Source organism: Globicephala melas, chromosome 8 (assembly GCF_963455315.2).
Source record: "Globicephala melas chromosome 8, mGloMel1.2, whole genome shotgun sequence".
Lineage (NCBI taxonomy): Eukaryota > Metazoa > Chordata > Mammalia > Artiodactyla > Delphinidae > Globicephala > Globicephala melas.
Genome location: NC_083321.1, coordinates 29927761 through 30071939, shown reverse-complemented (window position 1 = coordinate 30071939; position 144179 = coordinate 29927761). Strand labels below are relative to the sequence as shown.

The following is a 144179-nucleotide window of genomic DNA, read 5'->3' as shown; positions in this document are numbered from 1 at the left end:
CTTTTCCTTTTCTCTTCACGCATGTCACTTACTGTTTGCCCACACAACATGCTGCTTATATTTTACAAATATGTAGATTGTCTTGATTCCCTCCACTTCCATCTTATTTCCTGCAATTAAATTCTGAACTCTGATGGCCAGCATGATGTTTTCTTGCTTTCCAACTTCTTCTCTTCTCCAACACACATCCCCAACCCAAACACCTGGCCCAGGAATAGAAACATAGTGGAACTTTATATAAATACTCTCTACTAACTATGCACTTCCTCATTATACCTTTCCAATGCACTTAGAAACTCAAAGTCATCAATACACTGCCAGGATGAGGTTGGTTGCGGCTCTGTGCTCAAAAGCGCCCTATGCCTACCTCCCCATCACTTATCATACTGCATGACAATGGTCTGGTTATATACCCGTGTCCCCATCACACTGACACGGTGACAGAAACAGAGATTATGGATGTTCATCTCTGTTGCCCCAGGAACAAGTACTGGGCTTGGCACATAACAGTGCTCAATCTATCAACGATGAATTTAAGAAATAGTGGGTCACCCAATTTGACAAATTCACTTTTGCACAAAAAAGTATTTTAACTGAATTTTGGACTGATTTAGTCAACAAATTAAGATGTTTGAATCAGTTACATATGTAGGCCCAATCCTCATGAAAATATGAAACTTCTTCTCAGGAAGCAGATAAAATTAGACCTAAAATTGAATTGGAAAAAAAACTGAAGGAAGGCATCGACTACTAATGGCTTCATTGTTCTACTCGGGAACATTATGGAGCTTTCAAGATTTTAAACCTAAAGAAAAACTCGAGCAGTAGAATTTCAGACAGAGAGAGAGCTATTTTGAACAGTGAGATCTCCTGGTACTGCTTAATTAACACTGAAGAGAAAGTTCTCCCTTCTGGAAGCTCCAGTTGTTGCTCCTACCTCCCCACTCAGCAGCCAAAACAAGACAGCATCAGATCCTAATAAGGTCAGAGGAAGAGACCCCTCTGCTTGTGTGATGGGTTTCTTCCACTATTTGGGATAGAGATCATCATCCAGGCTGAGGCATGTCCAGGCCATGTGTCACACACCTTCCTTTGAATCTGGAGCCCAGGTACATAAATCAGACACCCCCACGTTGGCATTCAAGAGAAGCGTTCAGTGTTTTAAACACTGACATATTCTGAATTAGTGGCCCAGCCAAACGTACGGTAAAAAGTTTGTTATCCAATTATCGTCAACCTCTGAGCCAAAAAAATGTCCTTTCTTGTGTTTTATTCCACCTGACCATTGTCTGGTTTGACAAAAAACCAAAAAACAAAAAACCAGCTCTTCAAGAGCTGGGCAAATTGGCATTGATTAATTTAACCTAATTTAGTTAAAAGTTAATTCTTCCCTGCTGCGAGCCACAGCTGATTTGTTTAGAGAATTATTACCCATTGTTCATTGAGTTTTATCTTTCTGAATTTCCATTGATGTGGCGTGATGTGTTACTAAGAGAAATATTATGATTTTAATTGCATTTTGGCATCTTAAAAGAATATTTCATACTGCTGAACATCTGCGGTCAACAGATGTTAAAACACAACTCCCTCGATGACTAAAATTTGGCAAAATGTGTAATAGTTGGAACAGCTTAAAATTCTAAATATACTTCTAGGAACATGATACAGGCAGATGAAGTACTACAGGAATGTGTTTTGTATTAAATATTAAAGTATTATATGCTATGTACTGTCCCTCTGGGAAATGACAGGTCTTAGGGAAAGAACAAGAAGAGCCAGGAGACATCTCAATGCTGCCACACCAGAGACATTCTATAATGGGGCTGCATCTCTCCCCAGAGTCAGCTGCAGTGGGGATGGGTTTAAAGTGCTGCTATGAACTGTGGTTTACTCTGGAGGCTAGCAGAAGCAGACAAGTTTGTCCCCTTGCTTTTGGTACCCTTCTTCTCTGATTCAGAGCAGGTCGGGGAGGGAGGATGGCCCAATTAATGTTTGACCTACTGTTGCCCAATTCCCCAGCTGGCCCTGTGTGCTCTCCATCATGGTTAGCATGGCTTCAAGAAATCCAGAGATAATCATGAATTTTATTGAAATCACAACTTTCAACAATCTACTCCCATTGACCCCTTGTGTCCGTTGCTAACTCAAGGGCTTAGCTGAGATTGCTTCCACTTTTCTTGTTGAAATAAGCTTCAGTGAAAACCCCATTTCCACAGCAAGTATCCAGAAGGCTGCAGCAGAAAGAATAAGAAGCCCACATTTTCTCTCTCTGAATGGTTAAGTTCACAGTCACAGGAAATGTATTTGAGATTCTGGTTACTATATGAGGGCTTTCAAGAGACTCATCTCTGCCTGATTCATAACGTCATTCTGTTCCCTGCCTTCCAATAGCTTAAAGCCCTACTGAAGAGAGATGACTCAAACATGGAAAATAATAGAATCGTAGAAGTATTGTAATGTTAATTTCACGTGTCACCTTGGCTAGGCTATAGTGTCCAGTTGTTTGATCAAACATCAGTCCAGTCTGTATGTTGCTGTAAAGGTAATTTTTTTAGATGTGGATTTTTGACTCAAGACTGAAACTGAAGTTTCGTCTGAATTTGCAACCTATCCTACAGATTTTGGACTTGCCAGTCCCCACAATTGTGTGAGCCAACTCCTTATAATAAGTCTCTCTCACTCTCCCCCCAGAAAAACAGATATAGATTACATTATATGTTATCATATATTATATACATAATATGTTACATAATATTATATATATATTACATACATACAGATACAGACCACAGACCATGTAGTACTGTAATATTTACTACTGAAAAGTATCCACTGTGGACCCATGCAGTTGAAACCTAAGTTGTCCAAAGGTCAACTATATATACATATATATATATATATATCTCTCAATAATACACACACACACACACACACACACACACATAAAATCTCCTATTGGTTCTGTTTCTCTGGAGACTCCTGACTCATCAAGGTATGTATAGGTAATATCTGTGTTCAGAGAAGTTGACTATAGCCGGGAGGAGGTAGAATAAGCTTCAATGAGAAATAAATTAGATTATAAGTGTGATGGAAATGGTTCATTAAGAAGGGAAATCGGTGGTGATGCCGTTTGCGGCAACATGGTGGGCCTGGAGATTATCGTGCTGGGTGGGGTAGGTCAGACAGAGAAAAACAAATATCATATGATATCGCTCACATGTGGAATCGAATTTTTAAAAATGATAAAAAGGAACTTATTACAGATATCGAAACTGTACAGATATCGAGACTAACAGACTTACAGATATCGAAAACAACCTTATGGTAACCAAAGGGGAAACGAGGCAGGAGGGAGGGAAAATCAGGAGTATGGGTGAACATATATATACACTACTATATATAAGATAGATAACCAACAAGGACCTAGTGTATAGCACAGAGAACTCTATTCAATATTCTGTGATAACCTATATGAGAAAAAAATCTAAAAAAGGATGAACAGATGTATATGTTTAACTGAATCACTCTGCTGTACACCAGCAACTAATACAACATTGTAAATCAATTATACTCCAATAAAATTTTAAAAAGGGTGTGGGGGGAAACCAGCCTGTACAAAGACCTAGAGATTGGACCTGTGCCCTTGAGAGGATCAATGGAGAGCTGTAGCCTGACAGTTGAGAGGCTGTGCCCTGGAGAGCAGTGGGTACTAAGACTGGATGGGTTGGTGGGCCCCAAGGGCTGATGTGTGAAAGGTGCCTCTTCCTCTTCTTCCATGCTGGGGCTTAGATGGAATGACTGCATTTTTCAAAATGGGGTGGTCTTTTCTGTAGCACCCTGACAGCAGTGTCCACTTCAGACTGTCTACAGCCGATCCCAGCCATCAGCACATCCTCTTTCCTTCCTATTCACCCCTAGAGGCATTTTCTCTTCCTAAGTGCAAAGCCCTCTAGAGAAACCGTAAAAGAATCTCATCGAGGAAATCTGGAGAATGAGTGTGAAGGTAAATTCACAACTAGAAGAACACTGAGGGGAATACTTGAGTCAGGAGATGGAGGAAGAGGTAGTAGAGAGAGGGTTCCTTTCTGAGAGAGCAGAGGAATTTAGAGTCCTGGAGAACCAGAAATTCAGGATCCAGGAGAGTGAGCATTCCTGTTGGTGCAAATGTCACAGACCATTTGAGCAAATGGCTCTTTCCAGTGATGTTTAAACGAATAAACAGGATCCGTGTCTCAGGGTCAGAAATGAAGCTTATACAATTGACTCTGTCCCCCTGGAGAGGTTGCCACCAGCCTGAGAGGGTGGGATGACTTAATGAACACTAACAATGGGTTTATTAGAAAAATACTGGGCATTGTGGGGAGCAAAAGGGAAAAATCAAAACGATCCATAATCCTATTACTTGGAAATGACATGATGTAAGAAGTGAGGTTCTCTCTGAATCTCCAGCCCCGTTTCTTGTAGTGAACATGAATCTTATTTTACAAACTCAGATGCGCAAGAAAAAGCACTTTATTTCTTTTACATAAATTAAATCCAGTTCTGAGCCTACCGTCACTCTCCTCATCCTATCAGGTTATTAGGAATTTGATGTCAGCCATTACTGTCACCCTCATGGGGTGGGCAAGGGTCCCAGGGTTTTGCATAGCACCAAGTCCTGGGGAAGTCTCTTTAGCCGTTGGGTTTTGTCTATGATATTTACAGCTGAGGCATCCATGGTCTCAGACCACATGATCTCTTCCAGTGCTGGCTCCTCTGCTGCCTCTTTCAAAGCCAGGAAAATCTTTGGTGAGGCTTTAGAATTCCCAGCCCTCTAGGCCAGGCCATCTGAGGTCTTCCTCCTTCAGGGAGTACCTCAGGACTCACAGAGTTCCATCCCATTTCCATTTCAAAGGCCTTCCCTTCTTTCTGCCGCTCCTCCAGGATGCCAAAGGTAATATCCTCAATGGGTTTATATTTTATAAAATTCCAGACCAAGATCAGAAGTGTCTTGCAGACAATTTTGTCTTCTGGCCCTGGGACAAAAATCTCCCTCGTGGCAAGAGGCCACAAAAAGGCCTGACCATCTGCTTACAGTGAAGGAAAGGAAGAAACACAGGGTGGGACAAACACAAGTGAATATTCCAAAAACTAAACCACCACACACTGTTGACAGTTTGGTATCTTTCCAGAATTTTCTTGTGCTTATGAAGCAAAATATCTATCTACACATAAGGTTTTGTGTTTTTTTTTAAACAAAAAGGGGATCAGACTGTACATATGCAGCCACAACTTCCTTTTTCCATTTAGCATAGCATGGATATCTTCAATGACGCTGGGTATTGCCCCACTGATGGATATTCAGGTTGCTTCCATTATTCCGTTCTTATAAATAATGTTGTATTATGCACATATATGCATGTCTTTGTTTTATTATTTTTCTGCCATTGCTTCCTAGGAATGAACAGACTGGACTGACCAAATGGTCAATCTATGGTCAAACCATGGGCTCTAGTTTGCCCTGGTGAGTTATTGGCCACAAGCTGGTTTTAGAGAAGGAGCCCCAGAAATGAATTTCTCAAGTTCCTCATTTTTTTAAGTTTGATAAAGGTGGTGCAGTTGGTGCAAAAATTATTCCAAATAGCTCCTTAGTTTGCCTCCGTGACTAGGATCTCAACATTTGTGTTTGGGCAACAAGAGCCTGGGCTTTACCACAAATCTGCTAAGTGACACAGGCAAGTCACTTCCCACTCTAGGTCTTAGGTCTATTGTTTGCAAAATGGGAATGAGACAAACAGATGATCTCGTAGGGACTTCCTGCAGTGATATCATTTGTATCGTATGTTCTCTGAGTCTATAAACACACGGTCCTAGGGCAGTAACGGACCATCTGTGGGTATACGGCTGTATGGACCCTACTATGCCTCTTCAGTCCCTTACTTGATATTTTAGCAATATTAAATTTATATTAGCTTATGTTTCCCCAGAAGTAGATCCTGGCACAAGGATTCAAGTTTAAGGAGTTTATACTTGGGAAGTTCAGGAAATACCTCTAAAGGGGTACGGAAATTATGCAGTGAAGGAAAGTGGCCGATATAGGGTGTACTAATAGACCAGCTGTCACTGTGGGTGTCTGGAGCTTAATCCCGAAAGAAAGTGCTGGGAAATGGTGTCAAACACATGCCTTAGAGAGCTCTTACCTAAAGGGTAAGGGAGCTGGGGTGTTTATACACCGACTCACACCAACACACCCTAACATGCTAATTCATTAGCAGCACACCTAGCCCACCATGCACAGCAGCGCTGCCTCCCTTGGGTGAGAGAAAAGCCACAAGAGTGCAAGAAGAGTTCTCTGGAACACTACCTCGGGATATGGCCCCAGCACCCACAGCGTCTGCTGCATAACTCTTCTGTGCCTTTGCTCGTGTTCTCCTTTCTTTTTCTGATTCACTTACAACCCTGAGGCTTCCTAGGTTTGCGTCCTGCCTCTGCTACTTACTACCTGTGTGACTTTGGGCAAGTTACTTAAGTTCTCTGTGCTTTACTTTCCTCATTTGTGTGACAGGCAGAGTGATAATCCTTATCTCATAAAATGGTTTTTAGGATTAAATGGTAATGGATGGAAAACACTTAGAGCAGTGCCTACCACATAATGTTTCTTCAGTAAGTGCCAGTTATCATTTTTATTACCCTTCAAAATCCTCTTCAAGTGGAAGTTCCTTGAAGAAGTTAGCTCTGAGACCCCAGATGGGGTTAAGGGCTCAGGCCCCTTCTTATGGTGGCATTTTCCATATACGAGTGTGTCTTCTCCTATGGACAGAGAGCTCTAGGAGGACACCACGGTAGCTTCCCCAGGCCTGCATCCCCTGCAGCTAGAGCAGGGCTTAGCCTGCCTTTCTGTAAACAGATAATAAACAGAGATTCTGATTTTACTTATTCACAGATAAACTCTTTGCTTTAAGAATCACTCTGGGTAAAATGAAAATTTCACTAGTAGTATGCTTCCTTTATCCTAACACACACCCTCCCACCAGTGTCCCCTTGAAAACACACACACACACACACACACACACACACACAAACAGACACTGACATGCAAAATACTTTTTAATGTTTCTGAAATCAGGTTGAGTAAGTCTTAACACTGAAATGTTTTATCACGCCATCTACCTTTCTTTCAGAAAATCAGCTGTTACTGAATAAATGGTGGGCTCTCCCATTAAAATTGACGATACTTGTTTTAGGCTTCAAAGCGAAAGTTAACTTTGAAACTTCAGTTCTTCTTCCAGAAGAAAGCAGTTTCTGGAGTGCCTCGCCCAGGCTGTGGCTCTCACACCCCCATCCTTCCCCCAGCACAGCCCCAGGAGCTGATCCGCTGAGCTCACTGAGTTTCAGTCTCACCCTGGACGAGGATGGGCAGGGCAGACTGGGAGGGGGAGGTCCTAAGAGTGGAACCAGCCTTGTTGGAGCCCTGTCGAACAGCAGGATGAGGGTCAAGATGGAGAAGCCAAATCAGATGTCAGGACGAAGGAGCAAGCAACACGGCAGACGGGGGACAAAGTTCAGGAATGGAGAGTAGTAAGGAAGGGGAGAATAAGAACCCAGTGTCGACGGGCAGACCCATCCAGGAAGTCATCCTGTGTGAGGTAACAGCTGCATGGTGTGGGAGTGACTTAGCCTGGGATGGACACCCCAGGACCAAGACCCAGGGTACACGGGGCACTGGCAGTAGAGGGCCTGGCCCCAGGCACCCAGTGGGTGAAACTGTTTGGGGTGGGGGTGAGGAAGGCATCAATGAACCAAGGGCCTTGGGAAGGTTTAGTCAGGCGCTGAATGTTGCCTCATTCCATTTTGGTTGAAGAGAAAAAGGGCTAGAAAAATTCAGCAAATTGGCTTCTAATATCACCAAACCAGAAAAAGAACTTTGTCGAAAAAAACATCAAAAGAAAACCCAAGTGGAGTGAGAGATAAATTAGGAATTTGGGATTAACAGATACACACTACCGTATATAAAATAGATAACCAACAAGGTCCTACTGTATAGCACAGGGAACTATGGTCAATATCTTATAATAACCCATAAGGGAAAATAATCTAAAAAAGAATATATATATATATGTGTGTGTGTGTATAACTGGATCATTTTAGCTGTATACCTGAAACACCGTAAATCAACTATACTTCAAAAAAAGTTTAAAAAGCAAACTCAAATTTCAATCCTGGCTAAAAGAATCTGGGCAAGCAATTCGGACAAGTAATTTCTGTGCACTTAAGTTTTCATCTTGAAATGCAAACAATATCCCTGGGCTGTTGTGAGGAATCACTGAAGTAATAAGATAATGATAGAGATGATTTATTGAATTCTTAATACGTACCAGACCCAGTACAAGGGGTTTTCATATACTTTGCCTTATTTCCTATCATAATCCTACAAGATAGATACACTATCATTCTTCTTTTACAGATGCAAATTGAGTCTCAGTATTGCTAAGTAACTTGTGTCATGTCCCATTAGCTAGACATTATATATAACCACCATGCATGGAGTACAGTAGGTGTTTAACACATGTGAGGTCTCACCTTTCATTCTGCCTGCAATGCTAGCTATAGATGATTTTAAAATCATCTGATTATTAAAGATAAAATCCTTGGAAGAGAGTTCCACCTCTGCTGGGCTAGGATTTGTTTAACGATCACCATGTCCTTTGTGAATTTGATAACTTCTTAATCTACAGAGGTCACGACCTTACTGTAATGTGTTGAATTCCTCTGCCACCAGTGTCTCTCAAGGGACCTCCATCTGCATTTGTCTGTGGCTGACTCTCAGTGACATTTCCTCCTCCACCTGATTGCCAAGATGATTTGTTTCTTATCTGAGTTTGAGCAGCCTGAGAGAGAATGTCAAAATCCATCAATCCCCTGACAAGCTTGTACATCCAATCCCTCAGGTTTGTGTAAAGGATAATTTCAACTACCCAATTCTTGTGGGAGTGGTGAGGCCACCCAGAAGAGAGCCTGGAGGTTGGAACACTTCCTGGAGAGTGCAATCTTGTGCATGGGGGAACATGAGCTCCATGGCATCTGAGTCCTCGTGCTGGAAGATGGGAGCTGAGGAGGTGTCATTCCCCTGGGACTTCTGAAAGCTGCATGTGGGACACAGGAGCCCTTGATCCAATGTGCGTAACCAAGAGCCCCTCTAGGGAGCCCCAGGAACGATCCCTGTGTCAAGTCTTCCTCCCTCCCTCAGTTTGGCCTTCTGTTTGGGGGAAGCCAATGATGCCTGGGGGCTTTGAACTGGTTTCTGAGGTGAGACTCAGTCTGGGATATCAGATTCCTTCTCCTCCCAAGACAAGCCAGCAGCCACGGGCTGAGTGCAGCCTGTCGTGGATTTGCCTTATAATGTATTTGTTGAAAAAAATTGAATTAGTTGCGACATTTAAAATGAGAGACTGCATATGAAACTCCACATTTCTGGCATATCTTGAAAAATCACATCTGATGATCCCAGGCTGGCATTTCCACAGTGAGAGTAGGCTGGATCTAAGCAAGCTTCTTCAGATGGGACAGGCGCTCTCCTACATGCCCTGGTCAGGTCCCCACGTGGCCCTACACACCCTTAGGTTATTTGCCTGGTCCCCTGGGCATTTGGGTTTTGAAAGAGGAAAGGAAAGTAACGATGGGGTTACAAGAGAGTCAGTTTATAACAGGAAAAGTAAAAGGCGCTTTTTAACTATTGCCTTCATACATTGTTATCCCAGTTTTGCAGAAACAGAAACTGGAGATCGGAGAAGTTATTTAACATGGTCAACGTTATGTGGTTGGTAAGTGGTAGAACTGTAATTTGAGGTTGTGTGACCACAAAATCCCACTCTGTCTTTCTACTGCAATGCACTCATTGGGAATCTTCTTCCTACTATGAATAAGATACCTGCACATTCCTGAATCCCCAGGGCACCTGTCAGGCTTCTCAGAGTTAATATTATACCAATGACCATCCTTGATACCAGGAAAATCCAAGTGGGGTCTTGCTTGCCTCCTGACCCGGCTGGCATCCTCTCTGCCCTCTGAATCCCTAATGAGGATGTGTGTAGTGATATTCAAATAGGAGAGAAGCTGCTTTGTAAATCACTGAGGTTACCATTTGCATTAAGGTTAAAAGGTTAAGGTTTAGAAGCTGGATGACTCTCAATCCCACGACTCAGCAGCCGTCTGCACTTCACATCACTGGCCTGAATTTTCAGCCTCATTAAATTCTTTCAGGTCATCTGGTCCCAAACTTTGTGGTTGCCTGACTGCATATTTATGTCCCAGGAGTGACTGTCATTTCAAACCTAGGCTTTACTGAAGCCCACCTCCCTACCAGCCTTAATTGCTCTTGCAGTACTTCTGGTATTATTTTTAAAAGTCTTCCCTCTCTTAATTATTTCCAAGAGCCCACAGGGGCTGCTGTGTGTGTATCAGACATTTGTCCTTTGGGTTTCTACATGGCATCCGCCTTGTTCTGTCAAAGCTCCTGGGGAGCTACTTTTGCTGGACACCACGGTCTTCCACCTGACACCACGGCCAAGAGGTGTCAAGGTCATATAGGGTTCTGTGCAGTGGTGGTAGGAAAAAATGCCTCTTCTCAAGTTTGGTGTTTTGGTGAGGCTACCAAACTGCCAGTAGCCTCAATTCTTAAAGAGTCTGAGCTTGGTTGGCTTTTATCACAGCGTCCCTCTGTCTCCCTATATACCCTTATGTTGTCTATACGATCCAGAGGAGATACCCTGGGGAACTAGGCTGGGAGGCATGACACTGAGCTGGGGTCTGCCCCTCTCCTTTGCTGACTAAGACTGTATTGCCAAGACACCAAGACTGTCCGCCTAATGCTGTCTTCCCTTAGACTGAGGTTTATTTTCTTATGCAAACCCTTACTATTATCTTGCCCACACTAGGCATGCCTGGATGTCAGTGATGAATGTGGCTCAGAGTTCATTTGGAACCCCTGAAATCTTAGGTGGCAGTATTTTATATTATCTCATGTCCTTAGAGCCCAAATCATCTGAAATAGGCTTATCACACAGCCTCAATCCAGACAGAGGTTGGCTTAAGTGTTCCTCTGGGTGCTTGGGTATGCAGTTTCACTGTCCTCTTTCCTAAAGAAGAAATCCTCATGACTCAAAGGAGATTTGGGGTTTGGACTCCTGCACCATGTGAGCTGAGTAACAGGGCTACAGGGCTCCTGTTGCTGCTGTAGTAGGTGGGACTCCTTGATCGAGCTGAGGTGACACGGAGGACGTGGACATGGAACCCAAGGACAGGGTCAGAGCTGGGCCTTAGGAGGGGACTGGGGCAGGAGACCCTCTCACTACTGCCTTCCTCTGCAGACTGGTTTCACCCTCTCTCTATCCACAGACAGCCATCATCCTCAGCTCACAGGAAGGCGTACGGCCATCCCAGAGCTCTCCCGTTTACATGTAATAGCTCTAGAAATAAGCAAAACTTGTCATGTCTTTCCCAATCCCACTTTTAAATTTCCAGAGAGGAGAAGCTGACTCTTTCCACTTAGATCCGTGTTCACCTCTGATCTAGCCAGCTCTGTCCAATCCACGTGTTTGTGTCTATGTGTCAAAGGCAGTCCACCGAGAAGGTCAGTGTGAGCTGGACAGCTACAAACACGTCCATTCTACTTGATCATATTTTTTCCATCTCTTACATTCACTTGTATCTTCCTGGAATGGCACGATGGAGGGGAGGGATGGTACTTAAGAGAAGCAGTGAGGTCTAGCAAATAATCTTCGTAGCTAGTAGTTACAGAACATTTCCTATACACCAGATACCATATTGAGTGTGTCACAGGAATCATCTCACCTAAAACATAAAACAAGATCTTATTGGTAGTTACTATCAGCCTCATTGTGTAACGAAGATACCAGGCTTAGGGAGTGAGCTGGACCAAGATCTCTGTGGAGAGCTGGGCTCATACCAAAACTTATGCTTCTAGTCATTTTATTTACTGCCAGGCACGCCTGGGTTCAAATCTTGACGTTGCCACTAGCTATGTGATTTTGGACTAATTTCTCTGAGTCTTAGTTTCCTCATCTGTAAATGGACATAAAAATACCTTTCCAATTTAAAATATTTAAGCAACTAAAGACCGTCATTCTTTTCCTCCATGTACCTGGGCTTCCCTGCCTCATCCAAGCACACCTGTTCTCTCTTATTCAACCTGATGGTAACCAAAACCTCCAGAGCTTTCCAGCCACCTCCCCGTTCTCCAGGAGACCTCAGATAAAAAACAGTGACAAGACTATTTACAATAGCCAAGACATGGAAACAATGTAAATGTCCATTGATAGATGAATGGATAAAGAAGACGTGGTATATATACATATATTTTATATATATATTATATATGTATATATATACAATGGAATATTACTCAGCCATCAAAAAGAATGAGATAATGTCATTTTCAAGCAACATGGATGGACCTAGAGATTATCATACTAAGCGAAGTAAGTCAGAAAGAGAAAGACAAATACCATATGATATCACTTATATGTGGAACCCAAAATATGACACAAATCAACATATCTACAAAACAAAAACAGACTCACAGATATAGGGAACAGACTTGTGGTTGCCAAGGAGGAGGGGAGGTAGGGGAGGTAAGGACTGCGAGTATGGGATTAGCAGAGGCAAACTATTATACATAGGATGGACAAACAATAAAGTCCTACTGTATAGCACAGGGAACTATATTCAATATCCTGTGACAAACCATAATGGAAAAAAATATGAAAAAAATATATATATAAAACTGAGTCACTTTGCTGTACAGAAGAAATGAACACAACACTATAAATCAACTATACTTCAATAAAAGTAAAAAAAGAAAGTGACAAGAAAGCAGTATTTGGAGTCAGAAGGTATGGATTTGAATCTTGTGTCAGCATTATACTAATTTCTTGACTTAAGGCAGGTCTTTTTACAGTGCTGAATCACAGTTTCCCCATCTGTTAAACTAGGAGAATAGAATTCTACACAGATATGGAAGTGGTGGCAGTGATGGCGTATGTGTCTGTTCTAAGAATTAAATGAAGAAATGCATGTGAAATGTTCTGGAAACTCTAAGCACCACACGCTTGGAAGAGATGATTATTAAGGCAGAAAAATCCTAGAATGACCTTTTGGCCTGTTGCCTGGTTGCTGGGATGTTTTAGGCAGGCCATTGTTTGCCCAATACTTTCATGCTCTTAATTTGTAGCTGGATGTGTTTGCACGTCTTACCTCTTAGGTAGCACAAGGCTTGAGTTTAGGGTGTGTCTTTCAAGTTTCTTTACAGAACTTAGAAATGACGGATGCCTAATAAGTGCTAGCTGTACAGATGGAATTCAGGCTTTCTATGCTTCTGTCTTTCAAGTTTTTGTTGCAGTGTTTTTCAATAGTCTGGAGACTTAACAATGAGGGTGAAAGCCTTTGAAAAATCTCAAAAAGCCCTGTTCAAACGCAAAGGTATTAAATTTGCAGGAGGTGCTGTTATTACTAATACCATGCAAATTTATGGATAGTAATGGAAATAATAACTCTACAAGCAAAAAATGCTTTTATTTCTGTTTTGTTCTTTGCATTTGGCAAAAACATCCTATATAGGTCAAATTTATACATTTCTATATCCCCTTAAAGCACATATTGAGATATCAAAAGAAGACAGAAATGTATAACAACACAGAATAGAGCTTAAAATCATTATGTTCAGCCCCAACAATTTACAGATGAGAAGACTACATCTAAGAGACATGAAATGACTTACCTAAGGTCACACAGTGAAAGGTAACCTTGGTATGTCATTATTCTTCCTTGGATGTCCTTGGAAGACATCCTTTGGATGTCTTCAGTATATTGACATTTCCTTGGAAAGAAAACAATTTTTAAAGTGAAATCTTTTCTTCCAAGGGCCAATGCCATGTATCTTGGATTCACCAACGGAGATGGTAGAAATGAGGCAGTGGAGGGAACCTAGAAAAGCCTGTAGGCTCACCACTTGTTTCTCAGTTCACCACAAATACACCATTCAAATAGCCAATCACCTTCTAGCCAACAGGCATCTAACCAGGTAACTTTCTTCAAATTAAATATTGAGTCACTTCATTCAAATAATGATTTCTTGAGTATCTACTTCATGCCAACAGTGTGCTAGGCTCTTTAAGGAAATAAATTTTACTCACAGACAAAAATTGGGAACATTTCTAGAACAGAGGCAATACAGCACAATGGCTGAGAGCATGGGCCATGGAGCTGAATGAGCTACTTACTAGCTATGTGTCCTGGAGCAGGATCCTTAAGCTCTTTGCGTCTCAGGTTCCTCATGTGTAAAGTGGGGCTTAGCTGCTATGAGGTTCCTGAGTTTAATACATAGTAAGTGCTTACAGTGCCTGACATACAGTTAGTGCTATATTAAGTGTTATTTCACATATACTATCTCATTGAGTCTCCTGGCAATTCTATGAAGTAGGTACCATCCACCTTTTACAGAGTAGTAAACTGCAGCTTAGAGGTCAAGTAACCCTCCAAGGTCAAGTAACCCAGAAACTGGGGGCAGAGCCAGGATTCCAACCCAAGTCTGTCTAACAGCTGGGCCTAATCTCATACCCACTGTGCTGTGTGCTGCCCTGAGAAGCAAAACTTGCTCTCAAGAAAGCTGTGTTCAGCTCATACAACTCAACAACAACAACAAAAAACAAACAACCCAATTGAAAAATGGGCAAAAAAAAAGAAAAATGGGCAGAGGGTCTAAATAGATATTTCTCCAAAGAAGACATACAGATGGCCAACAGGCACATGAGAAGATGTTCAACATTGCTAATTATTAGAGAAATGCAAATCAAAACTACAATGAGGTACTACCATCATCAAAAAGTCTACAAATAACAGATGCTGAAGAGAGGGTGTGGAGAAAAGGGAACCCTCCTACACTGTTGGTGGAAATGTAAATTGGTGCAGCCACTATGGAAAACAGTATGGAGGTTCCTCAGAAAACTAAAAATAGAGCTACCATATGATCCAGCAATCCCTCTCCTGGGCATATATCCAGACAAAACTCTAATTCAAAAAGATACATGCACCCCTATGTTCATAGCAGCACCATTTGCAATAGCAAAGACGTGGAAGCAACCCAAATGTTCCTCAACAGATGAATGGATAAAGAAGATGGGGTACACATATATATTTTATATATATATATGGAATATTACTCAGCCATAAAAGAGAATGAAATAATGCCGTTTGTAGCAACATGGATGCAACTGGAGATTATCATACTAAGTGAAGTAAGTCAGACAGAGAAGGACAAATACCATATGATATCACTTATATGTGGAATTTAAAATATGACACAAATGAACTTATCTACAAAACAGAAACAGACTCACAATCATAGTGAACAGACCTGTGGTTTCCAAGGGGGAGGAGAGGTGGGGACGGGATGGAGTGGGAGTTTGGGATTAGCAGATGCAAACTATTATATATAGAATGGATAAACAACAAGGTCTTACTGTATAGCCCAGGGAACTTTATTCAATATCCTGTAATAAACCATAATGGAAAAGAATATGGAAAAGGATGTATATATATGTATGACTGTATCACTTTGCTGTACAGTAGGAATTAACATAACATTATAAATCAATTATATTTCAATAAAATAAATTTTTTAAAGAAGAAAGAAAGCTGTGTTCTAGGAGTATAATGGCATGACTGAAAACGCTAAGGGTCCATTGAGGGCTGGAATTAAAGTGGGATGGAGATTTCAGGACAGGGCCTATGGGAGATGGTTTCTAGCTTGGGAAATCAGGAGCAGCGTCAAGGAGGACGTGGCATTGGAGTTGAGTCTTGAAGGATTTATTTATCCAGAGACAGGAGTGAGAAGGGACAAGCAAAGGGCCAGGGGTGGGAAGGGCAATGTATTGATGGGAACCAGGCAGCGGGTGTTTCAGGAAAAGTGGATCCTGAGGGCTGTGCAGGAGAGCAGGGAGGCATGGGACCTGAAACCCCAGGTGAGGCCAGATCACCAGGGGCCTCAAGTGTGAAGCTAAAAAGTGTGCTTCTAAAATTGGAGGTCCTTAAAATGGCTCTTGAAAGGACCAAATGAAAAAAAGAACAAAAACAAAAAAATAAGACTCAAGACTTTGAGACACAGTTATTATTTATCAGTAAGAATTGGCAAAATATGGGCTTATTTATCTAGTTAGCTCTCTTCTGAAAAAATCACATCAGTTTACAGAAAAAAAAAAAAAGCTTTTTTTAACCACAAAGGGAGCTGATTTTGCAAACAAATACTTGTTCATGTGAAGAGGTTTCTGTCTGAAACGTGGTACAATTTCCATATTTAAATGAAGATGCTATCGTGGGTATTTTCCCTTGACTGGATAAAATATACCTAGAACTTAAATTTTATTTGTGAATTCTTTCCCTTCCTCCTTTCCTCCTTTTCTCCCTCCCTTCCTTCTGCTTGCACTGGAGCTTGGCTCACTCCTTTGTCCTGGACAACTGGTATCTTCTCCATCTTTAATTTTGATCTCTCCTTCATGTTTTGAATGTTGTCTTATGTTTAAATTTCACATTCTTTGTGACATGAACTCTCAGCCACTAGCATACCCAACATCCCTGGCATGACCAAGCTGAAACGGACAGTCAAGAGGATGTAGTCTAACATCAGATTACAGCTGAGAAGACTAAGGCCCAGAGACAGAGCATGTCTTTCTCAAGAACATGGTGCCAGTTCAAGGCAGAGCTGGGCCCTGAGCTTGTCCTCCGTTTCCCATCCAGCGCTCATTTCAGTGCATCATGTGAGCACGTGTGTAAGCAGGGCTCAGGGGGAGAATTTAGTTTCCTAGAAGTGGTTATTTCAGAGTTTCAACAGACTTCTCATGTACCTTTTCAAGACTTAGAAGCCATGGAGTATTTAGAGCTGGAGGGAACTTTAAGATCATCAAATCCAGCATCCTCCTTTTGCAGAGGAGATGACCAAGGCTGAGAGAAGTGAAGGGGGGACTTGCCCAGATCAGGCAGCTGGAGAGGGGCAGAGCAAGGTCAGGGATTCCAATCTGCTGACTCTCAGGCCCATGTTTTCTCTCTGTACATGCTCATCCTTATTTTTCAGAGTCTCCACTTCAAGAACCCATCTCTTGACACTCACATACACTGGAAGGAATTCTGCGGCACAAGGCCTGGAAGAGCTTCAAGTGGAATGTATCCAAACCAGGAGGAAGTCGTTCCTTTGGTTTTCCTCTGATGGTCAGTTCAGGCTGGTGTGTGGTGGGGATGGAGGTGTGGAAAGCTGGCCAGTTCTCCTTTAGCAAGTTCTTCATCCTTTCCTACCCGAAAATGTATCACAGTTATGGACGTCTTTGTGAAACCAGAACCCAAACAAGAGAAAGTGGAATTGGGAACTGGTGAATTAATGCCCAACCCAGTCAAAGCCAAGATTTCATATTTGCATAGCACATCTGCAGCCACCTGGTCCTCACACTCAGGAAGGGAACACGCGGCGAAGGCTCGATGGCTAGACTGAGTTGTGGGTATGGTATGCGCATATGTGTCCACACGTGTGTGAAAGCACTGTGTAAACTATAAAACACATTGTATGAAAAAATGAAAAGAAATCCATAACTCTCCCTCATACCCTATTCTCGCTCCTTTGTTATGGGTTAGACCCAAAGAAGAATGTCAGTCCAAATCTCTAGCAACCACCCATCGTTTTCAACCTTGCCTGCCCAGTAAAAATCACCTGGGAGCTTTAAAAACAATATAGATGCCTGAGCTCCACCCCCAAAGATTCCGATTCACTTGATCTGGGATGGTGTCTAGACTTCATGGGGTTTTTTTATTTGTTTTTTTTTAAAGATGTTGGGGGTAGGAGTTTATTAATGAATTAATTTATTTTTGCTGTGTTGGGTCTTCATTTCTGTGCGAGGGCTTTCTCTAGTTGTGGCAAGCGGGGGCCACTCTTCATCGCGGTGCGCGGGCCTCTCACTATCGCAGCCTCTCTTGTTGTGGAGCACAGGCTCCAGACGCGCAGGCTCAGTAGTTGTGGCTCACAGGCCTAGTTGCTCCGCGGCATGTGGGATCTTCCCAGACCAGGGCTCGAACCCGTGTCCCCTGCATTAGCAGGCAGATTCTCAACCACTGTGCCACCAGGGAAGCCCAAGACTTCATGGTTTTTTACAAAACTCCCCAGATGTCTTACCTGCAACTAGGATGGAGAATCACTCAGTTGAACTATCCAATAGCTTTCCCTGACTGCTGGGACCCACTCCTTTTTTTGCTGCTAATCTCTTTGTAGTCACGGGCTAAATGCACTTAAAATGTGGTGTTATACTGTGTCATTCAGTTTCATAGACACTTGCTGAGTGCTTGATGGCTATATGGACTGCAGTGGGTGTATAGATGAATGAAAATGCCCATGGCCCTAGAAAAGCATAGGGTAAAACAAGGGGCTCAGTCACCTAGACACATAACTACTGCCTGGGGAGGTAGCAATTACTTTTTTCTGGGAAAATCCTGAAGCCCTCATAAAATTGAACCTTGAAGATTCTATAACATGTGGGAACAATTTTTATTTTCTTAGTAGATGATTCCTTTGTAGGAAGAGGCCTGATTAATGGAAAGGTTGCTTTGATAAGTCCACCATCATGTTCAAAAGTGCCTTGGGCCAGTGCCTGGGTTTGGAAGATGGAAGCTTCCCTGTGTAACAGAGAGTGGGAGCCGGGGAGCAGGGCTGAATGCCGTGTAGGGAAGAGGTCAAAGGAACACTTGGCAACTTTTTCACCAAAAACGGAGGCTCAGGGGGCCATTTTTAATAAGATTCTTTTAAGATGAAATGATAGGTATTATGGAACGTAAACCCCACCTTTCATATTTACTAAGAAACATTCAGTAAAATACACATTGTTCACCAATGATTTGGTAAGAATGAATTCTGTATGGAAAACACAAAGAAGTGCTGAATCCGATTTTGAGATGGGCTGAGTAAAATCAGAGGATGCATATGGGTAGAGCAACATCTTATGGGCAGGGCTGCTGGATGTAGCAAACGAAATTCCAAGACACACCGAGTTCAATTAGAATTTAAATAAACACAAATAATATTTTAAGTGTGTCCCACGCAGTATTTCTACATACTTATATTAAACATTATTCACTGTTTATTTGAAATTCAAATTTAACTGGGAATCCTGTATTTTATCTGGCAGTGGGTTATGCTTGGGTGGGGTTTTTACAATCAGGGAATCAGGAAGTGAACAAAGGAATGGTGTAGAGAGAGTGCAGAGTGTACTTGGAGAATAGGGAGGGGTAGGTCGGGAGTGGTCTGAGAAATACAGTAGGAAAATAATCTACAACCACATCCTAGAAGGCTATGAACGTCAGTCTGATTGATTTATGTTCTGTCAACAATGGAAATCCCTTCAATACGTCAAAGGAAGGAAAATCATATTGTCTGTTCATCCATCCATCCATCCATCCATCCTTCTACATCAATGTATCTGCATTAATAGCACGTTGGAAAGCACATGTCCTCTGAATTTATATAAGGTTCTGCTATGTGCTCACTGAGAGACATTTGGCAAATCACCCAGCCTCTCTCAGCCTCCGTTCCTTGAGAAATGGGCATAATTAGGTCTTTATCCTGTACTTCTCATCAGTATTATTACACTGTCATACAATTGCTGAGCAGACAAGGCCATCTTGAATGACTTCTTGAGAACTTTTTTAAAGGTTCCAATACTGTGTGTACCAACTGATACCCTTGTTACCCTAAAACATTCCACTCAGCTGTCTGTTTCATCCTTTTGCAAAAGCACTGGACTTTATCCCTGTGTCCTTACCAGTGAGTGAGGACAGCATCCCTGCCTCCTGCCAAGTCAGTTGATGGGCGTTGCCATTTGTGTACTGTGTTACAAAGCACTTTCACATGATTTCCATCGAATCTTCAGGGAGATCCTTCTGCTATCACGAGAGGACAGATTGTGGTGAGGGTAACAGATTGGAGGTAGAGAACCCACCAAAAGACTATCATGAGAGTCCAGGCAAGAAGTAACGAAGACCTGAACTAGAGTAGTGGAAAGGGTGAGGTGAAAATGGAAGGAACGGATGAGAAAAAATGGCACACAAGTAAAAACAAAGGGATGTTCCGACACAGGTATTTGGTCTCTCTAACACTGCTTCCATTTCCTCTAGGGACGTGTCCCGGATAAGGGTGAAATCGGATATTCTTTGGCAGTTTCGGATGACACCACCCCTAACTTTCCACTGGATGAGAGAAGGCTCAAAATAGCTTCTGGTCCCACAGGCTAGTGATTCCAGGGACTCAGATTCCTGTTCTGAAAAACACGGGGAAGAAGCCAGGCGCTTGCCCACTTTTACCCTCCTACCAGCTGACCCTGCTGCCTGCTGACACAGAGCATTCGCCGGTCCCAATGAGCCCCGTGGCCTGGCTAAGCTGGGCATCTCCTGCACTGCTGCTCAGAGAAGCCCTCCAGGAAGGGGCCGAGAGACATAGAGATGTTTTTTCCGACTAAGTGTCAATCAAACTGACTGCTTGGCAGTTTGAGGTAGGGGTGGGGGGAGACAGAAAAATTAGAAGGGGCAAAAGACAAAGCCAAATGCTAACCTAATGGTCACTCTGAAAACAGAGAAGACATTCCAAACAATCAAATCTTCTTTTTGCTTGAATTTTATAAAGTCCTTTGGAGTCCAGCAGAATAAGACAAGTTTCAGTGAAGTGACGTGTGCAGGCTTGTCTCTGGCTCAGAGCAGCCTGCTCAGAGGTGGGACAGGCGATGACCTGCCTGCCTCCTGGCGAGTGGAGCTTTTTTCTCTGCACTGCTGCCACTTGACCCTCACCTGCAGGCTCAGCCCTCCTGTAGAGTTCGTGCCTCTCCTGTTCTTGATCACAGTGAATCTGAAGGAGTTTGAGGACCCTAGTTCGGGATTCAGTGTTTAACTGAGCTATCTGGTCATCCCATCCTGACTCTGAATGTCGATTTTCATATCTAGAATTGTTCTTTGTTCCATGGCAAGTCTTCTACTCTATTTGATTTCCCCTAGGTCTAGGGTCTAGTTGGTTAATCCCCAGACATTAAACTACAATGCCCAAGTCCTAGCCACTGGGTTAGGACCAGAATTCTCTGATATTTCTGACTCATGCTTACCCAGAGGAAGAGGAGTCTAGGGTAGTGGTTCTACCCTGGCTGGTCAACAGAACCACTGGGGAATTTTAATACAGATGCCTGGGTCCCACTCCCAGAGATTCTGCTTTAACTCATCTGGGGTGGGGCCTGGGCATATGTATTTTTAAAACATTCCCTAAGTGATTCAGATGTATAGATCATGATCAAGAGCCACTGGTCTGGTGATTAAGATCGGGGTCCTTGGCATTTGCAACAGTGTGGATGGACCATGTGGGTATTATGCTAAGTGAAATAAGTCAGACAGAGAAAGACAAATACTGTATGATCTCATTTATATGTAGAATCTAAAAAAGCTGAACCTTAAGTCATACCAATGTTTTCTTATGTCAGTCTCCCAAGGTAATAGAAACAAAAACAAAAATAAACACATGGGACCTAATCAAACTTACAAGCTTTTGCACAGCAAAAGAAACCATAAACAAAACAAAAAGACAACCTATAGAATGGGAGAAAATATTTGCAAATGATGCAACCAACAAGGGCTTAATTTCCAAAATATACAAACAGCTCGTACAACTCAACAACAAAAAAACAAACAACCCAACTGAAAAATGGGCAGAAGACCTAAATAGATATTTCTCCAAAGAAGACATACAGATGGCCAACAGGCACATGAAAAGTTGCTCAACAGCTCTAATTATTAGAGAAATGAAAATCAAAACTACAATGAGGTACCACCTCACACCAGCCAGAATGTCCTTCATTAAACAGCCTACAAATAACAAATGCTGGAGAGGGTGAGGAGAAAAGAGAACCCTCCTATGCTGTTGGTGGGAATGTAAGTTGATGCAGCCACTATGGAAACAGTATGGAGGTTCCTCAGAAAACTAAAAATAGAATTACCATATGATCCAGCAATCCCACTCCTGGGCATATATCCAGACGAAATTATAATTCAAAAAGATACATGCACCCCTATGTTCACAGCAGCACCATTTACAATAGCCAAGACATGGAAGCAACCTAAATGTCCATTGACAGATGAATGGGTAAAGAAGGTGTGGTACATATATACAATGGAATATTACTTAGCCATAAAAAGAATGAAATAATGCCATTTGCAGCAACATGGATGCAAGTAGAGATTATCATACTAAGTGATGTAAGTCAGAAAGAGAAATACAAATACCATATGATATCTCTTATATGTGGAATCCAAAATATGACACAAATGAACCTATCTAGGAAACAGAAACAGACTCTGTTTCGGACATAGAGAACAGACTTGTGGTTGCCAAGGGGGAGGGGGTTGGGGGGAGGGATGGAGTGGGAGGTTGGGATTAGCAGATGTAAGCCTTTATATATAGAATGGATAAACAACAAGGTCCTACTGTATAGCACAGGGAACTATATTCAATATCCTATGATAAACCATAATAGAAAAGAATATTAAAAAGTATATATATCTCTCTATATATCTCTTTCTATATATATAACTGAAAGACTTTGCTGTACAGCAGAAATTAGCACAACATTTTAAACCAACTATATTTCAATAAAACAATAAAAATTTAAAAAGTGAACTTATAGAAATAGAGACTAGAATGATGGCTATCAGGGGCTGGGGGTGGGGCAAATGGGGAGATTTTGGTCAAAGGATACAAACTTCAGCTATAAGACGAATACGTTCTGGGGACTCTAATGTACAGCGTGGTGCTTATAGTTAACAATACTGTATTGTACACTTGAAAGTTACTAAGAGAATAGCTCTTTAATGGTCTCACCACAAAAAAGAACAGTAATTATGTGATGTGATGCAGGTGTTAGTTAACATTATGGTGGTAATCATTTTGCAATATATAAGTGTATCAAAGCAACACATTGTACTTAAACTTACACAACGTTATATGTCAATTATATCTTAATAAAGCTGCGGTGGGGGGGGGAGAAAAATGCCAGGGTTATAGTGAGCATGCCAAGAGATTATTAACAGAGGCAACAGCAAACTTATGAAGAATTGTAGGTAACATACGAACAATGAAAGGAAATGAAACAATGCTGATTTGAAAACAATTGGGGGTCTTGAGATTCTATAGATGTGGCTTCAAATCTGACTTTATCATTTATTAACTGTGTGACCTTGGGGCAAGTTATTTAGGCTGTCTGTTGTCAGTTTCCTTGTCTCTAAAGTTGTATGTATCACAGAGTTGACGTGTATTTTAAATAGCATGCAAAGGATCTAGCACGGCATGTGGTACATGGCACCTGGTACAAAATAGGTACAATAGCATGGCATCTGGTACTAATATTATTGCCTATGTCAAACTCTTCCCCATGTTCAATCAGTTCCTAGGGTAATCATTCCTTACTGGGCTTCTCACAGTGGATCATCTGTCTGAAGCCATGGAATTCACTCTCACGTTCACATGTCTGTAGAACATGCTTTGCCCTTTCACACCCAAATTCTGCTCCAACCTGATGGGCATATCCAGTCCTCAGCACCTTGACTTTGCTGCCAGATCGATCCCATCACCTATAGGATCTGATCTTGAGAAACTGGGGGAATCAGGACAGCAAACCGTGTTCGTCTCCTGGGTCAGAGCACAGCCTTAAAGACGGTTCTGAGACTGCAGCTAAGCTCAGCTAGGACTTGTTAGCAATGTCTGCCCTACATGGAAGAGTAGGGGAGAGATGGCTCATGTGCTGCTCTGCTCCTGATGCCAACCCAGCAGGGCCAGGATCACTGCACTTTCTCTCCTCCACCAAGCCCAAACACAAAACAACTTTGTACGTTTTTGACCTAGGGAGGATTGGGCATTCCTGAGTTTAGCAAGTGGTTCCAGAACACTCTACCTGTCTACCCAATCCTGGCTGCTCACAGGAAGCCCTTCCGAGCTGCTATGAGGTAGACTGGGTGACAGCTGCCTCCTTTCCAGGTATTGGAGACAACTGACACAAAGCTCTGGAAACCCTGCCCTCAGATTGCCCAGCACAGAGTTGCGTCCACTTTTGGAAGGGCCCGCACACAATTTGACCCCCTTGGCACGTTAACCCTTAAAAGAGCAAGCCAGTGTTCTCTCGAAAGCTAAAAACTATAAGCACCACTAGTGCTCCACCTGCTTGATGGAGGTCCAACTCTTCTTAGATACGTAGCTCCCTCCATTTTTTTTGTTTCTATATTTTCCCAATGCTCTTACACTGTTTCTATTTTGCAGGGGTTAACAGAGTGGCCCCAGATCCAGGCTGCCTGGACTCCAGGTCCTGCTCTGCTACTCACTAGTGATCTTTGGCAACTTAATTGAACTCTCTGTGTCCTAGTGTCCTCATCTCTAAAATGGGAGTCCTAATCCTACCACCTAGTCTATGGACTCTTGTGAGAATTAAGTGAGCACGTCTGCACGATGTGCCTCGGACACTGCCTGCTCACAGTGAGCACTGGTCATTCTTATTGTGTGAAGGGCTGGATGGCTCAGTGGTGAGGTGGGATCTTCCTGATGGGCCACAGCTATTTTGAGAAGTACGGCTGTGGCGCCTTGTTTTTCTTTCTGACTCTGTGAGTTCATCCATTTCACCCTGGCGTCAGTCTTTTCCATTCAGCTGGGATGGACACTTAAAGGATAATGGGCTTCATTTGGATTGTACAATCTAGAAAGATGCCTTTGATGGTAGTGTATCTCCTTCTCCATTTGCCTAAGTGTGTGTATTGGCCACAGTTTAACTGCCAAGGAGTATATTGCTACGGGATACACAAGAGTTGACTCCCTGAGTCTTCCAGAAAAGACAAGCGGCCTTGGATGCTTGATGAAACACATAAAATAGGATCCTCTCTAGGAGTCAGAGAATATTCGAGAACAGTCTCTGATATCTGCTCTAGGTGAGCCCAGCTCATCCGCAGTCAACAGAGTAAGAGTTTGACACGTCCATGGGACCATCCTTTTTCTAAGTGCTTTATGTGCATGGACCCATTTGCTTTTCACAAAATCCTATGAGGGAACTGGTAGTATTTTTACCTGTCCTTTATAAGTGAGGAAATTGGAGCACAGAGAAGTTAAGTAACTTGCCCACAGACACACAGCTCTAGTGTCAGAGCTGAAATTCAGACCCCCAACCCTCAGGCTCCAAAATCTATGGTCCTGTACTCTGAGGGGTGAGCAGTTGGATCCCAGAATAAATAGAGTCCTGAGGTTGCCAGGAAGGGAAGATCAGCATGAACGAGGAGCAGACATAGATGGCACTAGAAAGAAAATATAGGTTTTCAGAGATTCAGGCCCAAAGGATTCTGGCCCAGGAATAAGCCAAAGTTGGGTAGCTGGAACGAGGAATTCCAGATTCTGCCTAACCAGCGAGGTTTGTCTCCTAAGCTAGCCAAAGTTCTACTCAGAATGACCTTCCCTGAAGGTTTGCTGTGAAGAAGTCTATTGGGTGTGGTGTTGCCATGATTCATCATGTGACACCATTGTCTTCAAGGCTATTGTCTCCAGAAAGAGGCTATACCTAGAGTGCCGGGGGTAGCAGAGGAGCAGGTTGAGAGCTGCATGACCCTGGTGAAGCTATAAACCCAAAGGAACTGAGAGGCAAGTCCCTTCTGCTTTGGAGGGTTCTATAAACAGTGACTTTACAGGATGCAAATCCTGCAGTTTGATCCAGGGTTTCCTAACCTCACCTCAGCAAAACATACCAGATCTCTGTTTGTCGGGCACCATTTCTGTCATGGAGTGACATAAAACACAGGCAAATATTGTCTGGCTTTGAAAGCAAGTATAGAGCCAGGCAGAAAATGTTTGCACCTTGCAGAATATTTGGGCTCCTCTTCCAAGGCATTTTCTGCCTGATTGTCAAACAGTTGGTAACATTTTCATTTTATATATGAAGTGAAAAGCTTCCTTGGGGCATTTCCCCCCTTCCTCAACTCCCATTTTGACACAAGTACCTCCTGATTTCAATCTTGTGTTAAGTGCCAAGCAGTAAGCGTGGAGGGATCCAGGAGATGGGCCGTGAACTTTCATAATGTTCCCCAACCTTTAAGAGCTTCAGAAACCTCTTTTAACCTCTTTTACCACAAATGATGAAGTAGGAAGAATGGAATGATAGACTCTTAGGGCTGGAATTTACCTCCAAGACCATCCAGTTCAGTCTTTTCCTACAATAGATGAGGGCTTGGAGGTCCAGAGACCAGAAATGGCTTTGGTCATCCTAGTTAAAGACTGAACTACCAGGACTCCTGGTTCCTAAGGTAGGCTTGTCAGAATTCAGGTTTCCATGTTGTCCAACAGATGGGTAACGTATCTGGACACCCTCCACCCCAGCTCCCAAACAGAGAATCTTCAAATGCAGTTTGCAGTGTCTAACGTGTGCAGGAATATGCACACACAGATACACACGCACTCACACAGAAGGGGTGGAGGTGCAAATAGATTATTCTCCCGTCCTCCTTTCCAGAAATAGTTCCTACAATCAGGAAAAGGTTTGCCACCGAGGCTGGAGAAGCCCTTTGCATTTGCAATCTGGCCTTTCTGGAGGGGTGAACCTAGGACTCCTCAGCTGGACGTTAATAGCTGATTAATTCAGGAAGCTTCTTTAATGTGTGACTAATATAGCTCTGTTTCACAAAGAGGGGGCCATGTTGGCAGATGCAGAGACCAGCTCCCCAGATGGAATAATCTTTTTCTTATTAATTTGCTGCACGTTGCTTCTCATTTCTTGCGGTCATTCCAAATGTGTTACAAACAACTACATGCTCTGGGTCCTGTATCCACTACTGCTATAGCTTTGAGAAAAAAAAAGAAAAAAAATATTGACTATCAACTGCAGTGAGCTTTCCCAGCACACATCTTCATGCTTGCTTTTTTTTAAATCATTGCAGTCTCCCATCACTGAGCACTGCTCCACCTGGGAGCACCCATTGCTCTTGTGTTTTTTAGGAAATGAAAATCTGGATGGTTTGAATGATGTGTTCAGGGTCCTGGAAAGAGGTAGTGGCATGGCTGGGATTAGAACTCACAGATCCAATTTCTTGGGCTGTGCTGTCTTCCTACTGTCTAGAAGAATATGTGGCAGTCTGTCTACTCCCCCTAGTCCAGGGATTCGTGAGTATCACCTGGAGGGCTTGTTAAAAACACTGATTGCGGGCCCCTCCCCCAGAGCATCTGATTCAGTAGGTCTAGGGTGGGGCCTGAGAATGTACATTTCTAACAAGTTCCTGGAGATGCTGTTGCTGCTGACTGGAGAGCATCCCTTGAGGACCACTGCTTAGTCCAATCAGATGCATGGGCAGGTAGTACAATCTCCAACTGAACGCTCTTGGTACCTTTTGGAGAAGGTCTCTGATGTTTGGAGCGTTTCTATTTTGTTTTGTGTCTTTTTCCTCTTCCCCCCCTTGATATGCACCAAATTCGAGTTTGGAAACCATTATGATTATTTTTTCATGTTAAGGCTCGATGGAGAATGTAGACTAAATTAATTTGAATGTGTACCTCAGTACTTGATATGGATTTTTCCAAAATGTGAGCACTTAAGCTAGACGAAAATATTTCCCCTGGGTTCAGCCATTCTACACAGAGCAGCTCCTGGTTTCTAAGGAACCATTTGAACAGCATACAGTACCAAAGTGCAGTGCTGCAGAAGCATCCTTGTGATGTTTCTAAATGCAGAACATACACCCCAAGCTCAGTCTTTCAACCAACACTTTTTCTTGTCACTTACAGGCTTATGATTATTAATACCATCATTAATTACAGTGTTCTGTGTGGGGTATTTTAGGGCAGAAGGGCTTATTTTTGCAAAGGAAAAGTACTTTTGTTTTGCCACATATAAAAAATTAGCAGCTCGCACTCAAATAGACAATGAATGCACAGGTCCTATTTGTTTATTTTGCATGTGTGTTGGGGGTGGGATAAGATTTAATGAATTGGAAGACTAGCTTTTACGAGTCCATGCTACTGACATCACCAAGCATCCAGGGTTGTTGCTTTTCAGAAAAGCAAATGTCAGGTCGGGGAGCTCCTGATCTAGTATTTTGTGCCTAGCAACTAATTCAAGGGATTGAGGTAAAGGCCTATGGAAATCCTGTAGAGAGTGTGACATAAATGGCTCTTTTTCTTAATGAGGACTATCACGGGTAAGGCCACAATATTTTTCTACTATTTAAATATATTCTTCAGGCAATTTACTGCTTCTACTCACATATCAAAACGCAAGGAGGTTGCCTTTTTTTTCCCTACAGAGAATGAAAGGGTGGCTAGAATTAAAGGAATAGGGGATAGAGGTGTGGGCCGGGTATTTATTAGCTGGAATGTACGTAAAGCCTGGCTGGTTTGGAGTGGCCGCACCTACTCTAGCCACTGAATTTGGCTCTTAGGTGGGGAGTTCACAGCACCAACCACCAGTCAGCTTATTGTAACCAACAACAGTCAGATTCCCAATTAATTTCTCCCCCCAAACCAACCACCCAACCTTTTTTTTTTTTTTTTGCGGTATGCAGGCCTCTCACTGTTGTGGCCTTTCCCGTTGCGGAGCACAGGCTCCGGACGCGCAGGCTCAGCAGCCATGGCTGACGGGCCCAGCCGCTCCGTGGCATGTGGGATCTTCCCGGACCGGGGCACGAACCCACGTCCCCTGCATCGGCAGGCGGACCCTCAACCACTGCGCCACCAGGGAAGCCCCCACCCAACCTTTAAAACAAGTTAAAACAACCCGCTAAAAAAAGAATAAAAAAAGAAGCCCAGATTCCATCACTAATTTTGCTGTTCAACATTTTAAGGTTGGATCAAATCTGTGGGTCATTCTTTCCAAGCTAAATAATTTATCTACCTACATTATGTAGATAAATTGTTTCTTATCCCAATTGTCAACATCCTTTACTTAACAATGGCTTACCAAAACATGCAGCCACTTCCACTTTAACTGTCTTATAGAACAGGCTTAATGCGAGAACATGGAGGAGACGTGTGTTTTAATTAGGCCTAAGCCCTAACGCTGCTAGGGTGCTGGCTGAGCTGAGGCCAGGCATGAAGGCTTCTGTTGCAGTGCATAAGGTGTCTGACATTTTATCCAGAGGCTAGTAACCTCTTAAATGAATCAGGGAAAATTTAACACTGATCCATTCTACGAATTAGTTCAGATTCTCACTCAGAACTGTGACAGTATTCACAGAATCGGTACAGCTAATAAAAAGACTTCATAGCCACTGCTAATGACCACAGAGGCTTATGAATAAGGTGAAAAACAATAGCAATGATCTGGCTTATTTCCAGGCATCTTCATAATGAAAGAGGTTTAACCGCTTACCCAATGACTAGAGTACAAATTGACTAGTCCTGTTAAGTTCAAGCTGGTTAATTTAGGAGATGTCTCCATCTTTTGTTTGCTTGTTTCTCTGACCTCATCTTCTGATGAAAACTTCCTGTCATGTTTACCAAACTCCTTTAACTTTAAGGAGCTTGAATGTCACATTGAATTCTCACTTCTTTTTACTCAAGATTCAAAAACCTTTTAGTCTTCCTCGACTGTGAAAATTGGTTAAGTCTGAAGTTTCCTAAAGTTCTAATTCATTGCTGGGCTCGCTGGCTCACTGGCAGCCCATTGCTGTCTTCACTGGCCGTCGGGACTTCTCCTAGGATTTAGAGTACTTTGCAAACTCACTGGACAGATTAGGATGGAGGAATTCCTCTCATTCGATCTGCCCTTCCTTCCATACCCACAAATCTATGTTTGTTATGACTTTCTTGATCCTTATTTATAAGACAATACAAGAGGAAACCATGTGTGTGTAAGTTTGAAATAGAAATGATACATTGCACAGATATAGTTCACCACGTTCTGGGATGGGTTGTCAGTGTTCAAATGGGGAGTCTGAAGAGTAGGAACAGATGCTTTTTTTCCTTAATGGCCCTTTCTCTCATTTAAAATCCTTCCATTTATTTCCCTAAGATTTAGCGATAACTTCAAACACTTTAACTAAATTACCCAGCAGCTTGGCAGCCATGAAAGAGGCAAATCTTTTTAGAAATCCTAGCAATCTGTTAGCTCGTGGGTACTGTGATATAAAATCTGCGTGTTCCACGTACAAAAATTAAATCAGTGCAACGGATACGAGCACATAATGCAAACGGCACCATTTCCAAACGGAGGGTACATGACCTGCCTCTAAATATTGAATTTCTATGTTTTTTTCAGTCATTGACTTTCTAAATTTGGACCAATTTATCCTCATTATCCCTAAGTAAACCTACTTTGATTTTTTTTTAACAGTTATTTTATAATCAAATAGAGCCAGCCAGCCCTAATTCACGGATCCTGATGTTGCTAGGATACATGGCTTGGTATTTGATGAAAGTATATCACTTCAAAGGGGAAAACTTTCAAGTGTCCTAGAAAATGACACTCCCGTTTTCCACTGTGGAAGACAGGCCCAATCCTAGAGCTTCTTGAAAGCTCACAGACTGCAGGATTGGTCTCCCATGCTCTGAAATAAGCATCCTCTCTGGAGGGCTGTGCAATTGCTAAAACTAGTCAGGTTGGTCTTAAAGCAAGGAACACACGTATTTATAACAAAACACGTTGTCATGTTTGTTTTACAGTGAAGAGAATAAAACCCAGAACCCCCAGATTTTACGTACTTTGAAAATATATTTAAAAACATTAAAAATTCTATATTTAAAACATATATTATATGTTAATTAGTACACTTAAATAGAACTTGTATTTACAATAGGCTTCTGATGCGATTAAGTTTTAATGCCAATTTTTTCAAGAACATAATTATATAAATATACTAAAATACAATAAATATTTTTTGTTTGTTTTACATGGTGAATAATATCTTTACCATAGAGAGAACAAGGCCACAGACATTTACATTGTCAATGGGAATCACCAGAAAAAAGCAACAGACCTGCTGCCATGCATGAAACACTTCTGCCACAAAGAGACCACAGCAAGACTTTAAAAAAACAAAACCAAACAAAATGGAACAAAAATGAACAGCAACAGAGAAAGATTTTAACAAAATCAACCTTAAGTCAACGTAAACCACCAAGCAGGTGACTGTGATGTAGCTTATTGAATAAGAGACTGCCACCGACCACATGATTGCTGAATGCCTCCTGCTCGGCCACTTAAGAGATCCGGCCTTTACAGTACACTTCGAGACTGTGATGGGGACTTTTTTGTTTTGTTTTAGAACTTTGTCCCTTGACAGGAGGCTGTGAAAATTGATCAGACAGCAGATATTCCGAGTATTCATTACATGTTAAAGATAATTACAAAGATAGTAGTTTCAAACAGCACAAAACAAACCTATACTACATAAGTTATTCCTTCTTTTAAAGACAGGTATTCAGGATGGTACCGTAAAAGATAGCCTCGTTCTAAATGAAAGACTGAACAAGTAGACATTATCTGCTGATGGTATCTTCATTCCCTGGGTCATGATGGACAGCCTCTTTTGCTTATCCCTCACCCTACTAAGGTGCAGCAAATTTCTTGAGGCTTTCTGATACTCAAGGACCCGGTCCAGGACATTTTCAGGTTTACACGATGGGCTAAATGGGCACTAATTTCCACTGGAATCCATTTTACCTAGGACCACTATTTCAGGCTCCCAACTCGACTTCTCCTAACCCAAGATTGCAGAGGTAAGAGGTAAGGCAGGGACCCTCTGCTTAGAGGGACCCTCTGATTAGAGGGACCCTCTGCTTAGAGGGACCCTCTCCATGAACAGACAGGATGGTCACGAGGTGGCTGCAGCCTTTACCGGGGAGCAAAACTTTGTCAGCTCTGTCCTGGCCTCTTCCACCGAGCATAGCGCCTTCAAGCCTTTAGTGTCCTGGATGGGCAGACACCATCCCAAAGTCTTGTCTCTGGACAAGATTTTCTTTTGGTAGCCATGGTCATCCAACCTGAGTTTTGGGGCCTTTTCCTGTTCCCTTCCCCTTTACCAAAAGTTCTCAAAAGACAAAACCCTGGTTTCCTCAAGTCTAATTTCAAAGCAATAAGTGCTCATGTAACAAACATCTCCCATCTCATCGAATCCATTCCATGATCACAATGCCATCGTGTAGTTCCAAAAATGTTCCAGGCTAATCCAGCTTTATGCAAAATTACTCAGAGGTGGAGGGTGTAAATCGGCTTGAGCGCGCGGTCCTCCAGCGAGAACCTCTTAGCACGGTTAGATAATGTAGGCACTTAAAGCGCGAGGTCCAAGCAACTTGACGCGTGTCATTCCAGAGCCACCCCTGAGGGTCCTTCAGAGTCCTCCCTCCTGGAATGTCTCAAGTACCCTTCTCCACCCCACCTAGACCTCAGCATGGCCGCTCAGAAATTCCTTCTGCACCACCTGGAAATGATAGGTCAGCTCCACACAGCCTCCAGAAGGCTGTTCAGTCTCATTTCACTGGCAGTGTGGACTCCTGCTCTGATCTAGGTGTTTCTGGGTCTGTACAGAACTCTACCTTTTACTTGCAAGACAGTTATATGCCTTTCCATGATTTTTTTTTTAAGCCTCACAATGATTGACCCAAATGTTTACCCCTCATCTAAAAGAATTTTTATTTTTGAATTATTTTTTGTTTTTCTCTCATCTAAAAAAAAAAGAAAGAAAGAAATCACTGTTCTCCATGCTTATATGAGTGCCACGATGTGACAAAACATGTCTACTCATTTGCAGCAGTTGTAAAATATTTCAGAGCGCGCAACTGATTTTTCTCCCTTCAAGAAAACAAAACAAGGAGGGGACCAGAGGGGGTGGGGGGGAAAGAATGTGCTCAGAGTAAATGGAGATCTTTCCAACCAAAGAATCTTCCCCCGACCAAGGCCCAGAGGGTGAGCAGGCGCCTAAGAGGTGCGTCACGGGAAGTGGAGTGAGCACGTCATTCGTTTGCCTTAATTTTTATTCACTTTCCAGTCATCTGATTGATACTGCCGACATCTCTGCAACATACAAATGAATCTTTTATCAACCAGACTCTAGATGGAAGGAATTCTTTCCCCATTCCTACACCCTGTGGGAACTAAAAAAACAAAACAAAACAAACAAAAAAAAAAACACAAAACAAACAAAAATATACCCCTCCCATCCCCCATCCCCTAAGCCAGTAAAGCGATGACAACAGCACCTTGACATTGTTTTAATTCCAACGCTATCAGAAGTTAAAAGCAGTAAAACAGATAGAGTACTAACAAGAACGAAGATACTTACTGTCTAAAATGTAAACGGAATGTTTTGGTTCAAATTTTTGTTAGGCTTTTTTTTTTCTTTCTTTCTTTTTTTGTTTGTTTTCTGAAAGAGGACAGTTTGTTATCAATTCACAATTAAAGCAGCATGCAATTTATTAGTAGTATTTTTTAAACTTTTTTTTTTTTAACGTTTTTCAATTCTTGGCAACGGCAACAAACCACAACATTATCGAGGAATGTAATGCAGACTTTTTTAAAGTTGTGCGCAAAAAATGACTGTTTCCCTTCTGGTCATGGAAATGTCCAATAAATAGATCGTAGAACCACTGTACTGTATAAACTTCATTTATACATGCAGTTCATAAAATTATTTTTTTCTTAACTGAATAATTTACCCTGTTATGTATATATACAAATAGATCATTTTTGTCTCAATATAATCTATACAACATAAAGCCACTATCTTCCCCTCTTAATGGTCAATGTACATACACAGGAAGTGTCTATCCGTATGAACCGCCAGCCAATGCGCTTTTTGCTATCCATGGTGAGGGCCCGAACATACGACTGGGTAGTTCGGCACTGGGAGTTCCAATGCCTCTTGTCTATGCCCCTGCAGCCCTCCTTTGTGTAACCCATGGGATTGCACTTGGTCTCGTAGAAGTACTGCTTCAGTTGGCCTTTCGAGACGGGGACTTTTTCGAGGACCGTGACTGTCCCGCCTGACATGTCCACTGCAGTCTTTTTATCCGCCGCCGTCACCCACTCGCTGATGCTGTCGCACACGCTCAGCTCCCCGCGGCGGGCAGGGTCCGAGTGGCGCCGGACCCTCATGGACATGTTCGCGGCATCCAGGTAATTTTTGTATTCCTCGAGCAGGAAGAGGAGAGGAGGCTCCAAAGGCACTTGACTGCTGAGCATCACCCGGGACGTGTACATGTCCGCGTCCTTATTGTTTTCCTCACTGGGCCGAACTTTCTGGTCCTCGTCCAAGAGCTCTTCGATCACGTGTTCAACGGTGTCAGCCAACGACGACGTCAGGCCTCTCGAACCCGCCTTGGGCCCATTCACGCTCTCCAGAGTCCCATGGGTCCGCATACCTGGGTAGGCCAAGCTGCCTTGTCCTCGGACGTTGGCTTCTTTCATGGGGGCAGCCTTCATGCAACTGAAGTATGAAATAACCATAGTAAGGAAAAGGATGGTCATCACTCTTCTCACCTGGTGGAACTGTAGGGAGAAAGCAGAAACAGGACACAAGACTGTTTAGGGCTTTCTTTTGCTGGGATACAAAGCAGCCATCTGATTGTAATTCCAGGCCATTCTGCACGGTCAAGGTTTCTGCTGTATTGGTGATAAACTCCAGCTGCACCAGACACAGGTTAATGTCAGTAGTGTGCTCGATGGGCCTTAATACAAACCAGAGCTGTGCAGCCTTGGCCCCAAGGTTTAGCATGTAAACCCGAGATTAGGTGGCTCCTGAGCAAGTGAAAAGAAACTGTGGCTTCGAGTTTGCCTCTTTCCTCCCACTTGAGCAGCTCTGTAAGTTTAATTTTTAATGATCTCTGCTCGGGCTGTCACAGGAAACACAACAGCAGAAATGTTACCAAGCAACAACGGCGAGGGTAATAGTAATCTTTTTTTTTCCCTCAAGCCAGCAGCGTGGCCCTATGGCAGGAACGTGTGACAGGACCAGTAGTGGCTTGTGGGGTCTGAGGGGGCCTTTCTAGCTAGGGGCTATCCAGGCATGAACAAGAAAACAAGTCAGGGAGCTACAAGGAGGCTCCCCATTGACTCTTTCCTCCCATGGAGATAATCCATTAGAAGAAAGGAGGGAGTTCCTTGGTGGTCTAGCGGTTAGGATTCAGCACTTTCACCGCTCTGGCCCGGGTGTGATCCCTGGTCAGGGAACTGAGATCCGGCAAGCCATGCGGTGCGGCCAAAAACCAACCAACAAACAAAAACAAAGGAGAAAGATCATTTCGTCAGATCATCCAGTTCTACCGATAAGAAAACCAAAGGCCATGGAGGACTTGCCTCCCGTCACGAAGAAAGTTTCTATTAGAACTCGGGGCTCCCAAGTCCAGCTTCAACGTTTTTCTACTACACCTTGGGTGGTCGTAACGAAAATAAGCTTTGCTCGTTCCCAAACAGAAATCATTTTCTACACGTTGATTTTAATGACGCGTCTCTGCCTGGGGCTGATATCATGAAAGCAACGTGTCTGCCTGAGAGAGAACTGGGGCTTCCCTGGTGGCGCAGTGGTTGAGAGTCCGCCTGCCGATGCAGGGGACACGGGTTCGTGCCCTGGTCCGGGAAGATCCCACGTGCCGCGCGGAGCGGCTGGGCCCGTGGGCCATGGCCGCTAAGCCCGCGCGTCCGGAGCCTGCGCTCCGCAACGGGAGAGGCCACAACAGTGAGAGGCCCGCGTACCGGAAAAAAGAGAGAACTGAAGAAGGTGGCATCAAAAAGCTCGAAGGCAATTTCAAGTGCCTGCCACATGCGCATCGACGTGTATCTCCACTAACTCCCTCAGCCCCTCACCCCTCGGCTTTTCTGGCTCTTGTGCAGACTCACCTAAGAGAGTTCAGCCTCTCTTTTTATTGGAACGTGACCTGTGTGCACGTGTGTGCACGAGCTCTGAGTCGATCGTACCTTTAAAAAGCCGGGCGGCACTGTGCACATTTTGGTACAGGCAGCTGAGCTGGTGCTTCTTTCTGGGCTTTTGAAGGTTTCTGGGAAGTCCCTTAACAGCACACTACAAAATTAACCTTTTCCTGTTTGCCAGAGAGTAGCTATACTCTAAATTTGGCTCTCCAGCTACAAGCATGCTCTGGGAAGCCAATTAGAATGAGTGAAGAGCGAGGTGAAAACATACCTACAGACACAAGGTTCCCGTCGGATGGTGAAGGACTTGAGGATCACTTACCTGAGGCATCGCGTCCCTGAGTAGCAATGGGAAGCATTCCCCCGCCCGAGCCCAACACTCTAACTTTATTCCTACTTCTGGGTTCTGGAGCAAGGGCTTACAAAAAGACACGCACGTGCCACAGCTGTTACGCTGTGCCAGTCGGTAGGAAAGGGGACTGCTTTTCTGTCCATGAGGTGTCACTTGCCAGGAAGGTAACCTACCTCCTCCAGTCAGTAGGTCATACTGCAGAAAGAGCTGAAACTCTGGGAGCGAGAACCCAATGTTTCCGTCCTCCAATTTTATCAGAGATCACATTTTCTACTACTACAAGACTTCATTACCGTCCCCAAACACCAACCAACTTCCTTGCAGATTCACTCTTGCTTCTGCATGAGTAGCAAGCATGCTCAGAACTGCTTGGAGTACACAGTCTCAGATTAGGAGGACACACTGGTTTGAATAAAACACAGATATCCAGTCTGCTAATACCTGAACTTTTGTGAAGGTTCTGGATTCCACACCATCAAAGAAATGGATCCTCCAAGGAGCTTTCTATTCCTGGCAGCTGTATTTACACCACTGAATGAAAATCCTTTCTCCTAGTGTTTCCGGTCCAAATTAAAACAACCCAAGGGGCACCTCAAATGCAGGCCGATGAAAAAAGTCAAATTTAGAATATTTTACTCCTCCCCTCTATCACACTGGTAGACATTTGCTGTGATTAGCTATCTTTTAATACCATACTTCATGAAATCTAAGATACTATCCTTCTGAAGTACACCATTTTAGGTACCACTAGGATATCAAAAATGCAGCCAGTTAAACTATTGCTTTCTTTACCACTTAGAATGGAAAAGAGTTCTTTTAGACTTATTTGGACATATTTTATCATAGATAACTTCTGTGCATATGTAAAAAAGAAAATGAAGCAAAATAAATTGGTTAAGGCAATGACAACTATGTTGCAACTGCTACACAGCCAACGACAATAAAATGACATCAACTGTAACCCAATTTCAGAGACGTTAAAAAAATGAATAAGAAAATGTGAATCTTTGAATTAATGAAAAAGTTTAGTAAGTATTTACTAAGTGCCCACACTCACTGCTTAAAATGGCCCAAGGCACTGAGGCATCTTAAACTACAGAGTGGGAAAATTATTTTATTATTATCATAGTAATGAGTCTTTTAATGATCCTTTTTTCTATACTTGGACTTAAAGAAGTTGACCCTGTAAAGTTACTGCTTTTCACTTGTCGCATTTATCTTTCTATTAATAACTTTTCGGTTATAAAAATAGTTAGCACTTTAAGTATCATTTTCTCATCAGTTCCACAAGCAAATTTTTCAAAGGAACAAATGGCATCTGAGTAAGTATTACTTGGCTTTCATCCTGAAGCCCAAACATGGGCATCCCTCAAAGCAGAACATCTGCAGACATTCAGTAATTAAACTACCTGGTGATAAAGCCCAACCCCAAGCCACGGCCCCACCCAACTGAGTGACTTTCTACAGTGCTAACTGCCTACTGGCTTATAAGGCCAATACTTTTTGTTGGAACAATGTCACTTCCTAACTTTTCTGTTTCTGACAATGGTTTCTTTTTTTTTTTAACATCTTTATTGGAGTATAATTGCTTTACAATGGTGTGTTAGTTTCTGCTTTATAACAAAGTGCATCAGTTATACATATACATATGTTCCCATATCTCTTCCCTCTTGCGTCTCCCTCCTTCCCACCCTGCCTATCCCACTCCTCCAGGCGGTCACAAAGCACCGAGCTGATCTCCCTGTGCTATGCGGCTGCTTCCCACTAGCTATCTACCTTACGTTTGGTAGTGTATATATGTCCACGCCTCTCTCTCGCTTTGTCACAGCTTACCCTTGACAATGGTTTCTTGATACTTTGGACCACCCAGGCTGCAGGATAGAAATCTTGGAATCAATTCTGCCAATGTATTTCTTGTAGAGCTTTTAAATCCAGTCAGTGAAGATGTCCTGCTCATTTTTCCTTTAAAATACTTCTCCTGTCCATCCTGTTTCTCCATTCCACTGCCACTGTCTCGGCTCAGCCCTTGCCATCTCATTTTCACTATAATGCCCCCAGCGCTACCCACCTCCCCACGCCCCCCCGCCCAATGGATATGACATCCTTTCTGCTCCATTTAACTCTGATGACCTGCTAACCTCTCATCTTATGCTCCTATACAAAGACTTGCAATGACTTTTTTATTCCACCAGGTCAAATCTAACCTCTTTTGCCCGGTATTCAACACCCTTCAAAATCTGGCGTCACCTTACTTAGCTAACTTTCTCATGTCAACTCAGTGCTTCATCACCTCTCCTCTGAGCAGGCCAGAGTCCTTGGAGCCCCAAATGTATCAGTGCCTGTAAGTGACTTGTTCCTTTCTTCTGGAAAATTCTCTTTTCTCTATCTGACTAAATCTTGCTTATCCTTCATGACCCAGTTCAACCATCAAATCACACATGCCACCTTCTTTAAACTACTCCAGCGCACACTGCCCTCCTTTGCCTCTAAAATTCCACATAACATGTACCTCATTCCCTACTCACTGGTTAATTGGTAACAGTGCTTGCTAATTACGGTCAGTCTTCAATTGGATGATAAGCTCGCTGGATCATGGGTGATTCCCCCATAATGCTTAACACAGAATAATGTAGCAGTAGACTCAGTCAAAACTTACTGATGGGTTTATTAAACCATGAGAAAACAGTGCTGATGTCATTTTCACAGGAAGCCTTTCCATATGGCAAGCACCAGTGAACTCACTGAAATTATTAGGTCAAGTACAGGCTGTACTAAACCCAAATTACAAGCTCTAAAGTATTTGATAGATGGTAATTATCAGCCATGAGGAATCGCTTGAGTTTCTCTAATAGGGTATAACTTACCTTGAGTAATAATTTTTTAAACGCAAATAACACTACAACACACTAACTGCCCCTACTACTTCCTTTGCTGCTCTGTTTCTAATAGAAGACTTGGAAAGGGGGCAGTAATAATAATTATAGCAAAATTTGGAACTTTCAGTCTTTTAATGTTCTTTGTCCTATTTACCTCTTCAATGAGTAATTTTATACACTGTATTAGGAAATCAGGAAAGGTTAAGAACCTCCATGACAATTTTCTTATATGACAGTTTCTTCAGGTGAGTGTTACACAAGAGATAAAGAGGCTATGCAAAATTGCTAAGTAGCTTGTTAGTCTATATATCTATTTATACATTACAAAATTCACTGCTGTTAATTCTGTTCCAAGCCTTACAACAATCAACTCAACCACATGTATAAAATGCTAGGAAGGTTGTTTTTAGCCCCATTCTCAAAAAATTAAATATAGTGCACAGAGCTAAAAAGAAAATCAACGAAATAGAAATAAGGTTTACTTTTAAGCATGACTCACAAGTCTTAAACATTCAACCAAATGAATATCCATGACAGCAGGCTGTAGTAATAACTTATATTTGTCTAAAAGACTGCAGAACATTCACAAGCATCGTCTAATTTGATTGCCACAAGGAGATAGATAGGACAGGTATTATTATCCACATTATACAGATGAGACAATTACTGTTCAGATATCATAAAGCTAAAAGGTTCCCCATCTCACTGTCCACATTTTTACCATCAGGCCATGTTCTAAATATATATATTTTTAAATTTAAAATATTTAACCACAGGGAGGAGAGAAGTGATGCTATGAACGGTGGTCAAAGAAGCAGCTTATAAAGTATGGACACAGTTTTCTGCAGTTGTGTGTATCTTAGAGCCCAACTTTCTAAAGGCAGCACCATTAAGATGATATTCTGACCTTCAAGACCCTTCAACTTTATGGCTTGATTGCTTCAGCAGATGGAATTTCAGACAATTCAGTCCTCCTCTAAAAGCAAGCTTTGCAAAAATTTAGGCATGTTAGAGCCAAGTTTCCATGGCCAGAGCTAAGAAGGGGAACCAAACAATAATATGGATAATTTGGGCATACAGGCGGAAAAATACAAGGCTTTGTTTTTTCCCAGTCCCTTTGGGTTTTGTCTATGAGCATGTAGTCAAAGGAAACACAGTTTAAAGATATAGTTGCTCACGTTAGACTGTCCTATAAGCAACAGGGATAATGCTAATGTTGGCAAAATTATCAATTAATATTTAATTCCTAACATACCTGATGCAAAAATCTATTAAGAGCCCAATTTAATGAAATCTTGCAAGTCTAGGCTTATTTTTGGTTGTTCATTCATCAGACATGGATCTGTTTTCAAGCCTTCCAGTCTAGGAGGGAGGTAGGACATATATGTAAAGTAACTAAAATATAAAGGTAGAAACGACCCAGAAAAGTATAGGTACAATTCTATAAAGAGAAAGAGGCTACTTCCACTTAGAGAAAGAAGAATGCTTTGTGAAGACCATAGCAAAGGATAGAAAGGATTTTAATGTATCCAGAAAAGACCCCAGTGGATGGACGGCAGCTTGGTTAAAGGCACGGAGTACATTTCTGGACAGAAGAGTAGTGAGGAATAAGAGTGAATGATTGTTAAGTTTTGAAAGGCTCTGAGGGTGATGCTGAAGAGTCTGGACCCTGCTGTAGAAGCACGGAAGAATCAACTAGAGTTTCTGAGTGGGAGGAATGCTTCAAGAAGCCCAGTTTATCACAATGTGTAGGAGAACCTGAAAGAATGATACATTGGAAGAGACACGTCAATTAACTGACTTTATTCTTAGCGGCTGTTGAGCTTTGAAAGTAAATACTAAGGAGTTACGTAAGTGTGGAGTTGGGGTTAAGGGGCCTGGACATAATTTTTAACTTATTCTATGTATGTATGTATGTGCGTATGTATGTATTTTTAGGCTTAATTAAGTTGCCAAAAGCAAAGGGTTTAGAGAGACGTGTGCAGAGCTGGGTGGTAACCATGAACCGTGTCTGTCTGGTCCAAAGGAACAGAACGGAGGGAGGTGGAGGGAAGGCGGCCATATAAACTCTCATTCCAATTATGATTACACCGAACTTGGATTCTACTGCTCAGCACTTTTAATTCGAAGATCTCCAAACGCTTTGCAAATATTAATTAAGACTCATAGGCCCCTAGAGGTGCAGGTAACTATAATTATCCCCATGTCATACAGGAGGAAAGAGGACCAAAGTTTTTAATCAACTCATCCACTTCCCCTGGTTCCCCTGAAAGAACAAGGTTAGAACCTCGGATTCCAAAGGAAAACTAGGCCTTTACCTACAGGGACTAGTTTCTTCCATCCCTCTTCATTATTTCTGTATTGTTTTCCCATTAGGTATATATTGTTTAGCCAAGAAGACTTAAAAGAGAAACACCTCACATCCCTCAAAGAAAATAATGGGTAGTTGGAATCCACAAATACAACGGAGGGAAGAAAAGCTCATGATCGTTACAGATGCTCACCTACTCACCTGAAAGACCAGTCAACTGAAACTAATAAATATTTTAGTAAATGATATCTGATAATGCATGTGTTCCAAAGCTTTGAAGGAAGTTCCTTTAAAGATGTAGTTTTTAACCATAACATAGTTTATGTCCAAGAGTATCTGATTACACTTCTTATAAAACACAGTCCTTCCTACTACTCTCTGACCCCTGAGTACGCTCATGGTGTTGAGTGACACTTGGATACATTACTTAGCCTAAGAACGCCAGAGAAATTGCTGGTTCTTAGTTCAAACCTGGAGTGACACATACATGCAAGTACCATGAAAAAAAGGTGTATTTCCCTGAATCATAAATTTGATAGACAAAAGTACATACATCTTTGATAGAAAGCCCTATAGCTCTGGCCCTCTATTCACTCCTTCTATTCCGGCCCCCCCCCCACCGCATTTCTGAAAAAGGATTTTTTCTATTGGTTGGAGACCTACCTTATCCAGGAGTAAAACCAGACCGTAATCTCCATTAGGAGAGGGATTGGGCATTCTCTGAATTACCACAATTTGTACAGTACCTTGCCCAAACTAGGTTCCCACACACATTAAATGACTCAGTTCCCCTCTGTACTGGTAATATTTGCCTAGTATTTAGGGAGGTGCAATGAAAGTAAGAGCAGTAAGTCTTAAAGTGAGCTATAATGATGGAATGAATTTTGGAATAAGAGATAGGAGATGCCTGGCACAAGGACCAGGCCTGGGCAAAGAACACACTCCACCTGGCATTCCAACCCCAGGCACAGCTGCCACCATGCAAAGGTCTACAAGCGCTTCCATCATTACTGCTCTGGGAAACCTGCTGTTCTACGGGAACCAAGGCAGCATTCCAGAAAGCCAGAGGCACCCAGAGCTGGCAGTCTTATCCATTTATCCATACTCTGCCCCCTTCCTCCACCTCCTCTACACAGAGAAATACTGCCCCAACAGTGTACATCTCTAGTCCCTCCTAAAGAAGTCTCAAGCATACACAGGTCACTTGACCATCAAATAAGGAGACTGTCTAAAAATGCTTTTTAAAGTATTGTTTTAAACTGCCAGTTGTTAGATTACAAGAACGAAATGGCAGTTAACATTCAATTAAAAAGCCTAACCTCTTTAATTAGGATTCTGTTTCCTTTAGAATTTCAGGTGGAGTTTGTCATAATGAGCTGAAGTTCATATTTAACAATGTTCTGACTATTAAATTGCCAAAAAGCAAGGTATTATTTATTAAATTTCCACACAGGGTAGACAGTAACATTAATTAAGAAGACACTGTCTACCTGGTTCTGTGAAGTTTCAGTGACCCACTGCGTAAGGAAGGGCCTGAAAAAATTATCAAGTATCCATCACATTTAATGCTAGGTGTTGATCTCTACAAGTCCTGTGAAATCATGGGGAAAAATTTCCCGTAAAGGGAAAATGACTCTGGAAATAGTAAATAAGGAGATATAAACATCATTGTAACACAGGCATTTAAGTTACATTTAAACACATGGACTTTGAATTTATAGAAAAAATTTAAGTACAAAATTCATTTCATGCAACCTAAATCTCCAACTTCAGATAATTTTTTGAGTGTTACATCTATAAATTAAGTGTATTAATGCAATTCCAATTTGTTACTAAGAATACTACAACAGAAGGAGAAACTTGTGGAGCCTGAAACAAGTTTTAGGAAATGTAGGTATGGGATAAGTGTCCATGGGTGGAAATTAAATGAAGCCTTGCTTCTCAAAGTGGGATCCATGGGCCAGTAGCATTAGCAAAACCTGGGAGCTAATAAGAAAAGCAGAATCTCAGCTTCCCCTCCTCCAAACCATCACAGCATCCACTCAATCAGAATCTGCATTTCAACAAGACTCATAAACTTCAAGGTGATTCATATACTTACTAAAGTTCAGAAGCACCGGACTAAGTGATAAAACCAAATGGCGGTTAACATTCAATTAAAAAGCGGTGTCTACTTAAGACACGGAAAACGGCAGGGTTAACATCAACTTAAGTAACCTCCTTGGTTCAACTTGCTTTATTGGGACACTTATTATGCAGCAAAATAGTTCTGCTTTTGAAATGTTAAGTAAAATCTGGGTTCCCTTTATGTCAACTGGCTTTTCCACTGTTGTGTTCATACCATAAAGTGCAGGATACCTATAAACGTGACAGGCTGAATGAGAATTTACAGAGTACTACTGATCTAAATCTGGACTTCCACTCAATCATTAAATTTTATCTCAATGCTACAAGGCAAGTACAAGCATAACTGGCCTCCCTGATCATTAGAACCCTAACATCACTCACTTGATCAGAATGATACTGGAAATGATGTGATCAGTTAGAGCAGCGAGTAGATTTCCAGGCACATTAATATTACTTTCAGCCGGATGTCTCTGATCTTCCTGAGTTCTTTCTGTTGTGAAATGGTGAAACAGAGGCAGAAAGAACTGACTCACCCACTTAATGGAGATTTCTTATTTCTACGCTTGTCCTAAAACTAACAGATCGAGCTACCTCCTACCAAGTACTATGAAGTTAAAACAGAAAACAAAAAACTCACAAAATAAAACAGCAATGGGGAAATTCCCTGGTGGTCCAGAGGTTAGGACTCCACGCTTTCACTGCTGAGGACACGGATTCGATCCCTGGTCGGGGAACTAAGATCCTGCAAGCCCCACGGCACACCCAAAAGAAACAAAAACAAAAACAAAACAAAACAAACAAAAAACAACAACAGCAGCAAACAACCAAACCCTAAAGTATATTAGCGTACGTACCAAGCATCAAAATCCCCTCTCCAACCCAAATCTGTCTCTCTTTCAATAAGGTACCCAGCAGCAACCCAATTTCTCAGTTGAGTTCCAACATCTGGGATCATTTGCTTCAAGACTGAAGCACCCAAAATGGTTTTTAAAAAATGTTAGATTTCCAAAGAAAAGTAAAAACTTTGAGTTGAACAACATTATCAGGGAGTCGGTGGGGTAGGGTAATTTCATAAACAGAACTGCTAGAGACTGGTCCACTCTTTAGGCTTTTTACAAAGGACTAAAAAAGATGGCTAGTTACCAAACCCCAAGAAGTCACCAAGTTCACCAGTACAAATGCAAGTGACTCGCACTGGGAACCCTGATATCGTGGGTTACATCATTGTTACATCATTGGCAAATGGGTGAGTGTTACATCATTGGCAAATGGGTGGGTGAGATGAGGCTGAGATGCCACAAAACCCTATTTTCCCAGGCAGTATCCACCTTGAGCCCCACCCAGTACAGATGTCAACAAAGCTAAGGGACTGCCTCTCCAAATCACAAACAAGGTGCACCTACTGACGGGGGCTGTTGTGAAAGCACAGTAGAACATGGTCTTCCAAGTTCCTGGATCCAGGAAGGAGCATGCTCTGTCTAAAAAAAATGCAAGGGTGACACAACTGCATTCTTTGTCCCTAAGGGGAGAACATGCACTAATTCAAACCAGAGGATAAAGAAAATCCACCTTTAAGAAGTCGGCCACAATGTGGAGACTGGGAATATGCCAGAACAATTACAGTCGGAAAAAAAAAAAAAAAAGGCAAAGGAAGAAAGTTAAGACCCGTCTGTCCTATTTCAGTCTCTTTTTTCAGAACCGGCAATGTCAAATCGACAGGTTGCTTTCAGAGTGCTGCTGGACACTCTTGAGTTCCTCCCAGGAGGTGCCGTGGGGATTCTGACAGCTGTGAGCCAACACCCACCAGACACCGTCCCCATACAAACACACTCTTAATGGACCCCAAAGCTGTGGTAGAGGTATACCTTTCTCAGTGTTTCCACAGATGGTGCTCCTGAAAATTTCCATAGCCAATGTATGCCTGTGGTTAATTAGTTATCTGAGCAATTTCCATAAAGAAAGAATATCTGTACATAATTAGACCCATCTTAGGTCCAAACTGGAAAACTTCAATGTCATTAAATCAGAAGGGGTACAAAGAGAATGGGATGGGTAATTCTCACCTGATGAAGAGACCTCTCTCTAGATTAGACCCTATCCTCAGAAGTAACACAGAACTTTAATTTTTAAAAAAGCAAGGAAAAAAAAAAAAAAAAAGCAAGAGAGGTGAAAACAGGTGGGGGAAGAACCTGAATGGAGGATAAGTTGCCTCTAGAATCAAAAGAATAACATTCCTTTAAAAGCTACTACCAAGAAATACTAAGGGAAAGATAAAATTAGCAAGAGAAGGCCAGCAGCTCTGTTGCTCACCTTTATGAGACCATTTTCAGGAATCGGTTTGTTAAATTCCACTGAAGCACAAATGCACACACCACAGCCCTTCTTCTGGGATGCACAGTCATACCATACAGAAGCGTGTGGGTAGAGGCCAAACATGTGTGGACACGCAACCCTTTCTGTAGCAACGCAGTGTTCTGTGCATTCTCTAGGATTAACCTTCTCCACACGTGGAGAAAACTGGCGGTTCCACACATCGAGTTGTCCTTCAGGTTATTTTTGCATCCACCTCTATAATTTCTTTTAATTGCTTATTGTAAAACACAGGAAAGTGCTCATTATTTGTAACTTAATGCAGGAGCAAAACTAATTGCGTTCCCCCGCCCACTGCCCTACCCCAGCCCTCAACTCTTCTGTGTGTCACCGTTCATCTGAACAGCACAAGGAAGCCGGTTTCTGGGCCCTGCACATAATGAGCCAGGTGCACCCTATTCCAGAAACTGGCTGTGCTCCAGAGCTACTATAAAATACACGGAAAATATTAACATCTCAGATGACAAAAGATCCATATGGCTGGTCAGAAAATATCTACATCATAGAATGTACCTATACGGAAACATTCAATTCTGTGGTTCCTTGAGTATCAGGACTGTGAGAACGTTTGTTTGGCTCCAACCCTTTTCACTCCACACTGATTCCTACAGAAGTCATGCAAACTCTAACATCAAAACATTTAATCTAAACAAGGGGATGAGGGCTGTGTTTCTACATAGTACCATAAATAAATACAGTATTGGTAATGCTGTATATGGGGGGGTGAGTTGTGGAAGATGCTCTAGGGAGCTGGTTAAATAAGTAATATCAAACTTCTCTTCATATTAAAAAGCGATTTAAAATAACAGCTAACATTTACTAGCTATGAGGTAAATAATCTAATTATTGACAGTTTACAGCTGAGAAAACTGAGGCTCAGAGCGATTTTGTAAATTGCCTAAGACCATATGCCTGGCATGTGGTGGAAATGGAAATCTGAACCTGGGCTAGCTTGCATGCTTCTTTCCACATGGGGTCAGAGGTGAACGTGGCGTCATATTTTGAGGGAGGTCTATTCCACCAACTGCTTATTTATTTAAGCAAAGCCGCATGTGATCATTCCTGATAAATAGTTTGTTTACACGCTAATTCCACAGAGGTTGAACATCATCTTAATGTTTCTTCTTCACTACCCTCTTCCCAATATTGAATTATTCCCTCAAGGTACCAACCATACATGCATACTTAATAGGGCAGAGTGTCAAAACTCTGCAGGAAGGTAATTTGTTTGAAATGGCAGGACATTTTCCCCTGAGAAGATTTCTTCGGGCACTGGAACAAAACCACATGCTTTTCAGACCAGGAACTATAACTGCCAAATATATGTGTCAACTCCACTTGAGTAAGAATACAGTAAGTCCCCTACATACGAACCTTCAAGTTGCGAACTTTCAAAGATGCAAACGTGCATTCACACGTCCAATCACATAAGTTAGTTGATGTGTCTGGCGTACACTGTCACGTGCATGCACCCTCTACAAGTGGTTGTGCTTTTGTGTACTTTACAGGACTGTTGCTGTGCAACACGAGGCACTTACTAATGAAGACCTGATGGAATTGGAGGCCCAGAGAAAGGACGAAGAGAGACAAGAAGAAGAAGAAGGAACTGAAGAACCGAAGAGATTCATGCTTCAGGAAATGGCAAGGGGATTTTCTTTATCTGAGGAGGCACTGTTAGCTTTTGAGGCACAGGACCCAAACGTAGAACAGTACACGAAGGTTGCAGCAGCCGTTCAGAACGCAATCCAGTGCTACCGTGTCATCTATCGTGAGAAAAGAAGAGCTACTACCCAGACATCACTGGATCGTTTTTTCAAGAGGGTAGATAGAATTGAATCCAGCGAGGAACCAGAGCCTGTGCCATCAGCGTCAGGCGTGAGTGAAATTGCAGCTTGCCCTCCTCCTATTGCTGAGGATCCCTCAGCTCTACCATCTCCCACCTCCTCTCCCTCCACCAGTCAGTAACTCTCTTCTTGCCTGTTCACTCGATGCCAGCCCCTGTATGCCAGCTGTTGTACTGTACTACTGTACTTTTCAAGGTACTGTGCTGTAAGATTAAAAATGTTTTATTTTTTTGTGTTTGTTTTCTATGTATTTTTTGTGTAAAAAGTATTAAAACCTATTACAGTACAGTACTAGATAGCCGGTTGTGTTAGTTGGGTACCTAGGCTAACTTTGTTAGACTTACGAACAAATTGGACTTATGAACGCACTCTCAGAACAGAACTCTTCAATACGTAGGGGACTTACTGTAATTTCAATCAAGACCCAAGTGCCCATGTGTCTTAAAAAAAAAAAAAACCAAAAAAAACTTCTGACATAAAAACCTTTCTTTTCAGTATCTCAACCTAATCCCCTCCAAGTCTGGAGCCTGGTAGCCTAGGTTACCCCACTTCTGACCCATGAGGTTTGCCCTGTTACTCAAGAAAAGAGCTGAGGGGCTGAGATGGGAGTGAAAAGTATGGCAAGACAGTGTCAAATATATGCCTGGGGAGCAGTTCAGACACCTAGTTAGGACCACAAAGACAGGAGAACAGGTGGCCCAGCATGGACAGAGCAGCAGACTGTGCAAACAGAAGCCATTGAGTCAAAAAAGCCAAAGGAACAGGGTGATGGAGCTCAGATCTCACGCATGTTCTCTGCCAGAAACTGATACCCAGAGGCCCTCCGCGTGAACGACTAAGGCAAAATGGACCCCACAGCTACACGGAGCTGATGCAGAACATATCCCTGGGATGACATCCTGAACGTGTGTGGTGGGTTAGATGATAGCATAAAAGAACACCACGCTTCTGGCCTTAGTCAGCCCTCGGCAGAGAGCAGCCTTCAAGAAGCAGCTGCGAGGAGCCTGACAACAAAACTGGAAATGCCTGTTGTGAAGCCTTGACAGGTATTAACAAAAGAAAATGGGTATCTGCATTTGTCAGTGGTGTGTCAGCTAGCTTCTGGCAGTCCACCCTTATACCCAGGAATTATTTTGTGTTTCTTGTGTAGGGCAGATACAGTCATCAATTAACTCCCCAAGTGCAACTAGTCCACATAGGCGAGAGGAGTGGCTTTCCCTTTTTTTTTTTTTTTTGCAGTACGCGGGCCTCTCACTGTTGTGGCCTCTCCTGTTGCGGAGCACAGGCTCTGGACGCGAGTCTCAGCGGCCATGGCTCACGGGCCCAGCTGCTCCGCAGCATGTGGGATCCTCCCAGACCGGGGCACGAACCCATGTCCCCTGCATCGGCCGGTGGACTCTCAACCACTGTGCCACCAGGGAAGCCCTGGTTTTCCTCTTTTAAGTGGCCCCTTCAAAAATTCTATGAAAGAGAAGAATGTTCGTTTGGATTGAATGACCATTCGGCCAGGCTCATTTAGCACACTTCTCTGTGCAGTGGAATTAAAGTGAGTTTTTTCTGAACGGAGCACACTGTCCTCAGAGAAGAATAAGACGGAGAATCAATCTTACCAGTGGGAATGGCAGAGTCGTGCGAGGATGATGTGTAATATATGGTCTTCAACATGTGGAGATGTTCTCTAGGCTATAAATCTTATGTTCTCACAGGATGCCCTATTTGTAACATGCAGAAAACTACCCGACAACTTTAATGGGGAAGTCTAGCAATATTGCAACATTGTATCCCATAGTTTTACTTTACCTTATAAAGCACTAATTATTTAATTACAAATGTTGGGGTAAGTGCAAAATTATTTCTCAAAAGAGCACTCCCTTGGGTATGAAAGCTCCAAATGTAGCAAGACTTCCTCTGTGATTTGGGATCTCTCTCTTGAACTCAGTCCCTAGAAATAAGGTTAGCAGCTGGGAAACAAGCATTGAAAGCCTGGTACGCAGGGCGCTGCAGTGGAACAATTTCCTTTTCTAGTCCAGTAAACACTGTTGTGCTCTTTAGACCCAGTATTGCTAGCTGGGTGAATAATGAATGCATGCTCAACTTTCCACTGCAGGAAATTCTGCAAGTGGCAATGTGGGTCCATTCCATGTGTGTCACTAGAGCTGGCGTAAGCCCACGCCATGGTGAGGCATTATTTCCATTGGAACTGATGCCGGCACCAGCTCTCGGAACTGGGCAGTATTCCCACTGCAAACCAGGGGACTCGGAAGAGACTGAGACCTCACTTAGAAGGTCGCCTCCCGTTTCTCATCTTTCAGACTGACATGCACTCTGTTGGTGAGGCTGTAGTGAAACAGGCATTCTCATTTACTGATGGTGGGTGTACAAAGAGTTCAAGACCTTTTTGCAGGACAATAAGGCAATACCTATCAAAATTTTAAATGAATTTTCCTGCTAATCCAGCAATTCCACTTCTGAGAATAAATGTACGGCAATAGGTAGGTGCATACGTACAAAATGATGCATACACAAGGTTATTAATTGCAACAAGGCATAGAATAGCAAAAATGCTAGAAGGAGTCCCATTTCTAGCTAAAGGAAAGTATATAAACTATAGTGCATACTTACAATGAATTTGTGCAACTGTAAACAAGTTAGTTCCCATACACTGAAATGGAAAGCTCTCTGAAATATATTGGTAAGTGATAAAAGCAAGATACCAATCAGCAGATGTATACATATACATACTATCTTTTAAAACTGGGGGAATATAACAATATTCATATTTACTGTATTTTCATAAAACACACTGTATTCACATGAGACGAATACAAACGACCACCCACAGATGGTATGTGTCGGGTGGGGATACAGGTGGGCATGGCACAGGTGGGGCAGGAATTCTCAATGCAGCCTCTTTTTTTTAATATATATCTTTGTCGGAGTATAATTGCTTTACAATGGTGTGTTAGTTTCTGCTGTACAGCAAAGTGAATCAGCTCTATGTATACATGTATCCCCACATCTCCCTCATAAGGCTCCCTCCCACCCTCCCTATCCCACCCCTCTAGGTGGTCACAAAGCATAAAGCTGATCTCCCTGTGCTATGCCGCTGCTTCCCACTAGCTATCTATTTTACATTTGCTAGCGTATATATGTCAATGCCACTCTCTCACTTCGTCCCAGCTTTCCCTCCCCACTCTGTGTCCTCAAGTCTGTTCTCTATGTCTGCATCTTTATTCCTGCCCTGTCACTAGGTTCATCAGTACCGTTTTTTTTTTAGATTCCATATATGTGCATTAGCATATGGTTCTAGTTTTTCTTCCTGACTTAACTTCACTCTGTATGACACACCCTAGGTCTATCCACCTCATTACAAATAACTCAATTTTGTTCCTTTTTATGGCTGAGTAATATTCCATTGTATATATGTGCCACATCTTCTTTACCCATTCATCTGTTGATGGACACTTAGGTTGCTTCCATGTCCTGGCTATTGTAAATAGAGCTGCAATGAACATTTTGGTACATGTCTCTTTTTGAATTATGGTTTTCTCAGGGTATATGCCCTGTAGTGGGATTGCTGGGTCATATGGCAGTTCTATTTGTAGTTTTTTAAGCAACCTCCATACTGTTCTCCATAGTGCCTGTATCAATTTACATTCCCACCAACAGTGCAGGAGGGTCCCCGTTTCTCCACACCCTCTCCAGCAATTACTGTTTGTAGATTTTTTGATCATGGCCATTCTGACCGGTGTGAGGTGATACCTAATTGTGGTTTTGATTTGCATTTCTCTAATGATTAGTAGTGTTGAGCTCAACGTAGACTTTCTAATACTATTTTGATTTTTGAATCATGTAAATAAATTATCAAAAACTTAAATTAAAAATAACCAATTAAAAAAATGTTTAACCCAGTGGCTTTACTTTCGGCACCAAAGAATCTCCCACACTGCTCTGATGCAACAGACACTCAAGAGATTTAACCAGTTCTAGGTCCTGTTGGTGACTAAAACCAAAAGTCTTTGGGGGAACCATCTCAATTTCTGGGACATTTCTCTGGAAACCAATTTAACGTGGGACACTTGGATATAAAGGACTGTCTCTGGGGCTGGGGACTGAAGACCTGAGTTCTGGTCCGCCTTTCCCACCTGCTATTAACTTGACCCTATAAAATGGCTGAGAACTGGCCATTTTTTTACCAACAAATTGGGCAAATTCATGGGTGAACCTTCATGGGTGAGCCAATTCAAGGACTCTGCTGCCTCACTTCTGTGACAGAAGGAGGATTAGAGTTCTCACCCTGCCTGTCACAGCATCCTGCCAAGGGTCATCAACACGTAGAAAAGGGCTCTATACACTCTAAAGGGCAACCCTATAAACAACCTTTGTAAAGCACAACACCAAGCTGAGGGGTGACCATGGCCAGACACAGAAGGAGAACAAGACCCATTCCCAAAAGTCTCTGAGACGCTTAGATGGTGGGGAGGAAATAAAACTCCCAAAAGACGGAATCTAATTGTAAACAGAACACAAGAGCAGGCTGACAAAGAAAGACTTTGAAGATTAAGACATGTGGTTAAATGACTCCATATGCGGTCATCTGCAATTGAATATACTGCAAATTCTAGAAGCCTTAACAGGAAATTAGGGAAACATATATGGAGCAAACTTAAAGGGTACAGACCTGAATACAGATGCAAGATCAATGTCAAATGAATGATCCAAAAGGATGGCCCTTATCCTTGCGAGCAGTGTAGTTGTTGGAGCCATGTGCCTGTCACACAGAGGCAGGCCTCCAACCTTCCTCCAAAATAAAATGCAAACTGCTCCCTAGGAGACCACCTTTTACCCCAAATTTAGAAATGGTAAGAAAAACACTCTCTAAAAAGGCAAAAAAGAAAAAAACCTTCTCAAAAAACAAACAAAAAAAAAAAGAAAGAAAACCTTCTCTTCTCCATATTTATGGTCATCTGGAAAGCAGATCTCCCTTTAAACGGATGGTCAAAGCTGGACCACAATGTTAAACTCATCATGAAAACCCAAAGGTTGCTTCTCTCACCTTCTTGAAGTGAACCATTCCGTTCCAAGAGGTAGGAAATAACCACAGGAGGAAGTTCACTGTCGGTGCCCTAACTTGGTACTGCTATCTAGACACCTGGTCTGGAAACCAGAAGTCTCTTTGGAACTCAGAAGAAAGCGAAGAACTCCTTTCTTTTTTTCTTTTTTCTTTTTTTTTTTTTTTTGCGGTACGCGGGCCTCTCACCGTCGTGGCTTCTCCCGTTGCGGAGCACAGGCTCTGGACGCGCAGGCCCAGCAGCCATGGCTCACGGGCCCAGCCGCTCCGCGGCATGTGGCATCTTCCCGGACCGGGGCACGAACCTGTGTCCCCTGCATCGGCAGGCAGACTCTCAACCACTGTGCCACCAGGGAAGCCCAAGAACTCCTTTCTACTTCGGTTAAGGAAGGTCCTTGTGCAAGGTGCCTGGTTCCAATTAGGTCTAAGTGGTCTAAACCGTACAATGCATTGAGACCACCACTTAATGACTTTGATGGACCTTGCTAAGAATTTCCCAGGCCACTTTGGGTCAAATGCAATGTCCTCTCACTTTCAGCTTCATGTTTCAGTTGACCATGCTTCCTTACAGAAATTTCCCTAGGAGGCTTACTATCCTATATTATTTCCAGTCAGAGTCTCCTTTTGCACAAGAGGCTTAAACTAATTCTGATTAAGAATCAGAATATGCTCTGTTTTAGTTAAGGATTCATTTATTCATTCAGCACAGGTTATTAAGAACTTACCAAGTTTAGATGTGCTTTGCTTTAAGAAAATCATTTTCAAGGAAGCTTCATGTAAAGCAGGAATAATTAACCTGGTAACTCTTAATAGATTCTTCAAGTGGCTGAATCCTGAGTTTAAATCCTCACTGATTTTCAAATACAACAAGAAAATCAATTATGGAGGTGGGCACACTCCCAGCTAACTGTCAATAGCTTTCAAGGGAGGTGTTTCAATGTCGCTCCAAATGGTCAATATCACATGGTTAATCATTTAGTTAGAGATTCACAAGATCAAAAACAATTCTTAAAAAAATGTTTACAGGCACACAGGGACAATGAGTTAACACCTCCAAGGTGTATGTCAGTGTCAAGGATACAAGCTCATGTTTCATAAGCAGAGCTCTGGTCACTTGATTGAAGTTGAAGGTCATAACCGGCTATGTTTCTGTCATTTCCTCATGTGAAGAAAAGTAAGTTGTAGCCCATGTTTATTCCACGAGGAAAAAAAAACCCCACAAATGTATTTAAAGCTACATTTTGGCCTCTTCTCCCACCAGAGCTACAAAGGTTGCCCATCTTTCCATGGCTGGGTTATGTGTGAAGGCCTTGTTTGGATATCAACTTGTCAAACTTATTGTTTAGAATGACTATGACTTAGTGTTCTCCTAAAATGGACTTTTTAACTTTTTGTTCACTTATTAGACATACTCTGAGCACAGATACTGGGGACACCAAAATGAATGAGAGAATCCCTGCCTTTGGAACTTCACTGTTAAAGGGGGCGGGGGATGCAGAACAGTTTAGACACGTGAGCCAACGATTACAGCTCAATGTAGAACACGCTGTAAGCATCCTAAGCAGGATACTCTAGAATGTTTTTCTCGACTAAGACATCACATCCACAGCTCCTAGCAGAGAACCTGATACAGAGAAGACACCCAATAATGTTTTAATAGTTGTGCAATTATTGCTTATATGATTAACTATTAAATTGTAAGATAGAGACCATGGATGACCCAGGAATCCAGATAGAACAGGTTTCTCTTGGGCAGAAGTCTTTCTAGAGGAAGTCAAATTCGAGCTGGGTCTTAAAGAATGAGTAGGACTCAGATGGATGAAAGGAAGAGCAAGTCAATGAGTAAACAAATTAGCCTCCAAAGATTACAACAAAAGAGTTCTGGTCTTGTCACCGTTGGTACCAAGTGAAGCAGATTTAGGCATGGAGCATGCTGATACAGTTTTTAATTGTCTTGACAGTAAGTCATAAAAGGTACTCTTTTAGGGCTGGAAAGTGCCAGTAATAACAACAGTGGCTGAAATTCATTAAGCATTTACTATGCCAAGCGCTGTCCTGAGGACTTTACATGTATTAACACACTTGATCCCTACCATGACCCTGTTAGGAGGTTGAGGCACAGAGATGGGAAGTAGTTTGTACAAGGGCCTAGACCTCGTAAGTAAGTGGTGGCCTTGGAATCCAATTCGACGCTTGGGCCCAGGAATGTTGTGCCAGGCCTTCTGCTCTCACATGGAAGTCTGCAATTACGCACTATCTTTCAAGTCAGAAGAATATCTTCAACAGGCCTCTGACCTCAAAGCTCCTGAATTTCTGATTACTTACAAGACTGCAAACCCCTTCTAACCATACTCAAATCCAAGTATTTGGACGATGAAGTAAATGATGTCTTTTAAAATTTATTTGGTTTCTAGTTCAGTAATTCTTAAACCTCCTGCACACCTGAACCACCTGTGGAAGTTTCTAAACATAACATATGGCCAGGCTCTGGCCCAAACCCACGAATCTCAGAGATTAGGACCTGATAGCTGTATTTTTTCTTAAATTTCAAAGGTAATTCTGATGATCACCATCTTTAAGAACCACTGCTCCATGGTATGCTTTCCAACAGTTCACTTACAGGACCCTCAGCTTTAAGCAAAATTATAACTAAGAAGCTCAAGGAACAAGTTGAGCTTCTTTTTCTCTTTTTTCAAGAGTTTTTTGTTTTTTTTAAAAAAAGGAAACTAAATTTAAAAACTCCTTAGAGAAAACATTTCTTATCTTCCCATCATCATCTTCTTCCTTGGCACACAGAAGGTTGCCAATCTCTTCTCTAGAGAGTGGACACTAGGCCAGGGTGACAACACTGGTCTCCATCTGTGCTGGGCACCCACATTAAAGCATCAAGGGTGAAATACGGTTTCTAACCTGAATTCTGCAGTTCACGGTTGTAGACAACCAGCATGATGGTCAGAGGGCTGGATTAGGAGGAGTCACGGAGCTGTAATCCTTGCTCTGGTTCTATAGCTGTGCATCTTGGATCAAGTTATTTAACTACTCTGAGCTTCAGTTTCCTCAACTGTTATATAGGAATAATGTCTGCCCAATGGTTTTCAAAGGGTTATTTATAGGATCAAGTGGAATGAGACGTGTGGATGCATTTTCTTAATGTATGGAGCACTACACCTTTGGACAAGGTTATTACCGAGGTGTGCAATCTTACCTACATATGACAATAAAATCATGTAGGAACGTTAGTGATGGGATTTTTGGTCCCAGTACCAATGTCTACTGGGGCACTGCACTAGGGCAAGTCGTCAAAACCTCTGATACTGGGGCTTCCCTGGTGGCACAGTGGTTAAGAATACACCTGCCGATGCAGGGGACATGGGTTCAAGCCCTGGCCCGGGAAGATCCCACATGCCGCAGAGCAACTAAGCCTGTGCGCCACAACTACTGAGCCTGCACTCAAGAGCCCGCGAGCCACAACTACTGAAGCCTGCGTGCCTAGAGCCCGTGCTCCGCAACAAGAGAAGCCACCGCAATGAGAAGCCCACGCACCGCAGTGAAGGGTAGCTCCCGATCACTGTAGCTAGAGAAAGCCCGTGCACAGCAATGACGACCCAACACAGCCAAAAATAAAAACAAACAAATAAATAAATTTATATATATATATATATATATAAAAAATCTCCGATACTGCATGGAACAGTGATGGCGAGGGTTCCCCTAAATTCTTAGATGAGACTAACTCTGAAGAACAATCAGATGCTCTGGAATAATAGACACTTCAAAGTTTTAAGAAAATCATTGCCAGGGATGTGAAAACCAGAAAAATATACTGGTATTTTAGGAAGAACATTTTAAAATAAATTTTATTAATGGTGATAAATTTCAATGATTAATAAAATCTTTAAGGTAAGGTCACCTTACCGTTTTTTTCTCAGCCGTTACACGTCTATGATTATTTCTAAAAGTTATGCAGTGGGGAAAATGTCACATACCCGTATCGATGTTACCAAGTTACCATCCATGAATAATTTAAACAAGCGGATGAACACAACTCTCAATGCGAGAGAATGGCCACAGGAACGGGCAGGGGGACAGTGATTTTCGTGAAGAAGGAAGGAAGATTTAAGACTTTGGGATTTCCACTTATTGATTTTTCTCTAGAACAACAGTTTTCCAATTGGGTTTTGCAGACAAGAGTGTCGAGAGGCTTCTTGCAAGGGGCTAAATCGAGGTCAAGGAGACAGGACACTGATGTTCCCACCTGCAGTTCAACTAACTCAGCCCTGCTTATTTTTGTTTTACACATTGGGATTTTAAGTTAAGGCTGTATTACAGGAAAAAAAAAAAAAAAAAAAAGTCCTACAATGTACTTATTTACATTTATACCACTAATTTGGAGGTTAGAGGACCTGTGTCTAACCCTCTGATTTTGTCTCAAAGAACAAAGAATGAATGGAATAGTCCTGGCCCTATTTATTTATGGCTTATTCTTTCTTTATTTATGGATTTATGGTTTATTCTGATTGTCCTGCTCAGGAGTGAAGGAGAAGGTTAGAAATGTGGCTATAGGTTTGGTATTAGAAGGAAAATGGGAGGTATTACCACTTCCTGATCCTGTGATTTTTTTTTTTTTTGAGATTCACAAGAGAATATGAAAATTTGCTTCCTTGTTCAGTATATCAAGAAGCTAAACATTTCTGAGTTGATGGTACCAAACTGTGCTCTAGTTCCATTGACATATTTACATGATCCACAAACACTACATACGGATTCTTATTTATTCCATGTATTTGAGCAAAAACACCTCCTGACTTCACAGTGAAAGGAGACCAACCCAATGGATTGAAAAGTGGTTTTAGGAAACTCTTAAAAAAATTACCATTTAAGCATGTTATTGACTAACGTTTAAAGGCAATATAGTATTTACTACACTGATTTTTCCTTCTTTTTCTTACTCAGCATAATCATGAAACCAGCTTCTAGTAAATGGAAGCATTTTCACATTTTTAGTTTCTTTAGGGAGGAAACACACAGGGTTTATAAACACTGCAAAATAAAAGACACACTCCTGAATACTAAAAGGCCCAAACATGTCCTTGTAAGTACAGAAAAAAATCCATCATAACATCAGTGGAAATGAACAGCATCTTTAGTCCAGAAGTTCTCCTTCTACTGTGGCTTCTACCAGCATCATTACAAGAGTTCCTCTTGAGGGCTTCCCTAGTGGCGCAGTGGTTAAGAATCCACCTGCCAATGCAGGGGACATGGGTTCAAGCCCTGGTCCGGGAAGATCCCACATGACGCGGAGCAACTAAGCCGGTGCGCCACAACTACTGAGCCTGCGCTCTAGAGCCTGCAAGCCACAACTACTGAAGCCCGCACACCTAGAGCCCACGCTCTGCAACAAGAGAAGCCACCGCAATGAGAAGCCCACGCACCGCAGCAAAGAGTAGCCCCCACTCGCCACAACTAGAGAAAGCCCACGTGCAGCAACGAAAACACAACACAGCCCAAAAATAAATAAATAAATAAAAGAGTTCCTCTTGAAATATCCTCAAATAATAGCAAAATGTTTAAGACACTAACAAGCATTTTTGTTGCCTTAATTTGAACATGAAATGATACCCGATTGTTATATATATAAAAAAAGATTAATCTCTTAAAAGTGACATAAATTCTTCCAAAATATTACAATCTATGACTGAAAATACAGGGTTGGCAGGAAGTTCTGAAATGACTCAGAGAATTTGTTCAATAGATTTTTAAAATACTCTTTTGAAGTGAGTATATGAAGAGGTAATGGAAGACTTACCTGGCAGAATCAATGGAGTTCCTTATCCAGGGGCATCTGAAGATGGATGGATCCATCTAGCCCAGTGCCTGGCACCCACTGGGCACTCAATTAACACTTGATGAATTAATAAATAAAAGAATCATTCCCTGCATGTAATGCTTTTACTTTTTTTTAAAGAAAAGCTTTGAAACAGGAGAAAATATACATGTAGCAACATGAACCATATATAAAATATGTGATGCTCTAAGGGGGATGTAAATGGTAAACTGCTTGCTTTGATGACTGACAATATGAATATTTGAAAGCAGTATTAGAGACCATGAAGAATAAATATTCATGAGTACTAGGAGTGGGCCATGCAACCTAGGGTCTAAACTTGCATTTTAATGACATCTCCATGTTGGTTAATCTCCAAATGATCTACAGAAGAGCAAAATAAGTTACAAAAAAAAAAGTTAACTCCATCCACGTTGGAGCCTGAAGCGGTTGGGGGAGGGGTCCACTGTTTTGACAGTTTACATTTAAAAAAAGAAACTCTTTGGAAAGCTGAGGATTCTGCAGTTCCCAGAAGGGGAAGGTGAATGTTGAGGGTTTTTTTCAGTTCAGTTGCTGAACTCTCTAAAAAATCTAATGTCAAAAGCTAATTTCTTAAGCAATTTGGGCATCTGAATCTGATCAGGACTCTTTTTTTAAACATTCCATTCTGTCTGATCCAAAGGAAAAATAATTACTTTTGTAAGCATGAAAAAAGTAAAAGCCCAGCACTTTGCAAAGAAATGAGAAGGATTTCTGATGCTCAGTTCATGATACGGCCCTTATCTCAGGTAGAGGATCCAAAGACAGAAACATATGATCGTCATTAGGATTGTATATGAACTCAAAATAAGGAGCGTACCTATGATATGATCAATATATTTGAAAAACTTAGGAGTACAAAGGTACTTCAGAATATACCTAACTCTGACCTCCCATGTTAATAGCTGTCCTTTCTGAATGGGTTTCAGCCTCAGCTTAAACATCTATAACAGGAAACTGATCATATTCCAAAGAAGCTTCTTTTTTTCTTTGTTAGATCATAATTCCCTCAACACAGTGCTTTGTATGCAGTGAGCCTGCAATATCTGCTTAATTAAATGGAACTGAAAGTTCTTCTAGATACTACGTACAGTGCCTAAATTATATCACTGGTCCTAGACCTGCTGTCTGGGGCAACATAAAAAAAAAACCCTCTCCCTCCTCCATGTGCCAGTTCTTTACACTCGTGAAGACTGTCCTCTAAATTAGGACGTCAAAAACATGTCACACATGCTGCCACTCTACCCATGGCGGGCAGAAACAGAACATTCTCATTGAGCCTGGACAGCTCCAGAATCCTTCTTAACCCAGCCTTCCAGGTACCTCCCATCATGTGATTTAGACTACCTAAGGGAGAAAGAATACATTCACCATTGCAGCCTAAGTTTCCTTGTCCCCAAGCCACCCAGTCCAAGTTCCCTCAGCCATTCCTCACTTGCCAATGGTTTCCAACTTCCTATACATCATGATCATAATGATCTCAATATACACCAATTGGTCAATGCTGGACCTAAAGCAACCTATTTCAGCTCCTTAAACTGAAGATATTCCATACACAGTCTACTTTAGAAATGGGGGGAAATTATTAGTTTCTCCATTTGCGTGTTAGGCTTCTACTAGTACAGACCAAAACCACAATAGCTTCGTCCAAAGCCCCCCACCGCACACCAACACACCAACACACACACACACACACACACACACCACTGGCTCCCACTGAACCTGCAGTTATTTAAAACGTCTGAGTTTCCTTTGTACAGTCTAAGTCAGCGCCCAAAACCTTGTCTCAACTCCATATTCTCTCTATTTATACAGTTGACTTTTAACCTAACCACAGTATTTTACATTTAAGTAACTGTAAATGATCCAGGTTCTATCATCCAACAGAATGCCTGCTGGCTTTATGTTTCAGAATGATAAGCCCATCATCTGTGACTTCAGATACATTATCAGACAGTGTGTGAATGCTGGATGTGCTCTCCCCATGTTGCGTAAGAGACAACACCTTCACCAGTCTGCTCTAGGAATGTGGCCTGGGACTCCACCAAGCATCTCTGCCCGCAGCATGAAGCAAATTTCTCGGCCTTCAGATTCTGCGTGATGTAAAAGAAATTTATCTGTGTTTAAGAACACTCCCCATGATTCAAGAAACAGATGAACATGTGAAAAGATAGAAAAACTTGTTTCAATCTGAGCACAGCTTCCGTTTTCAAAAGCAGAAAGCAAGTATCAGAAAAGGCAGCAAATGCTGATGGTAACAGCTCCAAACCAAGAGCGATTAGACCAAATCCCATGTGGCAAAAATGTTATTCAAGGAGTTTACGTCCATCTCTCTCTCTCCCACCGCACCCCCATCTCTCTCTATGTACGCATAAGCTATAGATATATAGCTTTTTTTTTTAGTAATTTTTTTCCTGAAAAGTAAAGTTTTCTGCACCTGATTGCTTCTACGCATGACACAGACAATATAATGACTTTCTTTGGTTAACTGCTTACCAGAAATTGGAACCAACTTAACATATACCATTTTCCATTCCCTGAAGCACAAGGACTGGCATCGCCCACCAGTACCCCAAAACTGAAAACATTTAAAGGAAAATCCACCAGTAGCTTTTTTTTTTTTTTTTGCGGTACGCGGGCCTCTCACTGTTATGGCCTCCCCCGTTGCGGAGCACAGACTCCGGACGCGCAGGCTCAGCGGCCATGGCTCACGGACCCAGCCGCTCCGTGGCATATGGGGTCTTCCCGGACCGGGGCACGAACCCGCGTCCCCTGCATCGGCAGGCAGACTCTCAACCACTGCGCCACCAGGGAAGCCCCCACCAGTAGCTTTATAGTTGCTACTGTCTAAATCAGCTTTAACATTTCATATGGTCCAAACATGACAACTTTACGAGTGAGCCAAATTGTACATAAGAAATTTCAGAATTAAGCCAACTAAAGGACAGTTATAATACATACTAGAAAAACAAAACTATTATTACATTTATTTCTTCCAATTTCTGCCTCTCTGCCAGCAAAACAAATACACATTTTTCTATAATTATAGAGTTTCTTCATTGCCCACATTGCTAGTCAGAATCTGAGGCAACTATTAGTCAATCTATTTGTTCGTTCAACAATATTTGCCTAAGTGCCTCTTCTGCTACCAGAATCATTTTGGATACTATTGTGGAAGCATGCAAAAATGAATGAAATGCAGATTTTGTCATCAAAGAATTTTAAGCTAATTTGTAATTATTGGCTCCTGGCTCTGTTACCGGTTTTGGTGCTGGCTCAGATGTACATCTTTATTTATTCTAAGGTTGAGGCAACTCTTAAAATTGCCTTCTCCTTGTCCTTTCCCCGCCCCTTACTTTTTTGGTGTTTAAAGTCTTGCCACATACATGACCCTTTATTTTACTCTTAATTCTTCTCAAATCATTAAAGTTAAAATGAGATCATCACAGATCAAAGACATTTTTAAGGTCTCTCTACTCTATTTATTTGGTGTTATTATATCTCAGAAAGGGCAATGAATTGCCTGTAGCAAGTAAATAAAATCAGAACCTTTGTACTCAATGCTTCAGCATATACCCTTGAAAATAATAAATGTTAAAAAGGAGGCCAGCCTTTATTCCCGGCAGGTTATTCTACATCTGGCTAATATTAAAATGTTAAAGGGACTTAGTGTAGGTATTGAGGTATGGGTATGGATCTGGCTGTTTTAAAATCTCATCTACAATCCGAAGTGCATCCTAAGCCATCCCCTCCCTGCCCCCCCCACCCCACCCCCCACCCCGCACATACACTCACCAAATCCGAATAGGGTGCCAAGGCAATCCTAGTAACTGTAGTCTTAGAAAATGGCTCATATGGCAAATGAGCTGTTTGGCTGGTAAAGCTGGTGATTTTGTTCTCTAGGTGGCGCTATTACTTCAACTTTTGATGAGTTGCTTAAATTCCTTGAAACTGTCCGTTTATCTTCTTTCCATTTCCATCACATAAATCTTAATTGTATACATACTAGTTGTAATTAAAGGAAAGATTGCCTTCTAGTTTGATTTTAATAAGCCACTTGAAGTTAAGTGATTTTTCTACCATATGATTTTACAGATTTCCTAGTTATGCTGTCTTAGATTTAAAGAATCTTCCTTTGCCTGCCTCATCCCTTTAAAATGCAGGGGCATGTCAAAAACACAGAGGGTCGTCTTAAAGCTTCAGTCAGACCAAAGGAACCAAGATGAAAGCACATTTAAGAGCTACTAGGTTCTGTGAGGTTTCAAAATCAAGACATTACTACCGTGACAACCAATGAAAAGTTCTTTCAAGTGAACCTCTGGGGAAAACTGCATAACATTCATTATTCTCTGGGCTCTTTGGAAATAAACTTTTATTTTATTATGGCTGTCACTGAAGCTTGTGAATTGACTTTGCTTCCCCCCAGTCACTCTCCTGTTCTACACCCAGTCCCCAATTCATCTAATGGAACCATGCTCAAACTTTAGGCAACATATAGATGAGATATCAAGGCAATGAGTCACTTCTTAGCATCCAGTATTATTGGGTCAGATTTATTTCACCAAGAGTATAAGTGTCCCAGAGTTTGTACTTGAATTTGAGTACTTTCATTTAAATACTTCTTATTCATGTTTTTCTTACAGAAATAAGAATACCTTCCAGTTCACTTAGAAAACATGCCCATTTGCCACTCCCTCACCCCCAAAAAGGTTTTCCAAAGTCCATATATTAGTGAGCTCCATTGTTTCGTGTCTATCATCAATAATGATTCCATATATTTAATAAATGGGTCCATGACTTTTCTAAGCCTTTAGTATAAGTATTCTGGAAAGTCAGAGATGCATTTAAAGTATAAAATGATTTAGGATTAAGTAATTCTATGCCTTAAGTGGAAGTTTAAGGAGACTTTGAGGACGCTTGTCTAAGCTTAAAAATACCAATGCCTTCCTCTGTCTCCTAGGGTTAAACCCCACATACAAATGACATACGGATTTCACGTGCCAACATCAATTAGTGTTTGGCATTACTCCATCCTAAACAGAGTAAACGGATGCAGAGTGTAACCAAGAAGTTCACTCATTCACTTTCTAAATGCTGATCTGGGCATGTTATTCATCCTGACAAAGAAAATTTATCACAATGCAACTTAACGTTCAAATGACTTCTTCCTCCATTGAACAACAGCCAGTTGTTTTAAACCTAGAATTCCCCGGAATTCTCTCCTCCTTTCCTCTATTAAAATGCAATTCACAGCCTGAGATTACAGAGGCTGCCAGTGGCTGAAAGGCTGCACTAGATGGTTGAGAGTCCTTCAATTAAGCAGCAATTTTGCAATTAGTGGAAACTGCTGTGCTCCATAACAATTGTTTGACAACAAGTTGAGACAAGTTAGCAATTACCCTATTATTAAAGGGAGATATTCACATGCTTTGGGCTAGGCTAGGCTAGCCCCCTCACACAAACAAATCTTCTACACAGGGAGATGAAAGTTGAAAATTATGTTTCAACCATTAAAATAAATTCAGCATTATGGACATCTGAAATAGCAGTGCTTCTCATTTTAAAACGTATTCAGAGTTGAGCTTTCATATATTCAATACTTCTCCATGCTGTTTTCATTCAACCAGTCTAAAATCGTTCTTCTGTCTACTCTGGGACTAACCTCCAAAACCTAAAATGTTAATCAACTACTAGTATATGACCTTTGCATTGTGTACATCTTCAATATTCTTGAAGCTCAGTAGAAGATTAAGTCTATGGTTGAGACCCAAAGCTGCTGGCTGCTACATTCCACAAATTCACTACCGGCATGTAGGGGCTGTGGATGGATGTGTGTGACCCAAGTTGGGTGGTGGCGGAGGTGTTGGATACTTACGGAAGATTCTGAAGACAAATGTACAAAAACATAAACAAGCTCTTTGCTGTACTATCAGGTGGGTGTGCTCAGCTTGCTGTGTGTGTTTAAGTTACAAACCAGAGCTATTTATGTTGCAAAGAAATGAGATTATCAATCATATGCCTTTTGACTACTGAAAAGCTGGGACTCTTAACCATTCCAGGAAGAAGAGAATAACTTACATTCTAATGGTGCCCCCTATTAAACAGGAAACTCAAGAACTTTGAGCCGGGATTTTAGAAATTTGCATTATTTACAGGACTTCCCTCTCTCCTGGTGAATCAAAATGAACCAGCAATATTCCAGCACCTTCCCACCCTTCTGTGGCCATTTTGAGATTTAGGCAATTGACTCACATAGTATAAATGAATCATTCGAGGAGATCATTGCATTTTAGGCAAATGATCACTTTCTTAGTTCCTTCTGTTTGCAAGTTACACTTATTGAAAAGACATCCTAAAACAGAGTTCCTAAATGCTTTATTTTCTGGATATTCAAATGTTGACCTGCTATAAATCTCAAAAGACCTTAAATATCATCTTAAAATAAACAAGATTTCCAGTTACTAATTCAGCTCTGAATAGGCAATGAAAGGCTCCAAAGGTATGTGAAAAATTACTCTGTTATTTTCCTTAAAAAAAAATGTGATGTCTAAGTGTGTCTGCAATGTTCTAATGCTTCAAAACATGTACGTAAGTCTTGTTTATCTGGAAATCATTTCTTTCTGCTTATATCATTCACAAATAGAAAACGTTCTGTAATGACTTAAAATAGCTCTACATACACAGTGCTTCTCCTGTCATAATACTTAGTACCGGTCTATATTTACCAACATTTATCACATTTTGCAAAATAAAGTGGAAGAAAAAAAAAGACAACGATTTTATGGCCCTGGAATTCCAGTAAGGGTAACCAATGTGTTTTAAATTCCAGTAAAGTTATGGTTACATTTCAACAAGTGTCTCTTTCCTTTCTCTTACCTCTGCTCCAAGTCCAGCAGTAAACTTACAAAAGAAGAATCTTAAGCAAGGTATTTGCAAAATCAAGGAACAGGAGTTAGAGGCTGTTTTAAAGGGGTGTGGTTCCCAGGGTCAAAACTTTGTGATCTATTACTTATAATAATAATAATTTGAAGTGCTACATGCCATAATCTCAGAACCCTTCAACCTAAAAAATAATGTAAACATCGAGGGGTCCCATGTTTAGATGAATTAAATCTGTAACTATACCTCAATAAATTAAAATGCAAAAAATATAAGTATATACAAATATACTTTTAAATATACTTTTAAGCCTCTGACTTTATAACGAACATATAAAAAGTAGATTTGGGGGGGATAAAATTAAAGGAGAAGGGGTATTTTCCCAAAAGTCAAGCCAATTTGAAGGTCTCATTTAATAACATTATATCCTATTAGAAATCAATATGCAGTCTTATATGCAGTGAAAAATCAACGTTCCCAATTACATATGGCTTTGCTTTAAAAGATAACTGTACTAGAATTAATAAACACTCAGAAATATGCTTTTCTTTGCTTCTGGCCAAGAACATTCCTGCATTCTTGTCAGAAAACGTTCGCTGTTTACTGCTGACGTAGAGAAGTAAGCGTTAAGATCCCTGAAGGACACTAAAATGAGATCCAGGAATCCCTAACACACCACTAACCGTAGCCTGTCAAAGCTCCCCCAGCTCAAGGAAAACTTTTTGCATTGGAGCCAAAGAGGCGCAACCAGTCGAAATTCATCCGAGTCGGGAGTCAGAAGCGTCATTCAACAAGTCCCTCCTACCAGCTACTGAAGGGATTCCGCAAAGCCGTCTCTTACCACTTCCCCACCCCCAGCAGCTGCTCGGGGCAGCTTGGCCGGCAGAGGGCACCCTCTACCTTCCCTAGAGCCTTTCTCCCCACCCCACCCCCCACCTCCTTCGGGCCCCTCGAACCGAGTCCCTCCACCCCGCTCCACCCGCTCCACCCGCTCCACACAAACACAGCATCCTCCAACAGTGACTCTAGCTCACCCCAGCAGCCCCAAGGCTTTTCTTTCCTAGGGGTGCCACCGGTCTGCAATTCCCCTTCTCTGCCCGTCGAGCAAAAAGCCTCCAACCCTCAGCTATTTCTTTCCAGGCACGGCTCACTCACCCATTTACTCTTCCCGGCTCTGCATCCCCAGAGACCTACCCGAGTCACAACCTGTCCCCCCCCAATACACACACACATCCTTCCCAGCCCCCGAAAGTCAAAACTTTTTACTTTCCTGTAAGGTGCCTCAAGGGAGGGGCACGGGATGGAGAGAGGTGTGGGCACAACTAGCCCCGGAGTCCCGCAGCCCCTTTCACGTCCGAGCTGCAGCAGTGTCTCAGGTTTCCTGAGATAAACTGGTACTGGACCTGGATAAGTCCGCTTTGATCTCAACTCTTGGGGAGCAGGTGACAGTGTGCAGCCCGGCTGGAGGCCCGGACGGGGATGCGGGCTGAGGGAGCAAGGGGCCCCCCGAAATCTGCGCGGGGACCTCCCAGCCCATGGGAAAGATTCCCATCTCAGCCCCAAGCCCGTCACCTCAGTCGGGGCCCCCGACAGCTGGCGCCCTAAATCGCTCTCACGGCCTCTGGGGAAGGGTTTCGGGGGACACCGGGGCGCCGTCTTCTCCCATCGCGCAGCTCTGCTTCTCCTCTTGGCTTTCTCTCCCCCACTTCGGGGCTTCCTGGCGTCCCTCTCCCTCGGGGGTCCTGGCTGCCCCTCTGGATCGTGGGGTGGGAGGAGAAAGCTCCGAAGGAGCAACTCAAAGTCTCCCCTTCTCGGGACTCGTGCAAGGGAGGAAAGGAGGAGTTCTGGCCTCTTCCCATAACTTCAGGACCCCCCGCCCCCAGCCAACTTTCGCCGGAGGACCGGCGGCTCCCGCGCCAAGACCCACGCCCGATGCTCGCCTACCTCGGGGTTCACACAAAGCTCACGGGTCCCCGGCGGCGGAGTCACATCGTTGGCCCGCTCCTGGCCCCTGCGCCCAGCCCCGGTCCCCGTCGCGGAGCCGCTCGCCGCCGGCCCCACAGCAGCGGGTGGCAGCTGCAGTTCAAGCGTCTCATCAAAGCTTCTCAAGGAGGAGGTGGGGGGCGCGCCGGGCCGGTTCCTCGGCCCCGCCCCGGAGCCCGTGGCGCGACGGGGTGCGCGGGACGGTGAGCGGGCGGGTGCGCCCCGGCGCGGCGGCGACGGGGACCCAGAGCTCCAGCCTGCGCCTCGAGCTCGGGTCAGACATTATTTAGCTCTTCGGTTGAGCTTCGATTGGTCAAACGGCGCCGCCCCCCGCCCCCCCACCCCCGAGCTCGCCCGCGCCACCGAGACCTGTGCGGGGCGGCCGCTTAAAGGGGACGCCGCGCCTTTCCCTTGCCCCCGCTCGGCCTCCGGGACTCCCCGGGCTTCCGGAGCTCCCCGGGCCCGCGCGCTCCGTTCCGCCAGTCGCTGGGGGCCCGCGACGTGGCCCCGCAAGCCCTGCGCCCGTCCCTGGGGCGACCCAACTGGACCCGCGCGCCACGCCCGCGGCTCTGAGAGGCGACCTAGCCCCCGCCCCGGGGAACCCCGCGTCCCGCGCCCTCCGCGTAAACCCAGGCTGTGCGCGCCGGGGCGGGAGCTAGCGAGCGCGAATCCAGAGCCCCCAGGGTCTTGCTCCCCTCCTCGGCAACTCCCTCCGCCCCATCCCGGCACCCAAGTTCTGAGGGAGAGGGCGTACGTTTCCCGGGCCATGGACACACCTTCCCGCACCTTCCCGCACGACGGAGCTTGAAAACGCTAGCACACAATGAAATCGCATGGAGCATGGGGGCTACTGGTTTACTCCGCTACCTTAAACACGCCGCGGCTTAAACAGAGTTCGTGCACTGACCTCTCCGGAGTTTGCCTAATAGGAATTCAATCAAGATAATAACGGCATTTTTTATTAATGAACGCCCCCAGATAACGTTACACCAAGTTACTTGCTCCAGCCAGGAAGCCAAGGCAATGACAGACCTCACTCAAGCCATACGCTTTCTAGCCGACCAGAGAAAAACGGCAAGAGAAAGAAAGAAAAGAAACCCACCTTATTAGTCACTACTTGTCAAAGTAAACATCAAGGCAGCTGCTCTGGAGAAGACTTCGGCACCGAAACTCCCAGACTCTTTTTTTCACGTTCCCTTTGGTTAAAAAGAAGTGGTAGGGGGGAGTCTTTGGTGCCCGGTATGTACTCCTTCTGTTCTGCACCAAAGAAGTTAAATTATTGATAGTGGAAATTGCATGGCGGAGGTAATACTCGCACCCCCTGAGCGAAGAGCTCCATTTGATCTCGGCAGCAGGGAGATTTCATGCTAGCTCGCCTGGGGGAGCGGCTGCGCGAGCAGCACTCTCCGGGTGAATGGGAAAGTGGGTGGGAGTCCACGAGAGGGCTCCACGGTGCCTTGACGTGCGCTGTCATATGATACCTCCGCTGCCTCGAAATAGACACTCTAGTGCACGAATTACCAGAATCAAAATTCAGCGCATTTAAAATGATACATCTTTTATTAGAAGAGTTCCGTTAAAGGGCATTGCATGGTTCTGCAGATGTTTTCAGTTCCCTCCCTAGCAAACTTACACACATAAAACAACCCTTTTAATAAAGAACCTGGGCAGCAAAGATAAATAAAAAGCCTGTTGTAACGTGTGTGTGTGTGTGTGTGTGTGTGTGTGTGTAGGGGATGGGCAGTTGGCTCAATTAATCCTCACCTCGCGCCCCGCCCCCCGCAGCAGAAGAGCAGTCTTTCGGATTCTTAGTTGCAGGTAGCCGAGACCCTTGGAGAGAATGTAAGTGGCCAGGGTCCAGAGGACCATTTTCATTTTGCCATTGGACGAACGTTTTCAAACGTCTACCTAGGTTCCTGCTTTAAAGCTGAATTTTCTTCCCATTAGTTCGACCGATTCGTAAGCACTAGGACAGAACTTAAAATTTAGAATAAGGAACGGAACAAGACCCCAGCATTTAACTTGGAGTCCTTGGACCTCCTCCGAGCATAAAAAACCACCTGGGTTGCCTATTAAAATGCAGATTTCTCCTCCTGAAATTGTGATTTAGTAAGGGTGGGGCAGCGTCCAGAAATTAGCATTTTAACAAGCACCTCTAGCAAATGGGAAGCAGAAAATCTGAGGTTACACTTTGAGAAGCACTCTTTCTTAAGAGATGCATAAATGAGTGTCATAGCAATCTCCCATTCCCCCCAAATTTGGTAGGCAGTTCTATGTGTATGTGCATTTTTTTCTGTAATCTCAAAGGGGTTTGACCTAATAATTGCTAAGACTCACTGCTTTAAAAATTTGTCTGAACAGTCCAACATTAATTTGGGGAAAGGGAAAGATTTATAAACAGTTTCCTTTCCTGGACCCTCCTGTGGTTATCAAGAGTGTGCTGTTGAACTGAGTATATAATGTCATTATATACTCAGTTCAGTTTACCTAAGGGTTTACAGTTTAAAAAATGAGTGCACTTATATTAGCTGTTTTAGAGCTCCTAAAGACCAGTCACAGAAATTATTATTCCTATTTTATAAATGAAAACCTGAGGCTCAGTGCCACAAAATAATTTGCCCAAGTTCACACAGCTAAATGCCAGAGATAAGACTTTAATAAATCAGGAACTCTAGATAGAAATATCCCTGCCTCTCTCTCCACCCCCAATAAAGGGAAGCTGTCTGTTTCTTGGAAGTGTTATCAGGATGTGTGATCTTACAGAGCCTCTTCGCAAACTGTTGGACTGAATAGTCAAATTATTCAAATACATGCATATTCTTAGAGTGTCACACATTTAGCTTTGCATCTCTATCAACTTGAGGGTATACATGACCAATACAAACTACCATACAGCACAGATGGTGAAGTATATTGTGGAATATTGAATGTAAGTGAAATAGACTGGCTAGTTGGAAGCAATGAAGGACAGAGGCCAAGAAGCCCAGCCTGGCCACCTCAAAGAACCTCTGAATTGACTCCCAGGGGTGTAGGCTGAATGCAGACACAATTTCTTTTAATATGGCAAAACAATTTGAGAGGCTGGATTATAAACTTAAAAAAACAAAACATGTACTGATTTATAAAGTACTGGAGGAGCCCTACCCTAAGATTTTTTTTTAATAATTTTATGCTAACTTCAAACCAATGCTTACTTTCCAACTTTAAATTTGCTTGAAAATGAATTACTTCCCCAGGTTTTTAAGCTCATTTGTAATTTAGTTCCTTCCTGAAAAATACCTAGCCAGTGCGTATCAAGAATCTTAGCATTCTCAGTGCTGTTGAGTGAGAAGTTATGGCAAATCTATATGCTAAATTCACGTCGCCACGTCAGCATTTCTTCTGAAGGAAGGAGTGTCCTTATTTCTGAGACTCTGATTGTATCTATGGCCAGTCTTCTTACTCCTACTCTCCCTTGATGTTATACAGATGCATATATCTTTACTTTCCAGTGTGTGGTGCAGTTTTACTGAGGAAAAGACAGATGAATAGAAATGTCAGGAATATTTAGAAATAAAAGAAGATCAAATGCCAATTCAGATAAACCCTCTAATGAATCAGACCTCTGGACACTTCTGAGCATTTCCAAACTTTCTGATTTGTGATTATGGTGTTACCAAAACAATAAAAGCCCATACTTAAACACTTGCCTATTTGCCTTAAAAATACATCTTACAGGGCTTGCCTGGTGGCGCAGTGGTTGAGAGTCCGCCTGCCGATGCAGGGGACGCGGGTTCGTGCCCCGGTCCGGGAAGATCCCGCATGTCGCGGAGCGGCTAGGACCATCAGCCATGGCCGCTGAGCCTGCGCATCCGGAGCTTGTGCTCCGCAACGGGAGAGGCCACAACAGTGAGAGGTCCGCGTACCGCAAAAAAAAAAAAAAGAAAAAAAAAAATCTTACATTTAAAAACGACACCAAGGTAAATTAAAGTTGTACCAGTGTCTTGAATGGAATTCTGAATAATTTGTTTAATTCAGGTAGCATATAGAGATAGTGTTAGAGGTGTGATCTAAGATCAAACTTTTTACAAAATCATTTTCCTATTGTGATCACGGGTGATGCTGAAAATATAGAGCACGTATTTCTGACTCTTCTTAAAGATTGGTCTCTGACATGATTGCTGTGTTAGGAGCAAAGATTCCAAGTTTGTGATCTGAATATTTCCTCAATCACCAAAAGGAGGAAAAACTTCACTGCTTGAAAAGAAAATGCTCCCTATTTCACTTACAAAATTAATTTTGAATTAGTCAAAATCCCTATTTTTGGTTTTGGTCTAATACTATCCTAACACAATGTTCTAGAAGGACAAAGGTAAGGGAGAAATTCCCATCTATTCTTGTCAGGAAATGTGAACTAATCCTCATTACCCAAGTGGGAACAAAGGCAGTAAGCTCAGATTTGACATTGACATAATTTTTCTATTAATAATTTTAATTGGCTGAGGTCAATTCTACTATCACTATAAGCATTTTATGTTTAATTATGTTTACTTAAGTTTCCTAGTTACTCCTGCCTTCAGTCTTCCTTGCAAAAAAAAAAAAAAGGCGTTCAGAATCAAATGAATTGACCTCAAAAACTGCTGAAAATTGGAGTAATTAGCATAGGGAAAATAATAAGTAAACAGAAAACTCTCCCGCTGAGCAGAGTGGCAAAGATGTCAAATTCATGATTTCAAAGCCCCGATCTAATGCCAAACTGTCACTCACAATCCTCCAAATTATTGAGTAAGGCCCGTCCTGAGAAAAATCTTAAGGGAGGAATAATATCCCTATTCATTAGATGGTACCTTAATATGAGGTGTACTTCTTGTCTGTAAGCTTCTCATAAACCATAAGAATAGCTGTGTGCCATATTCAAATGTGTCCAAATTGGTTAACACCTGTTACAGGAATTATGTAACCAGGCATGGCCATTAGTGGCAAACAAAAGAAAGGAACCATAGTAAGAAAATGTTAGAAGGGCCAAGATTAGGAGAGTAGCACAAGAAGGTCAAAAACTGATCCCATCTGGGAATAATATTTAATTGGATCAAAAAAAAAAAGCATAAGAACCATTATGAAACAACTAACTCCCAGACATATAAGTCTTCAACTTGTAGCCCTCCGAGTTACCAGATTTTCCCTGAGAACATTTAAAAAATAATAGTGAGGAATAAATTGGTTTACTTGTTATAATGTTTCTGTAAGCATAGTCAGAAGGGATGTGATTGAGGGCTTAGGACAAAAGTTAGAACTGACAATGGTGCCTGACTCTTTGCTGGTTTTGCTGGGAGAAGAGCCAGGAGATTTTGCAAGTTTAAACCAAAGGGTTTCAGGACATTGAATCAGATTGTAAGGAGTGGATTATATTTTTGAGACCCAACTATTTAGGCTGTGTGATGACTGGGGTGAGAGATTCCCTACTGCTAAATTTTATATTCTTCATGGAGAAAGTTAGCAACATATGCAAAAATATAATTTAGAAAAAAATAATTACTGAACTTCCTAAAGTCATGTTTTAAAAATCACACTAAGAATTTGGCCTATTTTTCCATGATTCTGAATCTACACAGTGCCTACGGTGAATTTTTTTTGGAGGAAGGACCCAAGCAGCTTGTGATGCCTTGTCCAAGTCCTCTGGATAGCCCAGGCCTGGTGGGAATAAAGTCCTCAATGGCACACATGTGGCAGCAAGGATTAGGCTTTAGATTTGTCTCTCATGTGGAATCATTTGGAAACCTCTAACACTCCTGACCTTTCTCCACTTCAGTTAACTACCTTCACTTCTTAGTTCCATTCATTCAATTGATAAAACTTGCTGAGCACCTACTGCCAGCCAATGCTCTATGGACTAGAATCAAGGCGATGAGTAAAACACATTTCAGCCCTTTAGCTGCTCAAATTCTAGACATAATGTTTGTCTTTTAATCCATTGGGCCACTTGTGAGTTAGTTAGAAGTAGGAAATTATGCTTTGTTTGGTTTTGTTTTCCCTTGTCAGAGGTTTAGTTTATAGAAGAATGACCATCAGCATGACCCTAGTGGCCAAGGGGTAGCAGTGATGGACAAGAAACTTGTTCCCAAAGCTGGAGGGACAGGGACTTCCCTGGTGGTCCAATGGTAAAGAATCTGCCTTCCAATGCAGGGGACATGGGTTCGATCCCTGGTCAGGGAACTAAGATCCCACATGCCGTGAGGCAACTAAGCCCCCGTGCCACAACTACTGAGCTGGCACACCTCAGCTAGAGAGCCCATAGGCCGCGAACTACAGAGACCATGAGCTCTGGAACCCACATGTCACAACTACAGAGCCCATGCACCCTGAAGCTCGCGTGTCACAACTAGAGAGAGAAAACCTGCAAGAGAAGCTAGCATGCCACAATGAAAGATCCCGCGTGCCTCATTTAAGACCCAACGCAGCCAAAAATAAAATAAATAATTAACTAATTAAAAAAAAAAGCTGGAGGGGCAGCTAGCAGCTGGGGAGGGCCCTCCCCCCCATGGTTGATCAGTGCCCTACCCATTTTTGGTTAGCAGTGTTTTACAGAAGGCGGACAAAGGATAAGGGATCAGGGGTGGAGGTAGTGGTAGGGAGAAAATGAGACACAGTTCAGGAAAATAATTTTTCTATATATGATTAGGTAGACTTATAGAAAGATAGATCCAGAAGGGATCTTATGAGATTATCTCATCTTCCTCACTACTCATAGGCCTATCACCACAGACCAGGGAAATAGACTACACATCCTTCTTCTGAGGACCTAAGAATCCAGCCATTCTAATGCTTAGAAGTTCCCACTTGTAACACATTTTTGTTCTTGTTGCAATTTATATTTTATTTCATTTCATCCAACCTTAGTGAAGATGGAGAACAGCTGCTTCCTAACCTTCTTGTGCTATTAAGTCACCCCTCAGCCTTTTCTCGTAGCGAGAAATCAGATCTCACAAACTCTCTTCATAAACTCCAACTTCCAATCCATTAATCATGTCCCTTGGTCTACCCTGGATCTCCTCCAAGATCTCCATATTCTTCTGAAAATATGGAGGCCCGTATTAGACATGTCTGTGAAATTATCCAGGGCTCAGGAAACACTGGAGTCATGAATTATCTGAACACAGCTGTTGGGAAAAACTAAAGGGAAGATTCAATCAGAATGACAAATCCCTCCCTTGCAACTTGGAGACAGAAGTGATTGTTTCATAAATGATGAGCCCTTATGTCAAAGCTATATATTCTATCCTTAGTTTTCAGATGAAGCATTTTTCAAAAGAAACAGATCTTTAATAAGACATTTGTTTTTACTTCTCAACAAAATTTTTTAAGAACAATTTTTCTGTTCTCCACTTAATGTCCAAAGTTGTACACATTTACCTGATAAATTAGGAGAGTGCTTTCATCTTCTCAAGTAATTTCTCTCAGAAGGTAAGGTCTACACAACACTACATGACTTTTGAAGTTTGAACTTTCTCCTAAATTGGACCATTTCTTTTCATTTTGTCTGCATTCAAAACCTAATTAGAATACAGTATAACTAAGTTGAAGTCCATAAAAGAGAATCATGTTAACCTACGTGATTCCTAGAATCAAGTTTAACTGATGATTTCACTTGTCAGGTATATCTCAATTATGATTTCACAATCCAATGTAACCAAATATTTGGGGCCTTCTAATTCTTGATAGCCCGGCTGAAGAGCATGGGATCAGCTGAAATATCATTCCTACTACTCACAGTTGTCTGTTTAGGGCATGTTGAAGGAATTCAATGGTAACTGCAAAATCAATCCAGCAATCCCAAGAAGAAATTAAGCCAGACATGGAATGAAATCAACACTCTAAAAAGAAGCTGAGTAGAAAAAGGGAACATTTACTTCCCCTTCATAATATCATTTTGAGAAACTGTCAAGGGACTCTGTGATCAAAAGATTACTAAGAGTGTTTGCTGTTAAGTAGGAACTTCTGAAACCTTAGTCTACCAAGAAGGGTAACAAGAAGTACAGAATCTAGTTGAACCTAAGCAAGGGTGATGTTGATACAGATGGATAGGACAAATATAATAGTTCAAAAAACGTGAGGGCAGAGAGATGTGGTAGAATGGGAAACGAATGGGGGAAAGCAGAGCCACACATTTAAATCCCAAGACCCATTAATTAATTAATTATCATTTTAGTTATTGTTACATATGTACTCAGGGAAATTCATTTTTCTCTGCTTGGACAGTAGTCATGACCTGGGAGAGAGGCTGATGTGTGTGAGGTGGGGGAAAATAGGGCTAGATATCCAATTTTGGAAGTCAGATTTTGAGTCCGTAATACAAATTAAATATATTTCTGGGATGCAAATTCAGCCCACGGTCAGCTTTCCTTAAGGCAGGCTCCATACTAACTTAGAAAAATGAAGACCCAACACTTCCTTTCTTACCAAATTTTATGCTTCTCCCAAATGCAGTAAATTGTTTAGCACTGAGGAGCTTATATTTCATAGACATGTTTTCCAGGAGGCTTTGGGAAGAATGAGCCAATGCTATCATATATTCTGGCCTTTTTAGCAAAAAAAAAAAAAAAAAAAAAAAAAATTCCCAGGATAAATAACTGAAATTAACTTGCACTGCTCATTGCTTTATGTCTATACTGAATGCCAACTTGAATTACCATTCTCACATAATAAACATATTTTTATGATATTACAACCAGATTGTGGATGTAGATCATCTTAGAACTACTTTGCAAGCCAAATTTCCATTGCCTTCCATTTTATCTGCACACAAAAACTAATTAAAGTGAGTAAAAATAAGTTGAATTCCATAAAAAAGGATCATGCTAACCTACATGATGCCAATTTATCTCAAAAAAATATGTCAAAGTTTGACATATTCTTGACTATTTGCTTGACTAATTAACATTTTTTCTAATTTTACTTTTTGTTACTGTGCTTTTAATAAGTCAGATTGTTATTTATTGATATGATTTTGCCCTGCATTCCTAGGAAGAATTTATAAAATTCTAATTTACCCTTCAATGAATTGATAAGAGCACAACTTCAGAATAGTATTTAATAACAGAAATTAATCTCAAAAGCAGAATTATATGTATAGATGTCATATGAAGAACAAAGGAACAGTCTTAAAGAGTATTTCTTTGGAAAATGACATGAGTTAAAAAATCTAAAGTTTAAATTAGTAAACATTTCCTAACATTTTTAAGACAAGGGATTTTAAGAAAATTTAGAATTTCATCCTTATTTCTTGATTGTTTTAAGAAAAATAAATCAATTTTTTGTTTTCCTAGGTTGAGAGGGGAGGAAGCTATAAGAATAATAAATAAAGCTGTTGTCAAATCTCAGATAAAAATCTAGAACCAACTGAAAACACTGGGAATAATATAGGAATGAATGAAAATTTGAGGTTTCAATTCATCTTGTCTTAGCGTCTCAATAATCGTAAATTAACTGTGGAGTGTTGAAGAAATTTAAAATACTATAATTAGTTTTGTGCTGCCAATTTGAAATTAGTAATATCATATTGGAATGGTATTAACATTTTGTTAAGTATGTTTATATTTAAGCAATTAATCTAAGCTATATACAAAAAAGCTTTACTTTGAAAATCAAGATAATTAAAATCTTGCAAGGCTATTCATTGTTTTCTTTTTTAAAATTTTTATTTATTATTTTTTTGGCTGTGTTGGGTCTTTGTTGCTGAGTGCGGGCTTTCTCTAGTTGCTGCGAGCGGGGACTACTCTTGCAGTGCGCGGGCTTCTCATTGTGGTGGCTTCTCTTGTTGCGGTGCATGGGCTCTAGAGTGCACGGGCTTCAGTAGATGCAGCACATGGGCTCAGTATTGTGGCTCCTGGGCTCTAGAGCGCAGGCTCAGTAGTTGTGGCGCACGGGCTTAGTTGCTCCGCAGTATGTGGGATCTTCCTGGACCAGGGCTCGAACCCACGTCCCCTGCACTGGCAGGCGGATTCTTAACCACTGCGCCACCAGAGAAGCCCCGTTGTTTTCTTATGTTTTGATTATTGGGAAATAGAAGAAATGTCATTGTCACATGATATGATTGTAAGGCCCTCAGTAGTCAAGAGAATTGGGGTTCTAGTTTAAACTATCACTCTGGCTGTGTGACCTGTGCAAATCACTTCACTAGCCCAAGATTGTTCACATCAATACTATCAGTTTCACAGAAATATTTGTTGAGTAAGTGGAGCAATCTTAACTACCGTACACCTCAGCTGCCTGATCAATGAAACCAGGGCAGTGTGCTATAAGCTGTGGTTGTCAAGCCTAGCAGCACATTCAGACCTTAGCTCAAAGGAATGAATGATTCAGGTGATTTCAGTGTACTGGGGAAACCTGTGAACTAGATCATCTTTAAGGCTTTTTTCTATCTAAATTTGGACTGCTTGCAGGAACTGTGTGTCATTTGGTAAACTAAACTTGGAACTCATGAAATGATTTCCCCTAAAGTTAACAGCCTTGAGCCAAGGTAAGGATTCATACTCTTCTATATACTACATAGTTATCTCTGATGAGGTTTTAGGTAGACTTTTTCATACACCAAAATGTCCTTTGAGATCATCCTTTCCCCCTGGGCTGGTTTCTGAGCTCTGGGACTTATCAAATGCATTATGAGTTCAGGTCGTCCTTCCTTGCATAGATCAGAATGGCGGCAGGATGAATTCTTCCCATTGACCTCCACATCCTTGATTCCTTATATGACTTTAGCAGCTCTGCAGAGACCACTGACTTGTACTATCTTGGACTACCAGTATGCAGCCAATGTCTCATTTAAAACCACATCTTTCTAAGAGCTGTTTTCCAGGAGGAAGATGGAAGAAATTTATTAGGAAGATGCGCAAGTAGATGTATAACTCCCTTACCCAGACTATCCCCCGCCTTAGTTTCTAGAGCTGCTATTCTGAGTTCTGAGTTGGTGCAAAGACGCAAAGGACCCAGACACAAATACTTGGCATTCTCTCAAACGAGATGCTATTTCCAGAGAAGTTCCAAGTTTGGAGTAGGGCTTTGGGAGGAAGAACATTAAATTGCACAAGGAAAGCCAATAAACATTTTAGTCCCCAGCAGGGACTGTAAGCCTTGTAATTATGTTTAGGATTATGCTTGTCCATCCTCTTCTTTTCCATCTCTGTAAACAACATGTTAGCTTTGGAGGTTTGTCATCCACTGTGTTTTTGGAGAGGGAGTTCCTCATCACAGCATCTGCAGTGCTATAGCCAGTAACAGTTTGAAAATGCAAATTTATGAAAAGGCTTCTAAACACACTAACTCCTAATCTAAACAATTTATAACGTTTCCTACTCAATAACTCTCAGAAGTCAACTAACTTGAAACTGCCCTAAACAAGTTAAGAAAGGAGTCAGACATCATCCATGGGGTTAATAAACTAAAGTAAGTGGAAGGAAGAACGTGCAGGTGAAGAGTTCCAGATAGTAATTTTTCTCTTCAGTGACTGTGTACTTATTTCTGGACAATTTTCTCTCTTGTTAGTGTTTTAAACATGAAAACAATTATAATAAAAGCAGCTAAGATTGCATAGGGACTTACAGATTAGTTTACTGATTAAAAGAAAGGGCTTGGACCTGGGTTTAGTCAAGCTTTGCCACTTATTGGCTCTGCTAATTTAGGTTAGTTAATTAATTAATTGATGCCTCAGTTTCCTTATCTTTAAAATAGGAATACTAATAATCTCTGCCTAGAAAGATCGTCGTGGGGATTCAATTAACTATGGAAATGTAGAATGCTCACCACAGTGAACTCAGTAAAGTTTGATTTGATTATTAATTTATCTGATCCTCCCCAAACACTTTAAGTAACATCACTCTCTCCATATTATGATTGTGAAAATGGTGCTTCAAAGTTGATAGGTGACAATTAGTGGTTTGAAAGTTTTTCATTAGTTAGAAAAGATGCAATATAATTCTAAATCAGCATTTGTGGCCGCTGATTTGGAAATTCTCAGCCATCTCAAAGGGTTGTGTTGAAGATCTCTTAACAAAATGTATGTGCAAACCTGATAATGGGGGGCCCAAATCAAATCTGGGTGGTAGCTACTAGATAGGGAAGTGTGGTTTTATAATGGACTTTGGAACCGGAGAAAATTAGGTTTGAATTTTAGCTTTTCCATTTAAGATTCGCTGTATAATTTGGGGTAAATAAACTCTCTGAGCTCCAGTTTCCTTATTTATACAATTAGAATATAATCTAACTCAGAGAATTGCTTTGAGGGTGAAATAATAAATGTCAAATGCAAAGCAAACAACTTAGCCCTGGATAAATGCAAAATGAATGTTATCCCATCCCATCATAATTTGCATATACTTTCCCATAGTATAGTCATGACAGAAATGAAGTCTTTATAACTTGTTGAGGTTAGTGAAGTCACACCAGGAATCTGAGGCCATGCTCACTGAGTTAATGAACAGAGTCTGGACTTTTTCTCTTTTTCAATGGAGCAATGGATTCTAGGGTAGTGGGGTAGCCCGTGTGGTACTGAGGATAAACTTCGGAGTAACAGCAAGCTCGGCCAATAGAAACATGTCTACCACACCTTAGCCATCTCATCAGTTGGTTCTTTATCCACTTGGCAACTTGTCAAATGGCAAAAGTGAATTTTAAAAATTTCTCCAAATGCCAGGATGGAAAACTCAATGGCTCACACTGAAAGGCAGAGAGAGACTAAACTAACAATTCTGAATCTATGCCATGTTAATCAGTGCCCCCCTTCTCCAAGCGTTCTATGGTCAAATATGTTTGGGAAATGCTACACAGTACTATTTGCAGATTTTGTCACTGATAGAAATCACAGTCACCTTCATATCACATGTCAGTTGTTACAGATATCTTGAAATACATTGATGCTTATCACTACTGCAAAATTATAGTATCCACCTTGCTGCTAGATCTTATTTAGTGCCTTAAGAAAGCACATATATTACTATATCACACAATCTACTTTTTAAATATTTTAAAAACTATATTTCAAGGTAATTGGCTTCCTTTGTAATCATATGCTTTTAAGACTTATTCATTTAGAAACATTATTCTGAGAAGGGTTTATAGGCTTGACCAGACTGCCAAAAGAGTGGAGTCCACAGCACAGAAGTGGTTACCAAGCCCATGTTAATCCAACATATGCCAAGGAGAGGCAATAACAAGGCCATTCTTAAACATTGGTTGTGGCAGTTGCTGGGGGAGACAGAAGCCCTTACTGGAGGAGGAAGGTAAAAGCAGAAGAAATCATTGTTTCCTACCAACGTAACCAGAACAATAATGAGCATGGATGGTAGAGATCAGGCTCAGTAGACAAATGGCCTTGAAGAATACTCTCGGAGTGGACACGTCTATTCAAGAGCCCCCATATGATACTAACCCTATTTTGGTTTCCCTTTTCATTTCTCTGCTCCATTTTTTTCACGTTCCCTCTCTTTTTTCTATTCACTTGCCCTGTAATGTCCGATCCCAAAGGCTTTAGATATTTATGGAGCCTTTTTACAATCACCCAACTTAGCTATTTTTTCCCCACAGTCACCTTATTACCTAGGGATAGTAGGTCGTTGCTATTTTCCTTGAAGATGGAGGTAGGACAAATCAGTTCCAACTCCTTCTGGTGCTGATGGGTATGGGATTCAGCATATTCTGAAGGAATCCTGGATTCCATTACTTCATAGCATGCACTCTGGGCACAAAGATCTCAGAGCATTTTCTTCTGCTGTTTCGGGCAATTGATTGGGTTTCCCTTTCCCAGTGTGAGAAGGTTTTTGAGTGCATTTAACGTTCACTCAGAGGTTGAAAACATTGGCAAAGTACTTACTACCTCCTGGGGTGATCCAGAAAATGTTCATAAATGGTCAAAATGCCTCACACAGGCCAGAGGTTTCTCCTAGCTTCAGACTGAACTGTTAAATTTGGAGGTCACACACTGCTAAACTGCTGATTTTTAGAAACTCGACTTTAAAGTTTTTTATTTTTAAATTAATACTTTGAAATATATTTTGCCATTTGTCTAAAATAGAATTCAAGAATGATGTATGTCATCCCGAGTGCATCCGAAGTTATTTTAAATATGGCATCTTTATAAAAGTCAATAGCTGACTCCTCAAAGGGCAATCATGTCCAGTGTGGGCAGCTGTGCCAATTGTTTTTGAACTACTGCAGCAATCTAGCCAATCCCAAGGAGTGTAGCCTTTCTGCACCCACATTTTTCTTAATTATCTCCACCAGGCTGAGTTAGCTAAGGACAAATCTATAGCATTTCCTGGATGTCAAAATGCCTACACACCTTCTGCAATCCTTGGGCTACCAGCTCCCTTTCATGTTTCTCCTGGTTGGTCCATCTGATTATCTATTATCATGTGTATATCATGCATTATTCATGAGGCCCAGACAATTTCAGGGTGTAATATCTTTGATTTTAAAAAGAAATGACCTGAAAAATGAGAATTTCTGCTTGTACAAAGAAGATAAGCATTTAATTTGATAGTGAGTCTCTCATCATCCCATCCCTTTAAAAAGTAATCTGTAGAAGTTTGAGATCATTGTTCAAATTAAAACTTTCCAAGTCATCTTTTCTCAGAAGATGATTGGTTCAATATCCGGATCCTTTCTGTGCTGGGTTCAGGTAAGTTTCTTTGATTTTTCATAATGTGCTTCTTAACAAACAAGTTAAAAACTGCTGGCACCCCAAATTGTAAATCACCAAAGGTTAGGGTGACTTAAGCCCAAGAAATAAGTTATCTATCATATCACTCAAACTTGGAGCTAAAATGGAATTTAGAGTTGATCCTAAGGCTATCCTCCTTGTTTTATGTGGGAGGAAATATGGATCAAAGGGGACTAATTGATTTTTCCAGCTACTGACAATGAGTTGGCAGCAAAGCTTGAACTCAGACATTTAATCTGTTTCACTGAGTTCTCTTGAAAAAGGTTAAGAATCCAGAAGTCTGTCTTCTTCTAGGGAACAGCGCAAATTCAAGGACAAGTCAGGTCTCTAAGCTGTGAGTTCCACCAAGATAAGTACCTTCTAATCTTACACGTTGCTGAATCTCCAGACTTCAGCACAGCTCCCGGCACATAGTAGATTGTCAATTAATGCTTACAGAATAAAATTATGAATATTAGAGTCTCTATAGAAAGTATACCTCTTGGGCAAATGGAAAATGGTCTGTCAAGCTCATGATCCCCATAAGTATCAGAATATCTACCGAGATAACAAGATCCCAGGCATGTAAGACTGGGATGAATATAGCTGATGTACTTTGCTGTACAGCAGAGACTAACACAGCAGTGTAAAGCAATTACACTCCAATAAAGATATTGGGGGGGGGGCAAAAAAAAAGACTGGGATGAAATTCCAGAGGGTTAGAAGAAAACAAACCAACATGAATTCATGCATCACATAGGGGCTGGGCTAAGTGACCCCTGAGAAATTTCCCAGGCCCCAGATTCTACAGCTCGCAAATAAAAATTCTTCTTGCCTTTGGCTCTTCCTATTCTGTGTTGTTTTTTTGGGGGAACTAGTGACTATCCTTTAGATGGTATGTCAACCCTAGGAAGATCCCTGCCTTCTTTGAGCCTCCGATTATGGGAGAGTGAAAGAATGGCTTAGGAGGAGAAGGTCATATACTGGTAAAAACTTTTCATTAGGACTACAGACTTGTGGGAACTATTTTTTTTCTTTTAATTTAAAGAAATCAAAATAGGAGGAAATAATGCCTACAGTCCCCTCAGATGCCTGAGTAGGGTTTGAGGCAGCATGATCTAGAGAGCTGAAAATATTGTCCTTGAAATTTGAAGATTCTGAGTCAGTCTTCACCTCTTACTGGCAATGTGGTCTTGGGAAACTCTGAACCTGAGTTTCCTCATCTGAAAGGTGATTGATAATTCCTACCCTACCCTCCTGGCTGAGGAGATCAGATAAGGAAATCTGTGAAGAACTTTCAAAGCACTATGTGTATATAAAGTATTATTACTAGGAAATACAAATAAAGTCTGCATTATACAGAATTCTTCATAGGACTCCTCTAGAATGTTAGGTAAAAGGGGGAAAGCCCATCTGAACTTTAAAAAAACTCAGAACGAATGCTCCAAAGATTGCCAAATGACAATGGAGGCGGGGATAAAAATTTGACATTTTGATCTTTGCACCCTGGTGTTTCGGCGTATTAGTCTTTAGGGACCATATGTATCTTTCTCAAGACACACTGGTTAAAGCAGTAGCTTTAACTTCCAAAGTAAGAGATTATAATATTTTTGAAATTATCGTCACTCATTGGCCAAAGAGGAGAGAAATTTTTCGTTTTATTGTTTAAGAATTTAATCTTTCTCACTTAAAGGCAACACCCTCCCTCCCCATTTCCATAGGATTCAATAATGGTAAGCTCTCACTAAATGTTAATGTTTATTTTATTTCTTAAATGCCACACACTGTTCTTTACATGGATTATGGCATGTAAATTAGAGACTCACCGCTTGTTAAATGCACTAGAAACACACAGAGACAAACATGCCTATACACACACACACACACACACACACACACACAGCAGGAGCAGATCAGCAGAGAAAGACACCAGCCAAAGAAAGATAATTTGAGATACTTCTGAGCTAGCAGTTGTAAAATTAAAATAGGCAACTCATTAAATTATCCATAGAGTGAAAAGAAAGCTACAAAAATAGATATTTTTCTGGCAAGTCAGTGCTTTTCAGAACAAATTTAGTTTTAAGCAGAATCTTAAAATCAGATTCTATCAGTTCATATTCACTAGAGTCATTTAAATGGTTAGATTAGTTTTTCTTAATTAAAGGCAAGGATTAGCTTTACCGGCCTTTGATAGGAGTATATGTATGTTCAGTTAGACATCATTTTAACTGACATTTTGTAAGCAGTTTGATCAAATGAATGTTATTTGAGCAATTGGAGCCTCATCCCCAAATCACAGAATTAGAAATAAAATCCTTTGTAAATCATGCCTCAATGCTGATTTTTTTTCCCCCTCGTTTCTCTTTGTTGGTTTTTGTGGCTGAGTATCTATTTTGTGGTCATCCAGGCCTTGCCTCTCACATTGCCTGATAATGGAATGTTGTTTCTTACTAAGCTTCCCCTAGAGGACAGGCCAGGAAAAGGAAAGAAACTAAAATCACTAGCTTCTCCTCTTATTAAGAATATAGATTACAGATTCGATAGGGAAAGAGTCTGGTAAGTGAATGAAGAATCATATGTATTTTGATTTTAGATATTTTAAAGGTATTCTTTCCAATTTACATTGATTGGCAATTTTACAAATAATATTTTGTGAACCAACAAGAAGCTTGCTTTTAAAATCCCATTTACTGCCTTACCGTATAAAGTAGACGATATTTAAAAATAACTAGCATTCTGGTTCAAATGAAAATGCTGTATGCAGAGAATGACATAGTGATACCTCCCTCTTACGGAGTGTCTCCTTCCCAGTTTGCAAGGCTCTTTCAAACATTCTCTTCTATCCTCCAAAAATTGCTGTGTTGTAGGTCTTACTATCAGTGACACTGAAAAAGCTATTGGCAAAATGAATATATTTTCATCTGAATCAGTACTGATATAGTCCATTGGGGGAGCTAGACCAAGCTAAAAATCTCACACACAGAAATATTAATATACAAGACCAGGGGGTACAAAAGTAGGCTAGGTTACTGTTCATTTTTTTAAGGTTAAAAATATCCCTCTCCTCTTTCTTCCCTTCTCCTCTTTAACACCTTCTAATCTTCTGTCAGGTTTCAAACAGGACAGTTGAAATTTCTCGCCTTCGCGCTGAAGGGCTCTATGTAAATACACATAAACAGTGAATATCAGGTGCACTATTCTTAAAGTGATACTCATTCTCACGACACTTCAGGCGAAACCATTTCATCTACAAGTCAAGGATGTTTATAGGTGCGCGTGTGACAGAGGATGACGTGACACTTTTGAGGTTTGTTAAAGATCTCGAGGTTACAAGAATTAGTTAAGCATTTTCCCTCCTTGTCTCCCGAAGCCTCGAAATCTACAATTTTCTCCATTCGACTGTCAAGATAAATTGGCATGTCGACTAAAAGCGTAATATTCCCTTAACGGTGCATTCATTTAAAGCCCTAGGAGCTGTATTAGGTAGCAGCGGGTATTCGCTAGCAAGGCATCTCGAGGAGAGAGGGAACTCTGCGATTTAGAGTGACAGATGATTTTTTTCTCATCCATCAAACCGCCTCAAAATGTCACAATATTTACACCTCTTCCTTGGTGAATCCAGAGACAGGCAGACAGGGGAAAAAAAAAAAAGCCGACCGGCTGCCGCTTGATTTGGGCAAAAGGAGGCGTTGCACCTTTAAATTCTGCCCCTCCATTCCCCGTTACCCCCCGCCCCCTTCTCGGGATTTTGCAATAAATCTCCCAGTTCTGCTTTCAGCCCTGCAGATCCGTATTTAAAACAGCACCATCTGGGAAGGGTGGGTGGCGATGGTGATGCGGACTCCTTGGAGTTCCTTTGCAGCACGCTTGGAATTGCATCAGACTGATCAGAAATCCCCCCGCCCCCAAGCCCAGCCCCTCCCGTCTCGCTTCCCTCCCAGGCCCTCCCCTCCCCTCCTTGCGCGTAGATCTGACTGAGAAAATGACTGGATCTCGGAACAATCTGTGCCCCATTCGCTGCAGCCTTGCTCCGTAAACCCTGCCCAACGCTCCCTTTGTGTGCCGAGCAGCCTATCACGGTCATCTGATCCTAGTGCCTGGTTTTTATTTTTTTCCTTCTAAATCTCCACAATATCCTCGCATTGCCTATGAATCCATCCTTTTCACCTGAGCAGAGTTGGAATTCTTTCTTTTTTCGTTCGCTAGAACAGTCAAGTGAGTTTCGGAAATAGGTTTTCCCCCTACGCTCCCCCGTACCCCCATCCAAGCCTTGCCTCTTAATTAAGAAGGGCTGATCCAGGAAGGAGGAGTCCAGAACGCTCAAGCCCTGGGGCGAAGACTACCACGGGGCTTGGCCGGGAGGCCGGAACAAAGGGCCCGGGAAGGGGTGGGTTGAGGGTTGTAGGAGCATGGAGTGGACGGTGGCCCCCACGCAGGGGTGCGCAAGTCCTTGGACTCCCAGTGGAGAGGCAGGACAACGCTGCCGCGCGCTCGCTGTCCCCCCGGGGCGGAGGCGGGGAGGTGGAACGGAAGGCTGGGAGGCTCTGAGCAGCTTCGATCACCCCCGCCCCCCGGTCCACCCGGGCGGCTGCGGCGGCGGCCCGGCGGTGAGCCGGCCGCCCTCCACACGCGCCTCCGGGTGCAACCTCGCGGTGGCTGGGCGGTCTGTGCGCCCAGCTGATTGGTGGCTCGGTCCAGCCGCCGCGCGGAGCTACGAGTGTTCTCCTCCACCTCCTCGAGCCTCCCAGGCCCCCTCCCCCGGCCCGCTCCCTGGCTCTTCGGCCCATAAAGGACCTTCTCCTCCCAAGTAGAGGCCCCCTTTTCCTTAGTTACCCCGACTGACTCGGACCTGGGCTCAGAGAGGCATCCAGCCTGGCGGGGGAGCGGAGCTCGGTCTCGGCGGCTCCCCTTCCCCTGAGAAAGCGGGAGCCCTCTAAGCCAGCACCCGAAACTCGTAGGGAGGGAGGAAAGAAGGGGAGAGAAAAAAAAAAAAAGAAAGAAAGAAAACAACCAGAAAGAAACATCCAGCCAGGCGCGAGGGCGACGGAGGGGAAGAGAGAATAAGGAAGGGACGGAGGCAGGAGGAGGGGGCGGGGTGGAAGGAGGTGGGGGCGGGAAGGAGGGAGGGGGAGAGAGAGGGAGGGAGGGATACAGAGAGAATGAATCCTTTGCCTAGAAGAGCTGAAATTACCTTGATTCATTTTGTGTTGGAGATTTGGCGTTACCTCCTACCCTCTCCCCAACCTCCACCTCCTCTTTCCTCACCGCACACCACCTCCACCGCCTAATTCTAAATGGTACAAAGTCAAAATTTAGGAAATCGAATGTTGTGTAAAAGCTTCATAATTAATGAACCTACTGTACACACACACACACACACACACACACACACACACACACCCTGGCAAAGAAAACGGAAAAGAAGCAGATGAAGGGGAGAAAAAGAGAGAGAAATCTTACATTTGAATCAGACATTTGCAGGTCCAAGTTAACTAAACTCAATATATCCGCAGAAAAACTGAGCTTCCCCACCCCCCTTCTCGCTTTACCCCAAGGCTCTCACCTAGGGCAATTCAAACTGGGCAAATACCAGGAAACAACCCCCCTCTCACACTCTCCTTCTACTTCCTCCCCTCCACCGCGCGTCCTCTCGGGAAGATCGAGTATCAAAATAGCTCAAAATTTGGGGTTGCAGGGGGTCCCCGCCCCGGTGCTTACCTTCTTTGCGGCTTACACCACCCCGGTGGCTAGATCCTGGAGATAAACACTTGCATTTCCCAAAGTTAACCCAGTATACCAACCCTGAGCTTGCCAAGAGTCTATTCCAGCCTACACCGCTAGGAAGCCAACTTCAGCGAGCTCAACGAGGGGACCAAACTGGGGCTCGCTTTCCAAACGCTCCGCTCCAAAATCTGACTCTCTCTCCAGCCCCGATCTCAGTGTGAGCCGAACCTCCGAAAAGACGCTTCTTAAGGGCGACACAGGGCCGGCTTTCTGCGGGGCCGAGACGGCTACCTGGGGTACCACCACCTAGGACAAATCCGTTGGCTCTGTCCAAGGTGCTGAATGGGCTCGTATTTCCCGGATTACACACCCGGCGCAGCGGGAGGAAAAGGATAAAAAATCTCTAATTAAGTGATATTTGATATTGCTCTAGACGGTTTCTTGCACTTCCTTACGTTTTGTCACGTGCAGACGGCTTTGCCAAAGCCATCCTGTTAATAGTTGATCACATGTTGATGAGACCCCTTTCTTCCAGGAGAGGCTTACCCATTTCATTACCGGTGATATGCCCTTCTGACTTATTTCTCTCCCACCAACCCCACCCCCATCTGCACCCAAACTCCCAGTCTCTATCCCATCCTTACCCCTACTCCACCCCCTAACCCCAATCTCTAATAGCATGATTGTTTTTAGATGGAAGTTAACCTCCTTGCGAATGTCAATTACATGCCCACATATAAATCATAGAATATGCTCATACACCACACACATAGAGGCAGAGAATGGAATGCAAGAAGGCTGGGAGAGAAGCATCAGCCTTGAACAGCCAATATAACACACACACACACACACACCCAACTCCAAGTTTGTTCCACGCAGTTCCACATTGCTGTGTTAAATCTCAAATGATTCCAATTAAAGTTGCACTGTGTAAAAACCCGATTCTCCTGGCCTGAGTAGCTGCTGTTCTTTGGCGTGTGAAGTGCTAGGAAGAGCTGTGATATGCCCGTTGTTAAGCAACATGTCAAGATTTTTCAATTATAATGCAGGGTTTATTGCTACTCACCATCGTGCCTTTGCTGTCCTGGAGACTCAAGTGTCTTAAAATCCCGTCTCCCCAACAGATGCTGGAAGGTAATGTGTCTTGTTTGAAGTCATCATGTGAGAAGTTCGGCTTTGCTCAGTGGATCGCCCACCACTTGGTGTGACTTATGAATCTAATAACCCTTTGCAATATCCGCAAGCTTAAACTGTCAACCACCTTGGCGACTACAGAAGACAAAGCAACTGTCATCGATGTTGTAAAACCTATAGATTTACGCAAACGCCCTCACTCCCAGAGACACGTTTCCTTTTGAGTTCTTACGTGATTCTAATGAATGAGCGAGGTTTCCAATGACTGCCCAAGTGCCCTGCTATATAGCGGTGGTTCCTGGGGCTGCCTCCCAACCGCCGGTCACTGGGTCCTGGCACAGAAAGTTCCCGGGGAGTTTCAGGGTACCCTCATAAAAATAACCCAGCCTGCACACTTGCCCACTGCTCAGGTCACACCTGGGGCTCTGGCAAAGCTGAGCTCGACTCGGGAGATTTCCCTGTCGCCAGGTAAGAAAAACCTTCGCCTCGTCAGGCTAGGGCGGGAAGACCGCTGGGGAACTTGTTGCTTATCAGAGCCAGCAGGCTACCGCTTTAATAATAATACCAGAAAAGCGCAGGGGGAGGGTGTGAGGGGGGGGGCGGCAACGACGACGACTATCCGTGCTGTTTACGTGACCAACTCATTGTGACTCCTTTGGTAAAAAGGAAACTTCTTAGAAAAGTTCGTGCCCCTCCCCCTTCCCCCATGACTAAGGGTCTCCAGCTGATGAGGTCTTGAGTGATGATCAAATGCGTGTGGGGGGCGATGGGGGGATAGACGGGGAGGGGGTGTGGGTGAGTGACTTGTCCTTGGGAACAACTACTTGCGTCGAAGCGCGCATCAGCCCGGCAACTTTCCCTTTCCCTCTTAGGGACTGATGACTAGGCGAGAGGCACTCGGGCGAGCCACTAGTTGCCCACAGGAACCTATGTAAACCGAGCTCTCGGGCGGCCGAGTTGAATGAAGTTATGACTGCGTTTGCTCTAATGGCTTATGGCTTCTCAAATGTGAGTTAACAGCCCCGGTGCGCAGCTAGGTCGGCATGGCGCGCCGCGGAGTGTGGAGCCGCGGGCAAAGGCAGGGAGGGGTGCCTCTGCAGCGGCTCGGCGCTCCGCGTCCGCTCCTTGCTTCTTCCCCTGAGTCGCTTCCGCATCATCCGGGGGCTCCCGGGCCACCAGGGCGCCCGGGTGAGCGCGATGGGAAGCAGAGCCGCGCTCCGGAGGAGCGGGGGCTGGGGTGGAGAGCCGCGGGAGGGGGCTCTCCCAGGAAGCCCCGCGCTGAGCACCCGCGCTTCCCCACCAGTGGCGGCGCAGGCTGGGAGGTGGAGAGGTCACGTGTCGGCGGAAAGTAACTTAGAAGGCACAGAATGAACTTCAAGGAGAAGAAAAAAGCACAAGACAACAAACCAGCTCCCCACCCCTCACCCGCACCTCCCTCGTCACCCGTGTGTAAAATAAAGGTAAAGGAGGGAGAGGTGGGAGAGGGGCGCCGCTCCCTGCTGGAGACCTGGGGAGAGCTCGAGAAATCGCAGGCAACGAGCTGTATAACCCGGTCGTTGGCAACGTCCCCCCAGCCTAGGGAGGCGCTAACCCAAGGTAGCTTTCCACTGAAGCCGCCCTTTGCCTCCCCCCAGCCGGCGCCTCCACAGCGGAGCAGAGGAACGGAAGACGAATGTAAACCAGTTGTTATGGAGATGCCGGTCGCTCAGAGGAGCGCAAGTGCCCTGGAAAGTCCCCAGACGCATTTCAGGTTTCGTCGTTTTGGCACCAACACCAAGATTTTACTCTCCACCCAGAGTTCCCACGAAGGGGAGCCCACCAACGGCGTCACAGGCCTTGGCCGCGGCGCCATTGACTGCAGGGATGAGACAGAGAGATGCTGCAGAAGATGGTGGACAGCTCTTAAGTTTCAGACCATCCAGCCCTTTCCAATTTCCAGTTTCTTTATGCCGATCAAAAGTGCTGTATCTGAATGACAGTCGTGCTTCCTTAGGTGTATAAAGCTCAGTTACACGATAGGATGATTGGAAGCAAGAGAACATCGGCATTTAGTGGCTGCTTCAAGGTCCTGCTCCCCTCCCCCTCCTATTCCAGAAATGCCTTACTTATGGAAAACAGGCTTCACTTCCTAATTCTGTATATGGACTTCTGTTCATTGGAATCTCCATTGGTACCGGGTTATCATTACTGTAAGTCCAGTGTTGAGTTGACATCGCTCTAGAGATGCTTCCAGAGTCAACCTAGCTTATCCTAGGCTCCAGCCAAGATACATATATTCAAATGCTTATCAGACCTCATTAGGGACAGTTCTAGACTTGCCAGGCTCCTAGAGACCTGAGATAGGTCATCATAAAAGGATGCCAGACACCTCCACAGTCACCAACACAACAGTTCCCTCCAACTAAAAGGACTGCTCAGATTGTCCACAAGTTGCCACTTTTTGTCGATCCATGAATTAACCAGCAGATGCTGCCCTAAGACTGGAACAGCTGGCACATACCATCCTCAGAGATCTTGGGGTACAGGTTTTGTGGACAAAACTGGTTTCCTGAGAAAGCAATTCATAATGCTGTAATTAAGTATTCAGTGTCTCTAGTACAGATCTGAAATCTTGAAATAACACAGGGAGATGATTACTCTGTGGACATAATTACCCCCCACCGTCATCTAGGTGATATATTTATATGACTTTTTCCTCAGTAGTTGTGGTCTGTATAGAGACTATTAGTTACTTCTCTGGTGGATCCTTATTCTGAAAATTAATGTCATATTTTATAGTGGGATACCCTAAATTGTTAGCTTGGGTGCCTGGGGATTCAAAACATGAACAATTGATTAGTCTGAAATGATTTAGACAATACATGATTGTGCTGAAAATATTTCCCAAGGAATATTTTTGACCACTGTTCTTCTTTCTTGGAATCATTACTAAAACCTACAACTCACAGACCAAGATGAGGGGCAAGAGTTGTCATATAACGAGAGTTGCTCTAGAGAGTTAAGGAGAGAAGAGGTGGTGTCTGACATACATATATTTTCCTCTCTTGATTTCTCAATGATCTGAAGAAGAATTCTCTTCTCCTGGTTTGTTATCAGCTTTCCACCTTTTAATCTCCATCCACTCACTTACATATTTTCTTTTTTTCCACCTGCAGAAATCCAGTTTCAAATATAAGCAAAGGTTGCAGTCATTTAATTTGTTAAGAGAGATGCCAAGTACTGGACCTGCCACAGTTTTAATCTCAAGAGCACTTATTCTGGAGGCCATCTCATTTTCTCCACAAGAACCTAGTCAGCTATGATATGAATATCACACCTGTCTGGGTTCATCTGATCCCATTCATTTTTAGCAATGGTAAGAACATTTCAAACTGAACAGTAAACAAAGCTTGTTCCTTAAAGATTACCATGTAACAGTGTAGCCACATTTAAAGCAAAGTGTATTAATACAACCTAGAAGGAAGGATTTTTGCTTTCAAACCACCAGTACTGTTCTTTATTGGTGAATTGTTTGATGTTCACATGCAGTTTTCTACCAAAGCCATAGTCATAAAGTTTATCCTCTGCCTGTACCTTTATGAACAAGGGTACAAAAATTAATAAGAAGGGGCTTATCAAGACTAGGAGGCACAAAGATATCATTAAGTAGATGTGTCAAGAGTCTCAGAATTAATGGGAGAGAGGGAACAAACCAGGAGTCTACGAAATCAGAAATGAAAAAGACTCCTTTTGTTTAGGCAACTAACAGATGCTTGGAATATCTCTTGAGACAGTCTCTCTCTCTCTTAATTTCTAAAAGGAAATTCAGCAAGTCACATTGAAAAGAATGGTTTGGGTACTCCCTCCCCCATATCAAGGCAGAAGTAATGAGATACTACTTCATTCTTTCCTCCCAACTTTTTTCCCCAAATCTATTTGTTTGTACTTAACTGCCAAGCTCTCCATCTCACCTTGTGTTGGATAGATTATTTCCGCCCTTCCCCCTTACTTTTATTTCCTCTCCTTCCCCTTCAGTACTTGCTCTGTGCCAGACACTTTGATAGAGGCCGATGATCCATATATTAAGAATTCCCTACCCTAAAGAATCTCAGCGTCTAATAGACCCAAGATCTAATCTATGAAGAGGCATTGAGTCAGGTGAAGATGATACAGTTGAAGAGCACATGCTTAATTATTGCCAAGAGGTCAACAGTTACCTTCTCCGAACTAAGGATCAGTTGTTATCATCAATGAAGGAAAGTGTTCACAGAAAGGCTCCAGAGGGTGACAAAATTGCTGTCTTGGAGGCTTAAGGAAAAAAAAAAAACAAGTAGCAAAAAAGTTCTGCTTATGATATAAGAAATGATTCTGACCAGGTAGGAAGAAAGATTGGCTCTCTTAGTCACTTCCTGATCTATAATGGTTCTCCACAGGCAATAGAGGGAGAAGCAAAGAATCACGATGCACAAATTGGAAAGCTTTCTGAAAACAAGAATAGGAAACAATTGCCAAGAACCTGGCGTTGAGCTCATATCTAAAAAGAACTCAAGGAATCTTCCATCTACAAACCTAGTTTAGTTAGAAAGGAAACAATCAGAGCATCAAAAAGAAGCAAGCAAGAGAAAGGCTTCGAAAAGTTTTATTTAGTTGCAATAACCTCTGTGCATTCCTGAGTCTGACAAGTAGCATGAGGCAGAAGATCTGGATGTGACTTAACTCAGTTTCAGGAAAACCAGACAACCCTACAATGAGGCTGAAGCAAGACCACGTGGAATATTGAGGAAGAACTGAACGACGCTGTCTAAACCATCTTACAGACAAGAAATGAATAAAAGGAAGTCTGGGTGGCAAGTAGAGAAGTGATGTTGTTAATACGAAAAGTTGATAGGGGATTAAGACAGGTCAACATGTCAGGTCAGGGCTCGTGAGCAAATATACTGAACTAAATGTAAGATCATATTAGAAAGTGAATAAAAAGAGAAAGCAAATCCCCAGGGTGTCACATAACTTAGGATCATGGAAAGGCAAGTGAAAACTAGTAAAAGTGTCTATATTGTGATAGGGCCTAACAAGGTATGTTTCAGATCAAATCTGCCTAGAACATCTAGAGGGAAACTTTCACAGGTGCAAAACCGTGCTTCTCATAATTAACGTGCACATGAATCTCCTGGGCAGTTTGTTAAAAGTGGATTCTGAGTCTAGGGTGGGGACCAAGATTTGGCATTTTTAACAAATTCCCAGGTTGGACTGTTCTTCACGAATGCTGCTTCAGCCTACGGTATTGTCTGCATTATGGCTTCATTGAAAACTAGCTAATCTCTTTATTAACTGAAGTGAATGCCAAATAACAAAAAATAATTCAAGGAAGGGACCTGTTCCTTTCACCCTAATGTTACACGAATCACAAACTCTAGCTTACTTTTCAACCCATTAATTCCAGAAAGTTCCTGAATACAATGGGCATCAACCTCTCAACAGTAACACTGCCATAGTTTGAATGTTTGTCATTTCATATGTATTGGAATAAAAGAAAAGAGAATGAGCTTGGAATATATTGGGCACATTGAAAAACTGAAAAGGAGTCAGAGAAAATTATTCTAGTCATGTAAAGAGGATTGGTTAGGTCATATTATGAGTCCTGAGCTCATTCTGGGTTTCTTTCTATAAATAGGATATTTTGGAACTAGAGAAGGCATAGCAGAAGGCAACCAGAATGACAGAGGGATTTGGGGAATTTGCTTCTGCTGAAAGGTTAAAGAAACTAGGTCTGTTTTCTTTTGTAAGGAGAGGAACGTTGGTACCTCACTGAGGTGATATCATTCTGAAACTAGTGGAAGTAATAGGATGCGACAAGAGTACCTTATGGAAACAAGAGTAGAAGGATTCTGGCAAGGAATGAAGGCCAGAAGAATGGCTCTAGCTTTTCTAAAGGCCTTCAGTTAGCAGTGTTCCTATTGGCAAAATTCCACTAGTCACAAAAGGAGTGGTAAACACTGGATTTAGATCAGGAAATAAGTGAGAGATACAGAATTAGGCAGCAAGGAGGCATCTTCTCTCTTTCTTCATTGAGAACATTTTCAAACGGGCATTTATTAATCCTATAGAAGCCCTGCACTCATAGCACATGATGAACTTTATTAACACTCCCCAGGCTCAAGGACTTTGCTTCCTCTTCATCCCCAAATGGTTCCATAAGTTCAGCAAAAAATGTAAATAATCGATTACAATATGCAGGGCTCTTCTTCTAAGTTACTTTTTTTTTTTTGCATCAATCCTGGAAAACATTCTCTTTTTCAGTTGATAGAAAAGCATTGTCCAGGACTTTGCATATGAGATCCTAACATCTTCATCTGATCCCTGAAGTTCAGAGATGGAAGTACTTGCAAGCCACTCTGGTCAGTCCCACCATTTTAATTAATTAATTAATTAATTAATTCATCTATTTATTTTTGGCTTGTTGGGGCTTCGTTGCTGCACACGGGCTTTCTCTAGTTGCTGGGTAAGTGGGGGCTACTCTTTGTTGCGGAGCACGGGCTTCTCATTGCCGTGGCTTCTCTTGTTGCAGAGCAGGACTCTAGGTGTGTGGGCTTCAGTAGTTGTGGCATGCGGGCTCAGTAGTTGTGGCTTGGGGGCTCTAGAGCGCAGGCTCAGTAGTTTTGGCGCATGGGCTTAGTTGCTCCACGGCATATGGGACCCTCCCAGACCAGGGCTCAAACCCGTGTCCCCTGCATTGACAGGCAGATTCTCAACCACTGCAACACCAGGGAAGTCCCCCCATCATTTTGTAGCAGGGGAATATAGAACTCATTGAGTTGATAATCATGCAGTTTTGTCTGTTTGGTCCTGGAATATATACACTTAAGAGAAACTTTGAAAATTCCCCAATGAACTATTTGGAAAATATTAGTCATACAATGAGTTAACTCAGAACTCCAGTCCTCTGTCTTTTCAATAAGACAACCCACGTGGGGGGAATTGATCTAGGAAGGTAGGACGGCTCAAACCACATCTGGAGTCTCCCCTTCCCCCATCTCCATCCTAGAGGGTAGCAGATGCATCCTAGAAGAAGCCTCGACAGAACATAGGCCAACTCCTTTCTACAATGGAGGTTATTCTTGAAACCCAAGAACTACAAATCAAAGATGGGGTATACACTGCAAATTAGGGGGGACTAATGAGATGACTCAGAGTCCCAGAATGGGTCTGAGTTTGCAAATCACTGAGGAGATGTTCCCAAAGTCTTGACAGATCTATGTTAAGGCAGAAACAAGGACATCTTATTCTCCAATATTACTGTGATTCAGAATCTAAATAGTGACCTGAACGCCAGAAATGTCAGCCAAGAAATAGAAAAAGGAATGAGCAGGGCTGAGATCTGGGTCTGAATAAAATAATTGTGAAAAGCCTGGAATTTCAAGAGAAAAAGAGGAATCTCTGGCCCCCACACTGGGCCCTTCTTGGTTCCTCTGCCTCTGTTTCCTGCCCCCTGTAAGGCAGGACACAAGTCTTGGAAAAGGGCTGCACTGGAAAGAACTCTCATTCCTACTCTATTACTCACTGTATTGTCTGACTTTGGCAAATCATTTTCTCTCTCTGGGCCTCAGTTTTTCTACTTATATAATGGCATTAGATTTGACATTTGTTATGTCAAACTGAATTCCATTTGAGCTGAACTACATCTCTCCAAATTCATCTTCTGAAGTCCTGATCCTTAGTACCTCAGATGTAACCATATTTGGAGATCGTTGGGTCTTGAAAGTGGTGATTAAAGTAAATGAGGATGTTAGGGTGGAGCTCTAATCCAATACGACTGATGTTTTTATAAGAAGAAAGAGACAACAGGGATGCACGTGTACCGAGGAAAGACCATGTAAGGACAAAGCAAGAGGGTGGCCATGTGCACTCCAAGGAGAGAGACCTCAGAGGAAACCAACCCTGCCGGCACCTTGGTTTTGGCCTTCCAGCTTCCAGAACTGTGACAAAATAAATTTCTGTTGTTAATGCCACCCAGTTTGTGCTATTTTGTTATGGCAGCCCTAGAAAATGAATACATATTTCAAACTGCCAAATTATCTGCCTTCCTAGTTCTGTGAAAGTTCCTTCAACAGGTTTAATACTGGGATGGATTGAAGATGACTGCACATGCTTTGAACGTTCTGCCATCAAGAGGTGGGGTCTATGTGCTCCTCCCCCAAATCCTGGTAGGCTCTGTGACTGCCTTGACTAATAGGATATAGCAAAATCCTATATGTGTGGCCCCATTCTCAGCATCACCTCAGGGTATAATTTGGACGCTTCTTCTCCACCACCAGGAAAAAAGGAATGGTTGGAGAACGGAATATGCCATCTCTATAAGGAGATTTCCCAGAAGTTGGACACACTGCTTTTGCTTACGCTTCGTTGGCTAAACTTTCATCATGTGGCCAAATCTATCTGATACATAGGCTGGGAAATGAAGACTTGATTCAGGATATCTAGGTGCCTGTTTAAAATTTAGGAATTCTATTACCTAGGAAGAATAGAGGATTACTGAGGAAAAGAAGTAGTCTTTGTGATGGTTACCATTTATTGAGCATTTATTGTTTCAAGTAAGGAATGATGCTAGGCAATTAGATTAGTTACCAGCCTTACGTGCTTAAGATTCTTATTCCCATTTACTAGAGGAGAAAGGGGAAACCTAGAAGTGACTTGCATGAAGGCATGCAGCTAGTTAGTGCCTGAGGCAAGGTTGAAACCAGGTCTGTGTGACTTCAAGGTCTGTGCTCGTTTCACTCAAGCAACCTGGTTCTAGTCCTGGATTGACCAGTTACTCACTGTCCGACCTCGAGCCAGTCATCTCTCCAAGCAAAGGCAGATTTATTGTGAAGCTAGTGGACCCTTGGAGAGAGATAGGGGTTTCTTGGAGCTGTGTGTGCTGGAGGTGGCATGGTAGGGGGGGTAGGAAGTATCTCTATGTAAGCATTTCTGGCAAATTGACAATAAGACCCAAGAAAAAAGGGATTCCACTCCTAAGCCTTCAACAGTTTGTTGTGATCTCTTTTCTTATTCGAATATATTCACCCTTGGGCATAATGTTGTATTCGTAACATTGCATTCTTTCTTAAAGAGAACCCCCAAATTGTATATCCTTTAGGTCTCACCAAACATGGATCCAACCCTGTCCCCAGGTCAAAATCCAGGAAAGCCCAAGAAAATGAATTCCAGAGAAGTTTTGAATGAAAGCTTGGGTCTGAGAAATGGCAGAGCAGAGACTGATCAGGAGGGCAAACTCACTGGGAAGTTAGGTGGGGTTTTGGAAGTACAGCAAGGCAGGCCTTTCCCAGGAACTTCTCCCACATTCCTCCAGAGAAGGAACTCTTTCCCACTGGCATATTCCCATGGTCCTATCTGTCCTTTAGCCCATAGCACACTCTGCCTTCTGAGAGAATTACTTGTGTCCATGTCTGTCCCTCCACCCAGAGCAGCAGCTTTTAGAAAGCAGAAACCAGGTTTCCTTTACCCCTATAAATTCCTAGGACCCCAGCAAGAGATCTGGCACAGAGGAGGAGTTAATAAATAGTTGTTGAATTAAATTGAATTGAGGAAACTGCGGACTCAGGGACACAAAAGGGAACACAATAAAAGCAGTTACTCATTTCTTTATTGTGTGATGTTCACCTGGCCTCAGTTTCCTTCTGTGAAATGACGGCCTTAGACCTATTGATCTCCAGGAGGGCAATTCTGAACCTGACAGCAGTGAACTAATTAACATCTCTGCACTCTCTATTCTCAGAGTGCAGGCTTTATACCTTGAATTGAGGTGAAATCCAATCTGGAGGGCTCATGTTCATTAAAAAGACCTACGGCATTGCTTGGAAGTGTCAGGTGCTGGCCTGCCCAAATTCCAGCAGGGATAATTGCATTCTGACAACTTCAAGTTCCCCTGCACTGTTCAGTTGGATAAGGTAGGCTTTGCTTCCCATCTCAAATTATTTTGCACTGCTGTCCTTGGCTGTTAAACAGAGATGTCACCTCATTTGTAAGCCATTTTGCTCTTTCTTTTGAAGGACTATGTAGTTTTGCTGAGGTTGAACAATAATTGTGACCCGTTAAGACATTGTATGACTTCAGGTAATTACCATGGATGAAAGGTGTGCCTACACACTATATTGGGGCTGTTTTACAACCTTATTATTTGTCCTCCGGTGCTAAAGAACGACACTGAGACAGGAAAATTCCTTCACAGTGACTGATCCATGTGTTTATGGGAGGAGAATGAAATGCTAAGAGAATCTGAACTTCCCTTCTGATAGAGGCATGGACTTGCCTCTAAAAATTGCCAGTGGTCACATGTGTTACCTCGTTAATGAAACAACTGTAGATTCCAGTGCGTTATACATTTGTGTCTTAAACACCCTGAACATAACCTGAATACCTTCTAATCTAATAAAGGAATGAGAACGTGTGAAAGGTATTGGAAATTGCAGTGGCTCCATAAATATTGCTATGATCATGATTACATTTATTGGTTTATTTTCTGGCTTCATCATGGAATGCAGAAACGGGAAGTAATGTATCATGGCTTGCCCTCATATTCAGTTCCATCAAGACACATCTGTAAAATCCTTTGTTTAATATTAAGGAGGTAATCTGACCCATCTTATGAAGTTTTATTTTATTAACAGCTGCTGTAATAGGTTTGCATCTGATCATCTTTCTTTGGTTATAATAATAACATCCTTGTCCTCTTAATGATGAAATTTTCTCTACCTCTTTGATGTCTGTGCTAATTGCTATCTATTGTAATATTTAAATTCAGGATTAGAATGAGTTTCTTTCTTCATCTGTAGCTCTTAAAAAAGTCAAGTTGTGACCAAATCAAACCCTACCTCGAGGCCTATAATAATCTTACTTAACAGCTCAATGACTCCACTGTTATAAATAGATCGTTCATCACCCCATCACCAAATGTTCACTGAGCACTTCCTTTGGCTAAGTATGGGTAATGAAAAGATCACTGTACGGATACGACCCTGTTACCTGTCTCCTCCTTGACATGGATAGTATATATCTTGGAAAAACTAACAATTTCACAAAATGTATCTGGAGTTCAGATGAATGAAGATGGGGCATGGAAAGAGGAAAGGGGCGCTGATCATGAATTACAAAGTGAAGTCCCTGTAGAAGGTCTTCTTAAGTCTGTTTGGACTTTTTCTGGAATCTCTTCTTAGAAAAATGCACCCATTTTCTGAGTTTTGCTTGGGATTTTAGAGTATTTACAGATCCACAGAAGTTTCTCCTTGTGATCCAGGTCCATAATAGTATATTTGGGTGAAATTGAGAAAACATTTAAGTTGCTACCCAAAGCATGCCATGTGTTGCCTGAAAGATTTCCCACATGATCATTGACCTTGCCTTGGAGTTTCTTGCATTGCTCAGCATGTCACCCAAGATGGGAAGCTTCCTACTAAAAGGCCAGATTGCCTTTATCACCTTAAATTTATCATCATTATTAAAATCAGTCAAAATTCTCCGAATTTTGTGACCATTTTATTGATGGTTAGAAAATCTTTGGATTATATATACTTTTTTAGTGGTTATGATCTGGTTTAGTTAAAGGACTATCGATATTACCCTTTAGTTTAGGAGACTGCAGTCAGAAGTGTGACATGATATTCATATTTATACAACTTCTAGGCCAGACCTGTTCACCTGCGTTTTATTTTCCTACTATCATGACTTTAGCAAAAAGAAGCAGGCAAAAATGCTCATGGGTGATCATGAACTTAGGGTTGGTAACTGTACAAGGGTTCTAGGGGCACCTGTGTCCTACAACCAAGGCAAACCAAGGCAAAATCAAAATCTCTCTTATCATGGGTTTATGATTGAGGTGTGTGTGCATGTGCCTGTGTGTGTGTGTGTGTGTGTGTGTGTGTGTGTGTGTGTGTGTGTGTGAGTGAACACTCTGATCCCTTCAAGGAGGGAGAGAGGGAATTTGACTGTCTATAGAGGGACTTCTTCCAACTGGTAAATGCTCAATAAATGTGTTCGTTGGGTGACAAAAGTACCAGGTATGTTATAAGAAGACACTTGGTTTATTGCAAATAGTCTTGAAAGTCACTAATCTTCCATTTAATTTAATTAATGAATATACACTGTCTACACAGGCCATAAATTGTGCTATGCTCTCTGAGTGATTCAAAGATGCATGATATCTTTCTCTGAAGATATTTACTGCTAGTGAAGGTTGGGAAGCACATGGACGGCCACTACACCTTCTTGCTCCCACATCAGACACTTCTAATCGATCATGCTGCTCTTTCTGTCTGAATCTGGATTTGGTCTCAAAATCCTTTCATTTTTATTTATTTATTTATTTATTTGCCAAGCCACATGGCATGTGAGATGCAGGATCTTAGTTCCCCGACCAGAGATCTAACCCACGCTCCCCGCAGTGGAAGCACGGAGTCTTAACCACTGGACCATCAGGGAAGTCCCTCAAAATCTTCTTAAATTCAATGCTCTAGGCAGCTCTTTCCAATCAATCTGAGTTGGAACAAGCAATAAAATCCATTTGCCATCCTGACTCTAGGAGAGGGACAGATATATACACAGATGCCTATGTTATCAGGTAGATCACATCATTGATAAAAATAGATATTCCTTAAGTATTTACTATATGCTGGATCAAATTCTCAACAATAGATTGTAGTAGTAATGTCCTGAAGATGAAAACTACTTAAGGAAATCCTACTGGGACCTTCTTTTGAAAAGCAAAAAAAATCACTTTGAAAGAAAATCATCCTCTGATTGATTTGTTTGATGAGATCAACTGTGTATAGAATTTTTTGTGTGTACCACACACAAAGGAAGGGAAATAGGGTTCAATTTCAATTGAACTCCTTCACTGGAGTATGAGATGAAGCAGAACAAGTAGGGAGGAGTGGTTTTTCAAGGAAAAACAATTCAGAGTAGGAAAACAAAATTAAAACACTCAGTGAGAGTGAATGGAAAGAATATGGAAACTAAAATTACAATATGAATCTCTTCTCCCCTCCATTTGACATAGAAAAAAATATTCATTTTTCTTTCCTTTCCTGATGGAAAAAAACAAAACAAAACCTGATTCCTGTTAGATTAACTTTTGTAGGAAAGTCTACTCAGTATGTTAACAAAGCATAGACTATTTTTTAAAATAAGACACTCAATTTAACAAGGTGCTATAGGCTGAATGCTCGTGTCTTCCCAAAATTTATATGTTGAAACCTAATCCACAGTGTGAAATTTGGAGGTGAGGCCTTTGGGATGTGATTAAGTCATGAAGGTGGAGTCCTCATGAATGGGACTAGTGCCCTTCTAACAGAGGCTCCAGAGGGCTCCCTCAACCCTTTCCTCCATCTGAGGATACAGTGAGAAGAAGGCTGTCCATGAACTAGGAAGTGGGTTCTCACAACTCACCAAATATGCTCAGCCTTGATCTTGGACTTCCCAGCCTCCATAACTGTAGTAAATGTCTGTGTTTATAAGCCACCCAATCTATGCTGTGCTGTTCTAACAGCTGGAACAAACTAAGACGTGAGGACTTTCCTTAGTATCCATAAGAGATTTTTAAACGATGAGGGCATGCGCACAGTACAAAGAGAAATATTACATTAGCAAAAGAGTCCTGGGTATGTTAAAATTTTGTTAAAAAATAAAATAGACATGCACATAACTAAGCAGAAAATTTTGGACCCCATGGGGCTGTCCTACAATAACTTTATTTTCTAGTGCATTCTTTCTTTGGAGGGAATTCTTGGCTTAAAACAAAGTTGGATCAGTCACTGATCACCTATCATGTGTCACATAATAGTAACAGTTATTTGAGTGCTTCCTGAATGCCAGGGACTGTTCAGAGAGTTTATATGTCTTAACACTTAATCTTTAACAGTCCTGTGAGATAGATACTGTTATTGTCCTCATTTTACAGGTGATGAAACTGAGGCAGCGAAAGGCTAAGTAATTTGGTCAAAGTCATGCAATTAGTGAGTAAGAGAGCTGGAATGAGAGCCCTCATAGTCCAGTCCCTGTGCCTGCATTCCTAACTGGAATGCTTTACAGCCTCAGATGGGAAATTGAGGCCACAAACTAGTGCTCTGTGTTTCCTGGGATCGTTTCGCTTTGAAACATTACTATTAGGACTATTTGCCTTCATAATTACATTTATCCTTTTAAGACTATATGTAAGTAGAAATGCAAGGATGACCAAGATGGTATTTGCTCCCAAATCCATGATCTCATTCATTCATTCATTTTCAATAGAAATTAATTTTGGAGTTCTCTCTCTTGGTTTTCTTATTGCAGTGGCTACTCCTTGGTCTCAGTTTGCTGAATTTTTTTCTCCACCCCTAGACTTCTAAATTATGGGGTTCAGTTCCTGGTTTTAGCTTTTGGTGTTTTTCTCTATTTACAATCAGTTTTCAGTTGACTAAGTTTCATGACTTTAAATACCTTTTATATAATTTGACTCTAAAATGTATACTTCCATCTCAGACCCCTCCATTTAATGCTAGCCTGATATATCCTACTGCCTACTTGATAGACACTTCGATATCTAATAAGCAGCTCAAATTTAACATGCCCCAACCTGCACTACAGATCCTGCCCTCACCTCCAAAATCTGCTTCTCCCATGAACGGTCTTCCCACACTGTCAACGGCAATTTGATTTTCCTAGTTGCTCAGGGTAAGAATCTCTCTTCCTCTCACATCCCATTTCCAATCCATCAGCAAATCCTTTCAGCTCTTTATCACTGAAATATAACCAGAATCTGACAAATTCCTGCCACTCTCCCATACTCCCTTTGTTCATGCCATCATTACCTCTCGCCTGGGTTTTTTCATCGGCTTCTTTATTCGTCTACCTGCTCCCACCCTGGCCCATTTCAGTGGTGCGTCTCTAGTATCCCTCAGCATAGCACTCAGAGAGATGATTGTAGAATCCAAGTCAGGTCATGTTGCCCTTCTGATCAAAACTCTCCAGGGGCTTCCAACTTCATCCGGCACAAAAACCGATATTCTTACAGACTTATTATGACTCGGTCCTTAAAGAACTTGTAAGGCCCTACATTTTCTTCTTCCTCCTCAAAGCTCCCACTGCTTCTCTGACTATATCTCCTTCCACTCTCCCCCTCATTCATTTTGTTCCAACTACGCTGGTTTCCTTACAGTTCTTTAAACACAGCAAACACAGTCCCTCTTCGGTACCTTTGGACTTGCTGTTCCTTTGCCTGGATGCTCTTGTTTTAGACAACCACATGACTCACTCTCTGACTCTTTCAGTTCTTTGGTGAAAGGACACTTTGTCAGAGAGGTTTTTGACCACCTCAAGCAATATGTACCATATCCTCACTGCCTGTACTTCCCTGACATTTCCCGTCACATTATTCTGTTTCATTTATTTATTTCTTCTAAAGCATTTGTCAATGATTGGCACGTTGTATCTTTATTTGTTTATTGTTTGAATTGCTCCATCAGAAAGCAAGCTCGATGAGAGCAGAGACTTCCTCTGTTTTGCTTCCTGTTATATTTCAAGCTCTTGGAACAGTATCTTGCACATAGTGGGTGCTCAATAAACACTTGTGGAATGACTGACTGACTGAATGAATAAGAATCTACTGTGGGCTTCCCTGGTGGCGCAGTGGTTGAGAGTCCACCTGCCGATGCAGGGGACGTGGGTTCGTGCCCCAGTCCAGGAAGATCCCACGTGCCATGGAGTGGCTGGGCCCATAAGCCATGGCCGCTGGGCCTGAGCGTCCAACGGGAGAGGCCACAACAGTGAGAGGCCCGCGTGCCGCAAAAAAAAAAAAAAAAAAAAAAGAATCTACTGCGAACCAGACACTGGGCTCAGCACCATGGGTTTAGCAGTGAGCGAGACAGACATGGTTCCTGCCTTCATGACTCATGCTCTATATTACTTATCAGCATCCTTATTTTCCCTAGAAAGTAGCCCAAATCTCTTTTACAGTCGGTCGAAAATGGAGAATGAAGAAAAGTGGAGAAAAATTCAGTGGTATGGTCAGATGATGGCTAAGGAAAGGGAAGGGTAAAGATTTTAACGCACCATGCGTTACAAGGGGGTTAATATTCCTTGTACTCTATTCCTGTAATCAGTACTGGAGTTTGGTGAGGAAGGCTTCAGATACAGCCTTTTTTGAAATTTGCCCTGCGGACGCTTCTTACGATGCTCTATCAAGGAAAGGAAGAAAGAAGTCAAGCCAAACTGCCATGACAGTTGCTTATCCCATAGGTATTACTCACAAATGCTTTCTTTACCCCATATCATTCTTAGGGCACATTCTGCATGGAAAATTCACACCTTGCTCTTTGCTTTGTCTCACTGAATATCTACCTGCTCCTTCTGGTTTGTTCACATTTCCGATGTTTCACGTATAGCAACCCCCAGGGGCAACACATGCTGCCTGAATTCTCAGGAATAAGTTGGAAATTTGGAAAATTATCCTCCATGTCTCCATAGAAAATTCTTGGGCCCTCCCCTGCCCCTTTCCTGTCTGACTTTTTTAAAAGCTGATTTATTTAGGGACAGTGGCTTTCCCTTAGTTCTCCAGTCACTTCAAGGTGTGAAGAGGCCATTGTAGGAGCCTTGCCCAGCAGAGGAGCAGAAGTAAACCTCAGAATTCTTTAAGACTCATTGACATTTCAGGCATGGCTTAGAACAGTAATTGGTTACTCTGCTGCTGTGGAAATGGGCCTTTTTGCATTCAGCTGTGTGGTTCAAGGGGTCAGAAGACAGAACCACAATTTTTTTAGCTAGTGGGAGTTCCCTGCAATTACAAAATACTGAAGTTAAGTTTGCTTCTGGAGATTAAATGAGGCATGGAGGACAGTCATAATTTGTCTGAGGTTTTATGGGTACAGATCAAAATAACAATAGATATTGTAACATGGGAAATGTTCCGGCTCAGTGGGAGATTTTCCAGCTGCTTTCTATCAAGTAACATCTTTGCTAGATATGGAAGACTTTTCTTTTTTGAAACACCATCGCCCTTTTAAGTTGCCTGGGCTAATGAGTGTTTTGGTCACTGAAGGAGAGTCACAAAGTGGGTTGGCTAGGAATGAACAGAATCTTAGGGAACAAATGTGGATCACTTTTGGACCATCATTGGGTGGTCATTGGGCACACGCAGGCTATCGGTGGGTGACCCCCAGCAGCTGATGATAAGAAAACGAATATAGGTGCTCAGGTTAGCTGGTGCCCATGGACCACAGGAATGGAGAGTGAACCACCTGAGGGCACCGACCCAGTTCTCTTTGGGCTGATGGTACTTTGGTCAAGTTCAGCCATCTCTCCTTATTCTGTTCTAACCCAGTCTGTCTCAATCATCATCTCTCTTCTCAGTCCTAGAATCTTTACTTGGTCTGGAGAGTAAAGACCAAGAGAGATCATTTATACTTCCAAATCTTTGTCTGACTTACACTTGTTTCACAGTTCTGGAAACTCAGGAGCCAAACACTTTTCTACTTTTCTCCCCTGGTTGTATGCTGACACCCTTCTCTTAGAAAAGGGTTAACTCCTGTGTAGCTGCGAGTGCTGAAGGGTCACAGAGTCCATGTGAAGGAATGAAATGAGGGATGAAGGTGAAAGTGGAGAGGGAAGATAGTGGATAACAGTTCAAAATGTTCTCTTGCCCTAATACCATTGAATTTGCTGGTAAGACTCTCTCTGCCAAACACTGGGCCAAACCTTTTATCAGGCATCTTATTTAACGTTCATAACCACCTATGGAGAAGGTATTATTTTCTAATTTAATAGATGAGACAAAGGAAGCCCAGAGAGGTTAAGTAACATATCCAAGATCACGTAACAAACAGCTGGCAAAACTGGCTACAAAGTCAGGGCTTTCTAATTCCCAAACCCATCTGCTTAACCACTCATTCACCGCCTCTACCACCAGCCTGGAGAGATGCAATTTGAGCAAACGATGCTGCGCCTTCTCCTTCATCTCATTTCTCTATTTCTAATACCAGGGTAAACTGAGGGTTTATCTACATTGGTGCTGCAGGGCGAACATTCCTTTTGGCTCAGGCCTGGACTGTGTGGTAAAGGGTACACAGGTTGCTGGAATGTTAAGAGGCCCAGCTTCTTATTGCTACCTGAGCCCATGCAGAGGTGTCAGCTTTTCCTTTATCTACTGGGGGTGTCTCCTACAGAATCCCCAGGGACCCTGAGGCACCCACCCAGCCTAAGGGCTGTCCTTCCTTAGGAGGCCGTGGAAAACAGCGAGCAATTGTTTTTTTCCCTTTCACTCACAACTCTCTCTCTTTTCACCTGGGCCTCCTTCTACTAAACTCTATTCTTCCATTTTCCTCTGGATGGCTACTCTGGCCCTATGCCATCTCCACAGGAAAACAAGGAGCCCTCCTCTCTGGGATAAGTGATTTCTCAGTCCCCGCTGGAGCTCCCTCAGTAGATAAGGATCTTTGGCATGTTTTCAAGGATGTTGCAGCTGAGTTATCCACCTCTGTGCTTTCTTGCATTTGCTTTCATGACATTTCTTCCATTCTCCATTGTTCCTTGTAACTTTTGTTGATGACAAAAGATACCCTCCATTTACATTTAAAAAGGGTAGTGGCTCCGTTGTAAAGCCGGAACAATACCTACTGAAGCTCAGCTTCAGTCCCACTTGCTCAATTGAAGAGTCGTTTAATATTTTAATAAAATAAAGACCTCTTTTAGTACCTGCTGCTGGGTCTGTGAAATTTATGATGCGTCTTTTATATTCATTTCCACGTTTAAGTTCTAATATTTTCCCTCTCTCCCCTGAGCAGCTTAATACACTGCAGGGAACACTTTCCCTTGATCATGAAAACAATATTTTTAAAGGTAAGTGGGGCTTTTAGTTTAAGTATAACCAAGGGACTCATTAAGGAATGTGTTCAATGTCCCAGTACCTGGATTCTTGCTTCTAAACTACTACTATATATACTTGAGTTTACAATATTGTTATCCAATCATTTCTGGGGGGTGAGTGGAGGGATAAACCATTTGTGTTAAGGTTAATGAAAAGTCAGTAATACCTTCAAGCTGATCCCTGCAAAGGTTCAAATGACGATATTATCTTGGTGAAGTTAGATGGTCTTCAAGGCTTACAGCTTCTGAAACCATTACCCAGAGAGAAGTATTATTCTCTCAAAGGCAGTTTCATATTAATTAGGTATCTTAAGATTGCTGTATAAATTGCCATTGTCAGTTTATCAGTTCATGAGAAGAAATGTAATAATCCTTTCAACTGGAACACTTACATGGCAAGAACCAGCACATTCTTTCTCTGTACAAAGACCTACCTATGAAAACAAATTATAACCAGATAATTGTACGGGAGCACAGAATCAGAATAAAGGAGACTAAATTGATTCCACTGTCAGGCTAAGATTGCCTGACACAATGGTGGTTCTCCACGCAGGCTGTATCTCTGAGACCAGTGGAGTTTACGAAATTTTCAACATCTCAGACCTAAAATTAGGGTCAGGCATTTGTATTTTTTTCTTAAAAACTCTACATGTGATTTTCTTGGTCGGTCAGGGTTGAGACCATCAATCTGGTACACAGTTGTCTCCACAATAGGAATGATTTGGTAATGGTGTCATATTATCCAAAGTCCACTGGGCAAGACTCTATCTCTCCTGGATGGTGGTTAGAATCACAACACCAAGATTTGCCTTGGTTATTTCCCTTTGCCTGGTGTTACCAGGATGAACAATTCTCTTCTTAGATAAGTTTTTGCATTTAGTCAAATGTTTGCTCTGACCAGAGTTCTTTCAATCTTAGATAGCTTTGCCCATCTCTGCTCTGATCCAGTGCGTCCTGATCATACAATTAAATCTTCTGTGCACAGGCAATCTTGTTTCCTCCCCTGGAAGTTTTGAGGGCCCCATGTTATTGTAATTCCAGGTTCCACTTTTTCCACTAAGAAAAGCAAATTAGCAGAGAAAGGAAGATTTTTCTTTCCCAGTTATGTAAGTTTATGCAGAGATAAGCTATCCCACGGAAATATGTATTTGCAGCCATAAGGACCACAACCAGAGGCTATCATCCCTTTCCCCAGACTGTAGCCAGAATGATCTTCCTTAAACATGAATTTGATCATGGCGAACCCCTTCAGTGAATGTCCTAGGCTTTCATGCTTAAATCTAAACTCTGAAATCAGCTTCCAAAGCCTTCCATGGTTTACACACTTCTTGTTTCTCTAGCCGCATCACTCTCCCACACTCCACAATCACGCTCCAGCCGTTTCTGGATTTTGTTCGATTCCTCAAACGTGCTGACCTCTTACATTTTCTCTGCCTAGGACACGTCATCCTCTTCTTCCCAGTTAGCTCTTCCTCTTCTTTGGTTCTCAACCTCAATGTCCCTTCCTCTGCGAGACCTACCCTGATTTCCTCATCCAGTTTAGAAATCTTAGCTATGAACTCTCATGGCACCCTGGATTTCCATGACTCTAACTCGTATCATGTTTTTAAAAATAGCTCAATGATTTGCCATGGCTTTTAGGCTGAAGTGCAAATTTGGGTTAATCCTTAACCAACCAGCCAGCCTTCCACTTGAGATCTTATTCCTTTACCCTGTGGCCCACCCTTTCTAAAAGATCTTTTATTTCAGCCACCTTGGTTACTTCTTAGCCATTTATAACTGCCTTCACCACCAGTCAACCTACTATAAAATATCTTGGCCTTTTATATTGGATTCATATTACAATCACAACAAAATACATATTCTTTGCAAGTCACCACAGACAAAGTAGAGAGGTGGATATTTCCAAGGTGGATTTAGTTCAAAAATTTTACGACATTTCCTTTCTTTACTCCTCCTGAGTTTAATTTCTAGAGACAGCCACTCTCATTGTTGATCAAAAATTGCTACTACCCCCGACTCTGTCTTTCCTGAATTAAACAAGGGAGGGAGAACGCTTTTGTAAGCATGAGGCCCCAGTCAAGCACATTTCCCAGCCTTAAATGGGAGGAAGCTAACATATCGATGTGTCTGCTTTAGACATAGCCCAGATTTTCCAGTACTCTTAGGATTTCACGTAATTTAATATTTTTCAATATCTGCATTTGTGTTATATGTTTTCTTAAATGGGAATTCATTTTTAACACGTTTAAAAATGTTAATAAAGCACAAACATTTCCAAAAAAGTCCCCTGTCAAGCTATATAACTGTGTATAACTGCGTGTCTCTGGTTTGGTTGCCATATATTTAGAAGCTTCATTTTTCGCTAGCAGCTGTGTAAAAGGAACAACGTCCCTCCAGCCTCCCTCCAATCCTGGGTGTCCATTCTCTCTTCCTATATACCCCACTTTTTAGAAAGACCTGGATTCAATCATCGTTCACTCCCTTACTTGCTGTGCTATTTGGATTCTCAGTTTCCTCTCTAAGGGCTAATACAATGCATTGCGGGGAAACTAACTGAGATGATGCATGTAAAACGTTCAGCATGGTTCCGGCATAGATCAGATGAAAAAGATGAGAGTCGTGCTGATTTCCCTTCACACTGAATGCTTCATTTAGAACACATCTTCAAGCCTCCATGCTATTGCGTATACTGTTCCTTCCACCAGGAAGCCTTTCCAAACCCTGTCAGGGTTAGTCCCTCCTTTCTCTGGGTATATCCACAGCCCCTGTGTTCATATCACTCTCATAAAGCTTCTCCCTCTGGGTTGGAAATCATTTACTTGCCCCCAAAGCCGTGAGCCCCTCTAGGGGACAGGCACTGCTTTCTCATTTTTGTGTCCCTAGGGATAAAAGTTGTACCTACCTCAGAGGTTGTTGTGAGGATTAAGTACCCGCAGAACTAAAAAAGAGGAGTGCTCAATGAACATTAGCTACTGTCATCATTTTTATGATTATTATTAATGTCCAGCACAAAGCTTTGTTCAGAGCAAGTGCTCTATACGAGCTGAATGAATGAAAACATGAGTAGATGAAGATACGAACACTTTTTTCTCATTATGGTAGCTGAGCATCTTAGAAACTAAGAGTGCCGTTGACCTCTGTTATTTTGGCCTGCCCAGCATTCATCTCCTTCTTATGGTAACAGCAACTCTGTTTGCTTTTGAGGAGCCATCCTTGTCTGTGCATGTGGTTCAGAGGGTATTAAATCACCGCTACAGCTCCAGACTGAGTAAGCAGTCCAGATCTGATCATTCAGCATACTCTGTTCCCAGTTCGCTGTGACATTGTTCTTGGAGTATTGGTACATTACCCAACTTTGTCCAATGAGAGTCAGAAGTAGGACTTTTGTTAGCTCTATGGGAAAAGAAGTGGTATTTGCCCTGGGGTTGCTAATTCACTCAGATATAAGCCTGGCGCTGCTGGCGGCCATCTTTACTGCTGGTGGGAGAGAATCAGCCCCACTCAGGGAGGGGGTGGGCCTTCAGCCTGGCTGTCATTGAGTAGGTGACATGTCACATGTCACATAGAGCAAAGCAGAACCAAAAGACAGAGACAGATTCTCAGTGATATCTCCTGAGCACTTGGATCCAGCCAAGCCTGAATCTAGATCTATCCCTGAACCTTTTACAGGTGTCTGCAAATTTAAAACTACTTTCATAATAGTAAGATGTTATTTGTCTTTTTCACTCTCATTCCCTCAGGAGTGTGCAGTGGAGTTTCAGGGGCTAAGTTATAAGTGACAGTGCAGTGGATTGAATGTAGAAGCAGATACAAGAATGTAGCTGTCTTCCATTAAGTCAGGCATTGAAGAGACTTATAAAAATATGAAATGGTATGACTCTTTTCTATTTAGGGGGAATATAGGTATTTTTCAATATAAATATGCTATTTTGTAAACGTATAATGGGTTTATAATTATTTAAAAAATGAATACATTAATACATATTTAAAAATGGTTCTCAGTATTAATTTCTAATATGGTAAATATTGATAGATATAACCCATATAAACAAAAACTCTTGGGGAATCATCAATAATTAAGTGTAAGAGGATTCTGGAACCAAAATATTTGGGAACCACTGAGTTACACAAACCAGGAAGTTCCATTTTTTTGCTAAGGACATTTTTAGTTGGGTCTCTGTCACTTTCAAATGAAAGAGTCTTGATATTGTGTATAATTTCATAGGAAAATAACATTGCCCTGAGAAGTTGGGGGATACTCTATTGGCTAATAGTTTTAAGCTTTTTGTTTTATGGACAGAAAAAATCTCTTCTCCTTCCATAATTCAACAATGAGGAGAAGACTTGCAATAAATGAAAGAAGCCAGAGAACGTTAGAGTGTGTTGTAACGTAAACTGCATACACGAAAGAAGCCATTCTGTCTCCTATAGCGCACAGATCTGTGAAATCTGTCCTTACTGGAGCACTGGGGCCTGTTCCAGACTACTGGGGTTATTGGCTATGATTTCAGGTTAGCAGGACAAATCAATTGTAGGTTAAAGGGCAAAGAGTTCTTTTTTCTTTCTAATCCATCAAGACAAGTTTTTTGGTTTGTTTTTTGGTTTTTTTTTTGGGTACGCGGGCCTCTCACTGCTGTGGCCTCTCCCGTTGCAGAGCACAGGCTCTGGACGCACAGGCTCAGCAGCCATGGCTCACGGGCCCAGCCGCTCCGCGGCATGTGGGATCTTCCCGGACCGGGGCATGAACCCGCGTCCCCTGCATCGGCAGGCAGACCCTCAACCACTGCGCCACCAGGGAAGCCCCAAGACAAGTTTTTAAAGACTGCACTCTCACAATCACCTTCTTCTAATAGGGTTTGTTACTTGGTTTTTGGTTTGTGTCAATATTACGCTCAGTTTAAAACTTCTTATGTCAAGAAGCTGCTTTGAAAGTATCTGAAGGTTCAGCTGAATGCTGATTTGGGGCAGGACTGATCACCCTGCAGACAAGCCAGCTGTGGAAAAGGCCGATAACAAACACTACGTTTTTTTCTCTTGAAATGCAAACATTCAAGGACACATGGCAAAGATGCACAGATTTAGTTATTCAAGAAACACTTAAGCAGAATGTCATAATGAGAGTAACTATGGAGGCAAGGAAGGCCTCTGAGGAGGTGACGTTTGTACTGATCTTTGCTGTAGGAGGATGAGGTAAAAGAAAGTTACTGGTGGAACACAGAGTAAACACAGAAGTCTCTGAAGTGCAAAAGAACTGATCCATTTGAGGATTAGTAGGCGTTTCCGTAGTGTAGTGGTTAGCACGTTCGCCTCACATTTGAGGATTAGAAGGGAGGCCAGTGAGGCTGGAGCAGAGTGACTGAGTAAACCCCATAAGAAAGGGAAGCAGGCAGGGGACAGATCATACAAGCCATGGCATTACAGTGGTTCATTGAAGGGTTTCAAACAAAGAAGGGGAGACAAAATGTACAGAAATGTAAAAAGTAAGGCTGTTGTTCTCTCCTCGGCTTTCCACCCCAAGGAAACAAGAGCCTTAAGGGAACCTGTGTGTACTCTGAGCTGCACTGGCTGCCAGGTCTGTTCATGATGTTCTTTACATCCAGAGGCTCTTCCTCTCCTATGCAGCTCCTATGCAACCTTCAGAGAACCCCTCAAATACCACAGCTCCTCAACGAAGCTATGAAGTTGGGCTGTTTGGTGCTGTGGAAAGCACGTGAACACTGTATCTAGGAAATCTGGTTTTGGGTCCCGGCTCAGTCATTTCTAAAATCACTGTGGGTCTTGCATAAGATTGTTAACCTTTCCGAGACCCTTGTTTCCTTTCAGCCTGAAGAGTTGCTGTGAGGATCAAATGAGATGGCATTTGTAAAGGGCATGTCGCACAATGGGTGCTCTATAAATGCTAGTTTTCTTCTGCCTTGAAGGGCAAGATGGCAGTGGTTAAGAGCATGGGCTGTGAATCTGAAAGGTTTGGGTTTGCATCCCACCTTGCTATAAGCTTCCTGACTGATCCTGGGCGTTATTTCACCTTTTCACAGGTATACTCATTTGTATAGGGGGCTAATAAAATCATAGTACTAAAATCGTAGGATTGCTGTGAGGATTAAATGAGATAATCTACTGAAAGAATTTGGCTCAGTGCCTGACAAATAATAGGCACTCAGAAAACACTGGCGGTTATAAACAAGAGCAGTACCCAGGGTGGGCGCTTCGTGAGACACACGTAGAGTGATCTGTGAATACTTTCTGAATGAATACATGTTGATGGGTGTTGGTGAATTCTGGTGTGGAGCATGGGCAGCTGGGTAAGTCCAGGGAAGAGAGGAATGGGGAACTGACGTAGACATGCATGGGGATCTGGGCATCCAGGAGTAAACGCCAAAAGTAGACACAGGAGGCCGGACAGGCTTCAGAAGCTGAGGGGGAAAAACTCTGCCTTCTTCACAATTTTGGTACAACGAACACAAACTGAATCTCCTAAGCTATAAACAACAAGAATAAACTTCTTAAAAAATACAACCGAGTTTTTTAACGTCATGTTTCTTTCTTGATGGTAGTTGGAGAGATCCAGAGTCCAGATGTGATGGCTCCCCCAGAATGCATGCGCTTTGTGTCTGCTGGTGTAGTAAAAAGCTTGCCAGCCCCACTCAGGGAGGGGATGGGCCTCCAGCCTGGCTGTTCTTGAGTAGCTCACATGTCACAAGCACTCGAAGCCACCCCCATAATCAAGGGGTGCAACTGGCCCACAGTCATTGAGCAAGGAATCTTGGGGAAATGCCAAGAAAGGAGGCTCTCACATCAATATTGATCACTGACGATGTGATGACTCTTTTCCTTGCTACAAGCTCATACTCCAAAGGTAAGCCCCTGAGTTCTAGAATATTCCCAAAGGAGTGACACATGCTCAACCCCTGGCACAGTGGCCTTCACACTGGACACCCCACTCAGTTTACTGGAGTTATATTTGGTTGCAGAAAGGTTGAAAATTCTAAGGAAGAGCGTTGACAAAGAGTCAGAGTCCTGAAAGTCAGAGCTTTCCCAGAGCAACAAATTTACACAACTCCATTCATATCCTAGTCTACATAAGTTGTGCAGTGCACAGGCCGCATGGCCGTTTTTGGTAGCATTAGAATTTCCAAACTGAAAATCTCCCAATTACAAAATACATAGATGAGGGACTTCCCTGGTGGCGCTGTGGTTAAGAATCAGCCTGCCATGCAGGGGACACGGGTTCGAGCCCTGGTTCAGGAAGATCCCACATGCTGCAGAGCAACTAAGCCCGTGTGCCACAAATACTGAGCCTGTGGTCTAGAGCCCGCGAGCCACAACTACTGTAGCCCATGCCTAGAGCCCGTGCTCTGCAACAAGAGAAGCCACTGCAATGAGAAGCCCGTGCGCTGCAACAAAGAGTAGCCACCACTCGCCGCAACTAGAGAAAGCCTGCAGGCAGCAACGAAGACCGAACGCAGCGACCCCCAACCCCCGCCAAAAAATAACAAACATAGATGAGTATCGAGCCCTCATTCTGTGCCAGATACTTTCTCACGGAGGATCTTATTTTATTAAATCCAGTCAAAAATTTCAGAAGCTATTCTTGAGTTCCCTCTTTCCCTCGCCTTACCCCCAACGCCACAGCAAGTCCTCAGCTTGACTCACAAAGTATAATGTGCATCTGATCACTGTTCAGTTCTTCCTCTGCTACCACCTGAGGCCAAGCCCCCCTCGTCCCTCACCTGGAGGGTCTCAGCGGCCCCTAACTTCCTCTCCTGTCCTGCCCAGCAGCCACGGTGCTCTTTGGGAATATTCTAGACTCAGGTGCTAACCTTCGTGCTACTCACCTACTGAAAACACTGCACGTGCTGCCCATCGCTCTTCAGACAAGAGGCAAGCTGCCTACAGTGACCTACAGGCTCTGTGTGATGTGGACTCGCTGCCTATTTCTCTGTCTCCACTTCCTCGTTCTCCCTTGACTCACGCTCTGCTCGGGCCACGCTGGCCATTTCTGTCCCTGAAAGTCTTCAAATCTATTTCTTCCTCGGGATCTTTGCACTTGTTGTTCTCTCTTATGGGAGTGCTCTTCTCCTAGATCAAATGCTTTCTTCCCTTCCCTATCTTTTCCTTTTTTTTTTTAATTTCTTGGCCTCACCCTGTGGCATGCAGGATCTTAATTCCCTGACCACGGATCGAACCGCGCCCCCTTCAGTGGAAGCACGGAGTCTTAACTACTAGACCGCCAGGGAAGTCCCCCTTATCATTTTTTAACCGAATATCACCTCCTCAGAGATGCCTTCCCTGACTGCTATACTTGAAATATCTTTCCCTGTGAAACCCAGTCACTCACTACCACTTTAACTTGCTTTCCTTTTCTTCAAAGTACTGAATGTTAGCGTTCCTCTGTAGCTTTACTTGTGTCTATCTCCCCTGACAGAATGTAAGCTTCATGAGGACAGGGACTCTGTCTCGTTCACAGCTTCTCCTTCTATACCTAGAACAGTCCCTAGCTCGCAGTAGGTACTCAATAAATGTTTGTTGAATAAATGCTCAGTGAATTTAATTCTTAGAGCAGGGCTTCTCAAAGTGTGGCCCATTAGCGTCAGCATCTTCTAGGAAATTATTAGAGTTGCAAATTCTCAGTTTCTAACCTGGACCTACCAAGCCAAAACACTGGCAGTGGGGCCCAGCAAGCAATGCTTGAAGAAGCTCAGTAGGGAATTCTTAAGCATACTCAAGTTTGAGAACCACTGCCTTAAAACAAATGTGTGAAATGCTATTAAGCCTGCTGTACAGATTTTTAAAAATGTAAATTTTAGAGAGGTAACATAGACAACTTAAGGAAGAATGAACATTTATTACCAAATGTCACATTGTAAGCACTTAATACATAGTATTAATAATAGTATTTAGAATAGTATTGTTACCTACTATGTAATAGGTGCTATATTTAATCTTCACAGTTGTTCTATTCAGTGGGTGTTAATGCTTCCATTGTTAAGCTTATTAAAGCTCAGACAGTTAAGTAATTCACCCAAGATCACCCAATAAGAAAGAAGCAGAAAGATCTGCTTGCTTGCTTCTTTCCTTTTTTTCAGAGAGATCTAGCTAAGGACAGATCACTGATGTGGCAGCAGATATGCAAGGAAAACACATTTGGCATTTTCTGAAATAAATGCCAAGTTTCCACTATTGGAAATGATGAATGGTGGGTCTTGACATCAAGGGAATCCTCAGAGAGGGAAGTAGATGTCCTTTCAGCCTACTGGCTTCAACTCAGAGACACTGGCCCATGCTGCCCTTGATGAACCCCATCTTCTACCTCAGAAACAGGGGCTGTGGGGTGCTTTGGATGTGGGCTGGCAAGAGCCTGGCTTGGGCACCAGGAAGCATGAATAATTGTGGGCTCATCAAATCACATGGGCCCCACTGCCTTCATGGAAGAGAACTGACATTTGATGGTGATGGAGAAGATGAGGATGAAAATATATAAATATATATACTTCTGAAGTCGAGTCACAGTTGTTCTTGGAACTGCATGGCCCGAACACATACAGACAAAACCCCAAACAGCAAACTTCTAAAATTATGTTACAGCAATCTGGTTAATTTAACCAGGAATATTGATGGGGAGATTACGTCAACTGACCTTTCCACTTCCTCCTTCCTCCTTTCTCTGTTTTGGGTTTTCATAGCAACATCAATCCATTCCCCGATTTTCAGTTCTTTTCTAATACGGAGGCAAGCATCAATGGGATGGATATTCTTTTAAGTCTCTGCTGGAGGTAAGACCAGTGCTGTATTCATTTCCACTTAAAGTTGGTATCCTTATAGATGTGCATTTATGTATGCATGGAGGACCTTCCAAGGATCCAAGACACTGCTGTTAAAGTTTTGCTTGTAGGTTGCCCAGACTCTAAGGGCAAAGTGACATGGGACAAGTGGACTTACAGAAAGCAAAGCCACCGTGCTGGAAGTTATCAGAGAAAAGGGACACTGTCTGAATCACACGCATCCCCAGGCCTTTACTCAACATCTGGCACAGAGTAGACATCTAATAAATCTGTATGGAATGAATATTTGGATAACGGATCCACAATAGGAAGTCAACAAAAGTCTTCGGTTGGATAAAAGAAGGAAGAATGGAAGGACTCTTACTGTATCTGTCATATGGATTAGGAAAGTACTACCAAGAGCCTCAGTGAATGTCGAGTGAAGATTGGATAAATGCTTGGCACACAGTAGGCAGACAAGGAATGACACCAGAATGGACAGTCATCTTTTCTGTCACACAAATGAGATCTGCAAAGTGTAACAGAAAGACACTGGCCTACTCCCTGACAGCAGGGTCCTTATGCTTGGAATCGTTCTTTTTTGTAAGTCTGTGTATTCCATTGCATTACCAGAAACTTGGGCTTTTCATTTGAGTCACAATAGCTTTGTGTCTTTTCTCACCACTTCTTGGAGGCACACAGACGCTCACTTGCGCAGGCTCACACATTAAGGTGAGGGTACAGTCCAGGCTTCTGACACGTCCACACTCATTAGAGCCATCAAAAAAGTCATTTTCCCCCAAATGCCTGAAGAGTGGCTTTGTTTCCACACATAGATCCACTGTGTCAGCTCACATGGCAGAGTTCTGACACATTTGGTGGACATCTTCCTCTCCTGCCCCAATACCAAGCTCACGTCACCAACACTGCTGAGCTCTCAAAAAAAACTATTGGGGAAAAGCTCTTTTGGAAAATAACATTTCATTTGCGACTGGTGTTCCCTGTCACATCAAGGTTATATTCTCAGCTTGATTTCAGTTGTCTTTGGGTCAGGAGAATAGATGTCACTGGGGATCTGAAACCACCTCCCGCTATGGAAGGAGGCACTCTTGGTAAAGAGTCTTAATTCTTAATCCCTGGGCCATGTTAATTAAGCTCCTTGTGCGTCAATTTATTCATCTGTGAAAGGGGTTAATATTGATACCTATGCTATGGGATTTTTGTGAGGCTAAAGAATCATGGTCAGGAAAGCATTTGGAACAGTTCTTTGGAAGTCAACCTTGGGAAACCCCACAGAGATTGTGGGGTCCCCTATCTTGCAAAGTGGCCTTGGTAGTAGGGAAGGAAGGGTGACGGGGGGATGGCCCGGGCCGGAGGAGCTCTGCATCTCTGTGCTGTTTCAGTGTGTTCAGCACATTTACTTACTTAATAGTTTGGGGCCCCATGTCAGATTTCAGGTAGTAAAACCTTTCAACTGTTGCTTAAAATAAAAAGAAAAAAAAAATTGAAAACTTGGAAACCATGGATCTAGCATAATCTTCCATTTTACAAATGGAGACTGAGGACTCACGATCTCTTGATCTCCACACCAGTGCTTGGTCTACTGTCCAGCTCAGCCCCCTCCCCTCCCCATCAGAGCTGATTTTCCTCATCCTATGGTAACAACCCAAATCCACTGGATAGACAGAAGAGAGGCATAAATCAACTCTCCTTCTCTAGTTAAAAATGATGTCTGGTTCAACAGTTCATCCAAGGCTATATAGTTAGAAAGTTGTTTAGACTATAATGTGGGTTTCTTTTATTCATTATTCAGCACAATTTATGGAACAATTACTACCGTTCAGTCACTTTCAGTCCTATTTCTATTGGACCCTCCAGGCCCTTCTGCTCAGGAGAGGACTATAGCCATAGGCATGAAAATTCTCATAAGGTTGCAAGGTTCGTTTCCAAGGTTTTGCTCCCGCTCATTCCTCCTGAGGAGCCAAAAGGACTTAAAAAGCCTTTAAGTCTTTCATAAAAAAATCCCTCATAACCTGTGTTATGAGGAGACCAGAATCTACCTTCAGCTGGTACCTTAGAATTCTTGGTGTGGCTTTTTCTCGTTTATAAAATGAAGATGAAGATGCAGATGCCCATCTCACGAGGCTGTTGGGGGGGTTGAATGAGGGAACTAGTGCAAAGCCCCAGGGCCACAGTCAGGCTTCACAGAAGAGATTCAGCCAGTTGGATCTTCCTTCTTCTGCTGTAGTGCATTTATGCCCCTCTCTTTCCCAAGATTCCTTTCAGGATCCACACAGACAGTTTGGGTATACTAAATTCTTGTTTCTGAACTGTTTTCCTCTGTCCCAGATGAAAATCTCTGTTTGAGTCCCAGCCCCTCAAGGTCCAGTCCTGAGGTTGGCATGGTGGCTGTGTGTTTTTGATTGTCTTTTTTGGAGACAAAAGTGAACCTCATGAAGTAAGTAGAGCAGGTGACATTACTCCCATTCTTCAGGCCATAAACCCGAGTATCAGGGAAGTGAAGTGACTTGCCCAAGATCATGTAGCTCATGGTATCCAAGCTGGAATACGAATCCAGATTTATCTGACTCACGTCCACTGCTCCAGTGGCAGCCTCCAGTCACCTTTGTTGGAAACCTTCCTCTAACCTCTCCCAGCATGACGAGTTGTATTTTTATAGAAGACAGTCCTTTTTTTCTTCTTTAATTGAAGTATAGCTCACAAATACTATATGATATCATTTATATGTGGAATATAAAAAATAATCCAAGTGAATGTATATATAAAATAGAAACAGACATAGAAAACAAATTTAGGATTACCAAGGGGGAGGGGGAGGGATAAATTAGGAGTATGGGATTAACAGATACAAATTACTATCCGTGAAATAGATAAGCGACAAGAGTTTACTGTATAGCATAGGGAATTATATTCAATACCTTACAATAACCTATAGAAGACAATCTTCTCCCTCCCAATGGGTGGTAAAAATACTGGTGAGGGAGGTCATTCCACCTCTCGGCAGCTGCCTCAAACCGAAGGCCTGGAAATGTGTGGCAGAGGGAGGGGGTTGGAGTGACACTGAGCTCCTCCCCCGCTGAGAGTGGAGGAGGTGGGAGACGTTGAACAAGTCAAGCATAAAGGAGGAGCGAGACTTTCCAGGCACTTCCCTATATAAACACAGCCCTGACAGAGGAAAGGTTGCCTACAAGGGCATGCTTGATGTTTTCTTGAGTTTTCCAGGGGAAGGGCTGAGTCACCACTGAAACACCATCCCTTTTCCTCCCCCAGGCCAGGCCATAGGCAACAAGAGGTGTGACTCTAAAATAATGGGACTGATGCTTTGCACTCCTGAGCTTCTCACACATTCAGAGGAGGGTTGCCCCTCCTGCCCTGTGATTTGCCCAAACGCTCCTCACCCAGGTGTTTGAGGTCTCAAACTACTATTTTAATCTCATCCCACCAGTAACCTGGAGTCAGACACCTCGATCTTTAATTTACAGGCAACTTATTTTATCTCCGACCTATTTGGAGACTCATGTAACATTACCTCTGCAATTAATAGAAGACCCAACTTAAAGTGGCTTAAATGTTAAAAAAAAAAAAGTGTTATCTTAAGTAAAGAGAGAGAGGGAGGGAAATGGTTGAAGTGTTGATTAACTCAGGGGCTCAAAGTTAGTAGCTTCTATCTTTCTCTTCAGTCATCTTTAGAGGGTTAGTTTCACTTTTAGAGTCATATGATTATGGTCACAAGAAGACCACCACAGCCCCAGGTTTCACATTCTTAAACAGATGCGCCCAAAGGCAGAAAGGTTTTTTGTCGTTTTTTTAAATCAGAGAAAAAAGTCTTTCCAAAAGTCCTCTGGCAGACATCCCTGCCTCTTTTCTTTTCTGGTCAAATTGCATCTTGCCTTTAGCGCAAACAAGCCAACGGGAATCGAATTACTACCACCAGGTTGGACTAATGAAGACTCATTCCCTGGAGCTTGAGAGGAACACTTCCAGCAAGACAAGTCTGTCCAGGGGGAATACCCCCAAACTAAATCAGGCTTGGAGGCAAGGAAGGAGGAGGGAGAAAAGGCTGTAGGATAGGTGACCAGGAGCGTCTTCTACAATATTACCTAATATTACCCAAGACTGCTGTGAAGATTAAATGAGATACGTGAAAAACATTGTGTATGATTTCTGGCCGAGAATAAGTTCAATGTTACTTTCTCTGCCCTTATTTTTATCCCATCCTCTGCTTGTTATTCCTCAAATTGGCTCACAGCTTTAACCCATATTCTCTGTGTTTAGAATGCCCCCTTCCTGGTGCAATGCTACTGTCTTACTCTGTTCTGGTTGCTATAATAGAATACCATAGGCTGGGTGGTTTATAGCAACAGAAGTTTATTTCTCAGTTCTGGAGACTGGGAAGTCCAAGATCGAGGTGCCAGCAGATTTGGTGTCTGGTGAGGGCCTGCTTCCTGCTTCCCGGTCTTCTTGCTGTGTCTTCACTTGGTGAAAGGAAGAAGGGAGCTCTCTGGGGCTCTTTCATAAGGGCACTAATCCCATTCCTGAGGGTTCCACCCTTAAGACTTAATCACCTCCCAAAGGCCTCACCTAGAAGTACTATCACTTTACGGATTAGGTTTCAACATGAATTTTTTATTTAGTCTATAGCAGCTACCAATACCCCATGGCACATCTCAGATGTCAAATGTACAATGAAGTCTTCCTTGAATTCTCAATCCTCCAAGGTGTATTTGTTTTTTATTTATGGTTTTATTGCACTTTGCCTTGTATTTGTGTACTTTCTGAAATCTCCCCTAGAGTGTGAGCTTCCTGATGCTTAGACTAAGTCTTATTAATCCCTAAATCCTCTGTATAACCTCTCAGCTGGCCTAACACATAGTAAGTACTCAGGAAATATCTGTGCAATTGAGCTGAATGCATTTTGTTCAAAGCTGCTGCCCTGGCTTCGTACTCCTTGAACTCCAACGCCAATATTGGCCAGAGCTTGTGGCACGTTCTCTCTTTTTTGTTTTTAATTGTGGTAAAATATACACAAAATTTATCGTCTCAACCAGTTTTAGATATACAGTTTAATAGTACTAAGTACAGTCATATTCTTGTGGAGCCATCACCACTGTTCATCTCCAGAACTGTTTTATCCTCCTGAACTGAAACTCTGTACCCATTTAACAATAACTCCCCATCCCACCCTACCCCCTTCTATTTTCTGGCAACCACCATTCTATTTTAGGTCTGTATGAATTTACTCTAGATACCTCATATAAGTGGAACCATATAATATTTATCCTTTTGTGTCTGGTTTATTTCACTTAGCATAATGGCTTCAAGGTTCACCCATGTTGTAGCATGTGTCAGAATTTCATTCCTTTTAAGACTAATATTCCATCATATATATATATTTATATATACACACACCACACTTTGTTTATCCATTCATCCATTGATGGACACTTGGTTTGCTTTCACCTTTTGGCTATTATGAATAATGCTGCTATGAACATTGGTGTACAAGTATCTGCTCAAGTCCCTGCTTTGAATTCTTTTGGGCATATACCCAGAAGTGGAATTGCTGGATCATATAATATGTTTAATTTTTGGAGGAAAAATTGTTTTCCACAGTGGCTACACCACTGGCACATTATTTTGACTTGTACCAGTGCCACAGCTCCTGGTTTTTTTGGGCTTATCAGCACTAGCCTCAAAAAGGAAATTGATGAATCTGATTTATAATCACAGATTGCCAGAAAAATTTGATTGGTCCTGGTGGGTCAGGTGCTCATCCTGGATGAAACTGGGATTGGGAAGCTGTGGGAAACTTATGTAGAAAAAACATGGCTGCCGAGAGTAGATAATGGTTGTCCTTGAAGAAAGGGGCTTCATGTGGTTTCTGTAGATCACCAACAAGTGTTTACCACAAAAGAGTTTAACACTCAGTTTGGCTGCTTGTGGTCACATTTTATTCTATTTTATTTATTTATTAAAAAATTTTTTATTGGAGTATAGTTGATTTACAGTGTTGTGTTAGTTTCTGCTGTACAGCAAAGTGAATGAGTTATACATATACATATATCCACTCTTTTTTAGATTCTTTTCCCATATAAGTCATTACAGGGTACTGAGCAGAGTTCCCTGCGCTATACAGCAGGTCCTTATTGGTTATCTATCTGATATATAGTAGTGTGTATATGTCAATCCCAATCTCCCAATTTATCCCCCACTTTCCCCCCTAGTAACCGTAAGTTTGTTTTTTACATCTGTGACTCTATTTTTGTTTTGTAAATAAGTTCATTTGCACCAGTTTTTTAGATTCCACATATAAGCAATATCATGTGGTATTTGTCTTTCTCCGTCTGACTTACTTCACTCAGTATGACAATCTCTAGGTCCATCTATGTCACTGCAAATGGCATTATTTCATTCTTTTTTATGGCTGAGTAATAATCCATTGTATATATGTACCACATCTTCTTTACTCATTCCTCTGTCGATGGACATGTAGTCACATTTTAAACCTATGATTTCTTCTTGGCTGTCCAAGGTGGGGGTCTCTAATTCTCTAACGAGAAATCCTCCCAAGAAATTGGGTGAAGGGAAACCTTAGACCAAGTGTCCCCTCTCATGTTTCTTCTCAGTCAAAATATTTTGTATGTTCCAGATGCCATTCTCTTATGATAAGTGACCAGAGTCCACACTGGGCAGGAGGACTCGCCCTTGGCAATATTACAGACTGATGACAGATGACCTGTCATTACAACAACTTTGTAAATGTGTTTTGCCAGCACTAAAGGTGAAAAAAACCCACAAAAGGAGAAAGAAGGAAAGGTCTTTAACATTTTGGCCACTGAAGTCTTGTCATCCATCAGAACCTGGAACTCTGCCACCCACCCACTTGGCCACTGCTGGACCAGAAATGATGAACACAAGTCACTGTGGTTTTTCAAAAATAGAAGAAAAGAGATTTGGCTAGAATGTGGCATGTCTGTGTTTCCAAAATACATCTGCTTATACAGGGAAATGAAGTGTCCAGGGCATGCGATTGTAGATATCATTACAGGGGTCCCTCAGATCTCAAGGTTATCAGTCCCCATAGAGCAGAGAAGATAATTTTGCTCAGCCTCATCACCTTTTTTGATTATTAGTAGATTGTTGATCTTAAAAAAAAAAAACTTTACAGAAATGAATGGCTTAGAAAATAAGAATTCTCCATAATCTTACTACACAGCTATAACCACTGAAAGTCTTTGGTTTACATTCTCCCACAATTTTTTCTATACATATATGCTAACTAAAGGCATACTTTTTCTTCATATAATTGTTTTTACCTAAATGGATTAATATAGTAACACAGCTCTGCAATTCTGTTTTTCATAACAATATAACTTAGACATCTTTCCCTGTCAGTACTTGAAACTCTCATTCTTTATAGGCTGCACAATTTTCCATTGTACGGATGTACTTTAATGCACTTATTCACTCCCTATTTACAGCTATCCAGGGAGTGAGGAAAATATTTAATATTCTTATTTTTCCTCATTCTCTCTCCTTGCTTCCCACACCTATAATATTTTATTGGGCAAAGGTGACTTTGGGATCAAAAGTCGTAAGTGGCTTCTGTCCACTCCAGTGGCTGTGTGATTGTTTTAAAATTAGTATCTCTCTTGGTTATTCATTGTGATGCTCCATTATGTGGTTATTTATTCTCAACTTAAAGACATCACTCTTCAACTCTAAATTAAAATGGTAAAGAATGCTCACAACCCTACAGAAATCTCAGAAGTGTCTCAGAGCTGTAGGTCTGGGGAGAATCAGGCAATAGGGTCAGAGAGCTCTTCTGTAGTTTCTTCTGTATTTCGATTTTTCCTCCTTGTTTGGTTTCCATGGGAATTGGTGATGTGCATGGTGTGTGTGTGAGTGAGCACGCACACGTGTGTATGTGGTATGCATAAATACATGTCTGGGCAAAAAGACCTAGATAAGGATAAACTCCCCAGAGCAAGGCTCAAGGAGGCAGACAGGTGGAATTTTGGGGTTACTGAGCAGTAGGTAAAATGACCCTCGTAAATTAGGACAAATCTCAGGAGAGAGCTTGGATGCTATTTCTATGGTTTTCTTGAATTTGGAAAATTGATTCCTTTGTTACTGCAATGACGCTTGGGGCACCTCTGATTAATTAAATACTTCTGAGCCTTTGTGTGATGAATATTGTGACTTCTAAGTAACATATCATCGAATAAACCAGGAGATCCTGGAGAAATCTCTGACAGTCTTTATTATTCACACCTTGCTTGAACCACAAATGTTGGAAAAGAGCTTTGGTTTAAGATAGATATGCTGGTTGCCAGGGGGAGGTGAAGTTGGGAGGTGTGATTGGAGAGGGGTGGGTGAGGATAAAGGATGAATTCAAGGCATCTTGCTATTGCTTTCAAAATACTGTTGTCTGTAGTTATAGAAATGTTAGTCTGTGTTACTTAAGAAGGGCAGCTTTAAAGAAGCTTCTATTCTTCAAGTGCTAATTTAAGCACAGCGTGGTTTCCCAAGTATAAATACAGATTTAGTGTGTACTCTACCCTGCTCAATATACGATCGTGTAGCTGCAAAAGCCACCTTGTCCTCAGTCTCACATTGCTGGGTGCAGGCAAGAACGGTCAGCTTTATAGTTCTGAGTTTCTTTGGGGACAGGGATTGTTTTCTAAAGACCAAAGAGACCATTACACCCTTTGTGATAATAACTACAATTCTTTAAATAAACTGTCCTTTCAGTGCATAAAGCCCCCTCAATCCATGATTTTATGTGTTCCTCTCTAGAAAGCCCTGGGGGGTAGGCATTGATTATTATCCCCTTTTTTTGCAGATTGAGAAAGTAAGATCAGGAACAGTAAGCAGGAGCCAGGTACTTGGGGATTAGAAACAGGGACTCTGGAGCCAGACAGGACTGGGTTCAAATCCAAGCTTCACCCTTTATACCGATGTGGTCTTGGGTAAGTTACTGAGTTTCTCTGCCCTTTATAATGTGAGGATAATAGTTTCACTTTGTAGGGATTATTATGAGATGAAGTAAAGTACGGCATATTAAGCATTCAGTATAGTGCTGGGCACCTACGAAGCCCTCGGCAAACGTAGAAACTCTTAATAACATTTGCAAGGACACAAAGATGGTAAGTCACAAGACAGGTCTAGCGTTCAAGTTTGACTCTCACCCGAGTCTGTTTTTTACTACACCATATAGCATGCTCAAAGGATCTCTAGGGGAAGTGAATTCTCTTACTGGAACCATCTAGAGTCACTCTGTTGTGGAAGTTGCCCATCTGAAAAGCACTGATTCTGCCAACGTGGGGCTATTTTAGGAAACAAAGAATGCAAATTGAGGGAACACATTCTGAGCCCCTACTAAGTGGCAGGCGGGTTTACTGTGCCATCTCGTATTATCAGCACCCTCTTGCTCATTACAAAGACCAGGAGCAGGAGGGTCAGGACATAGACCACGTGCCCAAGGTCACGTAGCTGGTATAAGGCAGAGGAAGCAAGACCCAGAGCTGTCCAATACCAAAGCCGTCTTCCCACTGCTCCAACCAAAGAGGCACCTTCACTTTTTAGGGGAGATAGATTTGGGACTGAGAAGGTGTGGGCTGTATTTGGTTTGCCTGTCTGCTCGACACTTCTTCCTCAGTCTGATTCCCTGGACTATTTCGGGGTTGCCATGTCATTTCAGTCCCCCCTCAGAGAGCCCTGAAGAATGTGCAAAAGAAAAAAGAAACCCAAGAAATCTATTATTGGCACTCGTTCTCAATTTGCTATTATGACGTCCATCCTGCAAAGAAGTGTTTATAGCCTTATAAGGTTCCCAGCATCAATTTAACTGTGTTATCTCCCAGTAGATGATACAGAATGCAATCTCAGTAGCAGACGGCAGAGAGAAGTGGGAGAGTTTCTTGGCTGGGGAATGAGAGAGAAATGAAAAAGGGCCTACTATGCTGAGTCACTAAGGCAAAGCAGCTTACTATGGACCACATTCAGGCCTGAGCCAAGACGCAGGAGCGAGTCACGTACTGGCTGGTGGGGCTGAGATGTTCCTCTTTGGGAATGCATCTTCTGAGAAGCTGCAGCCAGAAAAAAGGGGGAAAAACGCCAACATCCTGAACATTTTAAGTTCATCAGTTGTATTTTTACATAGTTAAATCAAGCAGAAAAACAGAAAAAAGAAAGTCATGTTTCCACCAGCTTTCCTCCAACCTCCCCCAACACAGCCGGATGCCTTAACTCTCCTCCCCTTATCATCACAATAATCCAGCTAGCATTCCTGAGTGCTGTTCATAGGCCGGGCACTGGGCTCAGAGTAGCAAATGCCTTATCTCACTGAGCCCTTGCAATAATCCCATGGGATAGGTACATTTATCATTCTCATTTCTGAAATGAGGAAACTGATGCTTAGAGAGGTTGAGTTACTTGATCACATTTCAGAGCTAGAGAGTTACAGAGCCAGAGTCAGAATCTGATTCTTTCTGACCCCAGAGATGAAGTGTTAATTGCTATCTATTACTACCTCATCACTTCCTAAAGCTAAAAGGTACGAGAAGTCTTTCAGTTCTGGGGTCCCAAACCTGGCTTATTATCAGGAAAATTTGATACACTTAAAGCAAAACTAAAAGGAAAAAAAGAAAAGAAAAGACAAGAAAAGACAAGACAAGAAAAGAAAGAAAGAAAGAAAGAAAGAAAGAAAGAAAGAAAGAAAGAAAGAAAGAAAGAAAGAGAAACAAAACAATACAAAAATAAACCTTGTAGATTCTTGGACTCACTCTGGAAGATTCAGAAGGTTTGTGTTGGATCCTGGAAATTTATATTTGAGTTCTCCCACAGGTGATTCTAATGAAGACCCAAGTTGGAAGCCATGATTTCATCTATTCCATTCATTTCCAAAGCAGCAGCTTAAGATAATGGTAACTTGCCCATGGAAGTACATCAGGTTGGTGGTACGCAAGAATCTGATTCCTGGTCCTCTCTCCATATTACCATGTCTATCAGCTGATTAATGAAGCAGTGATATATATGGTCAAGTCATTAATTCTGTGAACTAGACTGGACATGCTTCTGAGGAAGCGGGACACAGTGAGATCGGGGATATAAACGAGAACCACTTTCATTAGGGAAGGTTCTTGGAAGGTGGTAGAACTGTCGGCAACAGTGCTCAATAAACATGCCAGGCCCTTAGTTATCAATAAGTAGAATCTGGAGAGTTAGGAAAGCATGGGTCAAATCCCAAGTATTTTCAGAAAAAGGGAGAAGGACAAGAGCACAGACCTGGGAATGGGGATGCTCTATCGAGGCATGAAAACATGAGAAGCCCACCAATCTGAGGAGCCCAACAGTTACAGACGAGGAAGTTCTAGGAGATGAGCGCCATAGGAAGATGGAAGTCAGATTAAGAAGAGTATTATTTAAGTACACCACCTGCAATGAGCATTTGCCATTTTGTTTGCTTTCTAGAATCTGAAGGTCCTTTCCATATTTGGGGGGTTTGCCTCTATAAGTGGGTGGAAGTGAAAGAGGCTAGACAGATTCTTGCTCTCCTCATCTCTGGAAGCTGTTGCATAGACATGGTAGGTGATGAGATACTGCAACCAGATTTAAATCTAATCAACTGACTCATTTAGAATTCACTTGGGGGATTGAAGTATGGTGTCCAGGGTCCAGTGGTGGCAGAAGTAATAAGGCAGAGGCTGTGACCAGTGCCTAAGCAGACTGTCTCTGGGATGTGACCGTGGCTGTGAATGTGGCCACTCAGCTTCCCTAGCTCCTGCCCCTTGCCCGAACCAGGCTCCCCAGCCTTCCCACTGAGCCTGGGAGCCACTCAATGCCCAACCAACAAATTTCATTGCTGCTTCACTTAGCTACAGTCAGTTTGAGTCCTTCGCAATCAAGAACTTTGACCCACGTGCCTCCCCACACTGAAGCCTACTGCCTCTCTGCTAGAATTGTTCAACAGTCTTTTGTTTGACCAGTTCCAAACTTTTCTCCAGCAACAATCCATTGAAGAAGACACTTTTAAAGACTTCATCTTATTTAATATACATTTATGAGGTAACTATCATCATCACTCCGCTTGTAAAAGATGTGGAAACCTGGGCTAATATAAATAAGTAAGAACACCTGGGTTCACATCCGTGCTCTGCTACTCATCTCTGCGACTTTGGGAGAATCTTTTTACCTCTGTTCATGTGCTTGTCTTTGAAAAGAAGGCAGTGACCAGCTATCTTCTTGATGTAATAAAATGTACCTTAAGTAAATTTGTTATCAACATAGTGACTTTATCCCTCAAAAATTCTCTTGCATTTTAGCTCACTTTAAAAGTTGTATTTCAAAGGGGTAAAAAATTAGAGCTTAACATCCCCCACCAATCCTAAATGACATCCAAACCAAAACGTAAAAAATTGGATAATTTCGAAAAAAATTGGTTTTCAACTACATTTTGATTCCAGTCTGTCAATGGTTTGTTTTGTTGTCCCTGATGGAATAGTTGTCTGAGATATGGCTGTTCTATAGGAACACTGGGCTGAAGGCACCTTTCCTGAGGAACATGAGCCAGTACTGTCGCCAATGGATTGAGCATTTTCCCTAAAATGTGCCTGGGAATGAAAAGAAAACTTTCTCTCTCTCTCTCTTTTTTTTTTTTTAAAAGAAAACTTTCTCTTAATTGAAGACTCATGAGGCCTGGACTACTGGAAACAATAAAGCCATCACTTAGGACACAGGTCAATGGTATAGGCTCCAAAAGCTCCCTGTAATAAATGCCAAGGGCTTAATAGTGTTGAACTCTGCCCTTGAAGCTGGGTGGGAGGAAATGCATTTTTGGGCATGGAGGCCTTTTCTGAAGAAATGACTCTGCTGTATGTCTAGCCGGTCCTATGGTGCGCATTTTCATTCAGAACCTAAAGGGACTGGTACTAAACTGTCCTGAGAAAGATTGGTAAATATGGCCTTTTCTTCTTCCCTCCATGTCCACACTGGGAACAACTGGATTTTTTGAGGTTAACCATTTATGGGAAGCTCTTTTCAGCTATACCGCCACCCCACTTCCTTTCCCATGCATTTGATATCACAGGACCTTCTGAGTACCATCTGTGAGCCTAAAATACAATTTTTATCTGTATCCATACCTGTCCTTCCTTCCTTCTCCCTCCTCCCAACTCTCCAAGTCCCTCCCACAATGACATCTCAGAGGAAAAGATATAATTCTTCTTATCTAGGGTTGACCTCTGCACATGGCATTGACCCTATTCTTTCCTACATAGTCTATCTTCATTCTCTTTCTCCCTCCCTTTCCTAACTCTTTAACACATCCCTTTACTTTGGCTCTGTCTCCCCTAAGTGCACTGTTTCTCCTTTTTTAAAAAACCTCTCTCTTTACCCTGTCTTCTCCTCCACCTACTATCACTGGAATTTTCTCTTTGCAGTTAAACAACTAGAAAGAGTTATCTCCATTCCCCCTTTTATTCCCTCACTTCATTCAGCTTCTTATAACCTTTCCCTCTGGCTCCTACTCCCATCACTCCACTGAAACGGCTCTTGCTCAGTTTATAAATCACCAGTTCAGTGGACCCTTTCAGTTCTTATTGACCTAAAGATGGAAACATTTGAGTGTGATGACCTCTCTCTCCTCCTTGAAACTTTCTTCTGTTTTCATTTCCTTGACACTTCTCCTCATTTTCCTCCAACTTCTATGGTATTTCCTTCTCAACACCCTTCAGTCTTCTTTTCTTCTGCTAACCCTTTAAATATTGGAGTTACCCAAATGTGACAAATGACAGCTATTTACTAGTCATTGCCTCTAAATTTCGTTTAGTTCTTAGGCAGAGATCTATTGATTTTAGGGAAGGTAAGCTTCTACCTCAAATCTGGAGCATACATTATTTGGTTTAATATGGGAATATTAATCCCATTTTCCTTCAGTAGTGATTTGCTTTTTTAGCCAGCTATATAGTCAGTGAGACATAAGGACAAAACAGGACTTCTGAGAAGAGTTATTTTTCCAAATGAAAGACAGAATTTCACAAAATGGAACCTTTTGTCCCTACTTCATATTTCTGCCTTGAACATGGTTGAGTGAGGTCATGGAGTTTAGGCTTTGGAAACCACCTTGAGACCATGAGGCAACAAGTATGAAGATGGAAAATCAATATGTGGAAAATGGCAGGATAGAGAAGAGAAAAAGCCTGGGCTCTTGATGACATCACTAAACTCAGACTAAAATCAGAACCACCTACCTCCATGATTCTTTTTTTTTTTTAATAAATTTATTTATTTTGGGGTGTGTTGGGTCTTTGTTTCTATGTGCGGGCTTTCTCTAGTTCCGGTGAGTGGGGGCTACTCTTCGTTGTGGTGCGCAGGCTTCTCAGTATGGTGGCTTCTCTTGTTGCAGAGCACGGGCTCTAGGCACATGGGCTTCAGTAGTTGGGGCCTGCAGGCTCTAGAGCGCAGGCTCAGTAGTTGTGGCTCACGGGCTTAGTTGCTCCACGGCAAGTGGGATCTTCCTGGACTAGGGATCGAACCCACGTCCCCTGCATTGGCAGGCGGATTCTTAACCACTGCCCCACCAGTGGAAACCCCTCCATGACTCTTATTATGTAAGATCGTTAATAAATTAAGTCACTCTTAGTTGGATTTTTGGCTATTTGCAGCTGGATGCATTCTAATACTGCAATCCTAGTATTGCAGGGCTTCGGTTTGCTTTGGTTCTCTTCTCTTCTTCCTGTATGTTCTCTTTTAGGACAATCTTATAACATCCATGGCTTCAAGTATTCCCTGTACCCTGGTGTCTTTCTGTCTTAGTATATTTAGGCCGCTATAACAAAAATACCATAGACTGGGTAGCTTAAACAACAGACATTTATTTCTCATAGTTCTGGAGGCCAGGAAGTCCAAGATCAAGGTACCTGCAGATTCAGTGTCTAGTGAGGACTTGCTTTCTGTTTTATAGATGGTCATCTTTTTGCTGTGTTCTCACATGGCAGAAAAGATAGAAAGCAAGCTGTCTTGTGACTCTTATGGGGCACTAATCCCATTTATGAGGGCTCCACCCTCATGACCTCATCGAATGCTAATTACCTCCCGAAGGCCCCTCTTCCTAATGCCATCATCTAATACCATTGAAAGTTGGGGTTTTGACATATGAATTCCAGGGGAACATAAATATCAGTCCATAACACTCTCAAATGTACATTTCCAGCCAACTTCTGTATAAAGTAATGTATTGAGGATTTGCTATGTATCAGGCACTGTTCTAGGTGCTTTACATATTTTTGTTAATCTTCACAGTAATCCTATGAGGAATATCTCATTATCACCATTTTATAGATGAGGAGAATGAACCAAAGATAGTTAACTAACTTTCCCCAAATTCACAGAACTATTATAGGTCAAAACTATGATTTGAACTCCATGATTCTGATTCTAGAACCTGAGTTCTTAACCATTATACTCTGCTTCCCACTGCCAGAGAACTTAAATGTTAAAACGTGTTTCTTTTTTGTAGAGGTTTAATCTGCTTATTTATTTCACCTGGTTGGTCATTGTGTGCCTATTCAGAATGTTTCCTCTGTCTTCCTCTTCTCAGCCCCTCAGATATTGGAAGAATCTCTCTTGTCCTCTCTTCACTTCTCCAGGTTAAAGAGCCCCAGTGACAAGAACACCTGTCTCATATAATAGGGTTTCCAGACCTCACACCAACCTGGCCATCACCCTTTAATCTAGACACATTATTGTTTGATTGTATCCCTTTTAAAAAGGGATGTTCCTCACTGGATCTTACACTATACACATGTTCAGGGGCCAATAGGATGACCTCATTCCAGAAATTCCAAATAATGACATTTACTAATTATTAACCATTTACTATGTGCCAAAGTCCATGCTAAGTATTTCAGAGGCCCCAAAGCATCTCAAAATTTCTGCTGAAGTACCCTGAAGACAGAGACAGGGAGTGTGTATTCCTAAGGAGCTAGGGGCCTAGACCATGCAGCAGCTGTCTGTGTCTTAAAAGTTCCTTCCCACTTTGAGCTTTAAACATGGCAGCAGATTTTTCCTTCTACTCAATAACAGATCCCTCTATGGCTTACTATAAAAATAGGTTGTAAACGATTTGCCATTGAGTAAAAGAGAAACACTGGGAACACGCCTTGTATTTATGCCATGGCCTCCCATACTCCCAAGCGTACTGCCAAATACTCCTAGGAATTTGCCAACCTAATCTGAGAAGTGTAACCATACATTATCTTTATTACTTACAACAACCAGTCAGGGGAAGCATATTTTGGGACAGCTCAAGAAACAGTGGCTCAGCTATAACCGGCCCAACTTCTCAAAGACAGTAGCCTGAACCTGGCTTTGAATCTAGACCTGCCTAAGTCCTTTCCACTATACCCTGGGCTACCTTTGGAGAGTATGTATGAAGGCACATCTGAGAAATGGCATGTGTGAATCTCCTGTATAGCAGATGAAGATTCCACTCCAGAACACTCTTAAGCCAGTCTGATTCACAAATACAAGCATTCTTCTTTTATTTGCTCAGCCTAAGTTGATGTATGGCCCTGCTGGCTCCCGTACACCTTGGAGCGTGTTTCCCAGGACCTGTTTCAAAGACTCTGGTTGGTGAGAAATTTAATTTTGGACCCAAATGCTGGCCTCAATGTTTAGCTCTGTTATCTTTTCTTCCTGCTATGTGGTTTAGCTAGTCTAGGGAGTTTTGAATCTTAGTTTGGTGAGCAAACCTGCCTCCATATCTGGACGATAGGAATTGCTAATCTAATTTCTCCAGGGAGTTTTCTTAGCCATCTTAGACTATTGAGTTAGAAATACTATTCCTATTGAAGCACCATTAAAAACAACGGTGTGTGTGTGTCTGTGTGTGTTTCAAAATTCAAAACTGCGTGTTTCTAGCTAAGCAGGCTTTGAAATCCACTGCTCATCTTTCTCAACATTGTCAATGAGGAAGTGTTCTTCTTGGTGGTTCTGAGAATCAATCAGAATAAAACTGGGATGTAAGATGCCAGGGGATGGATGGAGCAAAAGATCCAAGCCCTCAAGGCCTGTCTGTACCTTCCTTAAAGCTCCACAAAGAGAGAATCTCTTATGACAAAGATGTGGAGGCTGCCCTTCCGTGTTCTTAAGGACCCTCCGCAACCTTCTCCTCTCAAGCATCCTTCCTGGGCTGCTCCTGCTGCCCTCTGCACTTCTTCACCGTTCCTTGCTTCATCACCAGCACAGTGCCTGGGTCCCTGCCTCTGTTTTGTGATTTCAGCTCCTATCCTGCCATCAAAACCCAGAGCATGAGGTATGTAGAATGTGCCAGCTAGATATGTTTATCTTAAATGCAGCTTCACTAGAGTTCACACTCACCTTGAAACAAATGGGAGAAGTGAGGCTCAGAGAGAAAAAGTGATAGGACAGAGAGAGGACCAAATGACAGGGCTGAAATTAGATTGCAGGCTCCCTGTTGGTGACTAAGCCAGCTAAACCGGCAAAACTGGTCTATGCTCTCAAGGCCAAAGCAGGATTCCTACTCCTTGCCCTGATCCAGAAGCACTGATGGGGTCCACTGTCAGGATGGAGAGAGGATGCCATGGATAAATGTTTCTCTCCTTAGGGTTAATGTACAGAAACCATGACAATGGATGCCTCCGCATCTTGGATAATGCAGTTTTCATAGCCCTGGGCACGGCCACGGCAGCTACCCTTGATGACTGAGGTAGCTGGGAACTGATTGGGCCCTGCTGCTATCTGCTGTTGTAGATCAGACAACAGAACAGGTCCAGGGCAACGCTAGAGGCCTGACCTTCCCATGCTCCCAAAGCTAGCAGCGCTGAGCCTAGATGGGCCCCTCATCTCTCTCCATCCCTCGGTGGTGCACCAGCTGCTTTGGCTTCACTTGTTCATTGGTAAGGACCTCCAGCACTGTGCATTCTCCAGCGTATTTTGGTCTCTAATAGATGTCTGATGGTGCCAAAGGGAACACCACCAGGAAAGGTCTCCTACTAAAGAAACAGGATCAGGTAGTGGTTTAGCATTCATCCTCTGAGGTCAAACTTCCTGAGTTCAAATACCACTTCACTCATAGCTGCAGAATCTTGGGTAAATTGTCAACCCTTTCTAATCTTCAGCTCTCTCATTTATAAAATGGAGATCATAACTGACCACCGGGGGTTCTGGTGAGGAAGGACCAAATAAAATAACACACACAAATCAGCTGGTACACAGCAAATTCTCAGTAAATGTTAGCCGTTGGAAATCAACCAATCATTTCCCAGGTGGCGTAATGTGGGAATGGGAAATATATTTAGGCCCATGTGATTTTGCATACGGTGTGACTGCCAAGCACTGGACTAGAAAGCTGTTCTATTGTTGCCTTGATGTCTCACCTTGGGAAAATCTTTCTCTTCTCAGGTCTCAGTTTTCCCTTCTGTAAAATGAGGGCTCATCAAGGTCCTTCTGTGACTTACATTTTATGTCCTCAGTTTTCTGTCACAGCAAGCCACTGAGAATAAGACTTGAAGAATCAGTTAGATATACACACTGCTCAGTGTTAAGAGCTTCCTAATTTCTTAGCTTCTTTCTTGAACAAACCACATGGTAGTGGGGGCTAGGGAGGGCTTATGTTTGAGGCATGGGAGACATAAGAACATTCAATTCAAGAACAGACATTTGGGGGGAAAAGTGTGTGTGTGCATGTATTTTAAATGAGAAGTCCAAAAGAGAGATGAGAGATGGAAATGGCTTTATTCTTTGATCAGAAGGTTAAGTGTCACAGAGTTATGACTACTTCACAGATAATATAAGCTCCAGAGGTGAGCTTTCAGGAAACGGATCACATAGGTGCTATTTTTACTGTCTCCTTTCTTCCCTTGCTGGCCAGTGTCTTGGGTGAGCCTTGCTCATGGACAGGTGAGGCATTTCCTTGAGGTGTTGAATGTGCTGATGTGGCTTCATAGTGTCTCTGCTCCATGAAAAGAGAGGTGGAAGAACCAAAACATAGCCAAGCCTGATGAAATGGAAAGCGAACTCAGAAAAACTTAGTGCTTTATTGTCAACTTCAAATGTGGAAAGTCTAGGCTCTCAATTGTCATTTGGGTTTATGTTGGGCATCCTTTGTATCAGGGAATCTAGCCAGCTTGTTTCCTTTCTCTGTCTTCTGAAGTAGCTTAGACATCTCCACACTAGATAAGAGAGCCATCAAATGCCCACCTGGCCAATGAGAAGGGGAGGAACCCAAGATCTGCCAGGAGACAGTAAAGCACTACACACAAGATTCCTTGACTTTCCTATTTCCTCTCATTAATCTTCACACCATCCCATGAGATGAGTATTATAGTCCCCATTTCACAGTTCAGGAAATTAAGGTTCAGAGAGATGAAGGAGCTTGCCAAAGTTGAAGCAGCTAAGAAGTGACAAAGCTGGTATTTGGACTGAGATTCATCTGATTCTAGAGTCTCTGCTCTTTCTGGAAAACCACACTTCCAGGTCAGCCTCACCTTCTCACCCAAGAGTAGGGAAAGATTTAACTCTCAGTCAACTCCTTACCACTCCTCATTCATTACTTGTTTTCTAGCTTCATTGTCTCCCTTGGTCTATATTGGAAGATCATTCTAGAAAAGACTAAATTCAGTCAGCATATATTGAGTATGTACCATGTGACACATACTAAGCCAGGTCCTAATGGAATAAACTTAAGTTTCTGACAATTCAAAGCAAAGGAAGAGTATGGATCAATAAACATTATAAAACATGAAAGAAACACGTCCAAGATGAAGTATTATATTTTATAACACTACACATCTATATCTCACAACTCCTCCTCAGACCTCTTTCTCTGATGGTTCAAATGCTACCTCAGAATTCTTTCCAAATTTTCCTCAGGAAGTGAACACCAATTAAACTGGAATCTCTTTGTCATCTCTGTGTTACAGGGAAGCTATTCATTTTGGCTTGAGGAAGCAACAAAATTGTCTTGGAAGAGGCTGTATTTGAGAACAGGAGTGAGAAATGAGCAGTATTTTAGTGAGTAGGGACTGCTCATCCTAGGGGAATAAGATGAGCCAATGCATGGAGGCCAGGAGGGTAAAAGAAATTTAGGAATGATGAGTAATCTGGCGTGTGTGTGCGTGTGTGCGTGCGCGTGTGTGTGTTGGTGGGGGATGGGAATTAGTCCTTGGAAAAAAAGACTGGGAAGTTAGGTTGGATTAAACCATAGAGAGACTTGAAAAACCACGTTAAGGCAACTGTACTTTCTTTCGTGAGCCATAAGGCATCATGCTCAGGTGTGTTTTTGAACAACACTTTTGGCAGTAGGGTATGGAAGAGGTGAGAGGGAATGGAGAGACTAGACTGGTTAGCCAAGGAAGATTCACTGTGCAGGGGATATTTGACCTGAGATCTGGATGACCTGAGGGGACCAGCCATACAAAGATCTGGGGAACGAAAGCCCCTGAGATGGGAATCTGCTTCCAGTGCTTCTGGCGCAGAAAGGAACCAGTGTGGCTGGAGGCTTGCCAGTGAAAGGGAGGCAATGTAGATAAGTCAGTAGAAGTTGGAGGGCTCAAGCATTTTAAGCAGGGAGGTAACTTTAAGGCTTTACACTTTGAAAAGATCCCTTTGACTGCTACATGGAGAACAGTTTGGAAAGCACTTAGGAAGCTATTTCAATAGTCCAGGCCTGAGTTGATGGTGGCTTAACCTAACACGGTAGCCGAAGGAATGAAGAGAAGAATACAGATTCAGGTTATATGTTGGAAGTAGAAGGGATTGGAGGTGGTTCAAGATGAAAGATGGCAAATGGGGAGGAAAAGGGAGGAATCAAGAATGATTTATAAGTTTGGGGGTTGAGAAACTGGGTAGCTAAAATGACAGGTAAAGAAGAAAGCATGGGAGGGTATAATTACTATCTCTATATTTTGCTTTTCCTTGGAAGGGTTTAACACTTGGTACCGTGGGAAAGCACTGTGTCACCATCCTTGCTTTACAGTTGGATGCTGTGGTTTACTCAGACCTCAACAGCTACTGCATCAAAGGGCACAGAAGGACTTGCTCAGAATTCAAGAATGACCTTATCCTCTTCTCAAACAATGCTAGGGGAGGGTACCTGGTTTTAGTATTTCTGAAGAGCTACTTGGCAAACTGTATCAAGAGTCATAAAAATGTTCATACCCAACTGGCTAAGCAATTCTAATTCTAGGAATAGATCCTAAGGCAATTCTCAGAGAAAAACATAATCGTATGAACATATGTTAATGTCAACATTACTTATAATATGATAACGAATGGAAACAACCTAAATGTCTGACAATAGATGATTGCTTAAAAAAATTGATACATTCATATAAAGTTATATTAGATAACCATTACAAAACTAAGATTTTAGAATAATGAATGATTTGAGAAAAATACAAAAGTGAAGTACAAAACTATAAAACGAGCATTCTGTAAACAACTATATAGTTGGTAAAAGGGAGAAAATGCATTGTCTTAGCAGCTGGTATTAAACTTCTCTGGATTAAACATTTGCAAACATTTGGAAGTTGTGCTTTGATAAATTGCTTGGATGGGTATAAGACCCTCCCCCCACCAGGGTATATTCAACAATAAAGGATAATCCCTAAACTTTCCGGCTTTCTAAAGAAATGCATCCTATTGACCGTAGGTGTTCTGCTTTGCTGAGCATAAGACAAAGAAAATACACCAGTCTGGATGGAACGGTGTCCTTTTGCAAAAGTGAGAGAGGGCAATTAGGAAGTCAGGGTATTTTGTGGTAAAGAGGGAAGGAGAACGAGAAAGTTGGGGGGGGCAGCACGGTGAAAAGGGGGCTCTGGCGAGATGTGTAAGTGGTATCGTCAGCTTGTTTGCTGTAGGCTTTTTGTTGTACACCCTCTCTTCCTTGTCCTTTAAGGTATCTTCAGTAAATTAATAATTTTTCACTAATCAGAGGGGACATCTGTTGTTTATATCTGTCCTGAATCTATTTCACCTTCTGCTAACAACACCTTGGTTTTCCTCTGGGGAAACACCCATCCCTCCTAGTCCGTGTGGTTTGGATGTTATTGACTCACCCACTCACTCCCCAAATCCAGGGGTGGGGACATGACCCAGACCAGGCTAATGAGAGCATCCCACATCTTTTTCTCCCCAGGTGATAGATTCAGGCATGGACTTGGGATCCTATGGAATGGAACTGGGGATTTCTCCTCAGGACTCTTGGAAGAGTGGAGTGCTTTCTCTCTCTCCCTGAATTTTGGAAGGGAAAGTGTGAGTTTACAGCCAGAATGGTGAGGATAACAGGTAAATTTTTTGTTGCCCTTCTTGCTACCACGAATAGAGCCAATCTAGAGGAAGACAGAGCTGAGAGACAGACTGAAGCTGGGATACTGCTCTTCCAGAGGCTGGAGTTATCACTGTTTTGGGATTGTGCATGTATATGTGTGTGTTTCTTAAAAATAGTTATGAAATGTTTCAGATTTACCAAAATGTATAGAATTAGTATAATAAGAGCCCGGATACTCATCACCCAACCTCATATATAAAACAGGACCATCATAGTTAAAGCATTCTTTTAACTTCTTCTTGATCACAGCCCTCTCTCACCCTCCTGAACTTGCGGTTGATTTCTTCCAATCCCTCTTTTTCCCTTTTTAGATATACATGTATTCTTGAGCTATGTTTGTGTATATCCTTAAACAATCATATAAACAAATGGTATCATAGTATATGCGTTCATTTGCAACTTGCTTTGTTTCATTCAGCATATTTGTGGAAATTGTCTTATGTTCCAACATACAGTTTTAGTTCACTCATTTTCTCTGCTGCATGCTATTTCACTGGATGGTTACATCATGGTTTATTTATCCCTTCCCCTTCAGACAGACATTTAGGTTGCTACCCTGAAATTTTCTATGATCCAATAAATTCATTTTCCTGCCTAAGCCAGTCTGAGTTGAGTTTTCTGTCACTGGAAAGGGCTCTCACAAATGCACAACAAGCTTTTGTGTAACTTGTTCCTAGCTCAATAAGGGGAAGAGGGAACAGCTGATACCTGGGTTACAATTATGAATCTTGAAAAAAGAACTGGAATGAAATACACAGTAATGCTTGATAGTGAAACTACGGATAATCTTCTAAAATTTGTTTTAAACTTTTCTCTGTTTTACACAATATGTATTTTTATTATAATCAGAAAAAAATCCTATTACAAATAAAGATTAGGAGATAGGCATTGCGAATGCCTAAAAATGACACAAAGTCATTAACAGTGTACAAGGAAGAGACGATTTACAACATGCAGGCCATAGCAGGCAACCTGAAAATACCATTTGGATATTTCTCTAAACTTTTTTTCTCTGTGCCACTTGACTACATGAGGGATGAAAGCCCTTTTTTATCAGAAAGGTCTGGACCTTGGAAATGGGGTTCTCTTTGCTTAGAGGGACTTTCTTTTTTTTTTTTTTTTTTTGCTTGATTGTGTGTTTCTTTGGGATCAGCAGAGGAGGTGACCAGTGGCAAACTGGTGCTCCTTGTTTTTCTGTCTCCTTCAGAGTCTCAGAGTTCCCCTCTCAGAAATGGATAGCTTCTGAGCCCCCAGCTGGAAACCAGCCCTGTGAGTCACCCCACTTAATAGCCCTAAAGCAAGGAAAAAATAACAGCGAAATACTATCAGTCTTTATATAGGATGCCTTGGAAGACGGTGCTGGAATGGAAGAGGCAATGAGAAATCGTTCCCCAAATTAGGGCTAAGGCAGTTCAGATTTAGAATCTGCTAGCAAAAAAGGACCTTAAAAGTGATCTAATCCAGCCCCTTCACTCTACAGATTCAAGCAGCAACTCAAAGAGAATCAAGGTGATTTGTCCAAGGTCACACACTTCGTTGATGGTACGGCTTGGATTTGACTCTATGTGTCTAGATCTTTTTGCTCTATTATCTTAGCTGAAGAACAGCAGTGAGGCTATTGCTTTTGCTATCAGCTGTGCTGAAATCACTAGAATTCACATTAAATTATTCCAGGTTGTCTTCCCTTTTCTGGAGCAGGATACCCTCGTAGGCAGCGAACACATATAAATGTCTCTGTTTGTAACAAGAACAACAGGTGCCAATCTGGACCTGCAGCATCATTGGATTGGGAAGAAGGTAGATGGTGAGAACACCAACTGTGATTTTTAGGACAAGAGTGGGTGGGATTCCATGAAGTGATATTTAGTAACTCTAACATCAAACTCCTTAAAACAAGAAAACAATTATGCACATGAAAATAAAAAAAGTAGACTCTAGAAATTTCAAGTTGTGGGAGCTTTTTTCTCTGATACGTAGCAAAAGGTTAGGCAGACATCAGGGAGTTAGTGAGAAACATTGCTAACGGAGGATGGAAGACATTTACAAGCTGAGTCCCAGGACCAATACATACTTAGTTCATTTCCCAAACTGCTGCATCTTTGGGCAAGGGGCACTGACACTCAAAGTGATAACCTGGGGTCCTGAAAAGTGCTCCATCATCTAAGCTTCTAAGGCTCCATTAGGGTAGCTATGTGTTATTGTTAAGGTAGAAAGGTAAATTTTCATTAAAAGTTTAAACTGTTTTTTAAAAAACAGAAATGTACTTGGGATTTCCCCCAAGATTACCAGACTATCAAATTAACTAGACATCCCATTCCTTTACCTCATCCTTTTAGGTAATTTGTATCCTCCTCTACCCAAAATGGTAGAAGTCAAAATCATGTAAACAGCTGAAAAAAGGGGCAGCTTTAGATGTTATTGCCAACAGATTTAGAAAAATGGATCTGTATAGGTAGAAATTCTCTAATGAGCAAATGCACTCACCATCCTACACCATTTTCTCAGAAGCATAAATGTTCATTTATCCACTTAGGCAAAATTTTACATGAGTCACTGAGAACATAAACTAGGGAGAGAGAATGGCTAGGGCTGTAAAGCAGAAGCAAGGACAAATATTTAAACTATGAAATGGAGATGATTTCTTCAGAAGTGCATTCAAAAGGAACAGGGGGACTATCCAACAGGGAGCAGGTGGCAGGACTCTCAACAGGTCCAGGGAGGCGATAAGTCAGGGGTGATGCCGCAATGAAGGACACAGTTGGGAAAAAGAATGGGTGATTTAGGAGATACTTGAGTCTTAAAAGCATTTTGGTTGAAGTGATATCAAAAGGCTAATCTACACTTTTTAAAAAAGATGTTTTCTGCTTGTTGTAAATAGCTCTAAACTCAGCATCTGTTCAACAAACATTTGTTGAGCACCTGCCAAGTTCTAGGGCCTCAAAGAGATGGCAAATCCATTTCATTTTTAGTGCCAATTCTGAGCAATTAGAACTGGCTGCCTGGGGCATTTGGCTAAAGAGGATTTTAAGGCTAGGTATGGGCTCAGCTGGAAAGAATGCCTTGATCAACTAGTGATGCCTGCCACAGCTATAGCAGTAGGGAGTGGTAGCATGAGTGTCGGAAATGTGATATTGCTGTTCTAATTACCACTGAATAACCAAAGATACAAGAGATCATCTGGCCAGGAAACCCTTCTGATTTGTCTGTCACCAGTGAGAAAAAGATGATTTGGATATAGTCCCTACTCACTGTATTAAAAACAAAAAAAATGAGGAGGAGAGGATTCTTGGTACCAGCAATAGCGTGTATAAGACACAGATACATGTAAAAGCCTGGTGTGTTGGAGATTGACGAGTAAATTAGTGGGGCTGGAGTATATGATGAATGGGGAAAAACAGGAGGAAATGAAACTGCAGAGGTAATTTGAACCCAGGTTATGAAGGACCTTGTAACACTCCATATTAAGTTTAGATGTTTTCTTGTAAGCAGTGGGGATATTTGAAAGTATCTGACCAGTTCTGCTTTTGAAAGTTGGTCTCAGAAATATGGAAGGTAAGCTGAAGCTAGAAGAGAAAACTCATAAGACAAAAGCAAGTCACATAAAATAATATACCCTTCATACAAAGGACACATAAAATAATGTGTCCTAGTATTAAAAAAAAATCGATGCAGCCATAAATGTCAAAAGAATGGGCTTATGAATAATGAAATAAAAACTAATATGATTATTTACTATATGTTAGAAATTGTGCAAAATGCTTTTCATGGATGAATTCATTTCAGAAGTATTTACTGAGTAGCTGCTATGGGTCTGGCCCTGTTCTAGGTGCTGAATAAAATGAAGAAAATCTCAGGTTTCACGGAACGTATATCCCAGAGAAAATAGACTGAAAAAAAAAAAAAAAGGATGCATAAATTATCAGGGAATAACACATGCTTTGAAGAAATATGAAGCAAAATAGGGAGGTTATAGTGGGGAAACTATTTTAGAAGGCATTAGAGAAGACAAATCTCTTCAATAAGGTGGACCTGAGAAAAACT

General features: G+C 42.2%; 1 protein-coding gene across 6 annotated transcripts; it reads right to left on the bottom strand.

Annotated features, from left to right (window-relative positions):
* Positions 1-30729: 30729 nt before the first annotated feature.
* On the bottom strand, positions 30730-89596 carry BDNF (brain derived neurotrophic factor). Of its 6 annotated transcripts, none has more exons than XM_030864833.2 (2): positions 89065-89596; positions 30730-34553 (listed from the first exon to the last, which is right to left on the bottom strand). In XM_030864833.2, exons 1-2 carry the CDS (start codon positions 89065-89067, stop codon positions 33786-33788), a joined length of 771 nt encoding a protein of 256 aa, XP_030720693.1. In that variant the 5' UTR covers positions 89068-89596; the 3' UTR covers positions 30730-33785. The 6 variants fall into 6 exon arrangements, with proteins under 6 accessions (XP_030720693.1, XP_060159379.1, XP_060159380.1 ...); XM_060303396.1 differs by lacking the exon at positions 89065-89596 and adding an exon at positions 88076-88344; XM_060303397.1 differs by lacking the exon at positions 89065-89596 and adding an exon at positions 87124-87236.
* Positions 89597-144179: the final 54583 nt, after the last annotated feature.